This window comes from Astyanax mexicanus, chromosome 7 (genome assembly GCF_023375975.1).
Source record: "Astyanax mexicanus isolate ESR-SI-001 chromosome 7, AstMex3_surface, whole genome shotgun sequence".
Lineage (NCBI taxonomy): Eukaryota > Metazoa > Chordata > Actinopteri > Characiformes > Acestrorhamphidae > Astyanax > Astyanax mexicanus.
In genome coordinates this window covers 30,534,367-30,678,545 of record NC_064414.1, presented here as the reverse complement: position 1 = coordinate 30,678,545, position 144,179 = coordinate 30,534,367, and the positions used below count along the sequence as shown (strand labels likewise).

Here is a 144,179-nt window from a genome sequence, read left to right as displayed (position 1 = left end):
GTAGCAAAGAGTTTGTACTTATTTTGTAAAGCATTAGTTACTTAGTTACTCCTCTAGTTGTGTTGGTTCCACTGTTGGAGCATGTTTCACCCCATGGTGTTGGGTTAGAGGATGAATAAGGGTTTTCAGCAGTGGGCCCCCATTTTATCAGAAAACCACTGCTCATTTGGTGCTCAATAAGTCTAGCCTGCCCTCAGCGACACTACTCACTTACATATGATTATTTGTTTAGTTTTTTATATATCTCCCTTTTTAGTGCAACAATTTGGCAGAAGACTACTATTGAAATGTTTTTTTTTTAAAAAGCCAGGGATGCATAACAGGATTTTCTACATTAAATCCTAAAAAGAGCTTAATAAGACGCTTTCTTGCTTTAAAGATAAAGATACACCATTCTGATATAGATCAGATTAAATGGATCAGATTTAATCACCTTAAATTTCCACAGCTACTTTTAAAAATGTGTTCTGTCTACTGTTACAAAGAAAAATACTACAGCTTATGTGATCCATTTGTCATTTTAAACAATAAAGTCTATGTAACCTGCTTCACTTGCTTCACAGTGTTGCAATCTGTTTTGATCAAGGGTTATTACACTATAAAGCTGTGATTTAGCCTAAATATCCACTCGAAACTAGACTTCCTTTGTCCCTCATGACAGATTTTCAGGCTTTGACTTGACAGTAATGATTTTGTCAACATCTTAAGCACAACAGAGCCCTCAGGCCGTTAATCATCTGTGTTTTAAGGTAATATAGCTAAGTAAATAGTCTTGTTTTAAAGTGAAGGGCAAGGAGGATGAAGGTCCTCAAAATTTCTCACAGCACTAAATCACCCGCCGCTCGCTCAGGCAGACCCTGGGGCAGCATGGATTACCAGTCCACTTCCACACCAACGTGGACGTTCAGCGACCAGCCGGCGGGTGATTTATGGCAGGTAGCAACAAACCCACCCACCCTCCTCTTACCTGCTGACGTATGTTATTACAATATGATTTATTCTCCTCTGAATAGCAGAGTCTGATGGCTTTAGCAGCCACTGTGGTGCTGAAGCCCGGTGTGCAGCAGGCTACTGTGGGAAGAGGAAGAAAGGGTGGAGATCAGGCGTGGGGATGAAATTGGTTAGGGCGCTGGAACTCATTTAGAACAATGCGGTAATACAGTAAGTAGTGCTGGTGGAGTGGAGTGAGTCAACTGCCTTTTATAACTACCTTATGGCCTGCTAAAATGCACTAAAGTGAAGAAAGACATTGCATCCCTTGAACAAAATGGTCCTCATGATTTAATTCCAATGTTTGCTCAGTTAAACGGCAGAATAATTGGGGAAAATGATGGATACTTTCAACATTTGCAGGTTTATTCGCAAAACTGAGCTTTCCCCACAAATCTAGGCAAAAAAAAAAAAACCCTGTTCTGGTGCACATGTACGTAGCTCAGCATCCACTGGGAGCCGGCTCACTCATCGTTCCATAAAAGGCTTTTTTTACTCAGCAAAGTTTCTCAGCGCAGATCAGGAAACACTTGTCCAGAAGGTGGACAGACAACACAAACATCCTTTTCCAAGGGGAGTGAGCGACCAGCCCTTTGGAGTGCTAAAGCCCTGTAATTGATAGTTCCCAGACATCTAGCAGTAATATGCCTATAGCTGAACCATGCCCTAAAGATAGACCTGGGTCTACTTTTATGCCATTTACGTTACTCACAGCCACAATGTCAGGAAAACACCCCTCTGGTGAACTCATTATTAGCCCTGGGTAAAGCCATAAATCTTAAGCACAAATATCAAAACGTCCCCCCTTCCTATCTGACACGGATTTGATATGATGAGAATTTTTTATTATTTGTAATGGTCCAAAAAAAACTAATGATCCATTTTTGGTTTTTTTTGCTCTGAAAAATCTTATTATACAGTTCCATACCTAGTCAGAAAAGGCTGGAACATCATGGAAATCACAAATAAAAAGAATGTACAGTGTTTCTTACATTTACTTAGACTTCTCTTTCTTTCTATGATGTTTTACATTATGAAGTTAATATTGTAGACATTAAATCTATACAGGAACATATGCTGAATTATTTGCAAACAAAAAGAAAAAAGTTAAATGAACCAGAATTTTTTTTTTTCATTTAGATTTTTCTAAGCAGCCACATTTAGATTTGATGACAAATCTCTTTTTTCTTGGTATTATCTCAGTGTCTTTATGAGGAAGAATCACCTGGGATAGTTTTCTCCAAAGTTCCTGGAGGTTCAAACCATAGTTTCTTGTTTTTCTTCATGCTGTCAAACTCCAGCTTATCCCAAATCACCTTAAATCACCATCTCAGTTGGGTTTAGAACAAGGGATTGTGGAGAACGAACACTTTTTTGTTCACTACATAGTTCAATACGTGTCCCTCAATAGTTTTCATGCCTTTAATATTAACCTACACTGAGAAAAATAATTAAATAAAGAAATAAAGAAAAACATTGGTGAGAAAGTGTAACTGGTACTGTTAAACACAAAGGATTTTTAGTGTGTAAAGAGCAAGGGCACAAGGCTTAACTAAACAGCTATGATTTCTGATCCCTCAGACTTTTCTGGGCTTGAATGCATGTGGGATGAACCATCACACAGTGAAAACATGTATTGTGGTCAGAGGATTCATTATTCTGCATCTTTTGGATGTCATGTGCTCCAGACAAAAGATGAACAGGACCATCCAGGCAGGGTCAGGGTATGTAATGGTATGAGGATGTGTCAGGACACTTCTGTGATGCAGCATTATGCTAAAAAGAACACTGAGAGCAACATATGCTGCCTTCAGGACCACATCATTTCCAGGGATGCCCATGCAATTGTTTAACAAGAAATGCCAAACCCCATGCTGCACATAATACAACGGCATGGCTGTGGAACAAGAAGCTACAGGTATTTAACTGGCCTGCCTGCAGTCCTGACCTGTTCTCAGTTAATAATGTAGAAAAGTTTGAAAAAATGTCCCCAATAAGGCCCCCATACTTTTACATATCTTAAAAGATGTTTGCAGGATACATTAACATAAATTACACATAAACACTTCATTGCTTGGTTTTATCAGTGCCAAAATATTGCAAGAAGGAATGGCAACTTTACAAAGTGGTGAATGCTTTACTGTCCTCTTTTGAAATTTGTTGCAGGCCTTAAATTGCAGGAAGTTTACCAGATAAAACATGACATATTATGGGTTTATGCTGTCTGCAGTCAAATAAAAGTCAAAGGAGATGTTAAAAACACTGCATTTTTATTTTCCTCATCTTTTTGTTATTTTCTAAGAAACCCATTGACCATATTTATGTTTAACTTACCTGCTGGGAAACCATTACAATGCATTTGCTGCAGTTCTAATGATTTGTATTTTCCGCAAGTTTTTAAGCAATGTTTAACAAGACAATGCCAAACCACATGCTGCACACAATACAATGCCATATAGATAAAAAAAAGGCTACAGGTATTTAACTGGCCTGCCAGCTGTCCTGACCTGTCCTCAGTAAAGAATTTAGGAAAAATTGAGAAATGCCACCAGTTATGACCCCATGTTGTTACATATCATAAGAGATGTTTGCAGGACGAATGGGAGAAAATAACACGCAAAACATAAAAGTCCAAGGAGATGTAAGAAACTGTGTTTTTTTTATCTCCCTTATTTTTTTTATTATTCCTGAGAAACTCACTGACCAAATTTATTTGTACTTATCTGCCTGGGAAACCATTACAACATATTTGCTGCTGTACTTATACTTACCTGTGCTTTCCACAATTTTTAACAAGACGATGTCAAACCACATGCTGCAAGAATTTAAAGAAATTTGAGAAATACTATAATGATCCCATACTGTTACACATCTTAAGAGATATTTGCAAGATGATTGGGAGAAAATAACACATGAATGTCACCAGGGCCAGGACAAAGTGAGACAAGTTCTGATAATAGAACACAGATTTATTGTTAACACAGATCCCAAAGGGATTGGTGTACAATATACAACTAGTGAACAACAGGGCAGCAATAAATAGCAACATACTAGAACGTAGTGAGCCAGAAGCAGGCTCAGTACATGGTTAAACAATCAGGAGTAAAGGGATAAGGCAAGAGAGTAGTCAGAGGGGAAAGCAAGGTTGGTAACTTAATATCAACAACAGAGCTATAGGGCAAGACAACAGAGTAAACTAAGAGCAGAAAAGGGTAGATAACAATAAGACAAGAAAGCAAGGACAAAGGCATTGTAACAGAGCTAGAAAACTAGATAATACTTGGCAGAGAACCAAGGGAACAAAGGGGTATTTATACAGACACAAACAGGTGTGGGAAATGAGCAATCAGAAAGAGGGAGAGGCTGAACGTTGCAGAGTCTCGTGTTTAGCCGAGTCATTGTACTTCATGGGCTAAGAATGCTGGGAAATGGAGTCTTTAGTCAAATTGTTCTGAATGGGCAGACTGACAGCATCAGGACAGACAATGAAACACTTCATTGCTTGGTATGATCAGTTCCAAAATGTTGTGAAACAGAATGGCAACATTACAAAGTGGTGAATGCTTTACTGTCAATTTTTGGAATGTGTTGTAGGCCTAAATGCAGGACGTTTACCAGATAAAACTTAAAATATTTTGGGGAGATTTAGGGTTGTAGTTCTCTTATTGTCTGATAATTCCAGAGAAGCTCACTGGCCGTAGTTTTGACTTACCTGCCGAGAAACCATTACAACCCATCTGCCGCAGTACTTATGATCTGTATTTTCCACAATTCCCCTCTTGTTACTCACCTTCAAATAGTCCGGCCAAACGCAGCTAATGAACTTTCATTGCTCTCTGAACATCAAGAGAGGCCTTTATTCAAAAGCCTCAGAATTCTCAGCAGGGTTAATTTGGCGTGAATAGGAGTTAATCATGAGTATGTGCTATGAATGTTGGAAATATTTTTAGATCTAGGATAGGATGGGGAATCTGATTCCAGGGGGCTCAGTCGTCACTTTCATAAGTGTGTAGCTGTAAACTTGCAGTGGGACTATTTCTGTAGAAGCATTTATATTTACCTTAAGCAGATGACTACAGTCACACCAATACATTAAAATCAATGGAAGTATATGGACATAATGGTCTATAGAGCCTGTAAACATCTAAATGCACTATATCTTTTTAAATAATGCCTTAATCAGGTATAATATGTGTAAAACATACATTCAAAATGCATTTAATGACCTTGCATGTTTTTGTATTACAAAACATATTATGTGTCTCAATTCTGCCTTATTTTTTGTACAATTTGTACATATTTATTCTATTCTATTAGATTTTTTTATGTTTTTTTATTATCACATAAATAATTACATATAAAAATACCTTTAGTATAGCGTGATAAACATCAGATAATCAGTAAACGATTTAATACGCATACATAAATCAAATGTAACAACCTGACCCTTATATTTTTGCCTCCCTCATGAGGATTAACTGAGCCGAAGGTGCCAACAGATCACACAGCTCCTCAAGATCCATTTCAAATATGTGGCAAGGGATTATGGTGTACACAGGTTTCAGAACACTTACATAAACAGGAAGTCAGTCATTAAAACCCCCTAAAACACTGCAAAGCTTCCCTGTATAATCATAATTCTGTTGCCCAAAACCTCTGTTAGTTATTGAGTCTGAAGAGGCGAGTATATATTTCTCATCTCTCCGTCAGTAGAGATATTCACACCTCCTGCAAAGACTTGTCTCCAATGTTTGGCATGTGCGATATGAGGAGTCTTCAAAGTACAGGCAAGAGCTACATATCCCACCAGTGTCCAATAGAGAGTCATCAGCCATGCAAGCTCCCCGTGCCATTGGCTAATCCACTCAGGTTTAGTCTTACACAGTCATTCCAATAAGACGATTCTGCATTATTTAATGCACGCACCAGTCCTCTTCTTTCTTAATGTTTGGCTGGTTCACATGCATAACTTTCTACAACACGTTTTAAAATTATGTCTGGGATTCTCGTTTCTTTATTTAACACACATTCAGTCTGGAGTGTGGTCCTATCAGGTTTTAAGATGGTCTAAATAGGCAGGTCTTCCAGCAGACATCACATTTCTCGCAGCAGACGAGCCTGTTGATTTTTTTTTTTACTTTAAACACATTTATTTGATCATCATTACTAAAACTGTGAAATCCTAATGTATATGTCTGAAATCTTGTCACAATAGTAGGATTCTGATTGGATTATATTTGCATAAGGCTGTAGTGTAATTTTCTCTTTTACAGGTGATCTACTCTCTGAACTAGATTCTTTCTGGATTAACCTGATATGTATCTTCTCCCTCCTCCCCTGAGAAAATTACAGGCAGAATTATCTGCTGTTTAGTACCAGATTCTGGTAATCTGATGATTTCAATTACATCTCTGTTTTTTTCCATGCAGATGTCACCTTGGGCTCTGAGTTATCCAGTGGCCTAAGTGCTGCCACTATGATTGGGAGATCACTGGTTCAAATCCCGGTCATGCAGCTTGCCATCAGCTGCTGGAGCACCAGGAGGTATATAGACTTAATGCTGGCCAGGGCCAGCTGGTCACATTTGCATTACCACAAGCTTGAGTGACTGACAGTAAATACAGATATGTAATAGTCCCACTAAATTCCCACTTCCCAGTTGGCACAACTGGTGGTGGTTTTCTTAAAAAAACTCATAAATTTAGTGCAGTAAGTTCCCCTAAAATTTTATTTTTTACAGTGCATACATATTAAACTTTTTAAACTTTTCATATTTAACAACCTTCAGAAAGAATGTACCTGTTTTACTTAATCTTATTTATTCGTAACCTTTATTTCTTGTTTTATTTCTTCTCTTTGTTTTTTTGTTTCTTTTTTATTTTTTATTATTTAATTTTTAATAGATTTTGTAATATTACTTTTTTTAAACTTATTTTAATTGTTTTCTTTTATTATTGTTATTATTATTATTATTATTATTAGTAGTAGTAGTAGTAGTATTGTTGTTGTTGTTGTTGTTATTATTTTATTTATTTTACTATGTAAGTAAGTTTTATCTTATTTTTTACAGTTTTTTATTATTCACTTATCTTTTATCTTAATTTCATATCAACTAAACCTCAAGTTTTATTTTTTTTTATTTTTATCTTTTACTCAGTTTTTAAAATTTTCTTTTCATTTAAAATTATTAAATGTAGTTATCATTTTCATTGGCATGTCAATTCCTGTTTTCACACTGAAAATGAGGGTTGCCATCAATGTACTTCTGAGTTAAAATAAAGGTTAATAAATCAATTGATTGAGTGATAAAGGATGTAAATAGCTAATGTGCCATAAAAATTATCCACACCATTTAATAATGACTGATCTTTACACTGTATCAACATTCCATGATATGAAACGAAAGAAATCGTACAAAATTAGCTTTCTAAAAATCCAGCGTTTTCTACACAGTGATTATCACCATGGCATCTATTCAAGCACCAAGCTGTATATTCTATCTTCAGTCATTTGATGGAGGTCGGAGCTTTGTTACCTCGCGTGCTGGTCAAGCTCTAGTGACGTCACACGTTCTCTGTGGTCAGGATGCGTCTCTGACAGAAAGCCTTTCTTGGCACGGACCTTTCATCTCCTTCTTAGTTCTGAGGGCCACAGGACAGGCAGTATATCATTTCAAAAAGAAACAGAAAAGCTTTCAAGTGAGCACATCCCTTGAAACGTTACCCAGGCCGTAATTATAGCGCGGGGAGGCTGGAAGGCTTTGAGCTTTGCTGCAGAGCGCTGTGGTGGTCGGGGACTCTGGAGGCCTAGTGAGGAGATGGAGGAAAAGCATGGAGGAACGTAAGGAAAAGGCACTGAAGCTGTCGCAGATGACCCTGCTGTGAAAGCTATACACATAGCATGCGAATGTAACCGATTGATTGTGTGTCATCTGTGAATGAAATGACTATAAAGATGTACGTAGGTTTGGTAGAGATTTACGGTATGTAGATCACATGATACAGTAGGTGGGTGTCAGAAAGAAGAGGGACTGAATAGATACAGCAGCATCAACACAGGAAGTCTAAACACATCACATATGTATTAATTATCAATACTGCTTGCCACGCCTCTAAATCAATTCCCTCAAATCTGTACACTGGTTAAGGCTTGAAGAGATCAGTGGTGTTTGTGAGCAGTGGGTTAAATTAGTCATGCACAACTTCCATCCAAAAACGGATTTAACATCTGTGTGTGGCCACCATACTGTTTTTCAGAGGATATACCTCTTCCAGATTCCACGTGTCTGTGTTAGTCATTTCGTTCGTTCGGAGGAGGAACACACAAAGTGAAATGAATAAACATGATGTAGACCAGACAGACATGCGGGCTGGGTGATTAGGTCAGCATCACTATTAACTCACTCGACTCCATTATTTGACGTCACGGAACGTCTTGAAGATGTCAAACTGAACTGTAATTAAATCAAATTTAATGTTACAGCGTACTCTACCTCTGGATCCATTACACCGCAGTGACTACCTACAGCTGCAGTTATATCTGATATTAGACTGGTTTCTATTGGCTTCGATTTTATGATAATTAAAACCACAGGATGTGCTTCAGATGCTTCTGAGGATTTTTACTTAAATATCTTTACAGCATTTAATAAAAGTGTTGGAACTGTAATGGTGGACTGATTGATCTTTTTTCTGCTACTGCTGTGGTTTTGGCTTGGGCTTAGAGAAGCAAAACAGAATTAGACAGAACTGCTTAACAAATGATTGTTGGACCCTTAGAAGTCTATCTAGAGTTATTTTGCATTAGTATTTAAAAGTCTTTGCACTGTTATATTATAACTGTTTGCTTATTACTACGCTAGTGCTCTACTATGTACAATATCACCATTTTTTTTCTTATTATTTACTGTCAGTGCAATGACATTAGCCACTGCTATACACTGATCTACATCCCATGTTATCTCTAATCCTAATTTTCCTAGATTTGTATTTTTTAGTGTTGTTGTGTTCTCTCTCTTATACAACTCTTTTGTATAGATTTATTTTATATTGTTTTATATTTCCACTGTGAGATTTTAAAAAGACTTATCTGATCTTATCTGATCTTACACGACTGAGTCTCAACTGGTGGGTTGGGACCCAAAAGTGGGTCACGGACACGTTCAGATTAATGCTCATCTGATTTTTAGGTCTTTTATAGAGACAGAAAGTTTTACAACTCTTTTTTTTTATTGTAGTCATTAATTCATTCATAGTTACTTTTATACATGTAGTTCCTACTGTTCCTACATTTTCTTTAAAAAAGCTCTTAAATTCACTTTGCATGCATATGTATGTTTACTTTGTAAGAAATTTGTTTGGTTTGTATTCTATAAGTGGGTCACGACTGGGTGGGTCCCGAGCTGAGACCAGTTGAGAACCACTGCGGTAAATAGTTAAAGTGACAGTCCATACGTTTTTGGGATTTAGAGACCACTCTGGTGAGAAAGTGTAATTGCAACAAAAATGCGAAAGAGTACTGCATTTAATTTAAAGAAAAAATGCTAAGGACTGCTGCTTCAAAAAGCTAAAATGCATTTCCCAAAAAGTCAATTGCTAGGCTGTTGTTCCATGTGGTCACCAAAGTGAAACAGTATTGTATTTGTATGAAAGTGCTAGAAATTTGCTCTGGTCTTGCTAAGCTTTTGCTGCAGTACCCTGACACTGGAAGATCCGTATGCAAACCTTTGCACCCCATTCATTAATAATGTAAAGAATTGTACTGTAATTATATAGTAAATTGTAAATTTAACTGGATTTACATTTACATTTCCATTTGTTTAATTTAATAAATCATAGGTATAAATACAGTAGACATTTAAAAATAAGGCGAGACATCACTTACAAAAATTGGTTAAATCGGTTAAATGATTAATAAAGTCAATTAAACTATTCAATTAACAATTGAGACATGTAGTTGAGACATTCTATCTTAAGTACTCTTAATTAATGTTCCCTTATAAAAGGGAGCGTAGATTTTACACAAAACAAAAAATATTCTTAGTTTACTATAACAATTAAAAAAACATGTCATAATAACATAAAGAAACTAACACATTCTATATATTTAATATATATATATATATATGTGTTTTAGACAATAGAATTATATATAAATTAATTTGTTTTTGCTTACATTTTCCTGTTTATGTTGCAAAATGCAGTTTTTGAGACAAATCATTTCTACCAATTAGTGCTATTGAGTCTTAAGCCTGTAACAAATGAATGACAAATAAAAAGGTCTATTGGGGTCAGAAAATTGGCCATGTGTGGAAGCTTCTGCTCTCAGATCTGTGGATCTGTAGGTGTGTGAAGACTGCAGAGGCACTTTGGGCCTCCTGTGGAGCGACAGGGCCAAACGCCTCCCGTCACAATCCACAAATCACACTGCTGCTCAAGGACTGAAGAATCTGGCATCCCGTACTGCTGTTAGATTACAGGAAAGAATTCTACAGAAATTAATATAATAAACTCATGCTTTACACAAACCATAACTGTTTATTTCATCAGACACAGAAGTATACTGTACACACACTTACCACTCTATATACACTACTTTAAACCATACAGTAAGTTTACATCACTGTGTACAGCACAGAGGCCTCAGTAAAGAACTGATGGGGTCTGTCTATAAAACACTTACCTTCTGACCTCTGCAGGGTCTGTGGGGTGAAATTCCTGCCCAGGTTAGCACGGGGTCTCTCAGTGTGGGAATGGCCGCTGATGGAGGGCAGCACAGGTGTCTCTGCCACTAATCCACAGCTGTATTCATAAATCACTGCCTGCAAGGCTTTACAGTGTCTAAAGGCTTTTGCTGATTTGTTCCTGTACACATTAGAATATTAAAAAAAATGACACAGAGTGAAATACACAACAAAGTCTGTCTCCGCTGTCTGCTTCTAGCTTACCATATTTTACGGACTATACAGTGCACCGTATTATTATAAGGTGCACGGCGTCATGTTTCCCTTCTAATTTTAGCAGGTCTCACGCTTGTGTTACATAAGTAAACAAAATTCTTGGAAAAAAAAAAAAAAAAACATTGAGTGAAATGAGTGCTGGATGTTAAGCTACACAGATTTCTCTCCTGAAAACTGTTTATTTGGGTGAGTAAAGCGTTTTCGTTTTTTTCCAGTATTTCAGCGCAGTTAGCAGCAGCACTAGCCACGGTTAGCAGCAGCGCTAGCCTTAGTTAGCAGCACTTAGCGCTAGTAAAAGCTGCCTGACAGCACTATACTGAGGAACCCTGAGTGTTCCGGTAACCCAGGGTGCTATAAGCTAGCAGTCCGTCCCTTGTAGCTTGTTTTAACACTGTAAACACGCAGACTACAGTCCAATATTCTCGCCTCTGAACGGCAAAAGAGCAGTTAGTGGCTAATGCTAATACTGCTCCAGCTTTGGTGCTGGAAAAACCTCACTGAAACTCCTGTATAACGCTGCATTTCAGCAGAGTGGCTTTACTGCTTCTTACAAACTGACTGGTAAAATTCATACACCGGATTATAAGGCACAGTATCAATTTAAAGTGTATCTAATATTGCCAAATATGGTAAGTTACCTTAAACAGCAAAATATACAGTAAGAAGACTGTGATACAACATGTTATAACTCCAACACTGTACAATTATATAAGATAAAGGTCCAGACCGTCACTGAGGTGGTAGGGGAGATATGGGACAGTTGTAACACTTTTTTCTATAAATCAAAGAAGAGCCAATTTACTTTATTATAAAGTTCTATGTTATAAATATTAAAACAATGTATTTAAGTGGTTTTATGAAATATGTACAGGTTGAAAATTGATTTTAAATACAGTCTCTACCCTGTTACTACTCTCCCATTGTACAGGCATGTCAGGGACGGTTGTAACATGATATACATAATTAATCAAATTCAATTAAATGAAACTAAATAAAAAATATGTAGTTGTAATCTGTTGTATTTTATTTTTTAAATAACTTTTTTCAAAGAGCATGACAAAAAAAAAGCAGGAAGCCTTAAAATTTTTATGCAAGAAAATATTTAATGGCTAGAACTTGGTAGACTCAGTAGTCCATTAGTCCACTTGTCAACTCAGTAGTCCACTAGTTCATGTAGGCCTAATACATAAGCTCGTTATACATTGTTTAATTAATCTAACAATGTCCCCATTCTTTTTTATAATAATTATAATAATGAACAAGAACTGAGTGGTGTCTTGTGGAGCACAGTCAGAAGAAAAACTTCTGTGAAGACGTAAGCAAGCAGTAGCAACTAGCTAGGTCAAACAATGAACCCTTAAAGTGCTATTTTAGCAATCCATAGTGCACTGGTCAATTTTATCAAAGTGTCTTTGGTATCTTGAGCCCACAAAAAATACACCTTGCATGGCTCAAACTGTACAAAAGTCATGTACTAATTCTCTTAAGTTTACTACATGATTCCATATGTGTTCCTTCATAGTCTGGATGACTTCAGTATTAATTTACAAAGTAGAAAAATATAATTTTAAAAAATAAATAAAAACATTAAAAAACATTGAGAAGGTGCGCCCAAATGTTATACTGGTACTGTATAACAGGATGCCCAAATTGTGTTTTTCATAGAGAGGGTGTAATCACACCGTACATCATGGTGTCCAAGTTTGATGAAAGCCCTGTATTGACCTGGCAAGAACAACAAAGCTGTGGTGAGGGCAGTTTCTCTGAAAATGTCCATCAGGGTAGTGTGTACACTGGAGAGATGTTATGTAATGTAACAAGGCCTTTTTGGGATGGCTGAGGGACAGGTGCTTTATTTCCATGTTTTTTTTTCTCCTCTTCAGTGTGAATTAAAATGTCACCGCAGACCCGCTTCGCACTTGTTCAGAGCCTTTATAGGAATTGGGGGGATGCATACCTGATGACCACAGCGGGGTCTGGTGGAACCATCTTCCTGGAGCCCAGGTCAGTGCATATATAAACACTTCCTCCCCCGGGGGTCAAGGACTTCTCTTAGATTACATGGCCAGCAAGCCACCTCTCCATTCCTGGTGCAGCTCTGGAGGTCAGTGAGACTGGCTTCAGTGTGCCGTACGGCGGCCGTGGCTAAAAAAAGGGTCCAGAAACAGTAAGTGGAGCTTATGTCGCCGTCTTTTTGAGTGTGTGGGCAGTCAGTGGGGCCAGGGCTCTCATATTAGAATGTCCCCTGCTGGGTCATGAACAATGACATCAGTGTTTATAGTGATATTACACAGAACTGGCTAAGCTAGCGCTCAGCATGAAGCATTTGTGCTTAGTAGTGAAAGAAGAAAGGCTGGAATCCACACTGAATCTGAACAATAGTAATGATAATATGTATTACATGGTGTTAGATTAAAGCAAAACCATTACAAGATATAAATGTAAATATTATGAGCAAATGTAACCAATAAAATACCACAACCCAACACTTTTACACCTAATTTTTTATACCTTAAGAATAAGTCAGAATATTTTTTTGCATTGTAGACAATGTAGTTATAGAGTTAATGAACATACTGGGCCCTATATATTGCTCATCTTGCTATCTTAAACCCTGTCAACTGTCTATTTTCATGCAATAAATTTCAGGGCTTTTAAAATAGCATTGGAGAATATATTTATGGCAATGGACGTGGTAGTCTGGAAGTGATGTGTGTTCAGGTAAATTTTTTTCTTGGTAGCCAGAAATACAGTTAAACACACACACTGATGCGTGGCACAAATCCACCTTTTACATCAACAATAAACAGAATAAAGAATAAAATACCTTGTTATCTTAAATAAGCTGCTGATGCACCTCCACAGTGTGAACACGCAGGTCAGTATTCTTTGCTGAGATGTTCAAAAGCGTTGTGCTGTTAAGATACCAACGCTCCAAAGTCAGAGCTCATTTGTTTCTTAAAGGGAATTACCAGGGCTGCTGCTAAGGTTTTGGAGGCCCTAAGCATAACTGGTCAGGGAGGCCCCCCCCCCCAAAAAAAAAAAAAAAAAAAAAACACACACAAACACAAAAGGTTTACGCAAAATTTTACTATTTATTAAAATTACACATGTAACTGTGAATATTTACAACGTTATAAGTAAGGCCAATAACAGTGAAGAACAGCACAAGAGTACTATTTATAATGTATAAATAATAAATGAAACGATGCATGTCTATTTTAAGCAGTGGACACGTCATTTACACAAGCCAGCCTTAAAGGTTATGAAATTATCGTTTATATTCGTGGTGTATTTATTTCAGCCTGTCAAAATCTATAGAGCTGTCTGATCCTGCTGTCATACAGACCATTTGGATAGTGCACTGACGGCATTAGTCAATAGGTAGGCTACTCTGTTTATTATTTTTTTATTAAAGTCACTAAAAATCTTCAAACTACACTACTACTATTTGCAAACGTGCCACGTGCCTTGCAATACCCAGATTAGTTTCTAGTTAAGCGTTTAAAGCTACCAAATCAGCAAAGCCAACGTTACTAGCTCAGGCAACACCACTGAACATGAAGTAATCAAAACTATTTAAACCTTTATCATCGAAGTTACTCACCAGAAAGGGATGCATGGGCCTCATCTTTCTGCTTCTTTTTCTTCTTCTCAGCTCCAGACTCAAACCGTCGCTTCATAGTTGAATTACCATTTAGTAGCAACTTCGCGCAGTGAACTTGTCTCCTGCCAAACTCAAGTAGCGTTGCTACTTTAGTTAGGACTAAGGTTGCCAGATAAGTTACGATTTTTCATCCTATTTGTTTATTTTATTTTAAGTTTTTAACTTACACAAATATTGCACTGGACAAGTTTTTGTATAGAATGGCCACATACACTTTAAAAATGGTTAAACATGCGCAAGATTTAGCGCCTCCATGCATTTTTTGATTATTTATTTGACTGGAAAATCTGGCAACAACCAACAGAGCAAACCGAGCCGTGCCATTTCAGGCAATAGGGGTGGGGGCATTATATTATGCACAAAAATAATAACGTGCCGCTTTTAAGTAGTAGAGTAGGTGCCCCATGCAATGTTTAAAGACAAAAAAGATGAGCGTATCATAAATAATTCACATTGGGTTTTAAATTTAATAATGTCATCATTTCAACACATTTCATTCTCAGTCAATTTGGCTCCCTGCAACTGCAAAATGGTTGAGGCCTAACGCTGGCTGCGTTGTCTGCGTATGCAGAGCGGCGGCCCTGGGAATTACAAGTGACATACTGACTGGTTTATTTAACGTTACTCTCAAAACACATCCATGGTTAATTAAGAGAATTAGTTCATGCCTTTTGCATGTTTCGAGCCGCACAAGGCTTCTTTTAATTTACCTCTGTTCTAAAAGATATGATTTACAGAAGAACTGAATCACAGCATAATACAGTTTTGTACCATACTAAATACACTTATTGACAACAAAAAATAATGCACCAAGAATGCATTTTTGTGTAAATTATATATTATTTGGGTAAATCTGTATTAGCTTTATGTGGGTGAGCATTATCCTGCTGGAAAATGACAGTTATAAGTCCTGCCCTGGGAGACAACACATGTGGCAGAGGGATGTATTACATATTCTGCTGATCTGTTACTGTCATATGCGATGGATCCCTAGTTCATCACACCAGCAGTTGGGGCAGTATGTCACTCCACAGCAAAGACAGGACTAAAGCTTATTATGAGGCCTCTATACTCGAACCTGACCATCCCGGAGTCGCTGCTAAAGAGGATACAGTTGCAGTCGGTAGCAGTTGCCACTGCAAAGAAACACAACAGTGGCTGGCAGATGGGTGGCCTAGATTTGTCATAGAAGCATGTGCACCATTCAACAGTCTCTCACCAAGAGTTACACTACCCAAAAATAACCTCTGAGAGCCTTTTTATAGGTCATTGGGGGAAGTTCTTTTTATGCTTACTTGTAGCAAAAATAGTGTAAATCATACCATTCCTGTAATTGTTTTTACTACATATCTGCCTGAAACATAACTGCAGATAATACCTTGCAGCAATCAGGGGCGCAAACATATTTTTTTATATCAGACAATGATAACCTAAATAAATATAAAAAAGCAGTTTTTAAATTATGATTTCATTTATTAAGAAAAAAAAATTACCTGACCCTATGTAAAAAAAAGTATTTCCCCGTAAACTAAATTGCTTAGTTTTTCCACCCTTGGCGGCAACACCTGCAATCCAGCATTTGCAAAAACTGGCAAATCTGAATTGTTTTAATTCAGCAACATTGGAGGGTTTTCAAGCATGAACAGCCAGTTTAATATGCCACAACATCTCAGTCAGACTTTTACTAGGACATTTTAAAACCTTAATTTAGTTTTTTTTTTTTTTTTGTTAAGCATTCACAGGAGGACTTGCTGGTGTGCTTCTGATTATTGTCCTGCTGCAGAACCCAAGTACGCATGAGCTTAAAGTCATAAACTGATGGACAGACATTCTTCTTCATCATTTTCTGGTAGAGAGCAGAATTCACAGTTTCATCAATTACAGCTAATTGTCCAGGCCCTGAAGCAGTAAAGCAACCACAGACCATTACACTACCACCACCATGTTTGATGTATGATGTTCTTTTTCTAAAATGTTTTGTTAGGTCTCTGCTATATGTAACAGGACACACACCTAAACTGGTTAATCACTGTTAATTCTATTGGGGGCAAATGTTTATTTTTTTGTATTTACTTAGGTTATCTTTGTATGGTATTAATTTATTTGATAATGTGAAAAATGCTCGTATAACAAAAAAAAAGAAAAAACAAAAGAAGTCTGTAAGGCGGCAAATACTTTTTGAGGCACTGAACATGATTTTATATTTTGCAGTGGCTCATTTTAAGGCTTGTTTAAGGCTTATTTCTCCTTCGAATCTAACAGTGTGACCTCTGTTTTCTGTTTCAGGATTACCTGCTGAAGACTTTTCAGCCTTTAATGTGGAGAGACATAAAACCCGCTCTGAGGTTTTGTGTAATACCTGATGCTAAAGCCTCTATATTTACCAAGTATTGTTTGGATCGGATACTAGACATGAGCTTCAAAGGGATGCACACATGAGAGGCCGGCGTGCCGCCATGCCTTTGAAATCCAACACTGTTATGCAATGTTGTTGGGGTGACTGTCTATCAAAACTGCTCGGCCAATAAATAAAAAGCCTAAATACCAGCATGTGAACTTGTCCGGAGACTTGTTAGTAAACCTGACATTACTTCACTTCCATAGACCTACAGATTGAACCAGAGGAAAATGGCAGCTGATTATATTTGAGGTAAACAGTTATTAGCACAGCGTTGGGCCTGTTCATTTTAGGAACTGTGACACAGTCAAGCCTGGGTTTCCAGATACTGTTTCCTGTGTTTAAACCTTCATTAGTTTCATTCACTGTAACAAACAAAAATTGTTCTCTTTAAAGAGTTTTTTAAGTCAGCTGAACAAAAAATATTGAATTGTGACGTAAACTATAGCATTATTAGTTTTTTGGTTAAAAGTTAGTGTATCTAAATAATCTGTGTTGGCAAAATGTACAAAATGTTGTTGAACCCAAGGTAAGGCCAAGCCAGCTTCTTTCCATATGCTCATTTTGATACTTGAACAGGGTTTAATGAGAAATTCTGCAGGGGTTTTTACCTGATGTTAATCACGCTATTTGCATATGAGTTAAAAAAAAATGAATTTTTAAGATGGTGAGACTTAATTTAGACTTATTTGATTTTTAGCTGAGACAAATGTTGGTGGTTTTCTTCACAACATAAAAGTTTAAGTTTCTGGGAAGTCCTGATAAGTGATTTGGGTAATTGGCCAGCTAAATTGGGAGAAAATGGGTTAAAAATCCTTAAAAATAAAATGATATATGAAAAAACTTTGAGTTGGCCTCAAACCCAAAAATCTAGTAGACATTTTGAGTTTTCTCAACTTTTTCATTTTTTACAGTGTTGTCCTTCATCCATCGATTTTCTATCTTATATCTGTTTCATGGCTGTAATTTGCTCAGAGTCATAATTCTGAGGTAGGTAAAGAAGGAAGGCTAAGTATTAAAACAGATGCCGCTGCTGGGAAAGGAGCTCGGCTTCCAGAAACATCTGCATTTGTGAGGGCAGTTCTATACGTCGCTGCTCAATAACTTTTCACTTTTTTTTCACGACAGACCCCCATTTCTGCTGCAAAAGTTCCTTTGCCAGCCCATGGTAGTGTATCTCGATGGATCCTCTGATTTATGGGCTAGACTCCTTTTCCAGATGCATGCAGCACTGCAGCAGGAAGTGGTCCAGCTCCAAAGCCCAAAATTCTGCTCCGACACACGTAGAGTGACACACGCTCCTCCAGGCACGGAGCGAGCTCCAGGCCGGGGAGTCCGACTTTTCATGTTCTGCCGCAGAGGTCCTAAATGAGCACTGGCAAACAGTTTGCAGGCAAGAACTCTGTGAGAATTTAGATGGATTAGGAGTGTTAGAGCGCGTTTTCATGTCAAAGGCAGATGTGTCTACAAACATAAACACAGGTGGAAGTGAATGAAAGATCTGCGGTAAGCCTGCAAGAATTCTGTCGCAAAACAATTCGCTCAGTTGATCACAGAGCAGCTGTATTTGTGTTGCATTAATTAACAAACATAAACCCCTGACATAGGAATCCTGGCACATTCAGCATTAAAGTTAACAGTAGAACTGCATTTATACACTCATCTGTAGTTACAACCTGAAAATAAAAGTCAACAGGAAACAAAAATGATAAAAACAGAATAGTGTGTAACTCAATATGCTAGACCTCTTACCACTGAGTTGTAGAGGTTCGTAATGGTGTCCTGCAATAATCCATCCCATGCAGCTTAAATATTTATGCTGTTATTGCAGATTTTTAAATGGGAGTTTAATGTGGATACAATCAGCCAACCAATAGCTTCCCACACATTTCCAATCAGGAATAGGTCTGGCCATGCATATGGCCATAGCATAGTAACAAAGCTTCAACAAAGCAAGCTCTTGAGACAGCAGCAGTATGCGGACAAGCATTGTCCTGATTGAATTGGACATCAGAGTGTGCATTCAAGAAAGGTAGGGTCACTGGGTGCTTTACTAAGGTAACACTGGGCTACCAAAGTACCTGTAATAAAGACCAGTGGTGATCTGGCATTGTACAAAAAGACACACCAAGACAAAACCAGGACACTTCACTAAAGATGATCTGATGATCTGATTCTGAGTCACTTCATCACAGCAAAAAAACTATTGGCAAAAAATAAACAAAATATATGTATATTGACCGGTAAATGCTCATATTAACCAAAAAATTCTGACAATGGTGTAGACAATTTTTTCTTTTCATCATGAGTGAAGCAAGTCTTAAATCAAGCAAAACATTTCTGAATAACTTGATTTTTTTTTAGCTTAAATTACTTAAAATAAGGTGAACACAGTAAGACTGTAAGACTAATTAAGATCATAATTACTAAAAAGAGCACAATAATCCTACACGTACACAATGCTTAGTTAGACAAGATTTAAATCATTGAAGAAAAAGATTCATTGTCATGAAATCGGATCGTTTCACTTGCTAAGATTTTGTTTTTTGCAATGATGACAAGCTGAAACCATCAAGTTTCATTCTTGTCTATTTTTTTTTTTGATGATGATGAGCATACAGATAATAAGAGGCAATGGAAAAGACATCATGCTACTGTAGATTTCTATGTCAGTGACAAAAGAGTCAATATTTCATTTAACACGCTGTTTTTACTAATGGAGCGAGAAAACATTCCATGACTTTGTCCAAAGGTCATTAAATCTGAAAGCCTTTTCCATGTTCACTCTCTGGTTGCTAATTAGTTCATGTCACAGAAGACTCTATATTTCAGAATTGCGCTGTCAACACAATTTCAGGCACTTTAAGGTGTCAGTAAGAACAGTCCTACTCACAGCAAGCTTGTTAACGGGGAAACCGTCTGATGCATGTTTCACACTTCCAGTGATTTATCTCCCTGTAGTATAGATAGCATGGAAACAGACAGGGGTATTCTTCTAATGCAGCGCAGTCATTAGATGAGAGTGATGAGTGACAAGCTACCCGTGGATAGATATGAAATGGAAATAGATCATATCCATTCTCTTCCAATAGAGAGTATCACACTGGGCATTGTTTGTGTCCATGGCACAAATCAACTTTAGTCTGCATGCTATGTAGATTTCAACATTTGTGAAATGGCAATTACTTACCGAATTTAAACAAAAAGTCACAAGTCTGAAATGCCTAAAAAGGCCATACTTGATTTTAAAATTTGTTTTCTAAGGGCATTTTCACAATTAAGTAATGTTTAATAATACCTTAACTATTGTCATAATAATAATTAGTTGAGACATTACTTATTTATTAATGTTTTTAAAGTGTTTATAACAGTTTTTCTTACTGTTAATGGATCAAAGTAGGCAAACAAATGATTCATATCTGTAGTCGTGAAGATTTTAGTTTTGATTTTGTGGTTTTACAGATAGGGCTCAGCAAAAGTTTTCTTTTCCCTTTCACGCAAAAAAAAATATTTTTTTGCAAATATCTATAGAAATATATACAGTGTTCTTTATTATTTTATTTTTTTTATATTATAAATTAATATTGAACATATAAAAACTGTAAAGTAAATGAAAAAGTGTTAAAGGAACCAAAATATGTTTTATACCTTATACCCTCTTATACCCTATTCTTCAAAGTAGCACCTTTTATTTTAATACCAACTTTGCTCTTTCTTGGCATTATTCTCTCAGTCAGCTTCATAAGGTAGAACCTGGAATGGTTCTCCAACTGTCTTAAAGGAGTTCTAGAGATGCTGGGCTCTTGTTAACTGCTTTTTGTTTACTGTGTGCTCCAACTGGTCCCAAACCACATGGATTGGGGTTTTATATCAGGAGTTTGTGAAGGACAAACACTTTTTTGTCTACTACCTAATTTCATGCATTTGAAAGTATCTACAGTGTAGTAAATAATACAAATAAAAAATATAATATACAAATATTAATAAGAATGTGTCACCATACGTTTGACTGGTACTGGTACAGTCTAAGCCATGCTTTATCTCGTCTTGGTACATTTTAAAAGCAGGATCAGGATCATTCCTCATATCATATTGCCAGACTTTTAGTTGAATGTAGTACGGTTCTAAAGCTGAGTTTTAAGACTTAAACTTGAGAGTGAAATGTGAGAGAGCAGAATTGATAGAGTGATTCAGATAGAGAACATGGAGTAAAATAAAAAGCAGTTGAGATCTTTATTTTTAGCTAAGCTGTGTTCTCTCTGTGGGTGTTTGTGTTCCAGACCTCCATCTTTAACAGGAACAGGAAATACTGTAGAAGTCTAGAAGTTGATGCACTGCCAACTTTAAATGCCATCTCTAAAAATACCCGCCAGGAATTCGGGGCTTGGCACAGGGGGCAAGGTCGGTGGCCTGGGCCTTGTCGCCACTTTGAGGGCCTATTTTGACACGACAGGCCTGTCTGAGTGTAATCCAACCCCGTCTCTCTGCTGGCCTCTTTCACTACTTCTGTATAATCCCCTCTTCTGCTCTGCGACTCTCTTGAGTTGCCCCGTGCTCAGCCAGGGCTTATGGGGGAGGCTGCTGTGAATAGAGGTGCGCTCTCTGTGCTCAGTCCTCTGGTCCGTCTGCTGCCTGCAGCCTAAAAATACCTGGCCAAGGTGACCACGCTGCGGCTGCATGATGGGGTCTGGGTTTGCGAGTGGGGTTTTGTAATGACTCTGGCAGAACAGCGTGTTCCCCAAATCCCCATAACACAGAACATTCAAGTTAACTCAGGTCACTACAATGTGAATATTATGATTGACATATAAAATTCTGCAAAGCACAAAAAAATAATTGTAAAAATCTTTATTATATTGTGTGAAATAGGGGTGATATTTTTGCATTAAGATTAATATAAGGTGCCTTTTGTGCGCAACAACATATATAATATATATTAACTCATATATTTAACTATTCAAAACATGTACTGCTCAAACTAATTTTTTATTATTTTATATATATTTTATATTTTATTATTTTTTAAGGTTTCTAAGCCGAAGATGGTTACAAACTCATGTGACATTTAAAAAGCATGTTTAAAAGCAGGTTCACTAATTCTTTTGATTTTTTCGCAAGAACATCTTTATTTTAAAGAAATAATTGACTGCATGTTCAAATAATTCATATTTATAACAAAAAAAAATCACTCCTGTTAATGGCACTTACTCTTATTACTTTTTATGTTTTGGGTAACAGGAATTAAAGCAACAGAAATTAGTTTTTAGCAAATAATTAGCAAAAACATAAAAAATAGCTACATGGTGGCTATGCGAATTCATTTAGATAACATGAATAAGTATTGAGGTTGAACTCCTCAATCATCATTACTATAAAATCACATATACAGAAAAAAATTAAGAATTTTAATTCATTGTAAAGTTTATAGTTTGAGAGTGGGGACAGGTAACAAATGCTATTTTTTAGTGTTCTAAGTAGTTTTTATTATTTTTTACAATTTACATATTACATATCTTACTTTTGCAACTAGGTTAGTGTACAAGACACTATGTTTAATCATGACATGTATTTGAAAGTTATTCTGTGTACACATTTATACATGTAATTTCCTTGTGACAGAAATGGCACTGATTTGCTGGAATTTGCCATATATAACAACATATACTGAACATACTCAAACTACTGGTCCCCACACACTTGTGAAGTCGAGCTGCTGCTGCTGCATGTGTCCTGTTGTTCAGCAGTTTTGAAGGTAAGATTTCTAGTTAACATGTTGCTGTGTATGAGCACAAAGGTTGATATATGTAAGTTCTATATCAAGATTTGTAGTCGGTGTGCTCCTGTTATAACAGGACTTTACCCTTCTGGCACAGGCAGGCTCTCATAGCAGGCTAATTATTAACACATGTAGCTTAGCAGTGCTAACAGCTAACCCCTCTGTGCTAACAAAGTTAGTTAGCTAACCCTAGCTAGGTTCACTAGATAGCTAACTAGTGCTGCTTAGTCTTAATAATAAAATGTAGTGTTAGCTAACATGTCTGCAGGTTCATTGTAAAAACGTTGGTTACTTCAAACAAGCTTTAGCTCACTAACTGTTACATGTATTTGACATGGGAATGGTTTGCATATAGCTAACACTAATTAGCTAGGTTAACTAGCTAACTAACTGGCGCTTTCACTGTTAAACATAATGTTAGGCTTTTGACTCAGTGTTTTGTGCTCAAAGCGAGTTCTACTTGTGGATTATAAAATACTGTGTCTAGAGGAAGGCTACTGGCACATGTTTTAGTGAGTATAACAGGGTAGACATCACTGATATAGTTAGAGTATAGTTAGTTATAGTTAAATAGCTTAAACTTAAACGTCTAGTTAGGTAAGTGAAGTTTGCAGAGGTTTTGTGGATGTGGTTCTCACTCCCTGACAATATTTTTAAAGTAAATTTAACCTTCTTTGAATAAGTAGTGTTTAGCTAGTTATATTAAAATATAATATATAATATGTAACTAATAAATGTGAAGTAGATAAAGAAGTAAAAATCATGTTAGCTAATGATACTCTGTTTTTTTTAAGTAAATAGTATTTAGAAATGTTGGGTAGGTTTTTATTTATTTTATTGTGTAATAACAGATACATTTAGGTCATTTTACTCTGTGTATGGGGTGAAATCTACGCAAACAAACTGAGTGCAAATTGTTACCTCACATTTATTGAGTAGATTTTATAGGTAGTTTTTTTCTTTACAGTGCACAGAGAACTGTTCCTCACTTCATTGTTTTCATTTGCCATGTCAGCAGTGTGGCCTGGTTAAATAAAAAGGTTATTTGTGTAGTTAAGTGGTTAAAAACACAAATTTTTAAATTGTAAAACTATTCTCAATGCTTTTTTTATAACTTAGTCTTTTCAATTATTGATTTAGCTTGCTATTTTCGTAAAAAAAAAATAAACCTGTCCACAAATTCGATGTTCACCCTGTCATTGTGGGATAAACACCCCTTTTAAAAAGTAACCTTTCATATCAGTGACATCCCAACTTTCGCACTTTTTTTTTCAAAGGGACTGAAGACACTTGCTGCATGTTCAGCAATCTTCTGCACAGTAAAATAGCAAACTAATTGTGCGTCCACCACATTTTTGTCATACAGCTTGCCATGACAAGAGGGACACATTTAGGACAGATAATAGTATGAGAATTATGATATGACATATTCTAAATATGACTCAAAAGATGGTAAAATGGTGTGTAGTAAAGTTGCAAAGATACCTTAATGTAGAAGTAACTTATAGCTCAATTATAAATATTTTTACACAAATTATGTGAACTGACCTATTCAGCTAGATAAGTTACAACAGTCTGATATGAGGAATTTTGACACCAGATGTTGCAGATAGAAACCAGTGCTTCTGTGGGCTATAGTCATATGATTTGCTAGCTGGATTTGATGAGAGTGTGCTGTTTTCAATTAATGGCAACAATAGACACTCTGTTTTCTTAATGTTACATTCTGTATCTTCTTACATCTAACTGTATTTTACAAAAGTAAGAGGCTTTAATGAAGGCTTAGCTCCGCACACTCTGGTATAACCATCTTGTCATAAATCAGTGAAGAGTTTATTTTCTATTCTTCTCTATTTCTATTCTGTTATAAATACTGAATTTTATTTTATGGTAGGCTTACTGGGGGAAAAATCCTAAGTTCTTTTTTGTCAAGCCTAATTCATTGGCCATTTCAAATGATACCAGCAAAGATGCTTCCTCCAACCAAATGCTTTACACATTTGAAAGTTATTAGCTTTAACATAAACTCTAAACATGCTTGTTTTGTTCAGTTTTGGAATGTCAGGGGTTGTTGGGTATTAGCCCGTTTTACAGCTATATTTTACTTAGATTAGTTTTGCTTTTGAAAGAGGACACAAAAATATTTGTGGTTTATGCAAATCATGCACATTGTCACACAAAGTATCAACCTGTTATTGCTGAGATTGATGCAGTATTTACGTTTAATAAAGTAAGAGGAACAGCTCTAGTATAAATGTGTTCAGGACACGAACTGACTTAAAGCTGTCAATATGATGGATGGTTAATAAAACATTACATCTGTAGCACAATACATTATCAGGGAGGATAAAACTTAGATCCACCACTTGCTTCTGTATATCACTCTGACAGAGCACCCTCCAGCCTCCACCTCACTTCTGCATGTGTAACACAATAGAAATCAGATATTATTAAAACACTGATCAAAAATCCAATCTGCTTTTTCTACATACTGATGTAAGATTCGCTAAATACTGCACAGAGGGAAAGTAGATTAAGACGTTTCGAAGCAAACAAACAGTAACGACATCTCCAGCTGTCTCTCAACCGTGCCACCTAAGTGTAGTTTGGGTTTTTTTCAAACGCTTCTAGGAAAAGGCTCGATCCCAGTCCATGTGCTGCAGTGCTGAATCTCAACTCTCAATTGAGGAAAAGAAGGCTACTACATCACACACATATGAGCACCACACACAGAATAGTCCTCTTTCAAACACGAAAGAGAAGCTAAAATGGCAGAATCTGTATTATCAAAACTACAGATTAGAATGAATAGTTTTATCATAAAATAAATTTACTGGACTAACTGGATGTCCAGTGTAAAAATCTCCTCTTCTTCTGGTCCCCTAGGCTTCTGTGTAAATATGACAGTTCTTAATTACATTTGGTGATATGCCTTAGGTCATTAAATCCAGTAATTATTTAACTCCTAAAATAAGATCTGGATCATATAAAATATGATCATTTGAATGGGATAGAGTATACAACAGTTTGGCTTTATATTAATAGTAATTGTTATTTGTGCTGGTGTTTTTATTGGCTACAGAGTGTGAGTGCCAAATAAAAGTGCCAACTCTTCAAATACAACTGCACCAGCACTGCAATATAATCGATATTAAAATGAGTACTTTATTCACTCCAGTCTGAATGTACTGTACATACACATATGAATTGAATTAAGAGGCTCATTCTAAACAACACCATAAAAACACAAAACACGCAAACTGGAGTGAAAGTATTTTAAGTGGTTTATAGTAGGGTGTGGGCTATTAAAGAAGAGAAGCATTGATGTGTGCCAAAAATGTGCTGAAGACAATAATGTGTGCAGAATTCCAGCAGTGTGTGTTAAAATCGCTTGTGTGAATTATTGCTTTTGCCCTTTTGTTCGTTCTGAGAGGCTGGGGTTTAAATAATAATAGTGGGAGGAGGCATCATGGAGCCTGATAACAGTCAGCAAAAACATCTCTCTCTCTTTCTTCCTCAAGCAATTTTATTTTATAGTAGGCTTACTGGGGGAAAAAATCCTTAGTTCTTTTTTGTCAAGCCTAATTCATTGGCCATTTCAAATGATACCAGCAAAGATGCTTCCTCCAATCAAATTGCTTTACACATTGCTTTACTCTCTCTTTCTTCCTCAAGCAACTTGGTGGACCCATCCAATCATGGATGGTGGTAATGTCTAGAATTGGTCAGAATTGATCATGTTTGGGCTCCCTTCTGACTGCAAGACCCTTCTATCTAAAATACTGGCCTATAACACACACTAATCCACTGTGTAAAAACATTTTTTACCCAAAAAATCTAGCAATAAGAGTTGTCAGGGTAATCCCAATCTGACTTTTAATGCAAATCTTGTTTAACTAATTGAACACACTAAGACTCCAGTGCAAAGGTGTGAAAAATATTTATATTTATTACTCAAGCAGATGTATAATAGTGCAGTGTCCTGCTGGAAAATGAAATCCGCATCTCCATAAAAGTTGTTCGCAGAGGGAAGCATGACGTGCTGTGAGATATTCTGGGAAAACACTGCACTGATTTTGGACTTGTTATAACATAGAGGAAAATCTTAAAGCACTTTCCAAACAAATGTATTTTTTAAAATGTCAGGAGTAGAAAGTTCAGATCATTTTGTAAAAAATATAAGGATTAGAAGTAAAAACTGTCTGAAAAAATATTGCTTCAATAAAGTTTAGATAACCAAACTTTCTATTTAAGTAAGGTTACAAAAGTATTTATACCTCATTACTTGACACCTCCGTTCCAGTGTCTAATTACAACAGTTTTTCTGTTTTACTTGACACAATTTTTATTTTCCCCTAGAAATAATTTTTTACAACATCATTCTGCTGTATGGCGGGGTTACACTAAGGAAAAAAGTAATTGAAAGTCTTGACTGGAACAAGCCATCAACATTACATGGAGTAGCTGAGTTGTAGTTGTTGAGCTGGTGTTGTGCTACTGCCTGCAGAATTGGGCAGAATTGTCCAAATTTGTGATCCCTTCTGTCTGTAAGATCTTTACATGTAAAAGACAATCCTTTAGCACGCTAATCCACTGTGTTAAAACAACTCTAGCAGTAAGAACTGCCAGAGCAAGACCGACACTACTTTTTAAGAATACCGCTCTTGTTTACAGCAGCACGTTAAACACACTAAGTGGGGGCTGCGCCTTGCCTTTGTTGTCATGTCTAACTCTGGAAGAGCCCCATAAATAAGCTCTGAACAACCCCTCGACCATTCTCTTCCTGCACCCTTTTTGGTCATATGAAGCTGCATGAGGCAGCGTGGGTGAACAGGATCTGCGCCCAGCCCTGCGTGATGAATGTGTGCAAACACACAGTGGAGGAAACATGGTGCTTCCTTTAGCTCAGTTACTCTCACAGGGAGGGAAATCCCACCCAGAAGACCAGAGGTCAGAACACACGGTATCACATAAATACATGCTCTTACATATCACTAAACAACACTGGGGCCTTGAAACTACTGGGGGGCAGCTTGGATGAGCAGCTTCCACATCTGAAAAGTAGTCTTAAATCAACAGGGGGTGCATTATAATGAATTATAGAAGAACTGCACCTTCATTCAGAACTCAAATATGAAAACATCCTATGTATTAGGTTTTGGTAATAATAGGAGTCTATAGTTATTTATGACAGTGTCCTCCCATTTTAAATCTGCTTGTTGCACAACCATACTTTAAATGTGTTATTATAAATAGCGCACATTAAATATAATTTTCTGTATTTTTGCATAAATTTGATCTAAAACCTGCATAAAACGACTGCATCTAAATATTTCTGGAAACTGTTGATTAGTTCTGCACATCCTCTTGGAAAAAGTTTAGCCTATTTATTATGATATGTTGGTGGGGTTCCTCCAAATAACTATTTGCTTCAAGTTCTTTCAGAACATTTTAATTGGATTAAGGTCAGGTTATTAACTTTATTCATCTTTAATCATTCCTTTATCGTCTTGCTGTATTACCCACTGTAGTAGTGTGACGACAAATGTCTAATAGTCTAATGGAAAGAGGTGGGATAGCAGCTACCGCCTTCTCGAGACCTGAACAACTTTCTTACATGGCTCCAATCTATCCCACTTCTATTGTCATAATGTCATGCTTATGCCAGTGTACCCCTTTAGTGTGCTCACCTACCCTAAATACTGTTAGCCCTTCATGGACTAAACCAATAGGTTATTACTTGGTGGGCAAGACAACTGTTTAAACTGCTTTTAACTTTATTTACATATTTATACAATAATACACAAATGCAAGCAATATTTTTGGACGTTCAGGTAAGTATGCTATACAATGTTTTTACATTGTTTTCTTCTTTTTCCTCACATGTACCTCTGCCCCAAGACGCCCTTTGGGACCAGGTAAGTCAGTTTTATTAATGTCTGTGTCTTGAGGGCCCTGACATCATCACACCCACATTCTGACATTTTTCTTTAGAATATTCTGGCACAATAAAAAATTAATTGATCTATTAATGATGGCAAGCCATCCTGCCCCAGATGCAACAAAACAGGCCCAAACCATGATACTTCCACCACCGTGTTTTACAAGTTGTTATGTTGGAATGCAGTGTTGTTCTTTCTCTAACCATGATGCTGCTCATTTAAATTAAAAGGCTATGTTTTGGTTTATTGATCCACAAAACATGCCCAAATTTGAGCATTAGCAATCTGCAGGTATAGAAGTGTTCTTTTTAGTGTTTTCTAAAGGTTGACTCATGAATATTAACATTACAGCCAGTGAAAGAAATGCCCTTAGTTTTTTAGACCTTAGGTTACCTTAGGTTCATCTGTCATATCACAGACTATTAAAAACATGCTTCTCACAAGCATGATCTTTGTTGGTCAACATCTAGCTAATTATTGTTAAGTTATCTTATCATTAACATTGTGTCACATTTAACACTATAATTGTATATTACATCATCAGAAATGTAATGATTTACCCTAAATAACAGTTGTTTACACTGTTTTCTGCCCATGATGGTGAGTTCAATATAGCAAATTAGCTCAGCCACTGAAAAGACTAAGGCTACATTCACATTACAAGCCACATTGCTCAAATCAGATTTATTTGCTCAGATCAGATTTGGCTATGTTGATGGTTCACATTCACAAATGTAAGTGAGCTGTATCTTTGTGTAATGTGAATGAATCTGTCCTTGAAACACCTCACATGCACATATTAATTGCTTTTGCTGTTTTTGCTGCTGTAGCTGCACAGCTGCACTAAGAGATGTGTGGGTATGAGAGAGAAGCACATGGCACATGCATAAAAGCAAAAAGATGCATGAATTCCGATTTGACCAATTAACATTCATGTTGCATATCCGTGGATCGGATATGTAATCCGTGGATCGGATATGTATCCGATTTAGGACCATATATATAAGTGACACAAATCTGATTTGAAAAAATTTGGTTCGTTCACACAGCCATGAAAAAATCAGCAACATTGAGCAAAAATCATTTGAGTCACTTAAGCCTGGTAATGTAAACGTAACCTGAGACTGTCAGTCTCCGAAAATAAGGTTTTGCCAGCATATTGCTCCATACAAGCCCATTCCATATTAGTGCCTCCACCATATTTGACAGATGATGCGGTGTTGGTCTTTGAATTATTTACTTCGCCCTTAATTACTTACCTCCTCAACACTCAATTTAATCTAGGATAAATCTGATCGAAGAAACTTGTTTGAGAACTGTGTAAGCATTTTTAGATGTTTTAAATGAGACAACCTGGCCATGGAATTAAATTAATTAATCAATCAACAAATGCTGTTTAGCGCCTGAAAAAAAGAGTCAACAAAAATGTGTGTGTGATGCCTAAATATTTAATGCAATATTGTTATAAACCTCATAATTTAAAGAGTAAACACTTATTGGCTTCACTTAAAATCCACAAACTGTGTCACTGCCCCCTGTCCACAGACCTGGCCGTATACATTTAGACAGCTGTTAAATAAACTACGAACTTAACTGAAAAAGCTGGTATTCACATTTGTATATAGCACAGGTTATTGCAGCACTGACTGATTTGTGTGGAGGCTGCAGATAGAAATATCTATTTAGAAATAAATGCTGCAGCAGAATAGTGCCATCAGGTAAACTATTATGAGCCCATAAGGAACTCTTATGAAATATATATAATTTTATTAAAATTGATGAACGAAACAAGAGCATGGACATAGGTGGCGTAATCTTTACTGTTCGCTAAATGAAAGCCAGTACCAGGGGCCCCTGTGGACAAAGTCCAATCATCACCAGACTTCTTTGTTTAGACTGCTCCAACCAGGTGTTTAGATAATTCAGTCTGGCTGCTGAGTAAGAGTGTACATGCCCCTCTTCCCAACATCCCCTTGGGCCATTTCTAAGACAAGATGCACATTACCCCTGAAAACTGCCCCTGAAGAGCACTGGAGGGCTGGGGAAATCATTTCCAGGCATTCTCTGTGGTAGCATTAAGAAACTGCCACACAATGCATATTGCAGAGTTCACTATCCACTGAGTTTGGATGTAGTATGACATTCAATTACTAAACAGGATCCAGAGTCTTCCTCTATGACTACGGCTAATTTTAGGCCTGGAATCATCAATTCTTTCAAGTTGCTTCTTACAACATTCTTCTGGTCTGTCTAGGGTAGGTTTTCTTTTTGCTGACTGGCAACCTTTTTGTTGTTGGAAAAAAGATCATAGCTAAACCTTACCTTACAGTCTTTTTATTCAGCACTGTTTTTTGTGTCTAATGAAGCATAGTGGTTAAGACTATCTTTTTAAAGTACCTCTTGGGGTACTCTTGGGACATCATGGTATATCTGACAATGGCTGGAAGGCAAAATCATTCCAGCATGTTTATATTGACTAAAGTTGTTTTTATCTGTGGGTTTGGAGTGGTATTTCTTATATTAAAACCCTAAATCAGATGGGGACCACAGATAACACAAAAGCATGTGCTTAACTAATTTTACTAGTGTTGTCTATTAGTGAAAAAACAGTGTGTGTTGTGATATTCCCTTAAGTAACCTTGGGTGATCTTTTATTGCATGTTTTCTGCTTACGGCTAGTCACTTGACTGCTCTCCAATGTATGCAAATCATTGTACTTTTAAACAGTAATACTCATTTTCCTTATCATTAGATTGGGAACAGACAATTGGGAAATATGGTCCCTTTTCCCTCAAAGAGAACCCTTTTCTTGTATTCCAAAAAGGTGCATTATGGGTGTATTGTGACAAATTATTGTATGTGTATTAAAGGGTTAAACTTCCAAAACAACATTGCAAAAACAACTGAGAATACCTCACATAATCTGTGTTGAATGTCCTGTAAACATTAGTTTAGTACATACAGTATGGCCACAGCTCAACAGATATATAACTAATGAAAGCCTTTTGTTAAAATACTATCATGTTATTTCCTATCCTTTTGCCCCCTCTATGTACATCAGCCTAGAACTGCACTAGGAATTGTTATGCCTCATTGGTTTATGCTTAACTAACCATCATAGTGCAAGTTTGTGCTTGAACCTGCAGATTGAACCTGCTGCTTGTGGCTACAGTTATCAATACTTTTCCCTAACTTTTTTTTTTTAATAACATTTTATATAGTTTGTATATTTAACCAGCACTCCACTTTAGTTCCATTTGTTCCATTTGTATTTCACCCTTTATGGCATGATTTTCATAATTGCTAAAAAAGAATATATATTTTAGCTTACTTTTTGAGAGCCTGGGGATCCTTTGTTATATTTTCATTAAAAAATAAGCCATATAACAAAACCATTATTGCTTTGTTATACAACTGCATAATGTCAATGAGTCAATAAATAAAAAACATTGTTTTAGTAAGAAACTAAAAACAATAAATTCTCAGTAATAATATAAACACACTGAAAGGACATTACAGTCAGCAAGAAAGTGCTTTGTTGCCTGAAAGCAACACTATAGCAACACCATAGGGTTAAGTCTTGAAAGCAGTCATGGCAACAGTAAACACAGTGCTGGGGAGAGAACCCAGAGCTGCACAGTGATGGTCTTCTACTGCCCTCTGTAGAATCACCCAAGCTATGCACTAAAGAACCATTGGGCCTTATTGGAAATACACGTAGGCAACTGTCCTTCATAAAGTCAGAAATCTTCAATCTGACTTTTGATGTTAAATTATTGATGTAAAAACATTGGCAATAATAGATATTTTGTGGTTACATGTAATGTAACATTTAAATTTTGGCTTTCGTTAATATACAATAAAAAAAATAATATGATAAGCATTGAGACATTACAGGCGATTAACTAGAATATATAAATAATAGAAAAACATATATTTATTATTATTATTATTATTATTATTATTATTATTATTAAATTAATACAATTAAAAAATAAATAAATAAATAAATATATGGGTAAATTCCGGATTAACATTAAAAATGCGTTTCTGTATTTCTCTTTATTTATTTACAGTTATTCTCTCTCTCTCTTACTCAGAGAGGGTGAATAAACAGAACATATCTCAGCGACTGTTTTAAAACAGAAACAGGATCTCTGTCTCTCTCTGTGCTGAAGTGTGAACACAGAGACCGGATTCACGGAGATTCGCGGGGATTCGTGTCCCTCCGTTGAGCGTCGCTGCGACTACAGACTGAAAAAACCCGGATTTATTAATCTAGTGTGAAAACAGTTGATGGATCTGAGCTGCTGTGGCTCGGTCTCGACTCGAATGGCCTTTATGGAGGGGGGCGTTTCGGCGGTCTGTCTTTCCTGAACTGAATTTTCCCTGTAGCAGCGTCAGTAGCATGAGCCTGCCTCCATCGACTGTACGGTGGTACTGGCTGTAGTTTTCTCTTTTTTTCTTTTTTTTTTAAGGAAGAAGAAGGGCTCAACATAAGGACATACAACAATACGGAGAAATAAGGGCCAGGGTTCCTCGCGGCGTCGTCTACAGAAATATCTGCGCTTTATATGCGGCGTTAGTCGGAGACAACAGGTAAACTCCTGCGGAGACGGAGCGGAGGGGTTTGAAGGGTTTGGAGGGGAGGAGAGCTCCGCGGATTAGCCGTAGCCCGCCGTTACACGGAACTCACTCACAGTACACACACTCGGCCGTGTAGAAACAAAATGGGGGTCTCTTCACGGGCGGAGCGGCTGTAAATCACAGGTTACAGCCTTTACTGAGGTCGCCCTCGACCCGGCGCTTCCGCAGAACCGCAGCACACCGCGTTCTCCGTCGTGTAAAGCGGCGAAGTCACAGCCTGGGCCTTTTTTCGGGCTCGTCGTCGTCTTCTCCATGTCGCCCACGTAGCCGGAGCGGTGTCCGCTGCAGCGAAGCGGCGGGTCTGGGTGTGAGGGAGCGGGGAGAGGAGCTGGGGGAGGAGGCGGGTCTGTATTTCACATTTCTGCGGTGGGAGAACTGCCTCACTCTTCTTTATATCTGCGTGTGATTTGTATTTTTTAAGGATGCACGATGCCTTTAAGCGCTGCAGGCTGTGTGTGTAAATGTGTGTGTGTGAGGTCGTTGCGGTGTGAAACGCCTGTACAAAGCTTGTCTGTCACTCGCAAGAGCTCCACAGCCCTTCTTCTCCCCTCCATTCTCCTCTCTACCCTCAGAAACACAGATAAAACAAACACGCTGCTCGACAAGGAAGAAACCTTTAACCTCCAAATAATATCATTATTAATAATTATCCTCTTAGCTAAGCTAAGCTCGCTGTAAACTCCTCGGTTTTCACTGTGTGTGCTGAGCAGAGTGAAATCTGAATTATGAATTAGGTGTTAATGGCATGGCTCGGGTAACTAGGTTAGCTACATGGGTCATGGTAACAGGAATGTGTTGGTTGGCTGATCCTTTAGGGTCAGTGTAACGTTTAACCAACCAGTTACATTTTCTGTATGTTTGAGGTCATAAAAAAAAAGAAAATTGTAAAACCTTATTGTTTTTTTTTTCATTTAAAATTCTGGCATTAATTCGTTTTTTTAAGGTAAAATGTATTCATATTTTTGCATGTATGTGATTTTTTAGAAATCAATATTTGGTGGAATAACCCTGGTTTTTAATCACAGTTTTCATGCATATTGGCATGTTCTCCTTTACCAGTCTTACACACTGCTTTTGAATAACTATGCCACTCCTGGTGCAAAAATTCATGGTTTGATGGCTGTGGTCATCCATTCTCCTCTTCCCCTTTCCAGAGGTTTTCAGTTTGGTAAAAACAAAGATCTCTTATTGGTCTCTTATTTTTGGTTATAAGCTGATCATATGAATTGGGTCAATTTAGGACAACAAAGCCCCCAAAACATGCAAGGTGTAAGCCTCATTGTACTGGACATACAGTTAATCTGCCATATAACATTATAATAAAGATAAATAACAACACCATGCCATGAAGGGGATTAAAATAGTGAAGGAACACTTGTTTTTTTATCCATTTGTATTTTCTTTTCAAAATAAATTCCTGAAACAATAAAAAATTTTTTTTCTCTATTTTCAGATTTTTTCAACTTGTAACATAAATTACAAGAAAATCTACAAGAAAATAAAAAAAAATATATATATATATATATTTTTTTTTCTGACATTCGAGTGTAGAAATAAGCTAAAAAATGTTTTCATTATTTTCAAAGGAAAAATTAAACAACTAGGTTTTAAACCCCAATTTTCTTTTTGAGGATTTACATTATCAGGGACATTAGCTATTTCTAGGCATTTAATAACCTATATACAGAGTCATATTCTGCTGCCAAAACTACACTGCTGTATTTAACTCTATGTCTGTTATCCTGCAGGTAATCCATCCAGTGACACTGTGAGCCAGTAGGAGGTGAGAAGGTGGTTCTGTTTTCTAAATCTACTTATCAGCACATTTCAAACGACTTAATATAGTCCAGCCAAAATAGCTATTTAAGCTTTATATATTCCCAGAAAAAGCATGGCCAGTGGGTCATAGAATATGAAAATGTTAAAATAAAATTTAATAAAAATTCTGTTTTATAAACAAAGTTCACATGCCAACTCATTAATGTTACTGGGCCTTTAATCTGATGAATCATATTAGGCAATATTAAGGCCTGCAAAACATGTTTGTGTTTTGTACGATACGTCAATTATAAGACAGGTTTAACTATATATGTAAATGTCACCATCGCAAAATGGCATCTTACAAGAGACAATAAAGAAAACATGTTAACCTTAAGTGAAAATATATTTTCATTTCATTTACGAAGAGCCTATTCACAATGTACAAACAATTTCAAAGTAAAAAAAAGATTGCAGGACAGCTATTTTTCTTTTTACATATGAAATAACCTCATAAAACGTAATGTATAATGTTATAATATATAACAGTTCAAATATATATATATATATATATTATTTTAATTATTATAATACTTTGTTCCTAGTGCATCTGCAGCAACATGTCGGCCAGAGGAGGGAAAAAGAAGACCACCAAACTGTCCCGCTCATCCCGGGCAGGGGTCATTTTTCCAGTTGGGAGAATGATGAGATATCTGCGCACAGGCACCCATAAGTATCGCATTGGCATGGGTGCACCTGTATACATGGCAGCTGTCATTGAGTACCTGGCAGGTGAGAGCTTCATTTTTTTTTTATATCGTCACATTTATATATATTTTTCATATAAAAAATCTGTACTAGCTGTGAAACAGTTAAGTACTGTGTTTGTTACATAGCAGTAAATAATGTGTTACATGCACTTTATTTATGTTTTTCAGCTGAAATTTTGGAGTTGGCTGGTAATGCAGCAAGAGATAACAAGAAAGGCAGAATTACTCCTCGGCACATCAAGCTAGCTGTGGCTAATGATGAGGAGCTGAACCAGGTACAGTAGCGACTGCATGAAAAAACAGCGTAAAAAATTGACCTTAGCTTGTAATTTCTGTTATTAAGAACAATGCTTTCAAGAACTGTCATCATCCTATTTTTTAAAAGGAGAAATCAGTGGTAAAAGACAGTTTTAGATGTTTTGAGGCATCTGTTGGAAATTTCACTTTATATGTGAGAATCAACAGGTGTTAAATAAAGTGCATAGTGTATGTGTTACTTGTGATAGATAGTCAGTACAGAATAGCACTAAAATAGTCATGTTGTTTATGTGTGCATAGGTTTATTATACAGTTGTAAAGAACTCCACAGTAGTACACACTGTCTCAGTTAAACTGGCTTTCCCATTGTCTGTGCTTGCACATACAGTTTTTTATTTTCACATAGAAGCACAAATATATGCAGAGTGCAGCTAAGAACCCCATAGGAGTTCAGAGATATTATTAATAATTAATTATGTCTTTGTCACATGGGGCAAGACATCTCATATGTCCTAAGGTAGCTTACTAATATCACTTTAGCTTCCTATAGGTCAGGTATCAGTCCAGATATACAAGACACATACACATAAGGCCACATAAAACCACACAAACACTATAATTGGGCAGGAAAAAAAAAATATTTTAAACCATTAATTAGTAGTAGTTAGTAGCTTGGTACATTCCTACTATCTATGTATTCTTAAGACAAGCTGTATTTTTTGTGTTTATTTTTTATGCAGCTGCTCAGAGGGGTGACTATCTCTAATGGTGGTGTTTTGCCTCGTATCCATCCTGAGCTGCTCTCCAAGAAGAGAGGAAGCAGAGTGAAGGTTGACTCTCAGGCGATCACCCCAGAGAAGACGGAGAAACAATCCAAGAGCAACAAGAGATCTGCCAAAAAGGGCAGAGGAAAACCAGGCCGCAAACCCAGGGTCAGTCCAGTACTGTCTTCTCTCTGAAAGCCCAAAACTGACCAAAGAATACACTGTCACATTTCTGTTTTTGTATGATTGTCATATCTCAGTACAGAATTTTTGGACTGTTGTATTTTGTGAGGAACTCAATCCTCTCTTTGTTAAAATGTTGCTATTTTTTGGATGCAGAAGACTACAGAGAACGACAAAGATGGATCCAACACAGTGGATGATGGACCAGGAGAGGGATTTACTATTCTCTCAGCGAAGAGTTTGTTCCTGGGACAAAAGGTTTGCATTAAATGGTGGATTTTGTGATTGCACTCGTCTTTCACAGTGCACTTCATTTATGTTTGTATGGTGAAACATTAATACACTGGATATGATACAATACTGATACAATGATACAATAAGAGGCTAACATCTCTTACCTCTTTATTTTTTTTGTACCAGTTGTCTCTTACAGAGAGCGAGCTGAGCAAGATTGGAAACATCAAAGTGGAGGGAATTATTAATCCCACAAATGCAGATATTGATCTGAAAGATGGAGTTGGTAAGTGGACAACAGCATGGTGATTATGATCAAATTTATGAGGAGCTTATAAAATGAAATGCACCTCAGCTATAGAAATATATCTCCAAGCGTAGATTCAGATTTCTGTTTATTGCTGTAGATAATTGCTGTGCACTGTTTGCACCTTCTTCCTGTGTGATACAGGGAATGCCCTGGAGAAGGCTGGGGGGAAGGATTTCCTGGATGCTGTGAAAGAACTGAGGAAATCACACAGTCCTTTGGAGGTCGCGTCAGGTAGAATTTGTTTACCCTGTAAAGCTTTTGTTTAAAGTATAGAGTGATATTTTGTAAGATATTCATGTTTTCTGTCTACAACATGTTGTGTCCCTTGCTCCTTAATTTGCAGCCGTGGTTAGCCAGGCTAGCGGTATGGCAGCACGTTTCATCATCCACTGCAACGTCCCGCAGTGGGGCTCTGAGAGGTGTGAGGATCAGCTGGAGAAGACCGTGAAAAACTGCCTCTCTGCTGCAGAAGAGAAGAAGCTCAAATCTGTGGCCTTCCCATCTCTGCCAGCTGGAAGGTGAGATTTCAAAACAGCAAAAACTGTTTTTTTGGGTTTTTTGGGGGGCGAATATTTATTTGTAAATCTCATTTAGATTTAGCTGTAGAATTAGCCTTTTTTCTCTACTGGGGAGCAGCCAGAGAGATCGTGATTACCCTCATTTATGTTGCTATCAGCAGTTGTATACAATAACAATAAATCTCTTGTTGAGCCAAAAGACAATTTATACCCATCATTAGATCTCACTGCTGTGTGACTGATAAACGCTAGCTAGATGATTAGTTTATTTGATGGAAAGACGGCATGGGCAGTTGCAAAGACTTTCTGCTTCCAAACAAGCAACGTGAGTTAATGCAGCTCAGCTCTCCATATACCACTGTATTAAATCCCTAAATCAATCTTTTCTCATGAGCAGACATTTTTGCATAACTCAACATTTTTGTTACTGAGGCTGTTCCTGAGGCAGCTTTACCTAAGGGTATATCAGAAATGCTGAATGGGCAGCTCTCAGTAAATATGGGATTAAACTGGGAATGAAACTACAGCCCATGAAACTACTTGACCACTGAGCAAGCAATCTGTTTCCACCATCATTCACATTAGGGAAGGCCACGGTGTTTAATGTGGTAAAGTGGTCATAGGCTGGTGTTCACTGAAATGAGTACAATGAATGCTTTCTAGTGAGCTCTGGGTAATCATATGATGGGAAAACTGAGTTTATGTGAGAAGGTTAATAATTTGATGTTTGCTTTGCAGCCATACATACATATATATGTAATTGGCACTTGGCACACAGTTTTTATACAAATATATAAAGCTACAATATGATCATCAGCTAAAAAATAGATGAAGAAAATATACATTATTGAATGTCAGTTCACTTTGAAAGTGTTTTGTCAGCCTCTCACAGGTGCTGTGTTGCACACTGTTTGTATATTTCCGGTACCACAGTCTGTATCCACGCAGTCACACTGCAGATTAATCAGAGTTGACATACACCTCGCCATCATATTCTTTAGTTGCATTTTTTTTTTAGACCTTACCCCGATCTAAGAAATTGGAGTATGCAGTTTACATGACTACAGTATTTTACGGACTATAAAGTGCACCCTATTATAAGACAAACTATCAATGAACATCTATTTTCTGGTCTGTTTTCATGAATAAGGTGCATTGTAAATGACAGTAGTAAAGAACAAAGGTGTTGCCATGTTTTTCTTCTAATGGGGAAGCAGAAAGAAGCGCCCAAGTAAACAAAACTGTAAAAAATGTGTAAAGCGCCTCTGTTTATTTACAGTAATCTTAAATTACAATGTTTGCACCAGCACAGTTAGCAGCAGCGCTAGCCTGGTAAGCAGTGCTTACTACTAGTAAATGCCGCCCAACAGCACTACACTAAGTAACCTGAGTGTTCCGGTAAGCCTGGGTGCTATTAGCTAGCGGTTTGTCCCACGTAGCTTGTTTTAACACAGTAAAAACTACAGTCCGATATACTCACCTCTAAACGGCACAAGAGCGAGCGCTGAGAGCTAGAGCTAGCATAGTGGCTAATGCTAACTTGTAGTGGCCTTACTGCTCCTTACAATCTGGCTGGTAGAATTCTTACATAAGGCGCATTGGATTATAAGACGCACTGTCAATTTTTGGGACAATTAAAGGATTTTAAGTGCGCCTTATAGTGCTTGAATGAATAGTCAGACCCCTGCAAAAATCTGATAATAAATTGGTTTATGAATTGCACGTAAACACACTTAAATATTTCTTGTTTTTCAATCTTTTTCAGAAATGGTTTCCCAAAGCAAACTGCAGCCCAGCTGATACTGAAGGCCATTTCAAACCATTTTGTTTCCGCAACCACCTCCTCACTGAAGAACATTTACTTTGTGCTCTTTGACAGTGAGAGCATCGGGATCTATCTGCAGGAAATGGCCAAGATGGACAGCAAGTGATCAGCATCGTCCCACCGCGGGTTTGTTGTGTTTTTAGGTTTCATAGCCTGGATGCTAGTCTGTTTAAATGTTCTTCAGATGAATCGTCTGTACCTCATAATTTTTTGGTCATTGAAACAAATTTGAATTGGCAGAAATTAGCATCCAGGCTATCAGCAGCAGCAAGCAGGTGGTTTTCCCAGTTCGTATAGCGAGACTGAAGGTACTATAGGTATATTCAGAACAGAAGGTGTATAAACAAGGCTGTTTGTGAGTGAAGTACTGTACGCATTTATGTTACACTGTTCTCCTTTATGGCACCAGTTCAAGTAGATAAAAATTAATTTTTGCCATTTCTATTCTTAGACTGATCTTGTTTTTACATTCCATGTTGTACAAAGACTTTTGACCATTGTTTTGCAGCTAGATTCCCTGTGTAGTTTCTGATACAGTTAGTTTACTAAGAAAAAGTGTTTCTCATTCTGATTTGAAATAAAACCAGATGTTTTACACCATACATCAGGTGTAATCACTGAGTCGTTCGTGGTTGAGTTTCTCTTTGGGATTGAATCGGTTTAGTTATTTAGTTATGTTTGCAGTTGAACTCACACAGTTTTACAGCTTTAAGCACACAAATAAAAATTAATTTAAAGAGCTACATGCTCAGAGTTTTTAGTGAGCAAATCTTTTTACAGTATAAGAAGGGATTGACTGAACGGTCAGAATGGAAACCAGTGAACATCTGCCCCAAAAACGATTATAATTAAGGGTGTGACGAGATATCGTGCCACGAGATCTCGCGAGATTAAATGTGACGATATTTCTCATCAAGCTTAAACCTCTCCTGCGGGAGAAAAAAAAAATACAGTTTAGTGTGGACTTTTTAAGAGGGATCTGACAACCCAGTAGCAGCGCGTGTGAGAGCAGCTCTCAGCAGACCCAATGCGGACCCAAACCGATAAACTACTGAGAAGGATTTAATTGTGCGGCGCAGTAAACTCACAGACCAATCACGTGTGGGGTAAGATCACCAAACGCTCTCTTCAGTCTATCAGATCTGTGCAGACGCGGTAAGGAAAAAAATAAATAAACAAACACACCACTCCTCACGCGGGATCGAACCCGTGTTGTCAGGGTCACGGTCGTGAAAAACCGCCTTTATAAGGAGATAGGGAGCCCGAGAACGGGCGGAAACTAGTCACGCTGAGCGCGACAGACAGACAGACAGGGGATTAATGTAAACAAATTCTGTCCAGAGAGGCATTTCTTCTTCTTCTATATTTTTACATCATTCAGTTCAAACAACCTTACAGGATATAGCACTTAAGTTAATTATTTAATATAATTAAATACCCCTGATATAGAAGATGCTTCTGCTACTATTAAGTTGTATGTCTGGCTGCATTTTGGCTCCAGTGGAAACAATAAACGGTAACAGAGTGACCAACAAGACACAAACCATATATATAAATACTGTAAGTAAATCCTACAAGTGCCTGTTTCATAGGCAGTTGTACTAATCCCTTAGCTCTGTACTGTATTTAAAAATGTTCTGTCTCTGTTTGCACTTCAAGCATAGTCTTAATCTAACTGGTTATGTTTCTGCATAGTTAAATTACAAGATATTTAGGAGAAAAAAAACTACACAAACCATAGTCTTAATATGACTGGTTGTAGTTTGCACTATATAAGACCTAGAAAAGTTGTATTTTTATTTTTTATTCTTATTTTTATTCCTTAAAGAATCAATGTGTGAGAGAAACCAGTCTGTTAAGTTTGTGGTATATGATTTTGTCCAAAAAAAAAAAAAGTTTTTAAATATCGTCTCGTCTCGTTATCGTGAACCCAATATCGTGTCTCGTCTCGTGGTATTAGTGTCTCGTCACACTTCAATTATAATACAATTATTATGTTTTAATTTAACAAATCAGACTGAATGAATGGAAGTAAATGTAATAAATATGTATGTGAAAATCTGAGAAGGTATAAATGTCACTTTGTGCAAAATGGGCACATTGCAATCAACAAGATATTGATGTGCAACAAAGGGAATAAAGAGTTCACTTACTTCTCATGCAAATTTTGCTACAGCGTGTAATTAAATGACACGTTTACTTTTAAAGACAAAAATCACCACACAATCTGTTTTGTTTACCATATATTTATTACATTGTAAAAAGTACATTTTATTCATATATATATTTACAGAATTTCCTGTCGCCTATAGAATTAGTGCCTGATCCTTCTTAAATGCAGTACAACAAAAGCACTTAAACTTTACTGGGGGAGAAGAAAAGAAAAGGCATCCATCTCTCCACTGCGCTTAGCTTTGTGCAGCCAGTGTGTCCTAACTTCAGAGAAAGCAAATGATTCCTGAATGATTCTGAACTTCAGCTGCTCGAGAGATCGTCTTGATTATTCCAATGTAGTACACGAGTACTGCGAGAGGACACAACCAAGCCTACTGTAAAAAAAATAATAATAATAGTAATAGTAATTAAAGATTTATATTCTATTTATTTTTCTCATATAACGAATGGAAGGCTGAACTTTGATCAGGCCTTAAGTGACCTACTGGAAAAGCCTACAGCTGAAAACCTAAATAAAATAAAAATTAAAAGACCTTTGAGCTACATTAATGTTGGAAACTGGGTACAATTCAAACAATGTTCAATCGCTCAAAGAAAGAATCTGAATGGATAAAACTTTGATGTCTGCATCTCTGAAGGTTTATTAATATAAAAAGAATAATTTCTCTTTGAAAATGTGGATTTTTTAAAATAAAGATTCAAGGATTTGCAGCATTTAAAACTCAATGGTCACAGTTAAACTTTGAATTACACCAATATGAGAAACAAACTAATGCACGATGTGACCTCAACACTGGACTCGATTCACAAAATCTCTTTTAAGACCTTTCAGGAGATTAAAAATAAAAATAAACTATAAAACCTGACATGCAGATCTCTGCTGACAGCACATTCAGTCACTTAAGCCATCTTTTAGATGCACTTAACATAAGGACAAATCTGGAATGATCTAGATGCGGAAGTTCACTGCCTACATTTCTTATGAAGACATAATGTACCTGCCCCTGGGGAAGGGGACAAACCATATCTGCCCCGGGGCAGCTGAGAAATCTTATCTGCTTCTGGGGCAGCTGACAAATATCACCTCCCCCTGGGGAAAGGGACAAATCTTACCCACCTGTAGGGCAGCTGAGAAATCTTATCTGCCCCTGAGGAAGAGGACAAATTTTACCTGCCCTTGGGGCAGCTGACAAATCTCATCTCATCTTGGGGCAGCTGACAATTCTCCCCTGCCCCTGGGGAAGGGGACAAATCTCTTCTGCCTCTGGGGCAGCAGACAAATCTTATCTGCCTCTAGGGCAGCAGGCAATACTTATATGCCCCTGGGGCAGGAGACACATCACATGAATGTAATAATTTCTTTACTGCCCCGGGGGCAGATGAGATTTGTCCCATGCCCCTGGGGCAATGAAGAAGTGTGATCCTCCTTAAAATCACTACATTTTTGGGGGAACAACTCTTGACTGCATACATTTTCCAGATTCAAGTATGGCAAGCATTTCTGAAGATGGTCTACGTAGAGCACAGGATAGATTTATTTCAAAGCCTAAGAAACCAAGTATTTGGAAAAATATATAAATTATGTTTACTTATTTTTACTATACAGATGAAATTATCTCGAGTGGTGTGATTGGAGTTAGTGCTAGAGCCACGTCTATGGTTTTATCATCTTCCTGACACAGTGCTGTCAGTCTTAGTACCCCAGAAATGAAGATATTTCTATCTGTAAAACAGACACATTCAGTACACATCATGCTGAACCCAAAGAAATAAATTATTTTATATGATTTCTGTTCATTCCAGGAGTAATCTGAAGCACTGTAGTATTAATATATTAAATCTACCCATAAGGGTAGAAATACTCTTAACATAATGCTGATTCAGTGGTGGTCTGGTCCTGTTACTGTAGACCTTGTCCTTCATAATCCAGTTACACATGACTAGTCTGAATAAATATATATGATCTGTGTAAACGGGAATAATGAAGGATAATCAGTTCGACAGTATTGGGGATGTTATACGTGTTTATGGGTATGTTCTGAGGTCAGAAATGAGGAGCATGCAAAACCGTAACCGTTTCTCTTTTGCTCTTCATTTCTTCTTCCATGTCTCGGCCTGATGGATTTGATTTCATATATATTTTTCGTCCAGGTCATGAGGCAAGCAGAAGAATGTTAATGTTAATGTAAAGTCCTCCGTTTCCAGTCCTCCAGGCCAAACTGAAGTGTTCTATTTGACCTCTGAGGCGTCAGCAGGCTCAGTCGGCCGAGGTGGTAGCAGGGGTACGGGTGATGTGGCCTCAATGAGGGCGGGGTTTAGGATGATTGGCAAGGACATGGGAGGAACACCCACCTGCAGCGGCGATGCTAAAGGCTGGAGTATAAGAGGAGACTGGCTGAGAGAGGGTGGGGAATCTGGACAGCTCTTTAATGTAGTGGGTGCAGGTGGGGTGGAGGGGGGCACTGGGGAGGATCTATCAGTTCCTGTAAAGCGAGAGAAAATAAAACATAAAAACAGAGATTTAGTTAAAGTGTAAAGGTCTATATGACTTGTCTATGCATGCTGCACATGAGCATGTTTCTCCACCTCCAATTCTGCAGTGGCTATTAAAAGAAATATTCAGAAAAACAGGTCGATCAGGAAAAGCACTATGTCTACAGTGAGTTAGGTAGGTGTATGTTTAGAACAGTTGTGTTTACACTAGTTAAAAGTCAATTTATTTTTACTTTCTGGACCTGGACTACCCACCTCTGTGTGTAACTATGTTTACATAGGATCTCCGGTGGATTTGCCATTTTACAGAAACTCTAAGACTAGGTCAGTGTTTGAACTGCACTTAGCAGAGCATTACACATGGTCTAAAGCAGGGGTGTCCAAACTTTTTTTGTTGGGGACCAGAAGGAGAAATATATTTGAAGTCACGGGCCACACTCTGCAATAAAACAAATAATGAAATATACCACTTTAAATAATGTTTTTTTCCTGATTATTTCATTTACACACCATTTTACTTGACTTACTATCTTTATCTTTGACAGTGTTGTGTAAACTGAGATTTTTCAAATTCATGTTTCATTTCATGATGTCTCTTAATATTAAACTCCTTATTTACGGCAACTTTTAGACTCGTTGGCCCGTTTTTCTGCGCTAGAATTGTGCATTCCCTCTGCTTTTAGACTCTTTGGCCCGTTTCTGACACCTAGAGTGCAAACTTTGAAACTCACATTATAAAAACCTGCTTAACAGCGGGCCAACTTTCATTCTATTTCTATAATACCTCGCGGGCCGCTCCAAAAAAGGAAGCGGGCCGTAGTTTGGACACTCCTGGACTAAAGTAACATATGACATTGCAAAGACTGTTATTAGTGTAAAAATGTCTTTATTTTAAAACGTCTCCTGGCATTGCAGTGCTGTTCAGAGGCGATATGTTTAGTATTAATGAGCAAGAGCCGAAATCCTATCGTTCTCTGCCCACTCCTTCGCCGATCTAAAGCAGCATTATACTGGATCACCGGGGCACTTTTTTTTTTAATGAAAACCAGCTCACAGGGCCTTCATTCATACTAGAGACTACAACTAAACATTTTAAAATGAATGAAAAAACGATGGAATGAGACCTTTAACAAAGAACTAGGGTTGCAAGTAATTATCAATACAGATGGAAGTATCACAATATTAAGTTTTTTCAATAAAGTACTGATTTGAAACATAACCCCTGTATCATTATGTATTGTATTGTATCACCAAGTTCTTGTCAATACACAGCTATACCAATCACAGCAATATAGAAGTTCTCTAAATCAGAACATCAGGATTACACTGTCGTAAGCTCACCGTTGGCACTGGGTGTTGGCATGTTCTGGGGTGATGCAGGTCTGCTGGGGGTCTTTGGCTCTGTAGGGGCTGCTGGCACTGATGCGGGGGCTGGCACAGGGGAGGAAGCAGGAGAAACAGGAGCCGGAGATGGAGCAGGCTCAACAGGAACATTAGGAACAGGCTCTGCATACATTCAAGAGATGATCAAGACAGAAGAATGACTGAATTTGCAGACAAAAAGAGCCAGACATCATATCAGGTATTTGAACTCTTGAGGTCTGAAGCTCAGTGGAGGGTCTGGGTGTTTTAGATGTAAAGGAGAATCACAGTATGTGGGTATTGTTACCTGGCATGACTGCCTGTTTGAAGAGTTCCTCTCTGAGGTGAGGCAGGAAGCAGTCAATCCTCTCCCAGGTGATTTCCCACAGGTCAGAGTAGCCTGTGCGGGAGTCTGCACTGTGGAAGATGCCTGCAGTGTCCATCACAAGCAGCATGTTCTTCAGGGACTCGGGGATCGCCTCCAGCTGCACAGCAAAGAAAAGAACACGTTTAATAGGACAGTTCCAGGTCCAGTTGCACACACATACACTAACACAAGCAGCCAGGCTAACAATAACTGAATGATATATTAACCCTCCTGCTATCCTCAAATTCATTAACACCCTTTATTCTCTGGATCAGTATGATATCAGCAGTTTAAACCTCCAGAAAATGATTATAATTAAAGATGTTAGCATGTTATCAAAGTTTATTCGCCAGTTACTTTTTGTGTATTTGATTAATTATAAGTTCTGTCATTGTTATAATGTTATATTAGTATTATATAAGTATTGTAAGCACTGTGTCGTGAAGTTGGGGCCTAAAGTGATATTTCTTATGTTTTATGTATATAAAACAGCTTTAATAAAACAGACATTTTAATTGATACACTTGAAATATTTTATTGTCTTCATTAAATGTAAGAAAAGACAATAAATATGAAATCACAAAACTAACGTCAACCATTTTTTCAGAGACTTTAAACACTGAATGGGGTCAAATTGACCCCTAAGAAAATTGTAGGGTAATATGTGACCGGTTCCTAAAAAGTTGCTGTTTATGAAAACAATAAGCAATGCAGGCTGTGTTCGCAACCTTACCATATATAAGAGGATTAACATCCAACCAAAACTTTCTGACTGATGTAGTCTAAGTTTTCAGACTCATGATCACGTGCTCTGGTGATGTCGCTTGTGCATAAACTATCATGAAATCATTCAAAGGTGAACAACCCCGCATCAATAAAGCAGACAACTGTCCAGATACTTGTAGTTCCATGTCTAAAAGCCTGTAATTCCTCTAATATTACTCTAATACAGATTTAATAGCCCCGAACAAATCCTGAGACAGTGGCCGAGGTAAAAGGTCAAATTTAGTCTCAGCAGTGGCTCAGCAGTCAGAGCACCAGGCTACTGATGACGGATTAAGTTGTGGGATGTGGGTTTGATGCCGGGGCTCAGCAAGCTGCTACTTAGGCTGACTACTGATCCGGGCATGTGTGTTCACTAACGCTGTGTGTTTGTGCTCTCTAGTGTGCATCAGTGTTAATTTTGACACATTGATTTAATTCATTTAGTTTTAGTCTTCGTCTTTTGACTAAAATGTAAAATAGTTTTAGCCACATTTTACTCATTTCATTATTATTAGATTTAGTCTAGTTTTAGTCGACAAAAACTTAAAACAATATTTTAGTCGAGTAAGTAAATTTAATAATTTCATTTAAGTAAATATCCTAAAATATTTAGTTTATGTTATGTATTTTTATGTTTTTTCTATTTTAAGTGCAAGTTATTATTCTGATATTATGTATTGCTAACTTGTATTAACATTACATTTTGTTACATTTAAATTATGCTAAAAAATTAAATTAAATTATGCTAAAAAAAAGTGTTTTAAAGCAACTGAACTATAAGAAAACAAGACAAAATATTTATTTAGCTGGTATTTAGTATTAAGCAGGTATGTAAATATGGTTAGCTGTTGGTGTCCTTTCCAAAGACCAGCAATCTCCATGCATGTAGCTACACTTATATAAATAACCAGCACAACAAACTCTCTAGCTTTTAAAAACTTGAATCAAAAACTCCCTTAACACTGAAGGAAGAATTCTGCCTTCAGTGCTTTCTGCCACAAATAGTGAGTGTTAGGAAAAATACTGAACGTTTATCATCGCTTATATATTATACATTATTTATCATCATGTTCTTCCATGTTCTAGGTAATCTGTTACACACTTACATGTAAAGGGGCTTAACCTTTATTATGTCTTAGTTTTATTGGAGTAATTGTATGTAAAATGCAGTGAAGGCTGTATAAATTGTCTCACGGCTTGAGTTTAGCAGCCGTTTGTGGCCAATATAACCTGAACAGCTTAGCTAAAGATCACGCATTGCACAAATCCAGTTAAATAATGCTAAAAATAAATATGAGCTGGTTTTAGTTACACACACATAGCCTGCTTGTTTCAGCTTACCTGTTTCTAAATGTCTTGGTGGTGAGTTTTTTTGTCTGCTGATTTTTATTATGCATGTTTTGCGAGTTTTGTGTGTTATCCATCCAAGAACAGCTGAACTTTTCCCATAAATTGCTTTTCTTACAGTGAGAGGGAGTGTTGGCACTTCAGAGGGCACACAGCGCTGTTTTGATCAGGCATTAGGATGTCTTGTTGTGGCAGGTTTGAAACGTTAGGGTCATATATTCCGATCACTGGTCAAAAATAAAATGTATTACAAATAATTTTCCTATTCGGTAGTCTTCTCGTTTAGTTTTTATTTAATGACAAAAAGTTAAAATCAATTCTGTCACAGTTCTTGTTTTCAAATATTCATATTTATTCATTCTCCTCTCGTTTTCGTTATGAAAAATACATTGTCCGTGAACTATTTTGTGCTTAAAGCTGGAGGCCACTTTCCACCTGTGTTCCCAGCACTAGTATATTGAATATGGTTATCTTGATCTGTCTTGCTGGATTACAAATTGCCCAAGCAACACACTGTCTCTTCATTTACAGCACTGCACTGTGTGCTACAATGCTAAGTAGATCTGAGAATGTGACTGAATAGATTTCTTACCAAGAGGTCACTGGAGCCTGCATGCATGTACTTGTCCATGAAATCTAGGATAGTGAGCCAGAGAGCAGCAAATGTGGGTAGAGACAACAGGGGTGAAAGATGCTGGAGGAAGACCTGAGCAGGGAAAACAGACAAAACATTACCTAGATTTTTCAGTTCAAAAGTATATAAGTAGCAGTTCTTGATCATTACAGATACCCTTGACCACAGAATGTTCAGCTCTGGAAAAAAAAAATCAGAGACCACTTAAAAATAAAACTTTTTTTTTTATTTTATTTTGATACCGAAATTGAAAACCTCTGGAATATAATCAAGAGGAAAATGAATGATCACAAGCCATCAAACCAAGCTGAACTGCTTGTTTTTTTGCATCTGGAGTGGAATAAAGCTATCCAAAAGCAGTGTGTAAGACTGGTGGAGGAGAACATGCCAGATTCCATGAAAACTGTGATTAAAAACCAGGTTTTTTAATCACTAATCAGCTCTTCATCTTTTTTGTTATTTCAGCCATTTCTCATTTTCTACAAATAAATGCTCTAAATGACAATAATTTTATTTGGAATTTGGTAGAAATGTTGTAAGTAGTTTATAGAATAAAACCACAATGTTTATTTTACTCAAACATATACCTGATTCCGAAACTGAAGTGGTCTCTTATTTTTTCCAGAGTTGAATGTTTGCATAGATTGGTGAATATAAAACACAAAAATCAGACCTTGGAGAGCAGAGTGCAGGCTCTCATTCTGGTCTCCTCCATGCCTCCAACATCTGCTGGGCTGATGTTGTCTAGGAGTTTAGTCAGCAATGGGAACAGGACCTGTAACAGAGGGGGTTTAACTTTTGAGTCAGAAATTCCTGTATACGGTATTTAACTCATATAATGATCATCATGAGACAAATGGAGTCACTGACCTTGTTGAAGCAGGATTCCCACTCTATAGCATCCAGAGTTTGTAGGTCATGTACGAGTAGCGCCCTCTGGAGGTAGGTAAGAGCTTGCATGCGGACTTGTCGCCTAGCATCACAGCACAGCCAAGCCATACCTGCAGGAGTTACTCCAGTTATTTATCATGCTTGGCTCTACACAACATAATAGTATTTGTATGCCTCTGTGTAGTAGTATATATGTTATATAAGAGTTACCACGTTAACTGTGTTATCAAATCTTGATCAAAAAATATCCTCTGTTGTCAAAAATCTAAAAGTATTCACCAAAGCATTACCATATTGATGTTTGATTTGGTAGATTTGTTACATAATTAATGAAGTGCCCATATTACAGGCCTTGCAAGAGTGTAGGTCTGTATGACTGACCTTGGAGCAAAGGACACCAGCAGCTGGACCAGAGTGTTTGAGAGTCAGCTTCAATCTTCCTGCCGCCAGTCTCCAGATGGCGCTGTTCTTCTGCCCAGGAGCTGTAGATACTGGCTGCCCTCGTGTGCAGTGTGTGCATCAGATCCAACAACTGGAAAAGAAGAAGCACACATTACCTTAGCTTTACAGTACCCATTATATATATCTATATATCTATACATCTATGGTTTTGAATCAATGGGTAAGAGGGGTGAGACCGCACTTACATGAAATGAAACTTACATTATGAAAAATACAGTATGGTAAAAAAATACAGTATGGTAAAATACAATCTTCACAATCTTATGAAACAAAATATGAAAATTTAAATGATGCAAACTATTCAAATTATCACTTTGTAACGCCGTCTTCATATTTACAAAATGAGTTCCTAAGTGACATGTACTGAACATCCTAAGAGCATCGTTTGTTCATTTGACCTCATTTATAGAAAGTAGTTGTTCTGGATTAAAGTTGAAAAACAAGCTCCTTTTAAACCTGTATTTTTTGCTTCTACAGATCTGTTCTAACCATTTAACCATTCAAATGGTTTATATTGCATAGAACTAATTTGACATGATTTTTAAAACAAAATGTTAAAATATATGTTATGAAATGGTTGTGTTGTTCATGTTACATCAAGATTTTAGAATTATAATATTTATAGCCATGTCCCCACTATATATATATATATATATATATATATATATATATATATATATATATATATAAACATTTAAGAACTGCTCACTGAATTTATCTGATTGAATTTTAAACTTGGCATTAATAATTAAATGAATATCAATGGTCATACGTAAAAACACTGATTTTCAGGAGAACGAAGCTTCTTTTTTATTTTTCCTGAAGTAATTTTGGAGCATTTCTCTTTGTCCCTCTAATCAGCAAATTTTAAACCACTGCCGGATTCACATTCAAAATTCAAAATATAAAAGCAAAAATTAAGGTACAACTGAAAAATTAACATATTACTAAAAGAGAGGAAACAATAAAATAAATATATTTGCAAAAAATGTTGATCACAAGTAAAATCTTGTCTGATTCTTCACTTTTATAGACAATTTCTTCACAATTATATATAAAAACAAAAACTTACGACTACCACAATTGTTGCTGTTTAAGTTTTACTGAAACTCACTAATTAGCAAACATGTGCATTTATGTTTGCTTGCCTGCAATGTGTATGCTCAATAAAACAGAACACATACACAGTTTAGAAAGAAAGTTGTCTAAAATTGTGACGATCAGACCATTATTTCACACAGCCATGCCAAATTCATGGGATAGTAGTATGTAACTGAATTACAAAATGTTACCTCAGGGTATGGCTTGGAGAAAGCCTGCCTATGTGTAAGTTGTGAGGTGTTATCTAGTGAGTAAGGATAATCACTGGCCATGCTCATGGAAAGGCGAGGTGAATTACTGGATTTAGAGTGAGGCCTGAGAGTGGGTGATAGATTGCTCTTACTAAACTTGGAAAACCCCACCCATACACCTCACAGTTCAGTCCAGTGTTCTTTCACTTATGTGGAACATGGCAAAAGTCATGGGACACTATTCTAGTTTAAGGGGCATATACTTGTAATTTCTTGGGTTTATACATTGATGACTAATACTCCAAAGTTTTTGTTACCTTTTTCTTGCAATAGTATTAGCATTTGGCAAGCTTTTACTAACAATAAATAAATGCTAAAAAAAAAAAAATATATATATATATATATATATTTATTTATTATTATTATAATTATTATTTTTTATCCTCACTAATCTCAGGAACCCACTGAAATGCTTAAAGAGACCATCTGTACTAATTGTATTTTGTAATGCATTTGTGTGACGACCGAAAATGAAAAAAAAAAAAAAAAGACACAGACACACCCTCATCCCAAAAGAATCCCACCACCCTGCAAAGCTAAAGGCCCAGCGACAGGCATGAGGACAGACAGGTAGAGGTAAAAGGGAAAGGGCTGCGGTACTTACGTCCTGACTAACCTGTAAAGACACAGTGTGGTAGCTAGCTGGCACACCCTCGTCTTCCTCATCATCACTGTGCGAGCGTGACGGCCGCTGACTGGTGGTTTTGGTTCGGCGGGACACGCCCTCCTTCTCTCGAGGCTTCTTCCGCAGTCGGCTGGATTTGGAGTCATATTTGTGGCTCTTCTTTTTCTCGTGGGTACGGTAACCTATGAAAGCGAAAGAGAGGAAGCAAAACAGTGTGAGCAAATTCAAACAAACCTCTAAACCTTTGTAATGAACAAACCTACCTGCCCTTTCAATAATTTGAGGCTGGGGAACATCATCTTTTATCTTTCAACAGCAATACATTTCATTAATAGCATGGCAGTCTTGGAGGTACATCAACATATACTTTGCTTCCTGTGTGCAGAGGACAAAGAATACCTCTAGTGCTGCTCACTGCACTCTTTCCATTAGCCGTAGCACAGATTAAAACGAGGTGCTTTGATCAGGCCGCCCTCACAGCGAGGCTGCAAAGCCCTGTTGACAGCAGGTATCTGCAAAAGTGCATGGATCCCCCCCTGACCAATGAAAGGGCCACATCTAATGACAGAGCCAAAAAAGTGCTGAATGAGTCTTAGCTAAGCCCGCTGAAGATAGCTTGGATTGAGAGACTGAGGAATAAATGGAGTGAGGGCATACAAGTCATGCAGCTAGATCGCCCCGAGTTAAATGACTCACCCTTAGAACACAGCTTAAAGTACCCCACCAAAGAGTTTCCAGACATTGACACATCCAATTACACTGCTATGGAACTGAACTACACTAAGACTCCCTAATCCCACAGGAGTCAATCTGCACATATGAGGCTTTGGAGAGGAAAAAAAATGCCACACTGAAGGTTGGGTTGGAAATGAAACCAGAGGAAGCAGAATTATGATGTCAGTTCACCACACATTTTTAATTATTCTCCTGCTCTGTTCCCACTGAGATTTATTTTAAGTAAAGGTGCCGAACCCCCTGAAGCTACAGCTGTTTGAGTGGAATTCAATGTGGCAACGACGGCTGGGTTAAATAGCAGGCTTCAGGAAGTATTCTTTTTCATCTTTTCATCTTTTTCATCATGTAAAATTAATATTTTTACAGTCTAAAACAGTCTAAACATGCATGTGCTCAACTGCAAAAAATGATACACATAAAAGAGAGTACTGGTGATGTGTGAAAGGTGTATTATAAGCGTGACACGCAGCATGAATATCAGACAGCTGAAAGATACACTGACCTCCATTAAGACTGGCCTCCACAAACACTCGAATAGCTTTCACGCAAAGCTCGAAGTTCTCAGGGGTGACGTGTGCAGCGTCGCGGACAATAAAAGACAGAGACTCCACACACTTGATGAGGGACTTGGTGTCGTGCAGGCCCATATCCTGACCCAGAGTCAGACTGTATTGGTTGATTGGAGGTGGGGTCTGGGGTTTGGAGCCTGGAGCAACCGATGCTTTGTTGCCATCTAAATCATCTTTACCCACCTAGCAGAAAAAAAAAATGTGAAAAACACGCTTTGTGTTAAAAAATAAAAAATAAAAAATTAATTAACAAAAATAACTTTTAGATGCCCGTTTACTTTATTTTTGGTGATTTGCTCATGTTCAGATTTTACTCATCACTCATCAGCAAGAAAGCAAAGTGTAAAAGCACACACAGGAAACATTGTGAATGGATGATGATTGGACTATTTAAACTACATTATCAGGTGGTCAGAGAGGAATCCTGTTCACATTTACTACAATAAAAAGCCATTTTGATATAAAAATACTGTTAGAAATGAGGAAATTAAGAAGAAAAAAAGTAATTTTAAAGCAGAAAATACAAATTGTCTCATTTGGTCATTCTGGCAAAGGATGCATGTTGATGTCAGGTTTCAAACAGGCTCTAACAGTTCTATAAATAAATAAATAAATAAATTTGATGAAAAAAAATATTATAGTGGTATTCTAAGACTAAAAAGAGAATGGATCTACAGATTTATATAATCTGAAAACTAAAAAACAAAGCGTAATTGCACGATGCATCACAACGGAAAAAACGGACAATGTGCATTGTGGGAACATACGATTCCTTGTTCTGTTTAGTCATTGCAACTGCAAAACATTTTATAAACACCAGAGGTGGCAGGTCGCAATCCTGCTAGTGCAGGCCAAAGAACCAGTGGGCGTAAGCAAAGAGCGGTGGATGTGTCAGTAATTTCTGACTAAAGCCAAATCACACAAGTGCTTTTTTCTGCTATTAGGGTGGTGGGTGGACTATGTAACGGTGGTCGCTGCACAAGTTTAGGCTGAAAGGAACGACAAATTTCCAATAATGTAGCTGAGTGAAAAGTATAAACATTTATAAAAAACAGAATACTTTAGTAAATATACATACAAATCTATTTAAGTAGAATAATAAATTATATTTCCTTTGTTACCGTCCGCTTAAGTCAATTATACTTTCACTCTAGATTGCCTGAATGAACAAAAAGTTTGTTTACGCTTAGAACAGAACAGGGAGCATTTATACAAGGTTTATTTTTCATCAAGAAATAAAAAGAAGAAAAAGTCTTTTTTGTTGTTAAAAAAAATGTTAACTAAATATTGTGAGATAATCGAATCGTAAATCCAGAATTGTGAACCATGAATTGTTACACCCCCAGCAAACAGCAGTGATGAGTATGTGTTCTCTTACCACCAGCCAGCCCACATCCACATCTGTAGCAGACCTGGGTATTCTGGACTTGCCGTGTTCAGTGTAGACCTCAGAGTCTGACGTGTAGCCCCTGTCCAGAGTGACTTCACTCTGGTGGTACGAGCTAATCTCGCTGTCAGACTGAGCACCTGGAGGAGAACACAAGCATTTTCAACACGGTTATTTTCAAGTCACAGCGTACACACTCTAAACTACAGCTAAACTAAACTACAGCAACACAGTGTGTCCTAGTCTTTACCTGTGTCGCTGTCTGGGTTGGTGCTGGTGACCTGCAGGGCAGCAGGGGGCTTGACTCCGGCTCCGATGCACTCCAGCAGAGAGAACAGTGTGTACCAGTCATCAGTGCAGTGGATATTGGCAGCGTTGGTTTTTAGCAGCTCATGAAGACCGTAGGCCACTTCTCGACTGACTCTGGACAAAACGTGCGGCTTCATCATTAACAGCAGACGCAGAGAGAGCAGGACCTGCGTAAAAGAAAGAACAAATGAGCAGGGGTCCCAATACTTGTGTCCGTTTCATGTATGTGCACTTTTCATTACTGGGTGTGTATTTAGTGTTTTAAATGGATGTTTAAGTACAAAAAAAAAAAAAAAAAAAAAAATAAAAATAACTCCTATATGTATGGGACGGTATTTGAATAACAGTTATTTTTAATCTGTGGCTTCTGGTGCATTTTATCGAAGTTAAAAAATATTAAGCTAGATACTGTTTATCAGGAATCACGAATGTCTTTATTAACTGAAACATAATAGTTCTACCATAACACTCAGCCCCAATTTAACATGTTACAAAATGTATCACAATAATACACATAAAGGTAAGTGGTCAGTGTACATTTTTGACATAGGATTTTCCTGTTTCAGAATGAAATATTAGGAAACAGGAAACTACACATTATCCGATTTCTGATTTTACATATTAAATTGAAGAATAAAACAATAAAAAACACTCGTCTTTAACTGATGTGTCTTGTTTTGCTTTATATTTTGCTGGAAGTGCCCCAAAAGCAAAGTAACTCTTGCGAGAAATAACTCCTATCGCATGTTTTGTAATGGATTGGGTGAGGGTAAAAAGGAGTCTGTGAAAGATGGAGATTGGTCTGTAGACAAAAATTTCCAGAATGTTTCAGGTGCACTTTTCCACCATACATATAAATGCCACTCACCAAGCCACAACCATGTCTGAATAGCACTGCTATTACTTTTATCATAATTATTATACTATTACTGCTGTTATTGTTTTAAATGCAGCTGATACTCACATGTACAATTTAAATAGCCAAAATAAAAATTACAATGGGACTGTCCAGTGCTAGTCCTGTATAAATGCTAGCTAAACTGCCTAAAATAAACACCACTACATTGTAGAGGTGTAACGGTACAGAAAATTCACGATTTGGTTTACACCTCGGAATAAAGAGACTGGGCATTCTGTATAGTTTTATTAACATCATAATAACAATGGAACTTCATTATAACCATGTTTTGTTTTTTTGGGATGGAGTGTTGTAACGGGGCTCGAGCACATTTATTAAATGCTTAAAACCAGGGTTCTCTCCTACTGCCCTCATGAGAGGCTCTATCTTTTGAATCATGTTGGAACAAAAACAATGAGCCTGATTGTGGCGCTTTATTAAGAACAAAAACAACAGCATAACTTTTACTAATGCTTAAACTACACATATTTTTTCCTAAACATATTACTGGATCCATAAATTGCACCTGAAATATTCTGGAAAGTTTGCCCACAGACAAATCTCCATCTTTTCAGTCACTCTTTAACCCTCCCAAAATAAACCAACCATTACAAAAATTGCAGTAAGAAATTGGAGGTGCTTCACTTTTGGGGCATTTCCAGCAAAATAAAAGCAAAACAGGACAAATACAAATATGTAAAATCAGAAATCGTATAAACAGGTGGTTCCAAATTTGTTGATCATAAGTGCAATATAATTAGTAATAAGTAATATCTGTACTCTGCCTTTGTATTTATACCTGTGAGCTGATGTCCTCTCTGCGCAGCAAGCGTATAGCGAGTCTCAGGAGTCCCACTACAGCTCTCTCCACCAGGAAGCAGCTCTCATTAGCATGCACACACAGGTGATACAGATGATCACGCACAGTCTGCCACACGCATGACACTCGGTCTCTGTAAACACACAGACATCATTACCCACAAGACAAAATTCTAGAAGAAGCCTCTCTCTCTCTCTCTAGATCCTCTGTCTCTTCAGATAATCCTACAGAGCCACTGTACCTGTTCTCCAGAACAATCCGGAGCAGCATTTCCAGACAGAATGCAGCATCTTCCTCATCATAGGTCTCTTCATCAGGAGTCACTGATATCAGAGCCTGGAACAGACAAGCAAATAACAGAGAAATGAACAGAACATCTTTAACCCCCCCAAAAAAGCCCATAGTGATGTGGGTACAGAATGAAGGTGTGCTGGTTTAGTGATATCAGATACAATTGGCTTCAGCTTGATCACTTAAACCTGCTGACAGTGATATATACCGCTTTGGCTTCAGTGATAATTTTGCTTTGGAATAATTCCTAAATTTCTATAAGCTTAACAAGGAATGATGTATCGGAATTAAAGTATTAGGTAACACTTTACTTGGATGGTCCACTTTATGGCCCTGTTGATGCTCAACTGACATTCAACTAACACTGAATTGAATGTCCATTAAATGTAAGTTAATCCTATGTTGAATGTAAATTATTCAAAATAAGAACCTAAACCTATACCTAACCCTAACCTTAACCCTTAATCAACCCTAAAATCTAACCCTACACCTAACCCTAACCTTAACCCTTAATCAACTCTAAAATCTAACCCTACACCTAACCCTAACCTTAACCTAATCTTAAAACCAAACCCTACACCTCACCCTAACCTTAACCTAATCTTAAAGTCTAACCCTACACCTCACCCTAACCCTAACCTTAACCTAATCTTAAAATCTAACCCTAAACCCAATCCTAAAATATTAAGATAAGCGTTTGGATTAGAGTTGAATGTAGGGTTATACTCAATAGAGAATCATTTACTTTCACCTTTCAGTTCAGTTACATTTAATAGACATGTAGTTGAATATTAGTTGAGTGCCAACAAGGCCATCAAGTGGACCATCCAAGTAAAGTGTTACCAAGTATTAAACTCATAAAAAATATATATTAAAAGTAAAAGTTGAATAGGAGAAAAAATAATACTCTAGCAGATACAAATACAGCATTTTACTACATAAGTACAGTAGTGAAGTAGTTCTACGGTGTTACTATACATCTCTGCTCTGGGCTCTTATGGGTAAATTAAAGCTTATATTTCTCAAATGAGCATAAACAAATCATACTTTAGTAGTTGCTAAAAATACAAAATGGCGTTCGACTGAGGACTAGGTGAAAAGGTCTCACCTTCATGAGCTCCTGTAGAGACTCCAGCTGTAGAAACTTACTCTCTGTGATCAGTTTCTCAGGGTCACATTGCTGTTAGAAACAAACAAACAAAAAAGTTAGGTATCCAGCCAAACTGACAACAGTGAATTATGACAGAATTACTCTACACTAATTTGCCGAATGCTAAGAGACATGGGGATAAGAGACAATTCAAGTCAAGTAGTTTTATTTTCCATACTGAATATCGTCACAGTCCAATGAAAAACACTTATCTCCATTTTTGTTGATTTTTAGTTTACTACATAATTTAAACATACAAACTGCCCCTTACACTGTGCCAAAATTTCATGATGAACAGACCAATAGAAAATCTTCAAAATAACATGAAATAAACTCTTTTTACACTGACATTTGTAAAGTTATAAGGTTTCTTTCTCTTTAATGTGAAGTTGCTGTTTTGGAGATTGTCCCATTACTTTTTTTTGTGTCCCATGGAAGCTAAAGAACACTGCACCGTGTGTATGGACAACTCAAGCCAGGTGCCGTTGGTCACAAATATTTTAAACACTGCATTGTCCACTGTTAGTGATAATGAGTTCCAGATATACATCATACAATACATCGTAGGCATTATCAATTATAAGATAACACCTCACAACATATATAGTTGTGGGCATTCCCTAGGTCAACATACATACTGCTATCTGCTGACATTTAGTATATCAGTGTATTTAAAATCATGGTAAAGACACAAAGTAAAATAATTAAAAGGTCTATAAATACCTTAATACAAAGAATGGCAGCTTGTTTAGCCTCCTGGTTTTCAGTGGATGGTCCCCTCAGTCCAGACTGCTCTGCTCCTCCACTCAGTGTCAACCAGTTAACAAAGCTCAACACAGCTGATTCTCCCCTGAAAATACATTATTTTGTAAGTATATTGTGCCTCAACTTTCCCTATATATACTTCCCTAATAAAACGGATATAAAATATATCCTTTATAATTGTTTGTACCTGTTTGATGGTGTTTCCTCACGTTGCAAAGAAATCTTTCCGTTAGGTTCCACAAAATCCTCAACCTTCAAAGAATCAGAGAGGATTATCATTATTTTCTACTCAACAATAAACTTAACCGAATCCTATGTACAATAATATTTTTGGGCAGTAGGTGGCAGTGTAACACATTTTATTTGTAAACATTCTATTTCTCCTTCCTGTATATATATATATATATATATATATATATATATATATATATATATATATATGAAAATTAAATCTATACAGAAACAGGAGTCTGCACCTCCTCAGGTGTGATGAACTCATCAGAATCATGAGTGCTGTTCTCTCACCTCCACCATAGGCTTGGGCAGGAGCTCAGCCCTGAAGAGCTGCAGCATAGCATCCATGATGTTCTTCCAGCCCTCTCGCAGTATGTCACCGTGACGGTGGGCAAGGTTAAAGACTGTCTTTGCTGCTACTTGAGCCTTCCAATTGCTGCCAAACACTGTGGGCAGGTTCTCTACAGACTGAGCACAAAAAAAAACACATTCTGTCATCAACACAGCAGGGCTGATTTCACAATGAGGTCACTCTGAAATCAGCCAGATCTCACCATGTAGAAACCAGTCATTAGAACTAGAGAGTGCAGTTCCTGCAGAAACTGTGAGTGTAAATGCAGCTTAGGCCCAAAATATCCAGCCTGTGCAAGTTCTCTCTTAGCCTGACCCAGCCTGTCTCATAAACTATCATTATGAAGCAAAGCCTGATATAAGCCAGACATTTTTAAATAATTAAAGCATTAAAACTGACCTTTTAACCATAATTGTACAGTTGTAGGTTCCTGTACCTTCTGATTTTTGCCCCCAAAGGTTTCTATCGTCTTGCCTGGTGGTCACATCCACACCCCCGAGTAGTTAGATGTGAAGTTAAGCTTTTCATTTTAACTGCTTGGGCCAGGTCTCCATACTTTGCTATATTGTGACTATAACACCATAGCTTTAATTTAGCTAAATTAGCTAAAAATATTGCATTAAATCGTAGGCCTACGCCACAGATCAGTTTCTTGAGCCTGATCCTACAGAACCCAAAGAAAGTGGTGGAAAATCTCAGCTTGACACAATCTAAGTTCTGGCAGGGTATTAGATTGGTCAAAAATTCTAAACTTTAATTGTAACTCAACAGTGTATTGGTAGACAAGGTGTGGCTAGTACTTTGCTAAGGTGGTTGTTATGTTTTATGCTAATGCTTCTGTCTAAATAACAGATTCCAAATATGTTTGTCTAATAGAGCCATGTCCAGAAACTTGTATCATCATGTTACAAAAACCTTAAATCAGATCATTTTTATACACTACAACTACATAATTGCTTCTTTAACTGTGCCAAGTTAGTGTTTGTATCTTAAAATATGTAAATTGTAAAGAAGTTGCATAAGAGAATTTGGTGTAGAAAATTCCAGAAACACTTCAATGCTTTCCTAAATAAAATATTTTGGCTACATTAGTTAGTTTAGGATGTTTATAGGATGAATACTATTGAATTAATCAAAAGTTGTACACAAGCACACTAATACATCACTCCTGATCGGAAACAGAGTTGGAACGGAGTCAATATCTTAAAAGCTATTTATTTTTTATATGTTTATATATACAGCTCTTTGCAGAAAATGAGAAATGGCTGAAATTACAAAAAAGATGCAGAACTTTCAGACCTCAAATAATGCAAAGAAAACAAGTTCATATTTCATAACGTTTAAGAGTTCAGGAATCAATATTTGGTGGAATAACCCTGGTTTTTAATCACAGTTTTCATGCATCGTGGCATGTTCTCCTCTCCACCAGTCTTACGTGCTGCTTTTGGATAACTTTATGCCACTCCTGGTGCAAAAAGAGGTTTTTAATTTGGTAAAATCAAAGAAACTCACCACATTTAAGTGGTCTCCTATTTCTTTCCAGAGCTGTTTTTTATATTTTATCCAGCTACAGTTAACCGTAAAAAAAAAGTGCATGATTAATAAAAAAAAGAACTTGACTTAAAAACAACAATAGTTCACAGATTGCACCAGTCTTACCTCACTGCTAAGGGTGGTGAACTTGCAGAGTGAGATGATTAAATTATCAAACACGTCACTGAAGCCGTAGTGTGCCGAAATCAAGGCACATTTCCTGGAATGGGTAAAAATAAATAAATAAATAAAATAAATATTACTGTTGTAAAAAAATAATACTGTTCATTCACTGTGACGAAAAACACCTGGTGTGTGTGATAAACCAACTGATAATCATGTGCTCTTCAGTTTGGAAATTCATTCATGATTAATGATTCTTCAAATACATTTCCTCCTGAACTCAAGATCGTGTCTCTCACCTGAAGCCTGCAATGGCTTTCTGAATGATGGTGTCGTCCAGGCTCTTGTCGAACACATAGGAAAGGGCAGCGATGGTCGGTCCCCAGGTCATGGAGAACAGATCGTGGTCATAGCTGCCTGCAGGCACGTGAAGGAAGAAGCCTTCAGGAGTGGCTCCTCTGTGCAGCAGGACGCTCCACACGTAGTTCTCCTTTACTAGACCTGTCTGTTCATCAGGCATGACGATCTCTTCGTTCCTGCAGGATAACCATAAACAATTTTATTAGCAAAATAAAGTCTGAAACATGGCAACCAAAATTACAAATGCATTCTTGCTGTTCAGTCAAATAAGTGAAAATACTGAATCATTTATCCAATCATTTTTTTCTAATATAGACATTTTTTATATCAGCGAGATGCTGTACATACAGCCTGTAGGGAGTGCGTCAGGCAACAGGCAAACTTAGCATTTAGCAAAAGACTGGCTAACTTTATCTGTGCAAATTTCCCTCAAAGTAGCACTACTGACATAAATTCATGATTGGATTAGCAGTGCTCAAGTAAATTCATGCCTAGATTTGCACTGCTGAGATGAAGATATGATTAGAATAGCACTGCTGAGATAATATATTCTTCTTTGTTGCTATGTCTACGGGATTAGTTCAATTAATTCAAGTGCTGAATGGTTAACAAACACTTTTTAAATAGTTTAATAAGCATTTAGACACTTTCATTAATGCAACAGAGTAAAAAATAGGAAAAATCAGTGTTTGATATTCGGCAAATTGCTTTAGTTTGTTCATGTTAATTTTAGTGCGTCCTTAATTAAAACAGTTTTAAAGATTAAAGATTAAGCCTTACTTGATGGCATTGTAGATATCTTCCAGCATGTCCTGATCAAAGTCTTTTCCACCGTTCACACCTTTCAGATTCTTCCTGAATTGCTAGAAAAATAAAAGAAAATAGATTTAAAAAAAGGAAGAAATAGATTTAAAAGCCTTCATTCCAACCAATTACAGCAACATCAACCCTACTATCGCCTTTCAAATCCAATAATGGGCCTTGGGTTTACTGCTGCTGGTGTCCCTCAAGTGTTGGTGTTGGGCTGACTGGTCTAAGGCCAAACTCAGCTCAAATAAACAGGCGCATATCCGCTGCTGAGTGATGGCATTAGGCCACTGTTTTACTGCATGCCTTCTTAATGGCAGGTAAAGCAAGATCCCTGGGGAGAGGGATGAACAGAAAGAGAAATAAACAAAAGAATAAACAAAGGGGCGGAATGAGGAGGGGGGGGGGGGGGGGGTCCAGCTGGGGCTAAGGTTTTCATATCAGAGGCCTGGTCCAGACATTCACTATAGCTAGCTGCCTTAGAGACGAGACAGCTGGACTCACACTGTCAGCCAAACAGCACCGTGACCTCTCAGCTTCAAGAGCTCCACTTTCACTCTGAACTCACTTCTTCCACTTATCCCTAAAGCATGCAGCGTGAATATCTTAGGATTGGGTTCCAAGAGGTCTTGATGCGCCTCTACAGACCTTTGTGGGTGGGTTTTTTTTTTTTTTCCATACTCTCCGGAATGATCGTGGTGCTAAAATATACTGTAAACACATCTGGATGAAGCGCAAACTTCCTGACAACATATGTATTCGGGGATCTAAAACTGGAAACGTGTAAATGTGTATGTGTGTATATAGACTAACCCCTTCCTCTGGAGCGATGACAGCCCTGACTGATGAACAGGCAGGACAGAACGACCTCATGCAGCACTTAATGGAGCTACCAGTTGTTTACGTGGAGACATGGATGCATAACAAATTCATCTTCAACATTAGACCCTATGCAGAGCTCGGCCATTTATGCACTCTGCTATAATAGCCTATATGTGTTCCGTGATTGTTGACAGTGGCTGCTTTAAGAAATGTGTGAATCACTGTGGTGCATATGAGCTAAAGACTATAAGTCAGTGCTGACTCCGGCATGTATACGTGCAGCGTGTGTACGCACTCACCTCTATGGTCATGGGGATGTTCTGCTTGCGGACGTTGTGGTTGTGTTGATCCGTGTTTAACATAATGACAGCGTAGGCTAGGGCAAAGCCAGCATCATTCGTCAAAAAGGGATTTCCATTCACTTTCTGGTCACAGAAAAAAAAGACAGAGAAAAGAATAAGCACAAGAAAATCGAGCAAGATCTTAGAATTAAAACAAATATTTTGTATAGAACATTTTCTGAAATAAAAGAAATATACAGTCTAGTCAGAATATTATCACCACCTTATTGTTTCAACATTCATTTTCAGTCTGAAAAAAAATAAGAGACCTCTTAAAAAGGATGAGTTTCTTTAAAAAGCTCTGGAATATAATCAAGAGGAAGGTGGATGATTACAAGCCACCAAACCAAGCTGAACTGTTTGAATTTTTGCACCAGGAATGGCATAAAAGTTATCCAAAAGCAGTGTGAAAGACTGGTGGAGGAGAATATGCCAAGAGGTACGAAAACTGTTAATCTGGGTTATTCCACCAAATATTGATTTCTGAACTTTATCAATATGAATGCTTTCTTTACATTTTTGAGGTCTGAAATCTCCACATGACATGTTTTTATTTGGAATCTAGGAGAAGGAGTGCCGTAGTTTATATAATAAAACAACAATGTTCATTTTACTCAATCATATACCTATAAATAGCAAAATCAGAGAAACTGATTCAGAAACTGAAGTGGTCTCTTAATTTTGTCCAGAGTTGTAGGAGCACTTTAAGGTTCTACTGTTACAGACCGTAGTCCATCTGTTTGTCTTCATTTTTTTGTATTATTTGTTTGGTAGGTCATTCTCAGCACTGCACTGATACGGACATGGTGGTAAAATATTAGTGGTGTGTTGCACCAGATTGAGTTGAACAGTAGACACTGCAGTGTCTTGTAATCACTGATGAAGGACTAGAGGATGACCAACACAAACTGTAGCGACAAACTTATCACAATACAATAAAATTGTTATAATGCCCACCTCTAAATCCAACTCAACATTTGCTAAAATGAAGAGAAAATGGACAGCTGGACGGAGCAGTGCCAATTTTGCTCCCTCTGAGCGCTGGTTGCTTCATGACAAAGCTACATGAGCGGGGGTTCAAACCTGCGACCTCCTGCTCATAGTGGCAGCGCTTTAGACCGCTTGACCACTCAGCGCCAATCACTTTTTTTATTTTTTATTGTGTGAATAGATTCAGAGTTGACACAGTGTTCAAAAACTCCAAAAGCACTGCTGATCCAATAATCAAACCAGCACAACCCACACTAACACCACCACCACCACATCCACCACCAAAATAGTTCCTGACTCGATTAGTCTTGTTGGGTTCCGCGTATTAAAAGACAGAATTAAAGTTGGTTAATAAAGTAAATAGAAAAACTGCAGAAGCACCAGTCCATAAACAAAGAATGACAAAGTGCTCCTTTATGGTTAATGGAACAAAAAAGAAAATGGACAATAAATGTAGCAGGCACAAGGAGGTGGTCATTACACTCTGACTGCACTGTGTAGGTCTGAAATGTGCTTGCTCTGTAAATGTCAGACAGTGAATCCATTCTCATAGCGATAAACTGTGGCAACGGGGAAGGGCACAACCTTGTTCATCTATTTTGTATGATGATGATATGAGCTCATTTGCAGGGACCGAGGGCTGAGACTAAGAAAAGACATTACTACAAATACTTTCCAGGCCACAGAGATAGAGAGTGCCCTTTCTTATTTAAGAAGCACATTCTGAATGGTCTCCTCCTCTGAATGCTACAGCCTAGCCTCTGCTGCCTGATGCTTGTGTCATGCTTCCCAATTCAACATTTTCCTCTTCCACGATTACCTGCATGACTAATGGACCTGTCCATAATCCCTATTGGGTTGCTGCTGTTCCACAGTCACTAATTATCTGATGATGGGGCCAGTTGGTGGCTGGGATTGCCTTAGCGTGTGGTAATGGAAGAAGTGTGTGTGGGGGGTGTGTGGGTCCCAATAATTGTGAGAGTGAGTGAGATAGCAGCTAACCTACAACCTATTTACAGTATGCATGTGTGTGTGGGTAGAGTGTGGGTCTACTCAAGTGTACCCGTGTGTCGCTGCCAAAATGAATGAATGTGTGTGTGTGTGTGTGTGTGTGTGTGGCAGCTGACTCACATGCCAGTTGTCAGTGAAGGTTTCCAAAAGCCTCTGAATGACCGGCGCTTCACCAGGAAGACGGAAAGCCTCCAGATACAGACGCAGAGCCTCATCTATGCGCAGCCCCTGAAAGGTGAATGTGCTGAAAGTGGGAAGAAAAAGAAAAAGCAAAGAAATGAATCAATGGCATGATTAGATTAATACAACTCTGAAAAAAATTAAGCAACCACTTAGTTTCTAAATCAGTTTCTCTGATTGTGCTGTTTATAGGTATATGTTTGAGTAAAATAAACATTGTTTGTTTTATTCTGTAAACTACGGACAACATTTCTCACAAAATTCAAATCAAAATACTGTAATTTAGAGCATTTATTTGCAGGAAATGAGAAATGGTAACAAAAAATTAACAAAAAAGATGCAGAGCTTTCAAACATCAAATAATTAAAAAAAAAAAACACATTCATATTATAAAGTTTTAAGAGTTTAAAAGTTCAGAAATTAATATTTGGTGGAATAACCCTGTTTTTTAATCACAGTTTTTATGCATCTTGGCATGTTCTCCACCAGTCTTACACACTGCTTTTGGATAACTTTATTCATGCCACTCCTGGTGCAAAAATTCAAGCAGTTCAGCTTGGTTTGATGACTTTTGATTATCCACCTTCCACTTTATTGAATTCCAGAGGTTTTTAATTTGGTCAAATAAAAAAATAAAAAGTAGTCTCTTATTTTTTTCCAGAGCTGTATATTTTATATAAGCATCATGAAGAATTGGCTTTTTTTTGCCCCTGGCAGACTAGTCTGTTCACGGCATTCAAGCTAAAGTGAACTCTCTTTAACACATCTTTTACTTGACCAAACTTACTTGACAGTCAGTCAGAAGCTGCAATTTGTGCTTTGAGCCACCACTCAAAGACACACATTTCTGGACAAGCCAAACTGAGAAATACACAACCATCACTGAAAAGTACTAAAAATGTTTAATCTTGTGGACTGTGGAGGTAGAGTGACCTTACAGATATGCAATTTTACACCAGTGCTAATGCCCTTATTATGCTAATTACGTCTATACATCTATCTGGAACCTTAGGATCCACAGCATAGCTAAAAAAAAATTACTGCATGTGAGCTTCAATCTCAATATAATATATTTATATATTGAAAACATCAGATGGCAGTACACTCCACTCACATTAAGCATTCAGAAGCAGCGACACAAAATCCCCTTAAAGGCAAACAGCTTGTGGATAATTACTGGTATATGATCACTCTTAACTCCTAAACCAGAATACGCATGACAGTGTAAAGCAGACAGACACACAAACAAACAGACAGACAGACTAAACTACAAACTGTAGAAACAAGTCTGAACTCGCCATTCAAGCTAAAGTCTCTTGAACTCATCTCTTACTTCACAAAACTGTCGAGCAGCTCCATGTTTTTCCGGTCACTGACGAATTCTCCAATCATCTTTTTGTCCAGGCGGGGGTTTTCTCTAAGCCACTGAGCCACTTCATTGTTGTCCATTGGGCTGCTGAGAAGGCCCTTTTCTTGTAGGAACTGGATGCCCTTCTTGGGTTTCTGATTGAACTGCTCGGTGCCTGTGATCAGAAGCTACAAACACAGAACAAAACTCAACTCAAATTCTTCTGTTCTAGAAAACTAAACAGTTTTAAATATGTAGCTGATTATTGTGTTCGATTCAGCTGATCCAACTAACTTAGGTTGTTTTCTCACAGCAGGTAAAACTGGCCCAATTTTTTTTCATCACACAGCATGTGACGATGTGTTATGTTCGTGGCAAAGATCAATTAATAAATAAATAAATCTGACATTTTATTTCTGATATAAGCCACTTTTGTGGTATGTGGCACTGAAATTTAAAAACACATCTGTTATGCATTAATGGAAAATAATTCATGCAAATTAATGTCAATTTAACTAGGGCTGGGCAATATAGTAAAATACATTATTAAAAGACATTTTCACAATAAATGGATTATTGTGAAAATGTCTTTAAATATCCTAAAACAATAGTTTTTGCATATTTTGTATTATACTGTATTTTTATTGCAATACACTTAACCCTCCTGTTATGCTCATTTGTCAGAAACGGCAATGGTGTTTCCGGGTCAATTTGACCCGATGCCTGTTATATTATACAAAAATCCTAACAAGCAGTGTGAATATTTTATAACTAACTCCATTAGTAATTATTCTATCAATATTTAGTGCAATGGCGTTTCTTTCCTCTAACAGGTAATTATTTAATTAGGATTATATACTAGTTTTTCACTTTTTTATTGTTTCACTACTTTATTACTTTTGAAAGACCAATATACAAAACACAATAGTTTTACATAACATTGAAACATAACTGCTATTCTGTTTTAGTGGATATAAATATGTGAGATGAACCGTTTTCATGTTATATGTTGATTACACTAATTAAGGCAAGCAGAAGAATTTTCATACTGCACAAAATACTTTGAACTATTTTTCCTAGATCTTCAAACTTTAAAATTGGTCAATTTGACCCAGAACATAACAGGAGGGTTTTTTGCAATCAAAATGAAGCAGAATCAACTATTTGTAAACTCTTCGATATAAAATACAAATGAAATGTACAGTTCGGTCAGTGTGTGTGTGTTTTTTTTTTTTTTTAGCACTGATATATATCCACAATATGCTTATGCTAAATATATTGTCGATACAACACACAATTTTATTTATTTTATTGTAATATTGTGTATCACAATATTACAATAAAATAATCGTATTGCCCACCTCTAAATCAAACATAACATGGGCTAAGCATAAGGAAAAATGGACAACAGCAGTAAGGCAGTTTCAGTTTTCAGTGGTGGATCATCTCTCTATTCTCTATCAATGTGGGATCATCTCTATATTCATAATAAATTAAAAGTATACATGATAATCACTCAGTTTTTGCAGAAATCTCTAATGAAATGGTTGGTGAACATGGCTACAGGACAGGAAATGACTGATGCCCTGCAGCAGTCACACTCCTCTGGGATTAACACAGTTCATGTCATGCACTGATGCAGAGTCAGACTGTTCTGCCGGTGAATATCTGTCCTTCAAAACCTCAGGAATGGATTCCACTGAGGCAGAATGTATTCTCAGTGATAAGCCCATCTTTCAGTTACTGGAACTCCATCATAGCTCCTGATACAGATGAAACTAAACGTCACGCTACAGGTCACCTATAGGTCACTTTGGTTTTTTTTTTTATGTTTTTTTGTGAACAGCTTTAAAAACAATAATACATTTGTAGAGAAAATCAGATTTGGGCCACTTTACCTGCTGTGGGAATATAACTTAACACATATTTTTGCATTTCTATGCATTCCTCTCTATGTATATATATTGTTTAGAAATCTACTCTACCTTTTTCTTGTTTTTGATGTCAATCAGATCCTGAGAGTCTGGAAGACAGCTGGAGAAACGGTGAGGCTTTTTAAGAGTTTTCTTCTCAGCTGAAACATTTGGGGAAACACAAAAATTTCCGGTTACTTTATGTTCTTAGTAGACAAGTTTACAACAATCAATAAATTATTCAAACAATGGACAATGAAAACTACCTGAATCGGTTTCCTCCTGATCTTGCCTACCCATTCTCATCTTTTCTGCCATTAGATGTCCACTGGTAGGAGGACACGCTGAGGACACCTCAGACTCCACCACAGTCTGCTCATTTGAATTGGTCACAGCCTTGACTGAATCTGTTAAAAAGGAGGAAGTTATTTAAGTTATAATAAAATTGAGAAATGAAAATAAATAACAAAATATCACAAGACACAAGATCTGAAATGGTCATCAATGATATTGAACACATTAGGCCTGTCCCGATTAGGGCTGCAACTAAGGATTATTTTGGTAGTCGATGATTATTAAAAAAAAAAAAAGTCGATTAGTCAGTGATTATTTCTGTCATGTCCTCCATCTAAAAAAAACAACTATAAAAACAGCTTAACATGAGATTTTAAATGCATTAAAATGTCAGGAGGCTATTTAAACGTGGAAAGTACAGAAATTCAGTGATTAAACCTGCAATCTGTTGAGTTCGGACACTTTTGGAGACACAAGCTAAATTGAATGTAACCTGTTAGAGTGAGCCATTTACCCATCTCCCGCTTCTATCCCCAGCACTTTGTGTAATGCAGTACTGTTACTGTTACAAATGAATGATTAGTCAGCAATGAAATTTGTAGACGACAAATTTAAATAATCAACATTATCAATTATATTGACTAATTGCTGAAGCCCTATTCCTGATAATTACATTATTGACTTTTTGTACAATAAATGGACATAATCGCTATAATGTTTGATAATGTTGATATTGTCTATTGTGTTTATTTGTATGTTTGTTCACATACAGCTTAAGTTACCACTTCAGTTTCTGAATCGATTTCTATGATTTTGCTATATATAGGTATATGCTTGAGTAAAATGAACATTGTTGTTTTATTCTATAAACTATGGACAACAATTCTCCCAAATTCCACATAAAAATATAGTCATTTAGAGCACTTATTTACAGAAAATGAGAAATGGCTGAAACAACAAAACAGACGCAGAGCTTTCAGACATCAAATAATGTAAAGACAAGATACCTGTTGCTGCATCTGTGCTACTGCTCACAGTGGTCTCTCCTTCAACTGTTAATGTTTCTGACTGGTCCTGCTCAGCAGCATTGTTCATTCCTTTAGCCTGACAGTGAGCCTCTGTGCTGTCAATCACAGTTAACAGAGCTTCAAGAGAGAGAAGATGGGTTGTATAGAGCTGTCCAGACACTGGAAAGGCATTCTGTAAATAGAAAAATAAATGGCAGTTAATCATATGTCTTGCTAATTAACCCTGTAAGGCTGGTATGGAATAGCAGATGTCTGGAATTGATGACTGATGGCTTTGAGACAAATGCGGAGATGGATTACCTTGGAGAGCAGCTTGGTAAGGTCCTCAAAAAGGTTGGAACAGTAGAAGTCACAGTCGTAGTTGATGTAAAGCTCAGTGACAAAGCTAGGGATTCTCCAAAGATGCACAATTGCCTCGAGGGCCATTTCCTTCATCTCATAGGGCATCTTTGGGTTCTCTGAGGTAATGATGTCCATAAGCTTCTTCAAATACATCTACAGTGAACAAAAGGTCATACATTATTTCACATAACAATGAACAGTTTTACAACAGACATGAGCACGAAGAAATGAAGATTATTCATTCATCACCAAAAAAAATAATGTTGCACCCAGAAGGGATCAACCAGCAGGAATGAAATTTGGTGGGTAGTCATGGTTGTATGGAGCAGCAAAGCCACTCCACTGAAGTCTAGCATTTTACACAGGAGTTTCAGTTTAGTTTCTCAAGCACTGAAGCTGGAGCAGCATTAGCATTAGATGCTAAACACGCTAAGCTCTAGCTCTAGCTCTGATTGGCTCTTGCCAATCAGAGGTGAGTATTATTGGTCTGTAGCCTGCTGCTAACCCCAGCTAGAACTGCTGGACGACATTAGCATTACCCACTAACCGTGCTAAGTGCTACGTCTTTTGACATTTAGAGGATTGGATATCGGACTGTAGCCTGCTGCTAACCAGAGTTAGCACTGCTAGAGCAACATTAGAATTTAATCCTAAACACGCTAAGCTCTAGCTCTTTTGCCAATCAGAGGTGAGTATTATTGGTCTGTAGCCTGCTGCTAAGCTCAGCTAGCACTGCTGGACGACATTAGCATTACCCGCTAACCGAGCTAGTTCCTCAGTTCTTAGCGCTTTTTTATTTTTTTTTAAGAAATTCAGTTTTGTTTACTTTACTTAACTTTACAGGCTATTTAAAAGTTAGAAGGAAAACATGGCCACAACCCTGTTCCTTACTAGTGTTGCATAATGCACTTTATAATCCTGTGCGCTTTATGTATGAAAATAGACTAAAACAAGACGTTTATTGAGGGTGCGCCTTATAATGCGAAAAACGTGGTATACAATGGCCAGCAGTATGACCAGACTTTTCCCTTATTAAAAAAAAATGGTAGGATGTTGCGTTACACACATGCATTCCTGGTAACCTATATTTTCCTTCTGAATAGCACTGCAATCTGACAATTCCTTCTGGGTGCAACCATTTCTTTGGCAATGAGTTTAATTTGCCAATGATAAGCAACTGCAGTTCACATACTTCTAGCTGAAACTTGAGATGTCCTCGCATGCCCTCAAAGAGCAAAAAGCAGACTCGCATAGAAGCAGCATATAAGTTCATTCGGTCCACACTCAGTAACTAGACAAAAAGAAAAAAAAGAGAGAATTAACATTGTTGCACATCTTTAAAAAATCGTAATAAAAAAAGCACACTTTTTAAAATAAAGCGAGAGGTCAAACCTGAATGAGATGTCTGCAGAGTTCATCTTTGACTAGAACCAGCAGTGACTGGTAGGGAGCAATGTGTGTGGCCTCCAGGGCCACGTTCAACAGCTGCAGGCCCATGTGCATCATCACATCAGAGTTGTGGCGGTCATGAGGGTTGGTGAGCGAGATGAGAAAACGAAAGAGCTCTCTCAGACACGGGAGTCCGTAAGGGATAAGAGCAGCACCTGAGGGAAAAGCAAAAAAATACTCAAAGTTCGAGTGACTTTTTCTAATTTAACCAACTCAAAGATAAGAGATCACAGCAAGTTGAGTGGATAGTCTACCCTCTTTCTGAGTGGACTGTGTGAACCGCACTCCTCTGGGATTAACGTAGTCCATGTCATGCACGGATGCAGAGTCAGACTGTTCTGCCAGCGAATCTCTGTCCTCCAGGACTTCAGGAATGGATTCCACTGAGGCGGATTGAGTCCGTTCCACCTGCTTACCCTCACACTGTCAACGACACACACCACAACTCAGAATATCAGTATTTAACAAAGAGGAAATATCTTCGGGTCAGGACAGTAGGTCAATGGTTAGGCAACAATGAAAAGTATATTAAGTAAAATATAAGCATATTAAGTAAATTAAATATAACTAATAAACTACATTAAGGTCCTCTATATTTCCTATCACAGAAACAGAAAAAAAACACACTAAAATTATTTTTGCTTTCTTATTTTTTTATGGTTATTTCAACAAAATATAATCCACTACTAATAGATTTATTATTAGTCATTAAGGGTCATGAGTGTAAAATTTTTGTTTCAAATTTTAAGTATTATTGATATGCCATCAAAAACATAGCTTCAAAAATGAAAAGAAAAAAGTAACAATTATGCTTTTTATTTGCTTTGACATCTTTTTTTTTTTTTTACTTAAAGTTACTTTTATTCAACCAGCAATTTTATTTACTTTTTTAATCAAAATCTGTTTTATTAAAGTTTTTTGGCACATACAGGACACAATTTGACATCATTTTATTATGAAAGTTGCTTGTAAACGGACGAAAATGCTTAAATTACTAATATTAAATTTTTTAATGTTTAAATGTTAAAAATGTTTGTTTTGACAGATTATTGATTACTAATCATACTAGGAACCATAAGCCTACATTTTCTTTGTTCTTGATACAAAAAAAGAAGTTTCTTGTGAGGCACATGATTTAAGTGTATCTTCAATAAAGGCTAAAGACTCAACAGGTCAATCGAGTCAATTCAATGAAATCTTTTTAATTACATCTCTAACATATTTAACTTAATTCCGTAACATAACTTGTACAGAACTGTGTATTCATTTTATCATGTATTAAAGCAGATTTAGCTCTAAATCTGTTTTGCTGAGGTCTGACGATCTGCTGGAGGTCTACCTGCAGGTCCAGCTGGCCTGGATCAGTGTTGGGTGCTGTGCCTGGAGTGGTGGCTGTGGAGCTGCTCTGCTCCAGGTCTGTGAGGTCTTCTTTAGAAGTAGTTTTAGAGCAGTTGTACAGGCCACTGTCTGTAGTGGGGCTGGAGATGGAGGAGGCTACACTGTCTGATGCAGGCAGAGATCCAGAGCTTCCGCTCTGTTGCTCAATGAAGGGGACTCCACCTACAGGCACAGAACATAGAAATCCATGTTGATTAGATATTTTAATACAGAGGAAAATGTAAACTCTACTGCGTCTCAATTTTCAAGCAAATTAAAGTATAGCAATATAAAGAAAATCAAAGCAGGTAACTTTCAGTAGATGAAAAGAAATGTAAAAGCACAGCAAAAAAGGGATAAAACGAAAAGACTCCACTTTTGCCAGTACAGGAGCTAGCACCCTTTACTAAGTGACCACATGGGTGCATCCAGTCCTCACACTTGTCTTTTATGTAAAACAAAAGGTCAGCAGAGTCTTGGGGTGAAGCCAACAGGGCCAGTGATAGAAACAGAACTCATCATAACACTCTTCCATATATTAGTCATCAGATACTAAGCTTTCCCTGAAAAGCAGAGCCGTCTCTAGTTACTTATTTTTTCAGTATCTGGCAACAACGCAGGACAATAACGATGACTCTAGACCACAGCATTCTAAAGCATTAAGCTAGGCCGCACTACAAGCCACAAATAGGACTGGGTATCACCAAAGTCCTCATAGTAGGCAAGTCAGGTCACTCAGCAGCCATCTTTGCAACACCACCAGGGGGATGCAAGAACAGTGTCCAATTTATTCAAATGGGGAGAAAGCAAATTACTAGAAATCAAAGAACGTTTCAACAGCTTGTTTTATATCACTGAATATGAAAAAGTATGAAGCATATAATTAAATACTGAACTAAAACTTTTTGGCTTGATATGTGAATTTTTGGCTTGATATGGCTACTGCGCTTGCGCAGATCGAGGGGGGCTTACCGCGTTACAAAAACGGCCATTAATATTTCAACCACGGACTGGTCTCTTCATTAATAAAATCTCTGGTACTGATAACTGGTACTTACTGACACCATTTTTTTAATATTACGTGATCAGAAATGTGTCAAGCTTTGATCCAGTGCAAAGCACTAAGACTGCTTATGTATACTGAGAGAAATTAATAAAAGTGCCAGTAAATTCCAGTCTAATAAGGTAGAGATGGTAAAGTAAAAACAGAATAACAGAAACTGAAACAGAAATAATGGGATAATACTAAACCTACAGCAAATTAAAAGTACATTACTGACTGTTCTTCAACAGTCTCTCTTACTGTAGGTGCTGACAGACCTGAGAGGTTGTTGCTGAGAGTAGTGAGCTGTGCCTGGTCCATCTGTCCCGAGGGGCTGCGAATCATGTGCCGAGAGGGGCGAGGAGAACGCTTCTGCTTCTTCCACTTGGATGATTCACTCATTCCACCAGCTCGCATCTTCAACTAGAAAACACCAAGATCACAGAAGAGACTGCTGAATACCAGACAATGCCAGTTCTTTCATTTGAAAAACACCTCACAACCATTCAAGTAAGCACTGGCTGGGTATGCTCCGCAACAAAGGTAACATGGGAACTAATGAGATCAGACCAGGCGACCAAGCAATGAGTAGAAACATGCTACACCTCAGATGTATAAATACAGCATGATTTTGTATATTTGACTGATAGAAACTATGGTATGATAATGTCAATAATCACACATTATTCCTTAGAGGGGGTAAGGGTAATTAGTCTAGTACGTTTGTGCTCATGTGATCAAAACAATGAGTTTCGAAAAAGCACATAACTATTACAAATGTATTGGAAAATGACTTTTCCCCAACAATTAGAATTTCACTAGTTTCACTTTTCAAAGCCTCTGTTGCACAAAGTATTCTTAGATCTATTTGATTGACGGTAAGAACAAACTAAAAAGATCCAATAAACAAACAGATTAAACACATTTTAGACATATTAGATATATATATATATAGAGAGAGAGCTATTTTACCATTCTAATTAAAAATATGCATAAATATCAAAAAAGACAAAACCTGCCCAAACCAGCCTCCAAATTAAAAACAATAACGGGTAACAATAAGACATTCAATTCTTATTTTTATTATATGTTCTAAAATAAAAAAAATAAAAAAATTGAGCCTTTGTAAAAAATAAAGGCTTGCCGGGATGTGCAGCATTTTTACTCATTTTTAATTTAGTACAAGAGTTTATGCAAAAGACTAAATAAATGAACATGTATCTGGTTAACTGGGAATATACAAAAAAAAATGGCAAAAACTGTCCAAAATTCACCGTAACTCCACGCAGCCTCTAATCTGATAGGACTAAAATTGAGGGATAAAAAAAATCAGTGGCACAAAACTTATTTTGGTATCCAAATAAAAATACCTGATACTAGATTTGTGTATTGGTTTGTTGGTTTTATTTGGCCAGGAAGTGTATATTCATTTCTGATTGGTGCCAAATCTCTAGATCCCAAAAAATAGTATTTAGGAAAGCCCTTGAAATTGGTAGGTTTCATGTTTGACCAGTACCGTATTTTTTGCACTACAAGGCGAACTTAAAATTGTTTAATTTTCACAAAAAGAGTCAGTGCATCTTATGTATGAATACCAGTCAGGTTGTAAGAGCAGTAAAGGCACTCCAAATTGCAGTGTTATTCAGGAGTTTCAGTTTAGTTCTCCAGCACGAGGGCTGCAGTAGCATTAGCATTAGCAGCTAATCACCATTTCTCCGTTCAGAGGTAAGAATTATCTGCCTATTATTGGCCTGTAGCCGTCTCCTAACCCCGGCTAGCACTGCTGGGGCAGTTAGATACTAATGCTAAAAAAAGTGCTTTACGTATAAAGTGCTTTACTTAAAAAGTGTTTTTTATTACAGTTTTGTTTACTTAGCTTAGCTTAGCTTTACATAACTTAGTTAGCTACCCCCCCCCACCACCACCCAGCGGTGAGACCTGCAGAATTAAAATGCGCGTTATAATCCGGTGTGCATTGTAGTGCAAAAATGACAGTAAATAAGTACAGCTAAGTCAAATATAGTTAAGATTTTTCTGGTCCTATATAACATTATCTAGACTTGTCAGCAATAGGCATTTTTAATTTTGGAATCTGTGCTTTGCCAATGACACTTTTCCAAGCATGTTATGGAAAAGACTGCAATGTATTCATGTTCACTATAATGTGAGGTGAAATATGGCATTTGTCACGTTGTACAGTGTGTGGCATACTGCATATTGTCTGTATATTTTCTCTGTATTCCCGAAATGGCAATGTCAAAAATGTCAAACATTACAAAAATACATTTTGTCAGATGTGTCTAAATGTGTGACTGGTAATAAATGTAAAATTCATCTAAAAATCAAGAAAAGAAAGGCGTGCAGCATTCTCTGAAGGGGCGTAAACTGAAAGGGTTGAGGAAGGAGAGAAGTGGAAGGTTAGAGAAAAAGTACAGTTACTCTGATCTGTGACTGAAGTCTCTTCTCCTTACCTGCACTCGTTTGTTTTTCCATAAGATATTGTAAGCCTCGGGAGAGAAGGGGCAGGCCCCAGGATTAGTGGTGAACACACAAGCGCAGAGAGCACAGACGCATGACAAGAGAGTGCATACACAACTACACCATGCACTGAGCAAACACAAACACACCCCCCACACATACACACACACACACATACCCACATACACCCCTCCTGAATGACCATTTTATGGCATTCCACATACATACCAAGACAGCACACATGCAAATCCCAAGAAAACACACACTTACACACAAACATAACATCATCTTTCCCACACATACACACACTCGCACAAACACATATACATGTGATATGATATGATAGGAACTGTCAAATACACCATAATTATTAAAAACAAAGAGAGGGGAACGCGTTGTATCCTTCAGAGAATAAAGAAACTGTGACGTTCTACAGTACACACTGTAGACATATACATTTATTACTACGTAATACAGACAATTAATGCACAGAATATTCACCAGATCAGACAAAACGATGATTCTCATGACAGTCAAATAGAATTTCTTTCAGAAAGCACACTGAAAGAGAACATCTGCTTGAAAAAAAGAATATAAGACATAGGATCCCATATTTAAAATGATTATAGAGCTACAGATGATGCGACAATCTTTAACTAATCTGTAAATATACAATAGGCTATAAAACGAGGAACGGTAGTACGACCATCACACATTTCTTTAGTCAAATACGCAATAATCCAAAGGCTAAAAATGAGAATGAATTTCTTTCACAAAGGAAGTATGATCAGTGTTCTACTATAAATGACCTATTTAATCTGCTTTAATTCCCTTTATATATATTTGTAAATATTACACATCTGGTAATCCCCTACATCACAGTACTACAGCACTATACTTTTGAATAAACCTGATAAACTAAATAACGAGTCCTTCCTGAGGTAAACTCTGTGTACTAGAGCAGAGAGAGCTGTGCAGCATGCAGGGCAGAAACAGCCCAGGATCAAACCTGAAAACCACTACTCTACACCACTTGCCATCTGAACTTACTTCAGAAAACACCCTTCATGCAGTCACCGCTTTAAGCCATGCTTCCCAGCGTATTTAAATGCACTAGCTGAGGCCTATTTTATATAAATAAAAGGTACCCTCTCTAAACCCCTCTGACTGGTGTTTCTAGGCTGATCTGCATTAATACGATCCTGTGTGTCCAAGATACAGCCTGGGATCTGCAGAGGAGAACCAGCACAATAAGGTATTGAGAAAGAAAGAAAAATGAGAAGTAAAGAAAAGTAAAGTAAAAGTAAAAGTAAAGTAAAGAATAATAAAAAACAACATAAGAAAAAAGGAGACAGAAATAAAAATAAAGAAAAAAGCAAGGAATGACAGAAAGAAAAAAAAACTAAGAGAGGCATAAAAAAGAAAGTAGCTAAGAAATAAAGCTAAGAAGTATATTAAGCAATAGAAAAAAGGGAAAAAAAGAAAAAGTAAAAAATACAGATAAAAAGAAAAAAGAAAAGAAAGCAGGAAAATGAAAGAAAGGATAAAAGTAGGTAGTATTAAAATAGAAGCAAAAAAATAAAAAAGAAATAAGGAAGACAGAAGTAAAAAATAAAAAAGAAAGAAGAAAAGTGAGGAATGATAGAAAAGAAAAACATACAATGGAGGAAAAAAGGCAGAAAAAAGAAAGTAGCAAATAAAGAAAGTATATTAAGCAATAGAAAAATAAGAGAAAAATAGAAAAACAAATAACGGACAACAAAGTAAAAAATACAGAAAAAAAATATACAAAAACAAAAAAAAAAAACAACAATAGGAGCAAAAAAGAAAACAAGATAAAGAAAAGAACAACAGAAGTAAAAATTAACCAAAAAAAAGTGAGGAACAACAAAAATAAAAAAAATGGAGGATGAAAGGCAGAAAAAAGAAAGAAGGAAAGGAAGAACAACAAAGTAAAAAATAAAGATCAAAAGAAAAAAGAAAACAGAAAAGACAAAATGAAGAAATATAGAAAGTAGTTTAAAAAAGTAAAAATAAGATAAGAAGAATAAAGAAAGAAAACGAAAAAGAAAAAGAAAGAAGAAAAAATATAAAGAGAAAAGAACAAGAACAGAAAAGGCTAATTTAAAAGGTAGATACAGAAAGAAAGTAGAAAGTAGAGGGAAATAAATTAGTGGTGGTAATGATAAAGGGAGTGAACTGGGTTTTACTAGAGAACTGAGAGCAGGGCTGAGAACAGATTTAGAGCAGGTCTGAGACTGAGAGTCACAGGGGGGGAGAAGAAGCAGCTGAGATAAAGCCAGCATCACTTAACACAGCATATTCATATTTACCTTCTTCATATTGGCTCCCACAAAACTTTTAGCCTCTTCTTTAAACTGTGGAAGTCTGTGGAAAGAACAGGCAACACAACAGGCTTCAAAATGACAAGTACTCTTTTTTATTGAGAGAAGAAACAGATCTGATTTTTGGATATAGTTCTGTCATGGTGTGGCTTGTCTGAAATGTGCATCTTCCATCTGTCCTGAGACCAGGATTAAGCCTAAATCTAGACTTTTAATGATAAAACACAGCTGAAACTGCAGTTAAATCAAGATTAAGCTTAACTCCCATCATTAACACCAGCAGTGTCTGCTGTAAGCACCTACAAACAGGCCTGGGTTCTTTATAAAGCATTGTGGTCCAGGTATTATCACTGATGCTACAGATCTTGTCCAGCGGGGCCAAATGAAAGTAGTTCTGAATGGGCTGTTCTAAGGCTCTCTAAACTCATCCTAGAGTCAATATGTGTATCATTGTTCGTGAGTCGTGACTCTTTGACCCACAGCGCTGCTCATTAGCTGAATTAGACGAGACGATGTTCACATGATGCTCTGTGTGGACACTGCAGCTTTGCCTGCAATAAGCCGTCACCTCTGGCACTCTGGGAGACGCAGGGCCTGATGTTAACTCTGCTCTGCGTTAATAGAGTGTTGTCTTGCTGCCTCGATTATTGGATGATCTGTGAGTCCAACAGATTAACATCTCTAATGCTTTCAGCAGCCTGCTTAAGCCTCCTCCTGAGCACTCAATAAGATCCGCTGTTCATTACTCCATGTCTCTCTCGCTCTCATACACACACACACACACACTAACGCACACATTCCCGTATTTTCGGGAACCCCTCATTCACTGCTTATTACTCCCTCACTAGTGTGCGAGCACACTCTCCCACAGAGAGATACACACTTATTGCTAAGACCAATCAACCGTTCATTATGAAGACAACATGGCCAAGAGTGTGAAGCACAGGGACTTGAAAGACGTATAATTATAAAGCCCCATATAAACTTTAGATTACTGGTTATTAATGCAGAACTGTTATTTCAAATCAATTCAATTCAGGTAATTCCTATTACTATTTAATGTGATTTTTTTTAATGTGTGAGAATTGATATTGAACATTTTTACATACAGAACCTGCCACAGTAGATAGACCATAGATTATCAGTAGATACGTCTACAGAAATCTTTTTTTTTTCACATTTTTGCACTTTAAGGATATTTTTGCTCAGTATAAGCGCTGCTTGTAATGTTAAAGGGAGCTGCTTGCTATTCTTCATAAAAAGGCTAAACTAAACATTTGTTTTCGTATTGATTTCATGCAAGTTTTATTGAGCTTTAATAGCTTTGACTTCCTTGAAAATAAATGTTAAAGAAACATTATTTTGCATATATGATAACACTAAAAGATGATTTTATATTACTATACTTGCACACCTGCAAACAAAGAAAAACGAATAAATCTTAATTTTTTTAGCTGTTACATAAAAAAAAGTAATAAAAACTTTGTATTTTACAATATTTCCCAAAAGAGGTGGTGGCTGACTTCACATGTATCGGAGGAGGCATGTGCTAGTCTTCACCCTCCTGGTGTTGGGGCATTACAAATGATAGGGGGAGTACTAATGAGTGGGTTGGGTATTTGGCCGTGTAAATTGGGGAGATAATAATAAAATAATAATAAAAAAAAAGGTTCAGTGTTCGATAAATTTTAAATTGTAGATCTGTACTTGCTTTATTGTAAACCAATATAAAAAAACAATTATTTAATTAAACTTAAGCAAAGGTAAAAAATGAAAGAATGTTTTATTTGTTTGGTTTGCCATTCATTCATAATAAATTTGACAGACTGTAAGGAACAACGGGCAGATTTACATTATATAAACACCGCACACCCCATGCATGACATTGCATGCACTTAAAATTATAAAACAAATGGTATCACTGAAACCATAATTTTGTTTGGTAAAAGAGACAAAACATATGTGTGTGTGTGTGTGTGTGTGTGTGTGTGTGTGTGTGTGTGTTAGTGTGTGAGTGTACAGTCCTCATCTATATGCAGATGGTAGGCCGGCTTGCTTCGCGGCCTCATTCCCTCATCTGTGGGAGATGTGACTGGAAGTCTAATACAAGTGCTGTCTCCACGGAGACGCACCTCTGATAAATGCCATCCCATAATCATGTTATTGCATTAGAGAAGCAGCGCACTATGACCTGCGTGGCAGGAGCGAGTGGTGCCGCACACAATTAGATGACATTTATAGCAGCATAATAGTGTAGTAGATAAAGACCTCAGACTGACCACAGACTGCTGTAGATTCAGCTCTGAGTCTGAGTGGGAGATACAGAGTGACACGGCTGTCTGTACTGGTTCTGATATCACTCAACAATATTGATTTTTAGTTTAGGAGAGCTGATGAACTGCAACAGTGAAGTGCAAGATGTGAGATTCACTAGCACTACAGCTTTAGACAGTGCAGACAAGAGAAGATCAAGAATCCTATGGATTTTTTTTTGTTTTTTGCACATTTTTAATGCAGTGTTGATTTGTGTATTTGCACTGATCTGTCATGGTACAGGGGTCCCATTTCAGTGCACAGACTGGTGTATAAAGAATACACATGACACTATATGTTAAGGTAAATATGGTAATTTTTTAAGCATGCATGCACACCTGAAGACCTTTCTGTTTAAATGAATAGCATTTTATTTTAAAGAGTTTGCTGCAGTTCCATTCTGGCTCCTGTAACTACTGTATCATTTAAGGTGGAATGCAAAAGTCCTGCAAGGAGCTATAGTCTTGTGAGTAAATCTCTGTTCGTACTGGGTCATAAATCACTGCATTCTGAATCTTGTGGCAGAAATATTTTACTAAGGTATACTTCTCTGGACAAAAATAAAAGACCACTTAAAAATTATGAGTTTCTTTGATTTAGCCAAATTGAAAACCTCTGGAATAGAATCAAGAGTAAGATGGATGATCACAAGCCATCAAACCAAGCTGAACTGCTTGAATTTTTGCACCAGGAGTGGAATAAAGTTATCCAAAAGCAGTGTGTAAGACTGGTGGAGGAGAACATGCCAAGATGCTTGAAAACTGTGCCAAAATGTTAATTTCTAAACTCTTAAAATTTTATGAATATGAACTTGTTTTCTTTCCATTATTTGAGGTCTGAAAGCTCAGAATCCTTTTTTATTTTTTAATTTTCTGCAAATAAATGGCAATATATTTTTATTTGGAATTTGGGAGAAATTGTGTCCGTAGTTTATAGAATAAAACAACAATGTTGATTTTACTCAAACATATACCTATAAATAGCAAAATCAGATAAACTGATTCAGAAACTGAAGTGTGAAATTTTTTCCAGAGCTGTATGTTACAAGTCTGATAATTTTATTAATACTGCCCAGCACTATAGGAGGGGATTAGGGAGTTATGTTCACATAGCCAGTCTGAAATTGGCAAGGCCATACAGCATTTCAATCTCATTAGCCTTTGGCTGCCCAACAACTTCGTGCATCGGAAGTGGAAAATCTAGAGGAGCGTCCGAAAGAGGAATTGGAAACCATTAAGGACACAAAGCAAGTTCCTGCTGTGTTCGGTCTCAGGTTTAGCCTGATTATGTTTACACCCAGCAGACAACTCTGCTCTTAATCTCCATCCCCCCTCCTCTTCCCCCCATTCCCCCTCATTCTCTGGCTTTCCTTCTCTCTCTCTCTCTCTAAGCCTTGCTCTTTCTTTTTTTTTTTTACCCCGCCCCCTGGTTACCTGGAGAAGAGCAGCTGCACCATGTCCACCAGCGTGTGTTCAGCTGATTTCCTCAGCAGCTCTGTGGAAAAGAGAGAAAGAGAGAGAGAGAGAGAGAGAAAAAGAGAGAGAGAACAGACAGAACGAGTATGTGTGAGTGTGGGGTTATTTTAGAGAAGACGAGACAGCAGCAGCTCAGGGCCCGAGAGTCCAGCTCTGTTTGGCCAGGATTAGACCCAGGCTTTATTACTGCCCTGCTCAGGGACTGCTGAGGGGGGGCAGGGAGCTGTGAAGTGAGCTAGCTTGAGTGGGTCAGCGTTTTGAAGAAACAGCAAAAAATGTCAATGTAATATAATAAAAAAAAAACTGTATAAAAATATACTTTTGTATATTCTTGTATTTTCCACTTAAAATCATGTGATAAAGGTCAGTACTAATGTTGCAAAGGCAGAATCGTGCCATCAGTTCCTGGCCTCACCGCTTAGTCTCATCTCAAAGCAGATGCGGAAGCAGGACTGCATGATCTCACACACAGACTCGTTCGTCAGATGGGCTCCCACTGGAGTCAGCAGCAAAGTCCTCAGAACCTAAAACAAAAAAACAAAAACCCACACAGTCAAAGTCTGATAAGCTTTGAACAATAAATAGCTGAGATTTTGTCTGCTGGAACTTTTCTTTCCTTTCACGTTTTTTTTTGTGAGCAGCATCTGAAGATGTGAAGCTCTATTACCTGGAGGATTTTCATAAGTACCACTTCATCACTAGCAGGGTCAGTCCCCACAAATCTGGCGTGAGTGACCGCGTCAGCCATGTTCTCAATCCCCTCTGCTGCTCCTTCATGATTGGCATCTGAGAAAAGGAGGAAAAAAGAAAAAAAGTGTTCATTTTCAATATTCAGTTTAGAAAGGCCTGTAACAAGCACTGTCACAATACTTACATCATCGATGTATCATACACTATGTAATCATAATCTCAATAATATTGCTGAATATGATATTGTGAATATTATGAATAATATATTTTCACGTGAATGGGCCAGTATTGGGCCAGTGCAGACTGGTGTTTAAAAACAGTGTATTTATTTTATTTGTGTTTAATAAGTTAAATAATTTAAAGATGCTTACACTCAACACATAAGGCGCACTGAAGATTTTTGGGAAAATTTTAGGATTAAATTTAAGTGCGCCAAAGGGTATGTTTTCTACTTTTTCCAAAGAAAAACACTCTTTTTGTTTGAACTATATACACACTGTCCTAGAAATAATTAAGATCTATGGATAACAGTGATATTATTTTAATTTCAAGATAATTTTATGCCTGTAAAATAGAAATAACAGAATTGCATAATAATGCAACTACACCAATGAAGAAAACTCCAACACCAGAGGTAGAAGTAAAATATATATGTATTTTAAATATTCTTCATAAATAAAACAAATAAAATTTAGCAGAGTTGACATGCTGTCACATTAATAGGCTCACCTTGCTAATAAAAGCATAACTGACAATACTGAGGTTAGCAAATTTAACCAAGATCATGCCCATACACATAATATTGAATGACAAGTCAATAGCATACCGGTAATTATCATGACAGGTCTTGTAAGTTGTAAGTGTACTTAGCAATCTCACTCCAACTTAACAAAATATTAACTGCATTCACTGCTGACGTGTCAAAATGACATGAGCGTCACGTAATAAATCTTATACAATTAGCTTAGTTCAATCCAAACCCCCCCTCCCCCTCCCCCGCTCACTCTATTCAGAGCGCTCCACGTGGAGGGTCCCTCCCAGCCATCTGACATCTAATCACCAGATGTGTTCTTTGTGGGCAGGTGGGTAAATTGGCTGTCTAGGCAACGGGAGCCAGTGTTTTGAAACCTAAGCTGAGCCAGATAGCAAGCTGGAGCCAGGCTGCTTTTCTTTCCCATCGCCTTTAAAGAGCATTTCATTAACTAATAAGCACAGGCTGCCCGGAATGGAAACCAGGGCCACGGCTGCAGGTAGAGCGCCGACACCAGAGCACATTCCACTTATTACCAGCCAGACAAAAGAGCGAGGAATGGAAACAGGGTGGCACTTTGCTCTCCGGACCATCAGGAGTCAGATTTCAAATGACAGTCAATGACAGTACACTGATTGAATTAGACTGGAGGGCTGTCTCTCCCACTCTCCCACATATAGATATATCTATATAGGGGTGCCAATTAATAATAATAATAATAAAAAAATCAGTTTAATCTCAACAATATTCTGTGAATTATCATGATTACTCACACTAGGGGTGGGCGATATGGATTTCAAATTATGTACCTCTTGGCGATATATTTAAAAAAAAAATATATATATATATATATTAAGAATACACTACTGCAACAATATTTGAATAAAATTGTATTATTGCATACAATATGATACGGCACATCCCTAACTGAGATTTAAAAAATATTTTAAAAATACAATCATTGTCTTAGATTTGTAACAGAAGTCAATGATCCAGAATGTCATGATACTAATAAAGCACTCCATATATCTCCATATATCCAGAATTAAAGTAAAATAAATGATTCTGGACAAAAACAATCTGTCTCTAGTAGATATATAATGGAAAATAAAAACAGCAAAGAATTTAGTTCCCTGATGTGATAATAAGGGGTGGGTGATGTGGCACGATATTATAGGGTATAATATCGTTCACAATATATTTTAAAATGTTGGGGATATTATGTGATAACTTACACTTTCTTTTTTTATATCTGAAAAAATAATGTTAGTTCAAAAATAATGTTAGATTGGAAAACCAAATATTTATATTAGTGGTGTGAATCTCTTAAAAAAAAAATAAAGTGTTTTAAGCAAAAAAAAAATAAAAATCTGTGATTAGTGTGCCCTCTAATGTAATGATTAGCATATGGACATATTTTTTGTTGTGTTTTGTTTTGTTATTCCTGTTTGAATTGCAGTATCATTGCTTATGTTAATATTGTGGGAAACTTTGTAAAATTGAAAATCATATAAATAAAGATATCAAATATATATTATTCCTGATCAAAGTCCTAATTATAAAAAGAAAAAATTTAAATGCTGGTACGTCCTTGGCATGGAGACAAAAATAAATGTGCAGTGTGGTGTGGCTGGGACCAGACTATAAAAGTAAAATTTTAATAGAGAGCTTCAGTGTGAAATTCAAGATATTTCGATATCAGAAGCTTTAACAGGGAGCACAGCTTGTGTATGTAAAACAGTAAAACAACTTTGCTTCAACAATGTTTATTGATAAACGTGATTAATATAGGTAGGAGAGGAAGAAAATGTGCAAAAATTAATGCCTTGCAGCAGCAGCTGTGTGTGAGAGAGAAGCACAAGAAAAGGAGGGTGTAGTAGAGAGAGTTAGTTATGACATTTAATCCCATATTTACATTTTATATTGAATAAAATGTACAGTATTACAGTAGCAACGGCAAGTTTACAACACAAAATAAAACAGCTAATGCATCTTCAGGCTTTGTAATAAAAGTAAATTTGGTAAAATTACTTGGAAGTACAAAATCAATATGTAAATAATAATTTAGATAGCAGATCATAGTCTAACATTTGAACTGAGTCTAGGAAATGATTTGAGAAATAAAAGCATTTTAAACCCAGTTTAATCGTTCTTAAGACTTTATGGAGACCACTTGGAGAAATAAGGTTATAAGTGGTAGTGAATTAAGCAGTCATAAAGAAAGGCCCACAACAAACATGAGACCCTCTTCCAAACACCCAATCTCCACGGAAACCGGAGCCATGGGCTATTCAGCACAACATCAGAAGTCATCTAAAATACTAATCCGCAGTTGGCACAGGCTACACAGACAGGCGGCAGAGTCATTGTTGAAATAACAGAAGTGTGGGTGCGGCTGGGGGACTTTGTGTGTGTGAGAGTGTGTGTGTGTGTGTGTGTGTGTGTGTGTGTGAGTGAGAGAGAGCGAGTGTGTGTATGAGAGAGAGAGAGGGAGAGAGAGAGTGGGGTTCCAACAGCTGTCGCACAGTAAAAGAGAGCGTAAAAGCAGAGTCAAACAATTTATCATACAGAAAGCTGTTCCATCAACTGAGAGATTTTTTGCTGCTTTAAGATTCCTAATATATGTTTATGTGCTCCTATATTGATGGAGTCCATTTGCACAAAAAGGACAAAAAACGTTTTTAACTCTCATGGCCAGCTAAGCTCACAAGTCTTCACTGTGGACTAAATAACCACACCCTAAATCCAGATATATTTCACTTCTACAACATCTACAACCGTCTATTATTCACATATATCCACTCTGTATGTTATTTTTGTTTGCTTGTTTAAAAAAAAGTACTAGATAAGAATGTGTCCAATGGAGGATTAGCAGCAAGAAAACTTGTCCATATTGTCGCTATCCCTGACCAAACTTTGCACTTTATGGCATAATTAGTATCTAAAACATATGTTCTTTACATTAAATTAAAATTATAATGATATACAGACCAATACTTTTTACTTAAAATGTCTTGGGATAAAAGTGCTTTACCTTTTATTCAATTTTTATATATTTTTTAACCTTCTTCTATAAAGTTGCCATCTTGAAGCTATGAATTGTTTGATAGTGCCACTTTATTGGCATTAACACAGTATAACTCAATATCCCTCTCCACAGATTCAGACTAATTACAGAAAGCCTGTAAATAGCAACAATCACCACCTAAGAATTAAAGTACCTAAGTTGGTAGTAACCCTTAACAACGATCATTATCATTATTTTATGCACTGTTTTCACTAACATTTACAACTGTGGTGTGCCAGTGTAATAAGTACTGTGGTCATATCATTATTTATAAACAGCAGGCCTGTGAACTTTCAAAATAAATTAAATACAATTAAAATGTCCTTATTAATTAATTCAAATCATTATTTATTATTAACAATTATAGTCAATAAAACTTAACTAATAACTGTTCAAATGTGGCACCACTTTACTGCCAGCATATTAATCTGTGCTAATTCGCTACTCGATTTACAAGGTTTCTAAGATGAAGATGGTTACAAAACTCATGTGACATTTAAAAAGCATGTTTAAAAGCAAGCTCACCAATTCCTTTGATTTACTCACAAGAAATGCTTTATTTTAAAGGAATTGTTGACTGCATGTTTAAATAATTGATATTTATGACAAAAAAAATAATTCCTATTAATGGCACTTACTCCTGTTACTGGAATTCACTCCTGTTACTTTTTATGTTTTGAGTAACAGAAATAAAAGTAATATGAATAAGGTTTTTTTTTTTTTTTTTGCATAGAAATAGCAAATACATGAAAAATAGCCAAATGGCTGCTATGCTAATACCATGAGAACCCTGAGTACATTCTAGTGATTTCCCAATATAGCACATTATAGCACTCCCGCTCATGTATTATTGCTTAAATATACAGAAAAACAAATGAGGGAACTTATTTCTTCCCATGGTCTTAAGAAGAACCAACTGATGTCACGTCCTGCTGTAGATGTAACTTGTAGAATGTTCCTAATGTTTTACTGTAACAGAAATATGTAAAACCCAGGGACACAACTAAAATGTTTTTTAATTTTGTATATTATGGATTTATTCTGAAAAATATTTTTAAAGCATAGATGGGATTCAAAACATTAAAAAGCAATATCTCTGAAGAATTTTAATAATTATATTTCATGGTAAAATTTATAGTTAGACAGTGGGGACAGGTAACAAATGCTATTTTTTCAGTTTTCTAAGAAGTGTTTAATTAAATGTTTTAAGTACATATTTTATTTTTGCAATTAGGTTAAGAATAAGTGTTTAGTAATAGTTATTTTGTGTGCTTTTTGTGTGTTATTTGTGTACATGTAATTTCCTGGGGACAGAAATGGCGCCAATTCAGTGGAATGGCCCAGATACAGCAGGCATGTCTCCTTTTAAACGCAATGAAACCAATAACTGGATTCTGCTGCTGTACAGTACAGGCTATCCATCACTGTACTGCAGCATTAGTTGAGGAGTCTGAGTAAGTAAGTGTGAGTGTGGGAGCTGCTATGGGAAAAAACAGAAGTGGGAAATTTGGAGTAGCAAAATTGGGATGTGGATATCTGTCAGTGCGGCCGTCCCCCAGAGCCGGGCGACCTCAGGCCTGAGATTGCGGGGATTTAACCCTCACTAAACGAACTCTCTCACACATGCGGACCCCCCAGCGTGCTGGAGGGGCTCGGGTCTCACTGTACACACACAGCGGGAGAAAGAGAGAGAAAGAGAGACAGACAATAAGACAGCATGGCGGGCATGTCAGGCCTGATAAAAAGCACATGCTGCCGAGTCTCTGGAGAGCAGTGCTGGCTGAGAAGCTGAGAAGCTGAGGAATCAGGCAGAGAAGATGGAAAGTTAACAGGTTTAAGGACTGAGGACGTATAGGGTTAACTGTAGAAAGTGCAATGTAAATGAATAGGGAAAAAATATTAAATTAATAAAAACAGAACCTCTGTGCAGATACAAATGCTGGTCTTTGTTAAGCTGTTAAGCTGTTCTTCCACCTTTATCCAGTAGATGGCAGTAGTCTTCCTACAGTGAATGATCACTACAGGATAAATACTGACCTCAGGCCTCTGAACTCCAGGCCCCTTTCAGACAGCTAATAACAGTCCCCTCACTATTCCAGTTTATTTTAGCATCCGAAGAGCTGAATTAGAACGAGCACAAAATATAGCCCAAATCCTAGCCTATGCTAACCAACGCCAACTGCAGGGATTTGCTGGTGCTGAAAGGACCCCGAGATGTGCGTGTAGGGAGTGTAGTAGTGCTATAAAAGGGTGATCTATAGAGTGCGGTGTGTGTTTCGTCTGTGGAATGCTAATTTGGAGTAATGATAATGTCACTCTTCATGGCAGATTAGAGGAGACTGAATGAGCATAACCCGTCAGTCAGCATACAATCTCTCACATGCCGAAAGGTCATTTAATCACACACTCGTACAAGTGCATTAATATGTCATGCTTGTCAAGAGTGTTCACCTGGGATTAACGCAGCTCTGTGATTCGTGTGTGTGAGAGAGAGTGAGAGTGTAAGTGAGTGTGCACGTGTGTGCATGTGTGTGTGCATGCATGAAAGGTGGAACATAGAAGACAGGAAGAAAATAATGAATGGGAACAGACAGCACAAAAATAAATAAATAAATAAAATCCAGCGTGAACAAATCCACTGTGTGAGTGTGAGAAAAAGGTGTATTCATGCAAGAAATAACCTCACATTTTGCGGATTACAAAAGATTTAGCGAAAAAAAGATAAATGAGGTTATGATGAATTGCAGATCTTAAGTACTCCTGCATAACAGCTGCCAAGGGAATTATAATAATAATAATAATAATAATAATAATAATAATAATAATAATAATAATAATAATAATAATAATAATAATAATAATAATAATAGATCCAAAATATATATATATTGTTTGCAGACAAGTGCAGCAACAAAAGTACTACGATAGTTACTCTATTATAATCTATTAATCTAATAACCTATTATTAATTTAAATTAATTATCAATTATCCAGATTATGATTTGCTTAATTACAGAGAAAAAAAAAACTTTTAGCTTGGTTACACTTGCAAACAATAGAGATAGACAAAAGACAATAGAGACGAAAACCCTTAAAAAAATCTTTATACTATAAAATGTGAATTAAAGGATGCAAAGATTTACACAACAGCCGCATTAAAATATAAAACAAATAAATCAGCTTTCACTTGCTCAATTTTCCTATTTTTATTTTGTGCAAAAAAATATTTATAAAAAAAGGAGAGTCAGCACAAGTGATTTTTACACATTTTTGTTACATGCTGACAGCAGTATTGCTAATGGCTCTTGTGAAACACTTTTAAAAGTGTATTGGTTTTATTCACACACTTTGTATCAAATAACGGAGTTATTTCTCATGTAAATTGCTCATCTTCATCTTCGGTTTTCATATAACTAACTAAAACTAAAAAGCAAATACATTTTAATAATAATATTTAAAAAACAGACACTGATGACAGAATAACATTATGAAATTTAAGTTACAATTCAAAATGCATCATGTGTCCAAGGTGGTGATTAAATCTTGAGACAGATAACTTTACAAAAATGATTCTATAAATATAATATAATAAATATTCTATTCAATAAACATAAAATCAATAAATGATCCTAGCGTACTTTCATTGATTCATTTTTATTATTAAAATCTACATGTGTATCAAACTACATTAACTTAATTTTACAAATGATCCCAAACTTTTGAACGCTACAGCATAAAACACAAGTCAAAAAAGGAAAAAAAAAAAGAGAAAAAAAGCCCAATATCAGACATACAGGGCATGGCTTCTGAGAGTGAACTGTAAGTCAGGCTCAGGCTGAGGTTTAAAACCCACTGCGTCAGCATGTGCCTGATCCCTCTGTGCCACCAAGGGCCATCATTTGGAGAGCCACTGGGCTGGTTGCTATAGAAACCCAGCCCTGCCAACCTCCTGATGAGATGCTGGATGTGGGAGGGGATTAGGAGGCAGTGCTGGATTTGGAATGAATATGTATTACGGCTGTTGTTCACTTCCTGCCTCGCGTTTCATCCATAGTCATGAATTCAACATTCATTCATTCATTCATTCATTCCAGCTAATTATAAATGTGACCCCAGTGTAGCCTAAACTAAGATTAGTGACCAAGTAAAGTACATTAAATTATCATTTAATCATTTTAAAGATATATTTTAAAGACTGTGTTTCAACTTCTGCCTTTTATACTTAAATCTGGAAACGTCACTCCTGGGCGCACATGAATCATTTCAGGTCATTCCGGAAAGATCCATCTTCGCGTTTTGTTTTGTAAGCCATACAGCTGCTTGACAAGTGTTGTGATAGTATTTATTCAACAACTCCAGCTATTTATGAGAAATACGAGAACAATTATGGATGACTAACATCTGGAGCTGTGGGCTGGTTTCACATTTGACAGTCACTGGCAGCAACGCATCATATTTCTCTGGTGAGGCCGAGGACAGACTGTGCTAATCACTCTCCTAGCACAAAGAGCACTCCTCACTACTTAACAACAGCAACGAGAGACTAGTCTTTTACTTAGCAAAATGCCTCACTGGACAATAAGGGGATTTTACGGCATGTTGCAAAATGTTTTATTACTCTTGTTTCCAAAAAAAAATAAAAATAAAATAAAATAAAATTATTTATATAAATCCCAGACATATTTTGAGTGTTAACCCAGGTTTAAAAAGACTTTTGATCTGGCTTTAAAAACAGCCCACTGGGTTGTAAAAAAAAACTAAAAATTAAGAATATCATAGCAAGAAAAGAAAAAAAGCAAGGTCTCAATCCAATCAATGTCAATCCAGGCATATTTGATTGAAAAAAGAAAAAAAAAGAAAAAAAAATATTTTAAGTCAGCCACCCAAAAAAAAATCTTTCATATAATTTTTTTCTTTTTTTAGATTTTCCTTCAGTATAATTTTTTATTGCTAAAAAGAAGAATAAAAGGTTTACCTATGAGGCCGTAAGAAAGGAACTTGTTGACAGAGGTGAGGGCGAGGCCCGTGATGGGTCCAGTCGTGTCCTCAGAGCGAACTACCTCCAGAAACGGCCGCAGAAACACATTAGGCTCCACATCTGAAAGTTCTGAAAGACATAAAAAAAAAACACATGAAAAATAAATTAATGCATGGCATGGCACATCACAACAGTAAAGATTCCATTTTTTATATCTACAGTCAAAAATCTTGCACATTGATTCACACAATTATTTATTTAATGATAGTGTTAATGTCTAAACTGTGTCCAAAATGATACAGAAGGAGGAAGGCTGGTGTAACAGAGAGAGAGAGTTTGACAAAGAGAGAGAGCTAGAGAAAGATTTCCTGAGGCAGTTAATTCACCTTAGCAGCACAGGATATCTTATTACAACTCAATTTCCAAGAGCTTTTAAAGGAGGAGGAAAAAAGGACACAGGATTTCTCATTAATGAAAATGACTGAATTGACTGAATTGAGAGTAGTAGGAGTTGTAGAGCTTTAGTCAGGATACATTTAATTCTAAAACAAGGGGCACAGCGTAGCCTTCGTTTTTTTGGAAAGATCATTTTTACTTTTTTCCCCCACTTCATACAACTAGTATATAGTCCGTCAAAGTTCTCTGTTATGTCATTTAAAGCCATTTAACTTTAATAGCAGGACTAACAGAAACTAAATATTAAAAATTAAATAAAAAATAAAAAGAGGTCCAAGTAATAAACAGGTGGGCCTATATCCATAAAGTTTGTTGTTGGTGGGCTCATATGAAAAATAACAGAGAGACCCCCCCCCCCACACATAAAGCCCTAAGCTCAGAGAGCCAGCAAAACACAGCTGCAGCAGAGGGTACTACACACTTCATCTCCAGAGTCCGACTTAGCGCCGCGTTTGTGGATGGGAAAGCACCTCGGGCCAATCCACCCGGGCTTGGGGAGCAGCCCCTCTGAAAGCAATGGCAAGAGGGGGATGAGAGGTTACAAAACACAAACCAGGTAAAACAACAATGAGAAAATTAGTCGAGTCACGAAAGGCGCTGAAAACGCCAGGCCGGGGCTGCGCCTGCCATCGCAATACCGCCAGGATTAGGGCTCTCCAGAACCGTTTTTCCAACACAAAAAAACAACTCGCGACTTCAAAGCCCAAGACGAGCCTCAACCAATTTCATAAAGTGCACATGTGACCACCGAGTATTAGCTGGTGATATCTAATATCCCCGCGGCTTGTTTGGAAATCAAATATGAAACAATTTGAAAATTTCCACACTTTGTTTTATCCTTGGCCAGGTTGCTTTTAGAGCAGCTTCTAAAAGCAAATCTTCAGTTGCAAACCTTTTTTTTTCTCTTTTTTTTTATAGAGTCTCAATGTTTTCTTTGTATTCTCCAGGGAATACTCTCAGCGCAGCGCTGAACTAAACGGATTCATGCAGTGAAAATTCACTGACCGCGCTGCAGCCTCTGAGAACAGCCATCTCAAGTACATTCCACTTTAGTCCGTGAAAAAAGCCGACAATACAAGAATAACAAAAGTTACTTTGAAAAGCAGCCAAAGAAACACTGGGTAAGCTTTAAAAACAAGGGGGCAAAATAACTCTTATTGTCTTAAATCATATCATCAGGGGACTGAAACTTTTAAGGGGGGAGGGGGGTGGGCTTAAAGGCTATTACTTTACAGTGGGAGAGGGGGTCTGGAGAGAAGAGGGCACACAAGGGGGAGAGGGCTCAAATGAATCCGTCAATAGAGCCTAATAAAGACTTCATCAGAGGCGATCACCCCATAAGTGCCACCATAACGCTGCTAGTCTCTCAGACTGGAGAACTCAATTGTGTTGTATTGATCCGGCAGGCCATCAGCAAGCAGAGGCGTTCCATCAGCTGTGTCCCTCGCTCGTTCTCTCTCCTTCTCGTCTGGGCAGGCCAATCTTCTTAAATAAAGGATAAATATGACTCTGTACTTCAGAGCATTCTCCAGGGCCACACAGGTAAATAATTAAAGAAATCGAGGTGTTGGAGCATGATGGTGAGACAATCCCACAATAACCAGTCTGACCTCTGGGTGCCTTCGCCTAAAATAAAACGGGGATTAAAGTTGTTCGCCCATCCATGTATATTGCATCTAAGGGCTGTCGCGAGCCCACCTGAATGAGTGTGGGATGTGTGCAGGAGTGCAAGAGAGTGAGTGCGCGGAGTGTCCTTGGAGAACATGCTCCTTCAGATAGGCAATGGCATGATGCTCCTCCTAACAATCTCCCAAAAGACTCCATCCTGTTTCATTGTAACTAGCAGAGGTGTTGTTCGTAAAAACACACACAAAAAAGGCCCCCAATAACGGACTCCTATCTGCTTCTGCTCCACAGCAAAGAGAAATACATGGCCTGTTAACATGAGTTAGCCTGATGTTGAGACTGCTTCGGACCCCATTTGAACTGCAGGCCTGCGCATCCATGTGTGGCTTGTACCTCAGCAAATAAACCCCCGAGCACCGCGGTCTCCGTGCCTCCTGGGAGCACCTACGGGAGAAGGTGCCGATGCCCCACATTACAAATGCACATCCATTGACACTCGAGCAGAACAGGCTTAAATGTTAACGCAAAGTAAAAAGTGTATTAGTAGCCCAGGGCAGCTACTTCCACTGTAGTAGATACTCTAACCCAGCCTTAATTCCCCACAGTCTGAAGTACCAACATGTACATATGCACAATTTATTTGAAAATTAAAGCGACAATCTGTAATTTTGGGGAATTTTGGCATTTGGGGAATTTTCTTGCAAAAAGCAGTTAATTGCATAAAGCATGTGGAAAACTACTTTTAATGCAGGTAAATGTAAATAAATTCTATTTGTGTTTATTCATTTTGCACATTTATGAAATACTGTTAAAATGTACAGAACATTACATCCAACAAACAAGCAAATCTATCAGAGCACTCTGTTTTCAGAATGAATGCATATTAGACATGGCATGGATGGGCATGCCTGGAGACGAATAGCATTTATTTGAATATATTGTGTCCCCTCTCAACTTCGTAATACTAATGCTTTCAATTTACTATATGTTTTGCACTATAAGACACATTTAAAATCTTTTAATGTTCCCAAAAAGTGCTTTCTTCAAAACAGACAACTGAAATAAATCTCTAACCACATTAATGTTGCCATATATTACCATATAAATTATACAGTTTCCTTTCTGTTAACACTTTTGCATGCTGTTAAAAAAAAATATAATACTATGTTTAGTCATGTGACTTTACCCCAATCCTCCATAATCAGTTTGTTCAATAATCATAATTGAGGTAAGCTTAGTAAATCAATGTTTTTATTTGAGTTTATATCATCCAGTGCTACACAGTAGTGTGCAGTAGTATTTTTGATGGGCAGTACATGAACCCACAACAGTGGGGAAAGTCCAAGCAAAATTAATAATATATGAAAAAATACAATAAACATACATTAGGTTAGAAGTTCTGAACATCTGTTTGGATTCATTTTTGATCAATTGCCCAGTCCAGCCTTAGTGCCAACCTAATGTTAAAAAAAAAATCATAGTAATAATAATAATAATAATAATAATTTAAAAAAACGCCGAACATACTGGCACCCAGAAATGACAAACCAAGCCAGTAATATTATTTATACATTTTACAGTTATAAGGTCGACTACAACAGCTCAGAAAGGGCTGGTAGGAGATAAGTGGACAGCAGCTGTGGATGAGTGAGCAGACATGAAATTCTAACATTTTTCCCCCCTCAACAAAATAATGCAGCCTGAATGTCCAGACACCCCCTCTAATTAGTAATTTCAACAACTTTAAGGTTAACCCATTGCTGACACAGGCAATCAATTGTGCACACACACACACATAGCAAAGCACTGCCAAGAGAATGGGATGCTCTGGAGCAGCTGCACATATAAGTCTTAGGTCACCATTCCCAATGTGTAGCGTCAGCTGGAGGGGCACAAAGCCCTGCAGCACTGGGCTGTGGAGCAGAGGAACTGTGTTATCTGGAGTGATGAAGCACCGCCGCATGCCTTTGGGATGAGTTGGAGTGAGTGGCGTGTGTGATCCGGAACGAATCATCCAACATCAGTACCTGACCTCTCGCTAAAGCTCGAGCTGCTGAACGCAGTCAAATAAACATCTAGTGGAAAGAAAAAGCAGAGGCTGTTATTGCTGGCATTATTGGTGGAGTGACTCCAGCTAATGATACTTTCAGAAGAAACACTGGACAATAGGCATCTATAAAGTTTTGGGAAAAATCCAAAACAGCCTAAGACAAAATGTAAAAAAAAAAAAAAAAGAGAGAGATGCAAAAAGGTTTTTAATATAAAAATAAAACAAGCCACAAGTGCCTCTGATCCATCAGGTAGGATGTTCTGTCTCATTAGTTTCTTGCATTTTTGGCTGCTAACATACAGTGTATATACAAAAATAAGCTGTTATTACACTTCCATTAAAGTAGATGTGCACATATAAAGATATTGTACCGTACTGTAAAAAATATATATATATATTGTATCGACAATATTTTTTAAACATATAGAATATCACCATTCCTTAAGATTACTGACCCAACTGTATATTTCATATCAGAGACCACAAATAGACCCTGTTTAACTGGATGAACTGCAGTATGGCCAAAAACAAAGTAGCCACCTGGATTTAACTAAGCACATGATGTGGGGTTGCTGCAGTTGGTGCAGGTCTAGGTTCAGCAACAGTATGTGCTGAAAGAATGAGATCAGCTGACTACCTGAATATACTGAATATAGACCAGGTTATTCAATCAATGGATTTTTATCTTCCCTGATGGCACGAGCATAATCCAAGATGACAATGCCAGGATTCATGGGGCTGGAATTGTGTAAGAGAGCTTCAGGGAGCATGAGATCATCATTTTCACACATGGATTGTTCACCACAGAGTCCAGACCTTAACCTCATTGAGAATTTTTGGGATGTGCTGGAGAAGGCTTTGTGCAGCGGTCAGACTCTACCATCATCAATGCTGCAAGATCTTGGTTAAAAATTAACGCAACAATGGTTTGAAATAAATCTTGTGATGATGCAGAAGCTTATCGAAACAATGACACAGTGAATGTGTGCTGCAATCAAAGCTAAAGGCAGTCTAGCGAAATATGAAATATTAGTGTGTGACTTTTTTTTTGGTGGCAACTTTTTTGTAGATGGTGTAGATTGATTAGATTGGTAGATAGGTAGATTAAGAGAAAAAAACTGCTGTACTCAGTAGAGTATTAAAATACCGTGTTTTAAGGATGCACTGGATTCTAAAATGTTGAACCCAATCACATCAGTGCTCTGCCCATTTTATTTGTGTGTTTGCTCTCCCAGATGCACAGTGGATGTCATTACACTGTCACAGAGTTTTCAGATTGTTCAATTAGGGCCACTGTTCATCCTGCACAGCAACAATGATAAAAAGAACAAACCTGTAAACAGCTAAAAATTAATTTTGATAAAAGCAGACTTTTACAAAGCAGAGCTTTGTTGCTGTTTCAAATTATAGTAGACTACGCAGTCTAACGTTTCTACACATAACAGCTAAGGAAGAAAACAACATATTTTCCTTTTTTTCTGTCAAAATTTCATAATTGCACTTTAAACTTTTGGAAAATGTTCGAACAGAAATGAAGCTAATGACTGAGTGAGTGAGTGAGTGTGAGTGAGAGGCAGAGAGTAAGGGAGAGAGCTATTCAGGGTAGCACATGATTAGGCTCCACACCACCAGGCATACAGATAGTGCCCGACTGCGTGTACTGAAGCTGGCAGGGCTTTGTATTTGCTTAATTTAATCACAAAAGAATGAATAGCTTAATTTGTCACACTGGTGCATCACATATTTGAGCCAATCATACGCGCCAAGTGACTTCAGCCAGCATATAAAAAAAAAAATAAATAAATAAAAATTCACCCCACTGATTTAAGAGTAAGCATGGGTTTTAATCACGTAAATGAATACTTATGAGTTTGTGCAATGAATGTTTTGTTTAATTTAGAAATTAAACACAACATTCACTTAATTTTTTTTTTTTCCATTAGTCCAATTTTGTGGGACAATTATTTAACATTAATATTTACATTGCGAAAAAATGTTCCAATAAAAGGAGATATGATAATTGTATCGATACTAGGGGTGTCACGATCTCGATATTTTATCGAAATCGATCGAAATGAGGTCATGGTATCGTGTATCGAAGTCAAAAAGAGTATCGACGATCCCTCCCGCGCGCACAGCGCGCTACGCAAATGGCGCAGCACCAACACAGCGCATCCTATTCATTTCAATAGAGAGCGCCGCTGCATGAGCGCAGCCCCGCCCTCAGTTCTGCTGTGTGAGAGGCAGAGAACAGAGAAACTGAAACTGAAACTGAAAACAGGGCTTTCAAGTTTTGAGTGTCGGCGGGAGTGTGATCACTGGTTTTTATCTGTCCAACGGGGCGAGGGGGGGCGGGCGTTGTGCGCGCAGGTTTAGTTTTCTGTGTGTGTGTGGGGGGGTGCGTGTGAACTCGCTGAAATGCGTGTGTCAGTGTGACTTGAGAACGCTGACTATAGATCACAGTGAGGTGGATTAAAAATCTTAAACTTATGATTGACTACACCTGTTGCTTCATTTGAATTAAAAAAACATCTTTCTCTCAGATAAAGTTAATAATATATCTTTCTTAAAGAAAAAAAACTCAGGGACCGAGTCTTATTTTTCATGTTTAACTGTTATAGTAGGATAGAGTTCAGTTTGTTAAGGCTTTAATTGTTCCTTTTTTTTAATTTTTTTTTTTATGTTGCACGTTGCAGTTTTAATAGTGCACACTGTTGCTACCAAAAAAAAGTCACTAGATGGCATTACATATATATCTTAATAAATAATAATAATAATAATAATAATAAAAATAATAAATAATATATTATTAAAATTTTATGAGGCATAAAATAATAAAATGTAAAAATATAATAAAAAAGAAAATCGAGAATCGAATCGAATCGTGACCCTCAAATCGGAAATAAAATCGAATCGAGGGTTTAGAGAATCGTGACACCCCTAATCGATACATACAGCTCTGGAAAAAATAAGAGACCACTTAAAAATTATGTGTTTCTTTGATTGTACCAAATTGAAAACCTGAGGAAGATGGATGATCACAAGCCATCAAACCAAGCTTGAATTTTTGCACCAGGAGTGGCATAAAGTTATCCAAAAGCAGTGTGTAAGACTGATGGAGGAGAACATGCAAAGATGCATGAAAACTGATAAAAACTCTTAAAACTTTATGAATATGAACTTGTTTTCTTTGTATTATCTGAGGTCTGAAATCTCTGCATCTTTTTTGTTATTTCAGCTATTTCTCATTTTCTGCAAATAAATGCTCTAAATGACAATATTTTTATTTGGAATTTGGGAGAAATGTTATAATTTATAGAACAAAACAACAGTGTTCATTTTACTCAAACTTATATACCTATAAACAGCACAATCAGAGAGACTGATTCAGAAACTGAAGTGTCTCTTAGTTTTTTCCAGAGCTGTATTTACACATTATTTACTGCATCCATCACATAACATGACCGAATTAAAGAAATATATAAATTCTATAAAATTTTGGCCACATTCAGCCACACAAGAAGCGGATATCTGAGAGCGGGCATGTCCAAAATCTTGGCTTCCACACTGAATACTCATTCAGTCAGTCAGTCAGTCAGTTGTTCGCTCGCTAAACTCCGTGGTTTTGATTTGTACGGTATGTGTTTCAACTTAGTGTCTCTTCCAGTAAATGAACATGAAGCATTAAACTGCCTCTCAAACTTACACTGCGCTCCAGTGGAGCCCCAGTTGCGGTGACTGTTGACGTAGTGTGAAAATTCTCAAACTAACATGCCGCCCAGGCCAGAACCACAAGCGGGGGGGTAGGAAGGAGGGAGAAAAGAAGAGGTCGGAGGGGTGTGTGTGTGTGTATGTATGTGTGGGTGTATATGGGGGGGGGGTTACTCACCCCGTGACCGGCCCAGCAGCCCAAAACCAAACACTGATGGTTATTGATCTGCTGCTGGAATTAGAGCCGGGGCCTCTCCAGCAGTCTGCTTTAATACTGGGGGAGAGGGGACGCTCTAACAAGGCCAGCAAGACTAAAGCAAACCCAGAGAGACCTCTCATCTCTGCCTGCAGCGGCCCCAGCCACTGTCTGATCCATCTGCGGGGAGGAGTTTTGACGCATGTCAACGCGGCACTCCCCCCCCCCTCCATCCATCCATCCACCCACCTCCCCACCGTTCCCTCACCTCTCTCCTCTCTCCGTCTCTTGAAGGAAATTGGCACTTGTCGAAGGGGGCAATTAGGATGTAACAATGTTATGGAACTCCATATGGTCGTCCCGTACGACCCGCAGCGGTATTTTATCAACGCTTTGAACAATGCTGCTCACAACCTAAACAGGCAATTTGAAAGCCCCAGAGAAATTAAAACTTTTCCAGGAGCTTCCAAAGTAACTCGGCACTGCTTCTCTTTCTTACATAGTGAGATCACAACAGTGTTCCTCTATCAAGGGATGAAATAGAGTTTACATTTATACAGACAGTAAAACGCTTCTCAAGGCGTTTCGTTTCACCCACTAGTCAGTAAGGACAAAAGCCAATTTATATTATTTTTTTTCTGCTCAAGTCAAACAAAACACTGGACTCTGTATTTATAAAAAACTCAACATGACAATGGATAATTCAAGAAAAAAATAACCAGTACTGTCAATCATTAAAAAAAAAAAGTCAATTTGTTTTTAACATTGAAACTTTTTAATAGTAGATATTTAAATGCAAAATAAAATAATCAATGCAAGATCAACACAATGGGACTTTTTATATTTAGGTATGTTTGTTTAATTGTATCTTTTTAATCTTAAACACACATTTTCCTTTGTGAATAATGTTCAGGTAGCAAAAAAGTAAAAAACATTAATGCAAAATATTAGAAGTTTCAGTACAGGGAATAAAGCTGCAGATCTCATAACTACCTCAGAGCACAGAGTTAGTTATGAGATTTAATCCATGTTTCTATATAAATAAAAAGTAATCTATCTTCTGAACTCGACAGTGGCTGTTGAGTTCTGCTTACATATTTAAGTAAAAAGCTTAATGTGTTAGCATACTGTGTAAAATCAGTGAATTACAGGAGGATGTTTGGGCCAAACTTGGTAAGAGAATGTATTTGCATTTTAAAAAATAATATGCTAAAGTTTACAAAACAATCACGTGTGTTAATTTTGACAGCACAATAAAATAAAAGTCAAAAAATAAATAGCATACGTGCTATAGAAATTCAGCTATTCACCGTACACTCAGGACACATGGAAGAACTCTCACTGTGTGTAATATATTAAAAAAGATGACACCACAGCACTAACTTTCATTCACACAGATGAACAGCTGGCATGTTTGGCAAGGACTTTCCCATGTTTGGCAAGGCCGATATTAAAAAAAAAAAGTAAAAAAAGAAAAAGCGCTGAGCAAGACTGCCAAAAAAAAACAAACAGCAGCCTTGTGCCTCACCTCTGACCCTGGGGGCTTTGTTCAAACTGCCCTCTGGACTCATAGCGACCAGAGATTCAAATACTGCAGGATTTGACCAGCTGGGAGAATGAACTGGCAGAATAAATAGTTTATGTGAAGAATGTGCAGCATGTTAATCCATTGACCTCACTTACTTCATTTCATACACCATAAACATGACAGTGAAAGTGGTGAGTAGGGGTGTGCCATATTGTATTGTACGTGATATCGCCAAAAAAAATTTATATCGTGAACGATATTATACCCTGAAATATCGTGCCCACCCCTAATTAACTAATTATCACATCAGAGTACTACCTTTTTGCCGTTTTTAGCAAAAGAAAAATTCACACTGTTCTCATTTCCCATTATATATCTACTAGAGACAGATTATACCTGTTCAGTATAATTTATTTTACTTTAATCCTGGACATTTTGAGATATTTAGAGTGCATTACTAGTATCATGACATCCTGGATCATTAACTTCTGTTACAAATCTGATAAAATTCTTTTTTTAAATATCTCAGTTAGTCATATCAAATTGCATGCAATAATACAATTCAATTTTTTTTTTCTAATTCAGCGTTTTGTCATATCACCAAAAGTATCGTTATCGTGAAAATATCGTGATGATATTTTAGAGCCATATCGCCCAACCCTAGTAGAGTCAGTACAGAATAAATAATATGGGTCATATTTGATAAGATAATATCGTATGACTTAGACCAGAAAACAGACACTGAACAAACAAAGCAAACAAAAAAATCTATTAAAGGAAAATTAAAAAAATTTCAGCTCGAAAATCTTGGAAAAAAGATGCTATGCTTTTCTCAAAACATTAGCAATACTGGACAAATGTTTATATTAACTTTTGATCCTTTAAACCAGCATAAATTTATCTACACCATGATACAGGGCTAATGATTTAACATATAATTGCAATAATGTAAGCAACGCAAAATATTGCAATTTTTAAAACAAATTAGAGGAAAAAATGATCAAAAAGGTAATTGAGTTTCATGAAAGTTTACTTTCCATGTAATCATTACAGTACACAAATTTGATGATATAACAGTCTAGATTAGGGGTTGAATTGAATATTGTGTACAATATAATATCCTAAAATATCACCGTTTTCATTTCCCATTATATATCTACTACAGGCAGATTAGATATGTCCACCATCATTAATTTTACTTCACTCCTGGATATGTGGAGATATTTATATATATTTATACACCACAAACAAACAACTAAACAGCTCATTAATTAAATCTGTAAATATAAATATCAGGTTTTTCCAAAACATGAAGCGTTCACAAACCGTGACTTCATTAGCCCCAGCATCTAACCTCGGTACGCTTTGCACCTGTTATCCTGCAAATAAAACTTATTTTTTATGCTGCATACTTTGCACAGAAGCAGCATTATTCTGGCACAGTGGAGTGGGACTGGACGTACAGTAATGTGTTTCACAGTCTGCAGACGGCTCATGATGGATGGACTTCTGCTCCCGAGACACGTTCCGCTCAATCAACTTAGAAATAACGGATGTTTTATCATGCTGAATTAAAACATTTGAGAGAATGGCAGGCATACACGGTTCAGTTCCGCTGCGAGCATGTGTGTGTATGTTTGTGTGGGTCTTCTTACTACGCTTCCTGAAGAATGTGCTGCTGAAGGTTACTTCCTGTGTTCACCAGGCTGGTGAGAACTCTCCAGTTGGGATGCATATGAGCTCATGCATGGGAGCATGGCAGACCAGTAGCAAATAAATTATTACTATTATACAACGACTATTAGAGATGCACCTAATATTTGTCAACCAAAATGATCTGTTGAAAATTGCAAAAAAAAAAAAAAAAGGGGCAATGAGGACACTTTTTTTGACAATTTACTGTCAGTATGTAGTAACGTAGGTACTATTTGTAACTGCAGTAAATATGGCGGATAAGTGGAAGCATTTTAAAGCACTAGAGAACAATCCACGAATGGCTGTTTAAAGACATCTGCTGAGAGTTCATTTTTTTAAACGAATCTTTAACCCGCCTTAAAAATCTAAAAAATGATACTTTTAAGCTATTAAATTTAAGTAGTGGTTAAAAAAAAAATTAATTGAAAACCTTCAAAACCTGTGTTTGGTATTCGCCCTTCAGCCAAATGGTAGACTGCGACCAAATGTTAGATTTCGGCTACTTTTAGCCATTATTAATAGGTCTTGTGCATAGGCATCTGTAGCCACTAGTGCTTGAAATGTGTTTTTAGCTCATTTAGCTGGATTAAATAGATATAAATGTGGATAACTCTGCCTCATGTAAGACCAGATGTTCGATTCCCTGTTCACACAGGAATTCCATAACTTTAATAAGAGACTCTGAGCAAGGGAATTACACATGTATCTGCATTCACCTACAGCACCACACCTGCACTGCAATTACATGGATTAAAGTGTGAAAGTGTGTGTTTTCAATTAAATTTAAATAATCTAAATAAATATTAAATCAACTGATTTTTTCCACTTAATCTAAGTGAAGTGAATATGACTGTTAATGAAAATGGTGCTTAATTATATGTAAACATTTATAAGGCCTAATTGTAAAATAACTGTAAAATGGTGATTACTTGATCTTTAATAAATTTAAAATAAGTTAAATATATGTTAAAAAAAATGTTAAGTTAAAAAAATGCGTTATAGTTAAAAATAAGTTAATAAAATGCGAATCCCTAATTAAACCGTCAATTAAAAGGTCCATCCTTCTTTACACAATACTGTATTATTTCAATACTATTATTTACCTGACTGAAACATCACTGAACCTAGATTAAGAAGATATCTTATCCAACACTAATGACTGACAGCCTACAAAGAAGGAGCTTAGTTTAAATTCTTTTAAATGATGCTCATTCTTGAATTTCCACATTTAAAAAAAAAATCTTTTCCCCTGGAGCAAACATTCAAAAAAAAAAAAAAAAAAAGAAGTGACACCTGTTCCTTAAATCGAGCCGTCCACTGATCTGCCAGTTAGCGGCTAGCCTCTTTTTTCCCCTCCTCTCAGAAAAAAAAGCAAAGAGCACCGTGATCTAATCCAATTCAATCCATTTTATTTCGATGCACTGTGCATGTGCCAGTGCGGTATGCCCTTCATCCGAGGTGGCTCCGCATTAGCACCTCTATTTAGAGGAAAAACAAACAGTGAGCTAGACCCACACTTTCCGTCCCATCCTTTGAACCCGCAGCCTCGGCGAGCAGTGGTGTGTCTTGAGCAGCATGGCAGGGGGGGAGATAGGGGATGTTTGAGTGGGTTAACAGTAAGGGGTTAAGTCTGCCAGTGGGGACAGCACTGCAGGATAAATTGCCACACATGCTCTGGCTCTGAGCACATTTCACACCCGTCCTGATGACTACGGCCATCCACAACTTAACGAAAAGAGAGGGGGAGAGAGGGAGAGAGAGAAAGAAACAGAGAAAAAAAGAAAAAAGAAAGAAAGAAAAAGAAAGAGAGAGATGAGGAAAAGGGACTGGGGGTAAGAGACTGACAAAGGGGAAAATAAATAAAGAATAAAAATAAGCCAATCAGAGAGAGAGTGAGAAACTGAGAGGAAAGAGGGGAGAGAGAGGAAAGAGGGAGAGGGAAAGAAAGAAAAAAAAAATCTGGGCCTTATTTGTTTCACCTGCTGCGTTCCTTCAACTCTCCACTAATGGCATTCCCATGGGGTATGAGAGAATCCTGCAACCATGCACTATAGATTTGGACAACAGGCCTCAGCTACTGTGTTAGCAAGACACAATACCCACAGACACCGAGGCGCATACTAAAACAAGCACTGCCTAGAATTACACTCCCGCTCAAGCCTGCACAGCACAAAGAGAGAGAGAGAGAGAGAGAGAGAGAGAGACCGAGAGAGAGACAGAGAGATGGGGGGTGGAAAAGATGGAAAAAAAAAGAGAGGGGAAGAGAGAAGGGGAGAAAGAACGAAAAAGAGAGAGAGAGAGAGAGAGAGAGAGAGACAGGCAGACAGAAGAGGGTTTTCCATTTGTGTGACTTTGATAACGTAGCTGATTTAAAAAAAACGGAACAGAAAAATCTGGAAATTAATAAAAAAAAAAAAAAAAAAAAAAAACACCCAAAGATTTTTTTTTAATACGTTAGTAAAGGTGGAAAAGTTTGTATACCACTAACGCCAACATGCAATTTTTTTAAAATAAACAATGAGGTATTAAACAGTGTATGCTCAGTAATACAATGTACTATTTAATTAGTAGTTAACTGTAGGTACACTTAGGCAGGCCCCACGCTGAATTAATTTAGTGTATTGTGAAAAATCGCTGTGTGGCGAACTAAGAAAAAGTTTTCAAACTCCACTATGCTTTTCTAATCTTACCTATTCTACCTTATACAACCCTATACTACTCTATACTGCATGAGAATTTCCAGCTTGTATAAAGCCTGGCTGAAATAACAAAAAGATGCAGAGCTTTTAGACCTCAATTAATGCAAAGAAAACAAGTTCATCAATATTTGGTGAAATAACCCTGGTTTTAATCACAGTTTTGATGCATCTTGGCATGTTTTCCTCCACCAGTTTTACACACTGCTTTTGGATAACTTTATGTCACTCCTGGTGCAAAAATGTAAGCAGTTCAGCTTGGTTTGATGGCTTCCATCTTTCTCTTGATTATATTCCAGAGGTTTTCAATTTGGTAAAATAAAAAAAACTAATTTTCAGGTGGTCTCTTATTTTTTCCAGAGATGTATTTTAGAATGTTATTATTATTATATTTAAAACATAAAAAACAGACTAAAAGTGAATATATTTACAAAGAGAAAAAGTATGCAAATAAAAAATAAATCTGATGCTAGTTCTGCATAGTCAGTCAGTCACTAAATATAATTTATGATTCACTTCCCATAATTCCCTTTTCCACCACACCTAAGCAGGCTCATAAAGTGTGCAGGAATGAGCCGGTGAGCTAAATCAGGTGTGCTACAGCAGAGAAACCACTAATCCATGCAGGCCATTGACTGCCCAAGACCAAGAGCATGAAGCAGTGTTACTAAGAGAGACCTGAGTGTTTGGTATCTTCAGGTAAGCTCTTCCCTGTAGAAGTACATAAATACATTCTCTCCAACATATTAAATAGCCTCCTAGCTTCCTTCAGCATGTGAGGAAACTGTCAAAAATGTGTAACAAAGGATCTGACCAGTAACAATTTTTATTCGATTTTATTTAGTATGTAAAAAGTGCATTTAAATCACAAAGAATCGGTTGCTTTACATAACTGATCTTCAGCACGCGCCTTCTCCAACACCGTTCCGTTTAACCAGCATTAGGAATTGGACTGGGCTGCATTTATACACAATGCTCAGTTTTTAGTCTCCCAGCATTCACAGCAAATCCTATGTGTGTGTTTTATAAAGCACAGCAGTTAGGTGGGCTGGATTAGGCTCAAGTCACCTAATGACTGTGTTATGAGCCGGCGCATTAAGGAGGATTAATCTTAATCTGAGCTGTTTCAGTTTGCTATGGCCGTGTGATAGGGCAGAGGGCTGGAAGGCCTGCGGAGAAAAAGCCCAAACGGAGCTTAAGAGCATTAATGAAGAAGATTGAGAGGTTGGCAGTGGTCAGTACCCAGTGGACGCTCACGGGTCAGGTGGGACGTTGAAGAAAAGATACAATGGTTAAAATGGATTAGAAATTTTATTTTAATTCTATTTGATCTGTCTGTTTAACAGATGTTAAAAAATAAAACCAATTTGTGACATCAATGAGTAGTTACCAATGAAAACCCATGGAAGTCTAGTATTAAACTCAACTTAAATTCCATAAGTGAATTAATAATATTAATCACTATATATAATTAGAGCTGGAGGATAGGGCCAAATAAATATTACAATGTATTTATTAATTTCCACTAATATTATAAATAAATATGAATAACAAAAAAGCTACATAAAAATGTCAATTCTTAAAAACATATCATGTATTTATTCACAGAAAGTGTAAATACTTGAATTTAACTGGATGATTTGAAGCATTTGTTGGATTATTGAAATGAAAAGAAATATTTAAATAACTGTGGTATTTAATTTGGATTTTAAGAATCTACAGCTATTCATGCATTTCTTTGCATGTTAAAATAAAAAGATGATGAATATTGTGCATCATAAAAATGTATTAAATACAATATAATAAATATTAGGATACAATATTTTTACCTTTTTTTTTATTTTACATCAGTATACTACAGTATTTATTCAGTTAAATAATGCTATATATATATATATATATATATATATATATATATAGTATAAGAAAGTGCTTATCATTGCAAAATCCTTGAACATTATATTTGATTTTTCAAAATAATTACGTTTACCTCCATATAAATAGAGACCCGACAGTATGTCCTCTATGTGAACAATGGCTCAGTTGTCAGAAATCTAATTTGTTGACAGTGATACAGCTACATTACACAGAAGAAGTGGGAAATGAAGCTGAACCCCACTGGGAATAGCTTGGACAAGTTCTCCACAGGTTTCCCAGGGTAACGCTGCGTCCGGGACGAGAGTGCTGTGCTTCATCGTGTCAATCTCACTCTCTCTCTCCATGGCAACAGCTGATGACTTTGGACAACACAGGCTCAGGGACAACATTTCTGTGCTCTGATGCCACAGGGTCTCCATCGTGGGCAAACACTAAAGCCTATCAGGTTTACCCTCAGCGGGGCACTGAAATGCTACTCTGAGAGTGGCGGGCGATGCCCTGCGCGGCTTAGCAGACCAAGGCGACAACTGTCATAAATTACTCCCGTGAGGGCCAGCATGTCTGCAATACTGTAACTAGCCCAGCATTTGGGGGTAAGAGCGGGAGGGTGGACAGGAGGGTTAGGGGGGAAAGACAGAAAGGGGCCACAATGTACCCTCGACGGCTGGAGACCAACACTGGGCTTGCTCAGCTCCTCTACTGGAAAACTGTCCTACTAGGAAAAAAAATAAATAGATGAATGAATAAACCACTGACCAACTCCAACATGCCTGGCCTCAACTGCCCTCTAAGAGTCTGAAGAGAGGGAGAGAAAAAAAAAGTAGAGGTACTCCAGCCGAATTCACATCCCATCCCGGCCCTTTGGAGAGATGTCTAAAGTGCACTTCCCTGGGGCTTGCTGTTTGTCATAAAACATCTCTCAGCACATAATTTACCCAAAACCGGAGAGGCAAAAAAGAAATACAAACACAATTTACAGAAGTGGCGGAGGAGTAGAACACTGCAGCCGTTTGCCAGCAGTGCGGTAATTTTAAACCGTGCAGCGTTAAGTGGCTCTTCCACCGTACTGTGTGGTAATGTGGGACAGCTGAGCACATGGGCCCCGAGCCAGGGAGTGCATTATCTTTATGAATTCATGACAAAATTCTTCTTAGTTAGCAATTGCCAGATAGGTGTTTGTAAACATTCGAGCTGCACTTTCACATGAGAATGTCTTGTACAAACGCAGTTCTAGCACAGTTCTAGTTATTTTGAAAAAGTCTTTTTTTTTAAGCACTTCTACATTATTCTGCCAGTTTCAAGTGCCAGTGCTCACTAAAAGTACAGTGTTTATATCATTCCTAGCACTCAGTAGATCAACACAGACTTGACAGGGTCAAAACTTAGAATAACCCAATTTTAGGAACTTTAGGAAGTAAAAATAGAGTTCATGAGGAAAAAAAGAAAGAGGCCTGAAAGAACCATTAACATAAACACATTTAAGTTTGAAAATTTAGTTCAAAAAATTACGTCTCTTTCAAACAAATATATACAATTTAAAAGTTTGTTTATTAATGGAAATTATACTGCGGTTGTTTTATAACTGTATTCAAAGTCAGAAAACTTTGATTACATAACTCTACAGAGGGCCTTTAATAAAAAAATATATATATAAGGACAAAGGCAGATTACATAGTTATCTAACTAGCTAATGTTAGATAACCTAAATCGGTAATACAGATAAGCAAACAATACATTTACATGCCAGATTTATTTTATTTATTTATTTTTTTACGCTATAAAGTGCACCATATTATGAGGCGCATTTTAAGAGACACCATAAGGAACTTCTAATTCAGCAGGTCTCGCCGCTGGGTGGTGGGTGTAGCTAATTAAATTAAGTAATGCTAAGCTTAGTAAACAAAACTGTAATAAAAAAAAAAAAGACTTTCTTTTAAAGTCAAACAACATAACACTCAGACAACACTCACCTCTGAACGGGTAAATCATTCAATAGGTTAGCATTTAATGCTAATGCTACTCCAGCCCTGGTGCTGGAAAACTTAACTGAAACTCCTATATAACACTGTACTTCAGCAGAGTAGCTTCACTGCTCTTTACAACCTGAATTTATTTACTGCCTTCGACTATGCTACATTAAAGCATCGCCATATCGAGATCTCGGAAAACCACAGTAGATCATGTGACCAGAGGAATAAAAATACACAGAGGAAAAAAAAAAAAAATTCTTCTAGAAAATAACCAAATACTAACCTCAGCTAAAGTTACTATACTAGCCCTGTACAGCTTGTATCTTTTCAGCTATTTCAAAGGACAGTAAACTGAATAGTGGTGCAGATAGCTTTATATAATTTCTTTTATCTAGTGGAGTGTAAAAATGTATTGGGCCAGGCATTGAGATGTTGAGATTTATCTGTCGGAGGAAACGTTGTATGTGGCTGTTTTATACGCAGCCAGGTAGACTAATTCACCCCTATCACACAACTCCCACATAATGTAACAGATGGGCTTGACAACAGCTGCTTGCTCTGGTCCAAACACATAACTTATACACAGTGGGAGCCCATTGTTCTGGGTTAATTCATCGACAACGAGAAGCATCTAAATCCAAAATGTCCATGTACATAACCTCAATGATAAACAGCAGAGTCTGCTGCCTACACTTGGCAAAGACAACGAGAGACGCCTGCTGAACAAGGGAGTGACGGCTGTCTAACAACATACAAACAAGAACTAAATAAGTGTAGTAAACTAACTTTAAAACCCATATTTTCCCCACAAAACAACTTCCTAAATGTACTTCATGCCAAATCAAATTTAAAAAAATATTAATAAATAAAACCCTCAATGCTTAAAGAACCTACATCGAGGGGAACACAGGTTTATAACAGAACTAAAGCCATTAAGGATGTTTTTGATTTCAGAGCGCAAACACATACTGAAACAACGAAAAATAATTTTGCAATCGATTCCCTCTTAAACATTTTTTATTTTTGTTGCTTTTGTTTCCTCCAACAGAACACTTTCCCATAAATGAGGTTTTTGCAGTCTGTTGCGTCTCCATCTCTCCCCGTTCTCGTTCTGCACACGCAAGGCTGCGCCTATCCAATCCGACTGGCATCACTGCCGTGGAATGCTGAAGTCCACATTTTTCCCATTCAGCAAGGAAAAACGGCCTTTCAGAACCAATCAGCTAGAAATGTTGCTTTGTTTTTATTTTCGACTGAACTTCCTGGAACCCATTATGAAGCTGTCAGGGATGTATATTTAGCTATGGCAACAACGGGCCTCCTCACTCACTTGCGCCACTGGTCATGTCACCTCTGATAAACAGAAAAACAATTGGTTATCCCCTTTGTCACCTTAAAAGAAAATGGACAAACGTGTGTTAGAGAAAGAGATGGCCAATAACAGGTCAGTGAACAATAAAGAGAGAGAAAAAAAATCTGATTATCAACCGATCAGATATTTATCAATGTTCAAGTGCTAGAGTTGCAAGACATCTAACTGATGGTAGTAAAATAAAAATAAAAAATCAGCAGCAAAATCATTTTGGAAAGAAGGTAAATTTGCTTAAATAATAATAATAAAAAAACACATATGCTTCAATGTTACTGCTCAGTTAACTGTCAAATTAAATTTAAACCTAATTTAACGTGAATTAAACTAGATTAGATGTGTAGTGCTTTTAACAGTTGACGATGTGACGAAACAAGTCTGAATTAATTTAATTAACCTCCCTCAAGAACCATGAACCTGCTCCATGAACTCCTAACCTGCCGTGAACTCAACTGTCAATATCTATTAATGACTAAGACCACCAGAGTTCACCTAAGGAAAAAAAGGTCAGAGGTTCAAAACACTTCTAAAGCTAGAGGGAACAGAGAAAGACAGATAAAAGCAACAATAAAATACAATAATAACCACTTTTAAATGATTGCACACATCTATTTGAGAGCATCAGTGTGTGTTCATATGAAGCACGCAAAGCAATGCAAACTGGCTGAGTTGTTCCTAATTTATAACAGGGGAGGGACAAAAAGAAAAACAACAAGAAAGCACCAGTGATTCCAAGGAGTTTTAGAAGGTCAGGGGGTCAAATGCCACTTTTAGCCTTAGAAAAAGGCCAGCAGGTTACAATGAAGCTTATACAAACTGAAAATTAAGTTAAGGTGCACTGTTATACTAGTGCACCTAGAATATCATCCAAACATTACTTTATTTCAGTAACTTAAAATGTGAAACTCATTATATAGACGTATTACACACATAAATATTTATTTTATAGTTGATGGCTATAAAATAGATGGTTATGGCTCACAGCCAATAAAAACCTAATAATCAGAAACTCAGAAAGTGTTTCTATTTTATAAAGACCAATTCCTACTTTTGGTAGTGTGGGCAGTGTACCAAATCCTGCTGGAAAATAAAATCCACATCTCCTTAAAAGTTGTCAGCAGAGAGAAGCATCAACCATAAAATAAATAAACGCTTAAAATAGATCACTCTGTGTGTAAAACATAAAATATAATATATATAGCTTCACATTTACTTTACAGAAACTTTTCAATGATATTCTATTTTTTTGAGATGCCCTATTATATACACTTTAAAAATTAGTTAGTTTGGTTAGTTCAGAAAAAAGTTCTGATTATTATATTATCTATAGATAACTATATTTAAACACACTTTCAAACGACAAAATTTAAACATTTTTTTTTTATTTAAAGTGTGTGCATACTTTCGCCTTGCAGCTTGTTTCCATCAGACAGTCATATGAAAATTGCAAACCTGTTTTGACACTTGTATCCACCTGTGAAAGTAACATATTTAATGGCCATGTATTTATTACCATTTAATAAGGTTTCAACACTTGTTATTTTAAGGTCATATTTAGGTCGTTTTTCAAAACACACATACATATATGCACTAAGATATGCAAGTTGCTTTGGAAAAAATTTAACCGAAAAATGCAATGTAATGTAATGTATGGTAGCATAAAAAAAAATATATATATATATATATATAGACAAGGGTTTATCCTGCTTTTGTTGGAGTATCTATTTTCACTGATCAGGGAAGGCTGTCCACTAGAACTTTGAAGCACTGCTGTAGGATTTGATTGCATTCAGCAACAAGAACCTTAGTAAGGTCAAGGTGCTGGACGATCACCACCCCAACCTCACCCCCGCCTCCCTAACTCCCTAACCCCAACTAAGCTGGACTTTGTACCATAATGCCTTGTCCTGCTTTAAATGTAAAGAAGAAGCTTGTTTTGGCTACTTTTGACTAATTTCTACCTTTTTTTTACCACCTGTAACTTATTATTTGGGAGACATTATGTAAGCATCTTTATATTGTTTATGCTTAAACACCATCTCTGTTTGACCCATTTGTTTTTATTTCCATATACATTACCTGCCACTGTATTTTACATATTGGTATATTTTATTTTAGAAATATGTATTTTTGTGCTTTTTATCTTCTTTCTTAGGTAATGTGTATCAAATTACAAATTACTCATATTTAGGCTGTTCAATCACAAATAAATCTTTATATACAAAAAAAATTCTGCATGATTTCATTCTGCATGTTGTGCAAATGGGTAAACTGCTCTTGGGTTTTATCAGAGAAAGTTTTATCAGAGAAACAGATTTCTAATCTCACAAACTTTGCTCTACAAATAAAAAAAAAGTTAAAATGTTAAATGAACACACAATGACAAAATGCAGAAACATAAAAGATCCAATAATAAAAAAACAAAATCCTTATAATCAATATCATTGTGACTAATGACAGTAGGGTTTATTTGTCTGCTCTTCAACCCTTCATCTTCCCTGAAGGCAACAGCGGTGTGCTGTGCTGCTGTTTTAGGAGCAGACCTATACATCACTGCTGTTGAGTAAAGACAAATCTGTGCTTTAAGCTCCGGATTAGGCTGATCTATACAGGACTAAACAGGACTGATGCCGTCTACTGGCGCACAGATTCATCTTGCTGTGACCTCACCCCCCACCCCTTAAAGAGCAAGACACGTTGCCACGCAGCAAGTGTTCCCAGGTCATAAATTCAGGGTCAGGATTTCATCACTCATAGCCGCTGCCACCACCGCCAGTTTAACAGGAATTTTTACAGTTTAAAACCAACACAAGCTTATAGGCATAACTGAGATGGCTGGAGTTTGCCCAGTGCATACTGGTGTTGCCCAATAAGGAAGGTGAAGCATGCCAGTACCAGTACACGACCAGTCACAACAGAACAGAAGATACCACTAGTTCATAGAAACACTCATAAATTTATGAGGATTTAGTGAGGATTTAGTGCAGACAAAAGAAATGTATTATTATATTTTTTTAATTAATGAGACTTAATACTTCCTGTTAAAAAGAAAAGGTTATTTTTGATCCTATGCTCATAGCCAAAAAATTAATAAATAAATAAATAAATACAGAAAAAATTGTGATATTGCCATTGAAGGTCATTTTATGTCACTGATGTAATGATAAAACAATAGCATTATACTGCATTGACAACCTTTTAAACAACAATTAACAATGAATAAAATATTACAAATATGTATGCATTGGAGTTGAAAAATAAAATCAAAATCATATTAAAATTAATAATTTAAATTTCTAAAGGTAGGCGACAAACTATTCCGAAGAATTTTGTGATATAGTAGTTGATATAGTAGTACATGATCATACAGTAGGAGTGGGATAATATGATATAGTACGACGATATAGTATGACGATACACTGTGATTCTGTGATTGATGTATTCATTTGATTAGTGCCACCATGTGGAGCAATGAAGCAGCAACTTATGTAAGTCATACTGGGGAAAGTAGAGATCTTAGGGAGTTTAGAGATCCTGTGTTTTAATTCAAATATTGATATTTGACCTGTATTGACAATATATCGGAAAACTGAAACGATATCACGAGATCACAATATCGATATCAAGCAGATTTCAAGGTGATTTTATACTTTTTCGAGCAAATTTTTACTTTCGTACAACCCTATTATATACACACATCATTTATCATTCATCATTTTATTTACTGAGTTTACGTCTGCATATAGTACAATGAATCAATAATGAAACTGCTGCGACAAGCCCATCAACAACTAGTAAGTCATAAGTGATTTGTCAAAATATGATCCATAATCAGCAATTTCCAAACTGAGCCAAGATCTTTAAACAACAAGAAGAATCGAACCCCCATTTGTGTTTGCTGGCACGGCAGCACAAGAGGCAGTAAAAAAAGTGTGAGCAGCAGTTGAGGGAGGGGGTTGGCGCGGCAGTATATCGGCAGGTCTATTTTGCTTTCAGAGCAGTCATCGCCTCCTTGTTGTCTCGGGTTGTTAGCATGTCCCCTCGTCAGCTGCGGGGGCCACCTCCCAGCCAGTCTCCCTCCCCTGTCAGCATACCGGCTTTTGTCAAAACTTGTAATCGGCGGCGCTGATCCCATTCTATTTAAGAAAGGCTCGTCAACAGGTTTAAAAGACTGGCCTCGCGTCACCTCTCTCGATTGAATATTTATGTGCTCCCTGAATGGCTGGCAGTTGTTTAATCATCCGAGAGCGCCTGTTCCTCCTCCATACCCCTGACGCCAACAAGAAAGTTCTGACCCATGTCACCTTTACAATGGAGCGCTGCTGCAAACCCAGCTGTTGCCCTAAAATAGGAGCTGCTTTTTTAATGCCAGGCCACCACTCGAATGTTATTGCCCTTGCCAGAGTTCTGTTCTATGCCGACTGCAGGGGTCTGCAGGGGAGGCGGGGGGTTCAAAGGCTTTTGGGTATACAGGCCAATTTTGTCACAGGATTTGACTGAAGTGTAATTAGCAGTGAACTGATCATGTTCAGTGAATGAGGTGATGAACACAGAGCCAATAACACTTCAGGCTCTTGAAACACAGGTGCTTAAAGAATATACTGATGGCCAATATTAAGCTAGATAATGGTCAAGCGATTTTAATTTATTTTTATTTAATTCAGTTAAAACGGACTCAGACGTTCAACGTGAATATTTGACTATTCATTCGTTTATCATTATCTCTTGTATAATTTATCTAGCAATCAGAAACTACCCCTCTGCTAAAGTACAATTGCTGATTTACACCACATTAAAAAAGTCAGTAGTCACAGAGTTAAGTTATATTTTATTTGAGTTTTTTTTATCAGTAAAAACAAATAATAATAATAATAATAATAATAATAATAATAATAATAATAATAATTAAAAAATATATATATATACACAATTTACCTGATATATCATGTGGGGTGTGTCTTATGGATTTGCGGCATTAAGGCCAATTTATACTTCTGTGTCGAGTCAACACGTTGCCTATGGTGTAGCCTGCAAGAATGTGCTACGCAGAGGGAGCAAATTTTATACTTCTGCATGAGTCTACAGCTCTGCATTGCTCTGCAGTTTAAACCACGAAGGTGAAAAGCATGGGCCAGAAGGCACAGGCTCTGTGGACCAATCACAGCTGCTGCTGTCCACGTGTACTTAATTTCCATAGAGGTGTGCATCAGGCTATGGCGTAAGCTATTGCATAGGTTATGCGGTAGGTTCGACACAGAAGTATAAAATGGCCTTAATAAGACAAACAGCTGGCAGGTATTTATGTTTAAAATATGCTTATTGTAGTCTTCTATTTTAAGCATTAAAATATATGTACAAATGAATAAACAAAACAGATAAGGTCAGTTATTAAGACACACATGTTAAGCACATGTTTTCAAGTGCTGATAAGACACACCTGTCTGTGATTAAGGAAAAAAAAAAAAGCAGGCTGCATTACGGGCAAACTCAAGGACTCCACCTTTCTCCCAACACAACACAATATAATTCAGAGTGCTGTTTGAGACAATGTGCAAATTCACTTGCTAAGCAGCAGTTATTGCTTGTGTTTGGATTGTACAGGAAAGACTTTTGGTTGCTGAATGCATCTTAAAGAACAGATGTGTTATAACATGTGGCTCAAATGTGTAATGTGAGCTTGGCCTGTCTAGTTCACGACATGGAAGTAACGTGAAGAAGTGTTCTGGTAACTCAGGGCGCTATCAGCTAGCTGTTCGTCCCACGTAGCTTGTTTTAACGTAGCAACCACACAGACTACAGTCCAATGTACCAATGTCTCTCGCCTCTGAATGTTGAAAGAGCTAGAGCTGCAGTTAGCTGCTAATGCTAATGCTAATGCTGATGCATCCAGCCTTAGTGCTGGAGAAACTTCACTGAAAACTCATCCTTATAACGCTGCACTATAACACAGCGGAGTAACTTAACTGCTTCTTAAGACCTGACTGGTAGAATTCATACATAAAGAGCACTGAATTATAAGGTGCACTGCCGATTTTTGGGAAAATTAAAGAATTAAGTGCACGTTAGAGTCTGAAAATTACGTTAATCGTTACATTTATTCAAGGCCTTATTACCTAGCTCCACATTCAGCCTACAATGTTTCCTAGATTATCAATATTAACGAAAACAGACCAAATAGCATCAGGTATGGAAAAAAACAGGTCTCACTGAAATGACCCTGAAGAAGAGCATACTTTCTTGGATTTTGAAATGACAAAAGAATTTTTGAATTTTACTGTCAGTCCGTGTGTGTGTGCGCACATGTACACAAGAGAGTGTGAGAGTGGTGAACCAAGACTAACAGTTGGACTTGAATGCACACAGCAATGCCTATATAATTGGATATGTGTATTAGAATGTTCGTGGTCACAGGGCCCTTATGGGGCATGAAATAACAAGCAGCTGTGTGCAGGGTGTGCGCGTGTGTGTAGAGAGAGGTTTATTAGCCCTGTCCATAAAGGCAGTCTGGGATTCACACTAGGACGCCCTAGGCTTAAGAACTGAACGCCACACAAGCAAGGCACTGCCTCTGCAATACTAATATTAGCCCTTATTTCTACAAACCGCCAACTCCTCTCCATTCCCCATCTGTCAAGGCTTAGCCTACGATTGGTCTCTCAATTCTCAACACAACCTTTGTGCACTGTAGAGCTCCTTACTGTCCGTAGAAATGCATGGAATCTCTGATGTAACGTTAAATCAAGGATTTGTCCATAGAAAAACAGAATTATCGTTACACGTTTCTGCTCGCAAGCGTGATTCGGAAGTAATTATTTTCAACTGCGCCATCTTGACTAGCGCAGCTCACTACAGATAATTTCAAAACACTCTTTATCCACCATTTAAAATGACAAGGCACTCTCTGAAGTCAGTACAAGCTGTATTTTCCCATGACAGCCCAGCTGGCCAAAGGTTCAGAGAAACAACTACTACAAGATTGCTCTTAGTTAAGCACCAATAGAAGTATTAGATCTTACTGTATGATCCATTCTTGACTGCAGAACCCATTAAAGCCAGTGCAGAAATCAACATACAGTGCTTATAAAATGTCAGTCTGTTTTATTTCTGTATCTGACTTAAACTTTCATATTTGAACAATATAGAAAACTAACTCTCACAGGAAAGTAGTGTAAAGACTTTAACAGCACTAACTGGATACCCCTTTAAAGAGATAATAAACTATACAAATCACACTTATTGCCACAGTACAGTTTTGCATAAGAATTCCTGACTCCTTACCTGGTGCTTGACCAAAGTTTTACATTTTATTAATTTAAAATTAATTAAAAATTTAAGAACATTTAATCTTAAGAGGCAATCCAGAATATTTCAGAAGATCTGCAAAATGACACATTATCACATTTGCTTTAAAGGTTAATGTGGCATCCATCAGAATTGATCTGTATTGGAAATCAGCTGATCAAGCTGAATGATTATCTGAGATTGGCATCAGCCCAAAAAACACACTGATTCATCTCTAATTAGAAGCGTATCATATTGTATCAGCTAATATGAGCTGGGCAATATATGTATCAATATTTTTTGTATTGTTTAAATTTTTTTCATGTTGACAACATGCTTTACTAAGCATATTGAGGATATCATCAGTGCTTAAAAGAACTTGTGTTTAAGTGCTTAAGAACAAAAGAAATTGGATGTGTACCAAAAACGTAATAAAAATCAAATGTACTAAACACAAAAGTGCACCTGAATATTAGAAGAGATGTTGGTTTTAAAAAATATATATACAAACATTGTGTTGTGAAAATTTCTTTGAATATTGTGATAATATGTTTACCCATGATAGCTGGACGATAATATCTTATCACCCAGCTTGATCGGGACGTGATTACATACACCAAGGGCAGTGGGTATACTGTTCATATCAATGAGTATCAGAATCAAAACATTAGTTTGTAGCTGGCATAATATGACAAAAAAAAATAATAATAATGGAAATATTCAAATATTAACAAAAGGTCGAGTTTTAGGTAGTTTGGGAATCATGAAATATAACTAAAGATGTGGCTGTGTTAATAAATTACACATTTATTCATTGTATTTACCCATGTATGATATAGTCACTAACACAGTGTCCTCGTAAAGTAAGATTATGCCTTTATGTTTTTTTTTTTTATCAAAAACATAAAAAGATGAGTTTCTAGAGAGTTAAGGGACAAGCTAACCAAGCACTGATGTGTTGGGATTAAGGTTCTGTAGAGGAGGACATGACATAACAGGTCATAAGCAACCTTCATCATAATCATTCATTAAAAATGAAATCACTTAGTCAGGGTGCCAACATGAAAAACAACCTTACTATATAAAGATTATGAGCCTCCAATCCCCCCTTCTCTAAAGTTCTGTGCTGGTTAAACATAGCAGTCTGTTACTTTCTGAACTGAAAGCCCACATGTGGCACATCCAACAATTGCCAGTACCTGAACATCTCGAAAATCTCTCAAAATCTCAAAAATGCAAGCTGTCCCATCAAAGTGTCACCAAGCGAGGTTGGGAGTTGTTTTTAGAGCGGACACCCAGACGGACAGATGGGAGAAGACTGAGGTGTTGAAATGGCTGAAAACCTGCCTTAATACCCTTGCTTTATGAATGTCCTCATTTCTCAGTGTGGCTTTAGAAGCAATGGCCTCTTCTCCAGAAAGAGCAAAAAGAGCAAGCAACTTTCACAAGTCAGTCTGTAGTAAACTCATTACCGCCTCATAAGAATTAGCTTAACACAACATTAAAATCTGACCTCCATAACCTAAACCACACCAAATCCTGCTGCAGGCTAATGAGAGATACGTCTCATTAGACAGGTATGATTGCTACGGATCAGACAGTAATGTAGAAAAGATACTGTGGTGCTTTTTTCACTGCTGCACATTGTATTGAACTGCGAGAGAGGACAGGAGGATTCTTATTTACATAAGGGCGATATTAACTCAGGAAGCAGAAAGTAATTAAGCGGCTGTTGGTTTAAAATAATTTGCTGTGTTGATGAGGGATTAGAACAGACCTCAACAAAAGCGGAGTGTAACTTGAGGAAATTTGCATATCTTAGCTGCTCTCTACAGATGAAGCTCAACTATTTTGAGAGCATGTTAATCCAAGAGGTACAAATCAATTTTCCCGTATTGCATTAAACGACTACGGAGTGCCAGAATGTAGATATCTAATAAACCAATATATCAATATATTAACAATATACTCCATTTTGCCATGGCTAGTTCTGACCTCACAAAAAAATGGTCAAAACACCTACAATTGTGTCAGTAGGGCAGGAGAAAGCCAGATTGAAACCAGCAGGTAATGTATCAAGAAACAAGGTCACTCAACTTCATTCTCTAAAATCTCATGTCATTGGCACTTTATTTAGCCAGAACTTCACGCAGTTTGTGTTAAGCATAGCTGTTAACCAGGATGAGGTGGCATCAGAAAAAAGCATCCCAAACCCTTTAATTAATTAGTGAATATTACAGATGGAAGAATCGATCTGCTATGTATCAGTGATGGAAGCAAAGTAAACATGTATAACACAACTAACCAGATACCCCTCTCAAACATACATCACTCACCTCAGTACAGTGAGCATCATAACACAGAAGCCCAAATTTATATTGTCAACAACATTTTTAGCACCATAGTTCAGTTCTATAATTAAGGTTTGAAGTTTGATTTTTAAAGATTAAAGCATTTTAAAGATTGTAATAACTCCAAAATTAGTAAATTCCTTCCTGAGAGACAAAACACTAGATATTACAAAAGCCATGCAAGATTGATCAGCCTGAGCTTTTCAAATCGTACATTTAATTACATTTTTGTTTCAGTAGTGTATTCTTGAAATCTTTTTTTAATTCAGTGTTTTTTCATATCGCCAAGACTATCGTTATCGCAAAAACACCATGAAATTGTGATACTATTTTAGAGCCATTTCGCCCACCTCCAAGCAAAGTAAAACTTTTAAGAATCCTCATGTCTCATGCATTTTTACCACCCCTGATAACTTTAGTTTTCTTCTACATTTCTTTCATTATCTCAAGTTTTTAGTTACTAAGTTAAGTGTTTAATTACTACAGCAAGAGCACTCCAACAAAATCTGCAGCACTACTGCTTTGGGACGTTTTAGGCCCCCTGTGAGTGGAACGTCCATCAGCTTTAACCTTGCAGCAGGCATACATCTCTCTACCTTCCCTGTTCCTGCACTGCGTTCCTAACGGCACATCCGGACCTCCCACCGTCTCCTCTAAAACTCCTCACACTCTCACACTCTCCTCTTCTGCTAGCCTTCCCCAGACCCAATCCGTGATTAATGGTTGTGCTGGGCCTCTCCATGCACTCAGCACATTGTTGAGAGGCTCTGAAACAGGACAACAGTTGCATCCCCTCCTCACACCAGGCCTAAGCCCCGCCTGTCAGTCCCCGGTTAGTGCACTGTTAACTGGCCAGATTTACAGCTACTAACCAGTGCTGGGTGGCTGCCTGGCAGAGAGGGGACACACATTCATCATCACAACTGACAGAGCGTTTTACTATCGCAGCACAGAGACCCCGGTCAGCTCATCTCCAGAGTGACAATGGCACACACTGCACAGGTGATAAACTTACAAGAGGGGCGACCAGTCACACATGCAGTCCTTCGGCTTAACTGAGGAGATCATGAATGAACAACAGAACAAACAGAACACCTTCACACCTACTGTACACTACAAATGTTTAGTCATTTATTTTAAACGTACATTTAAAAGTCGTGTTTGGTAAAGTATTTTTCTGTTTTTGATTGAATGATCTATTACTGATTCACAATAACTTTAAAATCTATCTTTAAAATGAGCATATTTTGGACAAAAGCAAAGCTGTACTAACAATACAAAAATATATAGGGGCGAGTTATAGGGCCCTAAAATAATAAATCACAATATTATTTTAGGGGTATTTTTGCAATAACAAAATTCTTGGCAATATGACAAAACTCTGAAAAATAATTTACAAAAATATCAAGTATATACTAATTAAACAATCTAAATGTATGTGTATATAGTACAATAGTTTTAAACATACATTAGACACTTATAATCTGTAAACTTGCTTTTATTATAAAACAAAAGTAACTTACAAAATACATGAAATAATGTACAAAAAAAGCACATAATAAGTACTACAAAATAAACTGCTTTCAGGATATGGATATAGAAAGTATAGCAAATTACACAATAGGGTACACTTATTGCTTCTGAATAATTAGTGTAAACACAAATATTTTTAATAATGGCAGGTTGAGTGCTCCTTGTATAATTTTACCACAAGCTCTGTGAAAATCTCTTCACATCCAAACAAAACCTGTAATTGTTGCTGAAAAATTTATTGACAGAATAAAAATCGGGAATCGGGACTTTGATTACCTGAATCGATTCAATTCAGTAAATCAGTGACAATACCCTGTCCTATTTTAAATATACAGTTATATACTGCAGTTTAAAATAAACACTTATAAGGTACAAATGTACTTTTAGTCATTTATTACCAATAAATATATTATTTCAACATTATTCTTATAGAAGAACTCTAAGTAGCTAAATATTTATCCATCAGGTATTTTTCAAAACATGTTTACGCATGTATAACTTGGCAGAAATGGTGCATTTTATAGAATAATCCTGTTTATCTCCACTGCAACTGTACTTTTTAATCAAAGGACATCAGTGTCTCGGTGTCTTTCATGCCTGCAGGCGTGGAACAGTTGAGAATCATCCTGTAATGGAAACCCTTGACTCCAGATTTGGACCAATGGAAAGGAGGCCTCTCTCCTCAGGGGACAGCAGTTGTAAATTCTTTCTGGTCAAACTCTCGCTATTCAACAGGTCAAGGCCTCCATCTCATCTCTCCAGCATTTACAGTGCTGGTTAAAAAGAAGAGAGGGGAGAGAGAGAGGCCATGCCTTAAACCCTCATCTTAGCATAGAGGATAATGATAATTCCCAGGGTCTTACATGCATGTCAGGATAATTGCCACAAGAGACATGCTGGTTGTGGGTAAATATAATATGCAGGATTGCTTTGGATGTGTTGAGGGACAAAGTAAGTAGAGGCAATGTGACAATATTTTATAGCTTTTGTGATAAACAATCCTGTTTTCCGTTGATGACGGCATGATTATTGGTGTAAAATTGGTTTGAGTATTTCAAGAACTACCCACCTCTTTTCATTCAATGTTTTCTTTCTTTCTTTGATTGTGTATATTGTAAATTTAATATTAAAGATATTAAAGCTATACTTGACCACATGTGGAATCATTTTGATACAAAAAGTGTTCAACCAAAAAATGTTTTATACTTTAGAGTCACATTTAGCTTTGATGGTAGGTCTGCACACTCTTGGTATTTTAATCTCAGTGTCTTCATGAGGTAGAGTCACTTGGAATAGCTTTCTACGCATCTTGAAAGAGTTCCTGGAGGTGCTGAAGAATATTTGCTGCTAAAGCTCCAGCTCATCCCAAAATCACCATATCAAATGGGTTTAGGTCGGGGATTGTGGAAGCCAAACACTTCTTGTTTACTACGTAGCTTCACGTGTGTCCCTTAATTGTTTATGTCTTTAATATTAATCTACAATGTAAAAAATAAAGAAAAGTAAGAAATAAAGAAAACATTAAATGAGAAGGTGTGTCCAAACTTTCGACTGGTACTATACTCTATTGGAGTGTCATTCCTATAGAAACCAATTTATTTCCACATAAAAAAAGATAGTAATGTGAGTATCAGGTATGATATATTACAATATATTATAATATTACCCTTTTTACATCTTGTATACAACTGGAGAAGACCACACTGGGCTTCAGTTCTTTCAGCCACAAACAGAAAGCTGAGGCTGCAGTGAGCACAGAGTCAGCAAAACAGGAAAATGTAAAGCCTGGACAAACGCCACATGATTTAGTAAATTTCAAATTCAAGTCAGACAGAGTCAGAATACAACAGCAACAGCATGAATCTATGAGCCCAACCTTCCTTGCATTTAACAGTCCAGGCTAGTTGTGGGGAAGGCTTTCTTGGCACACTTTGGGCCTGTTAATACCAATCTATCATCTCTTAAATACCACAGCCTATTACCAGAGTATTGTTGCTGACCATCTTCTAATAGCTGCTAATTGCTACTACACATCACACTACACACCCCATTCATTCACTACCGTACTTTTTAAAAAGACCTGCATTCTGCAACATTGCACTTGATGTTCTAGCTCAGAACATGATCCTAATGATCCATGATGTTCTTTCTTATATGCCAGACAACAGGGAAAAATTAATAATATAGTATATACATATGAAATAAGATACTTATTATTGAACTTATTTACCATGGCAATTAATAGCATGGCTTCTACTGGCCATGGCTTCCCACATTCAACACAAAACTGAAAAGCCTTGCTTGCTAATCCCAGTTTCCTACAGACCTACAAAAGAAAAGGGATACCAGGGAAGTCACTTTACAGCTTCTTCCGGTTACATAAACCCAACCGACCTCTTCAAAGGATTCACCCAAGGGCATTTCTCCCCAGCAAATGTCAGCATGAGTAAACATATTTGCATATGTGGTTGACTGATCTGAGTTACGGGTCGTCTTCTTACTCCGTGTTTGCCAAGGCGCGTTCTTGCCATTCATTTGGGTAAGATATATGTACAGATATCAAATAGCAAAAGAGCAGAAAGGGCCTCCAGAGTGCAGGGTATACCCACAGACTGAGTGAAGCCCTCACTCAGGCACAGCTGTGAGCCTAAGACAGCTCACACTTGACCTTGAGCTCCACTAAAGAGTGTGTGTGAAAGAGAGAGCCAAGAGCAGCCTGAGATCACAAAGACCACACGGCATGTGCCAACCTGCGAAAAGGGGCACAAGAACATAGGCAAAATATTCTCACATTCTCATCTTCTTTTATTCCAATGAAGCAGAGAAAATTAAGCCATCATTTGAAATTCTAAAATAAAATGAACATTAATGAAAGTATATTGGGGAGAATGAGAATTCAAATTAATAAGAGCTACAATTCCAATGATGCTTTTTGATTTATAGAGGTCATTACAGGATTATGGGACTTGGGCCAGGCATTATTTTGTAAATATCTACAGCGCTGGAAAATAAATAAGATGCCATTAAAAATTACGAGTTTCTTTGATTTTACCAAATTTAAAACCTTTGGAATATAATCAAGAGGAAGATGGATGATCACAAGCCATCAAACCAAGCTGAACTGCTTGAATTTTTGCACCAGGAGTGGCATAAAGTTATCCAAAAGCAGTTTGTAAGACCAGTGCGGGAGAACATGCCAAGATACATGAAAACTGATTAAAAACCAGGGTTATTCCACCAAATATTGATTTCTGAACTCTTAAAACTTTGATATATTAACTTGTTTTCTTTGCACTATTTGAGGTCTAAAAGCTCAATCACTTTTTATTTTAGCCATTTCTCATTTACTGCAAGTAAATGCTCTAAATGACACTATTTTTATTTGGAATTTGGCAGAAATGTTGTCTGTAGTTTATAGAATAAAACAACAATGTTAATTTTACTCAAACATAAACTTATAAATAGCAAAATGTGAAAAACTGACTCAGAACTGAAACCTATTTTACTAAAGATATAAAAAGGCCATACAGTTATGTCAGCTTCACCAGTAGCCATATAAGCGCAATTTAATGAACATAAGTTGCGTATGTGGAAATGGCTTGATTTCCTAAAGGATCATACTCAACAGTTCAGTCTAATAAAATGATGTCATAGAAACATTGTAATAAAAAGAGGAGCATGATAACTTTATTTCACCATCTTAGAAAATATGGATGATGTTTAAGTCAGTGCAACTGTCTTAGGTTTACTCTTAAAAAAAAGCTGTTTTGTTGCTATAAATGAATACTGACACTTAAACATTATACTTTACACTTTATTTAAGAAATAAATGTGAAAAAACATTAAACTAATTTAAAGATCTTTCACTGCCACTAATTTAATGATAAAATTACAGGATTATTTTATTATTTCAATAATAAAAGTTTTCCTCTTTTAACCCTTTAAAGACATTTAAATTCAGTGACTGTAGTACAATTTTTAAAAGACGCTAAAAAAATAAATTATTTAAACAAATGTTGAAACACCAGCTCATTCATGTATATGGTCTTTCCTTGCTAAGAATACATCATAGTGGGCAATATCAAAGTAAGAAAAACTTACTTTGGGATGGTACACTTTTAGAAAAAAATATCAACTACAAACTAAACCTAACTTAAGGAGCTCATATAGAAACTATAGAGGCAGTATTGTATATAAAGCAAGGCTAGTAGTGTGAGTCAGCTGTTCGCAGCCACCCAAGGACACAGACAGAGCCCTGAATAAGAAAACCACAGATAAAAGAAGCGCCGGCTAATTTGATCAAGCAAGAGACCTCACTAACTGATCTCTGCTCTGTCCTTTGTTCAGGGACAGCGAGATAATTATTAAAAGGTCAAATGGTCAGCAATGAATAGGAACACCATGATGTGCACTCTACAGTGCAATTAGGACCCAATCAGTCATATGAGGTTCAGGTGATTCTAGTCAATTAGGCGTGCAGGGGAATTTTGTTACTGTAGAAAAAAAAGAGGTAAGGAAATGAAGGTGGGGTAAAATGTTAAAAGAAATCTGTCAATCAGATGAAGCCCTCATGCAGTCTTCAAACCTGTATTTGTATGAATAAAAATGAGGGGATTTAGCCCTACAGCTTCCTCTGCAGACTTGTCAAAAATCTGACCTTCATTGTAGCAGAGGGGGAGGAGGAGAAAGCAGAAAGATTTAAAGATTTAACGGGCTAAGGCTGAGGCTGGCTGCTGCATAAAAAGCGGAGAAAGAAATAATGTGAGCCGAGAACAGACAGACATCTTTGTGTCAATCAATACGCCACTTTCAGCGGCCCACAATCCTCTTCAGTAGCGTACTGTTTGAGTGTGGAACAGATATTATTCAACTTGCCACTGAATCTGAATCTGCTGTTTGTCCACGTCTCAAATCCAGAATTTCCTTGCAAATGCATGAGATCTACAGAGCAGCCCTACTGTGACCTGGACTCTGGATCAGGAGCACTCTTGTCTGAATATGTCTGGATGTCTTTCAGAGCATAAAAACTGTTTATTGAAAAACAACTCTTATTTATTGATGTACTATTTTTTCATACATTAGTCACCTTAGCACACTTGTGTATATCTCCAGAGGTGCACTAGACTAGCAAACCCTGTCAACAGTGACAAATAACAGGCGTTACAACACATCAAAATAACTGCTTAAGCCTCTTTACTTTACAAGTTTATTACAGTGGTTCTCAAATCATGGTAAACCAGATGACCTAAAATGTTGTGGTCACATGTGCTTCTGGGAAATTACTTAGAAAATAATAAACGGAAGTTCATTGATCATAGGTGTAAATGTTTAAGAACCAGTGCTTTAATAGATACAGGGCATAAGGTTTACATGAAAAACATCTAAAATAATCAAAATTTCCTCTACAAAAATGCTCACAAAATAAACTGAGAATGCCATAAATGTATAAATTACTGAAGTGGATATGTCACAATCCAATCTTTTTACATATTGTGTTCTAGACAGCACTGAGGAGAGTTCTCAGAAGATAAATAAACAAATTTAGAGTCTGCAGTGAAGGACATCTTTTAGAGAGGAGCAATAAAACATAAAAGATTCCTGAAACTACATAACATGATCAAAGTTACACTCTGTTTTACCAGCAAGAGAACTGTGCACCTTTCTTTCTTTCTTTCATTTTAAAGCAGCAATGAACTGCGCTTTCAATTGGGTGGAGGCTAACGCTAAAGCTAACTGATATAGAAACTCAAATCACAGCACATTCATCTTGCTATTCAACAGTTATTTCAACAACAGACAGAAATCAGTTCAGAGTGTGTACCATCACACACGCATAGACACACAAAGTGGTTTGACAACACCATTTAATGGAAATGGGAGCTAAATGATCAAGGAAGGAAAGTTAGACTAGATTATAAGATATTAATAATTCAATAAAATACACTATAAAGCAGTCATTAAAAAGTGTCCCTATAATCTAAATGAATCAGTCCAGAATGTCCCATTATATAAAATGTTACTAAAATGTAAGTGAATTTACCCAAATACTAAATCAGCATCATATTTTACCAAAACTGTACCAAAGGGGCCACATTGTTTATTCAAACACAAAAATCAGTTCAGAACAGTATTGGCTGATACTCAGCATTAACTGCCTGAGAGGTCTTTCCAGTATCAAGCTCCAATTCTAAATGGACAATGGAAATGGAAAGTGGAGAATCTAACACCCTGAATGTTCTTGGAAAACGATCTGGTGTTCTCCATCTCCCTGTCTGTTAACACGACCAAGTGGGGTCAAAAAGGTAGTCACAAACATACAAGCAATGTTCGAGACCAACGACTGCATAGGCCACTCTTTGTTTCAGAAATACGAAGAAAAAAAAAGTTCCTGTTCCAAAAGTGGAAGAAGAGACAACACTTCCTTTCCCAGAACAATCCATCTCCCAGGCTGACAAGTCCCTCTGCTATATTTACCCAAGCAAAGCTGCAGATGATATACTTACAGCTGCGTACTGCCGCCGCATGGCACATGCTCCTGCCAATCATAAGGCTAGAACAGAGGAAGGAGAACAGAACCTTTATCAAGGCAGAGAAAGTGGTCAGGAAACCACTGGGACTAATCCACGTTTCCTTTGGCGGAGGCTTTTGTTGTTGGAAGAGATAAAATAGCCACAGTGTGAATGGAATTAATGGGCTTTCATTCAGCAGACAGCTGGACCACTGCGACGTACTTGACACCACTCACGAGACTCGAGAAAATAAAATGTCACCGAAGGAAAACACAAAAATGATCAGCCTGAACAATTCCCTTTTAAATATACTCAAGTTCATATCTACCCACTTTGAGTAGCATCAGACAACCAAACTGTTGCTTTAAGAGCCAAAGAGCCTTTTTTGTCCAAATGTTGCTCTTAAATTAGGAGGAAAATACAAATGCAGAGTCCAAAAGGCATGTTAACTCCACTACGATGAATAACATTGCCAAGAAATGCACTTTATACTACATGTAAGGACTGTCAGAATACCTATTTTTGTTTAGACTATACATCGTTCCAGGAATAATTGTGAAAAACTAAATTAAATAATTTTAATACTGTTTTATTTCACTGATAAGAAGACGACGACAACGAAGACGAAGAAGAAGGCAAAGAAGAAGAATACGAAGAAGAAAATAGCCAAAACAAAATTATTTTATTCTTTTTTTTTTTATCCTCACGTTTGATGAAAAAAATCAGATATTGGAACTGGCAGTATATTACGGAACAGAATTATAGAATTAAAATTTTGTTAATTAAAGAAAACCACTACTTTTAACCAAAGACAACATTCTGTCACGTTAGTGCTGGGCGATAAAACGATATCGATAGTTATCGAGGAAACTATATATCGCGATAAGTCGGGGCGAGAAATTCGATAAACTAAATTTTCTATTTCCCGTTTAAGTAGCGTTGTGAAAAGGCGCAGCACGAGACCAGGCAGCACGCTGAACTGCTGCTCAGCCCAGTACAACCCCTCCCCTCCCCTCTCCACCATCCCCCTCCGCCCCACCCCCCGAGCCCCTCCACTCTGAACTCCTCACATAGCGGCTCCTTCTCTCCCATTTACTGGATAAACTTCATTTATACTATTCAGCGGCGCTACACTGGAAAACTCACCTTTTAAATATGAGGCATGCGTCTCCAAGATATTTAGAGAGGTGAGCTTGTTCAGATTTCTGAAGGCAGGTAAACGCTGCTCTGTTTGCTGCTAGTTAGATTAGCTTGTCTCCAGTTTAAAGTTAGCGATGTTTAGGTGTAAAAGGGATCTGTGCAATCTGTCATCATTAGCTAAGATGCTTTCACTGCTTTTTACATTCTAATAAACTAATGGGTAACGCACGTTAGCCGTGTTAATCCACGTTTCGTGTAAATTAAGGTTAACTTCAGCACGAGTGAGGGGTTAGTATATAAACACACAGAAAGGAAGCACTTTCCATCTTTTTTCCTAACTCTCACTGTTTCTGTTAGAAAACCCTGAGGGCAGCATTCTCCTCTGTCTTTGTGTTTTATAGTTTTTAACAGATAGAGAGTCTGTTATGCTGGATATTTTACTAAATACAGAAGATTATATAATCTGTCTAGCTGTATTTGAACTGAGCTAAACATTGCTGTTACTGAACTGGAGTTTTAAATACACTTAAGTAATGTAAGTCTAGTCTACTGAAAGCCAGTAATGTTAGTATAAATCTGTACTGCAGTAGAAGTGGATCATTTCAGAAACTTGACTTTATTCCTCCCACCTCCATTATAGGCCACTTTTTTTAAAATATTTAAATGTTAGCTTAATTTAAATGTAAAAAAAACTAAAGGCTCTTATTTAAAAAAAAACATAAGCAGTAAATTATCTAAAATTACAACAAATAGAAAATAGAAAAACAGTAAAACATATGTAATACATACTTTTTATATGACCAAAATTAAACTAGACTGAAATCTGACTAAAACTAATAATATCCGATAGACTAAAATGTAACTAAAACTATTATACATTTTAGTGAAAAGACTAAGACTGTATCAAAATCACCTGTCAAAATGAACACTGTGATATACTCTTGTATTTTGCTTTATGTAGTTGCCTGCATTCAGGGAGGGGAATGATCTTTTGATTAAATATAATTTTATAAAAATAAATAAAGTGTTATTGCAATTTAAATTAAACAGACATATAATGTAAAGGGTCTTACATATTTTTTAGTTTATATATTTGTCCCCTTTTTAAAATTAATTTAAAAGCTGTACCCACCTGGCAAGATGTTAACATCCTAGTGTCTGTCCACAAGGCTCTGAGCCTGCTAGTGATTTTGTCCATAACTCCCTTATTCTGTCACTTCTGAGTAAAAATAGAAACCTTTAAGTGTAACAGAAAGTGATTTGATTTATATCGTGATACATATCGATATCGGCTGATATGAAAAACTATATCGTAATAAGATTTTTTTCCATATCGCCCAGCCCTATGTCACGTTTACATTATTGGATTTTTATTGCTTAAAAATTCCCCCTTATATGAAAATATCAAATATTTAAAATGCCTATTAATGTAATTTATTTAAAATATTGAGAACTTAAAGTTAAATATGCTGGTTCATTTCTTTTTGTGTATGAGCATTAACTTGGCTGAGGGGGGATGGCGGGATCCATGGTGAAAAAGCATGGCGGATTCCTCCCAGGCCCCAGACACAGCCGCTCCTGTCCATCTAACACTGCTCCCGAGAGAAAGCGTGAGCGAGAGAGCGAGAGAGAGAGAGAGAGCACAAGAGAGAGTGAGAAAGAGAGAGAGAGAAAGATCCTATGCACACTCACAACTTCCCCAAGTCATTCTATCCTTTTAACTCTCTCATTACTGCTGCTGCTGCTTGAGACTGAGGCACGACAAGACACAGACTCACTACTGAGCTAGATGGGCTAGGATGTCACATTAACCATCAAATATCACACACTCCACAGGAGGAATACCACAGGATTGATCAGCATGGGCACGCTGTCCGTGACTCCTCAGAAGCACAGTGGGTTACTGAGGAAAGTTTATTTTACACAGCATATTAAATGTGAAACTATAGCTGGCACTGTGTCGACAGGGATTTTCCAAACTAACGTACAGAACAGATGTCTCTATTAACTATAACTATAGTTATTGCAGCTTCAATAACTAGAGGACTAGAGCATGTTACTACTTACTTCAAACTGAAGAGACATGAATACATCTCTACAAAACATACTTCCCTACAGCAAGAAAGAAATTCTGCTCAAAATGAAGACTAAAGTAGGATTGTGAAATCTGGTAGATTGTGTTTACATTGTAAGCATTATTCTGCATAGTAAGAAACCCTTACTGTGTGTGGGTGTACTTTATCATATTGAACAATGTCAGCAGAGAGGCAACACGTGGCCACAGGTTGTTCAGCACATGCTGCTGAGCTCTTAGTGTCCTAACTGTCAATAGAGATTTTTCATTAATGCTTTTGCTTAATTTAAGTCAAGAAAACTTACATTTTCAGCTTTAATACCTACAATGTATTGCTAAACCCCCCGGCTGATTGTAGAGAGCATACTGTACCCTTAAAACATTCTACAACATGCATGGTCATGTAATTCCACCTGTCATGTATATAAACATGGTACAAATATTGAATCAAACTGGAAAACAACTTAAACACTCAACCAACACAAGCAGCTTGCACAAAAAAAAAAAAAAAAAAAAAACGCTGTGCATGGAGGTTAAAGTTTCAATTAATCGTGATGCTGATTGTGATGCTGCCATAAGGTCATATCATTCAGAACTAGCATGGAAGTACCGATATGAGGTCATATCGCCCAGCACTATTAAAGTAGTACCAATGTGAGGTAACACTGTCCAGCATTAGCAATACCGATATAAGGTCATATCGGCCGAGATCTAGCGAAGCAATAACGATATGAGGTCATAACTTCCCAGCACTAGTGAAGCAGTACCGATATGAGGTCATAACTTCCCAGCACTAGTGAAGCAGTACCGATATGAGGTAATACTGTCCAGCACTAGCAATACCGATATAAGGTTATATGGACCCAGCACTAGCAATACCACTATGGAGTAACATCGTCCAGCACTAGCGACACTGATATGAAGTAACATTGTCCAACAATAGTAATACTGATATGCAGTAACATCGTCCAGCACTAGTGATACTGATATGAAGCAACATCGTCCAGCACTAGCGATACTGATATGAAGTAACATCAACCAGCACTAGCGATACTGATATGAAGCAACATCGTCCAGCACTAGTGATACTGATATGAAGCAACATCGTCCAGCACTAGTGATACTGATATGAAGCAACATCGTCCAGCACTAGTGATTATGATATGAAGTAACATCGTCCAGCACTAGTGATACTGATATGAAGTAACACTGTCCAGCACTAGTGATACTGATATGAAGTAACACTGTCCAGCACTAGTGATACTGATATGAAGCAACATCGTCCAGCACTAGTGATACTGATATGAAGCAACATCGTCCAGCACTAGTGATTATGATATGAAGTAACATCGTCCAGCACTAGTGATACTGATATGAAGTAACACTGTCCAGCACTAGTGATACTGATATGAAGCAACATCGTCCAGCACTAGTGATACTGATATGAAGTAACACTGTCCAGCACTAGTGATACTGATATGAAGTAACATCATCCAGCACTAGTAATACCGATATGAAGTAACATCATCCAGCACTAGTAATACCGATATGAAGTAACATCATCCAGCACTAGTGATACTGATATGAAGTAACATCGGTTACATGACATAGGTCATATCGTCCAGCACTATTGATACTGATATGAGGTCATATCGCCCCACACTAGTTGCTGCTATCAAAAGACAGTGTCTTTCTTGGCTGTAGCCTAGGCTTAGGGATACATTATTCACAGAGGTAGACACACATCTTCAGTGGTGTTGAGTCCTTCCTGTCACCACATCTATGACTTACCCCTATTTAGAATAAATATTTTTTTCATCCACTGCCTGTAAAGCTCCTGCCTTTAAGTGTGATAAGTGAGGCCTCATTTTCTTTCTCTCTTTTAACACTGCTCAGCTGCCCTGAGCGACCCTGGTATCCAGTGCCTTCGATTTGCATTCAATGGTAGAACATTAAATTATAGCACCTTGGTCAATCAAAAATGTAAAAAACACAAAGATCAAAGTGCTTCTTTTAGAAATAAACTGTTATCAGGATATATTTTGATCAGCTTCTAAAATAATAGTCAAAGAGGTTTTACACTTTAGTCATTTGTAACTTGCTGATTTAAACATTTATCACATTCTGTTTTGTCGTTTAATTTAGATAGATTTTAATAAATAAAAATCAAATGGAGTTTAAAAATAATGCAGTCAGAGATCAGCAAATTAAAAAACTTCAGAACCCTTTTCTGCCAAATCCCATCAAGAATTCACAGTAAGAGAGAATTTTCATTTTATTAAATAGAGGAACACTTGCACAAGACTGCATAACATTTACCTTGGCAGTCCTGCTCATTATGAGGCATTTAGATAACTAAATGAACAAACACTGATAGAGTTTCGATGGGACCTACTACAATAATGAGGTGGAGTAAAAAGTCCAACAATAAAATACTGAGAAGATAATATTGACTAACTTGAAAATGCCATCCCTATTCTCAGTGGATATTTTGCACACCTGATTAAATCCACTTTTACCACTGGTGTACAGAGGGATGGGGGTTCACTTTTGTGAATGTTAAATAGGTAGGTTTAGGCTTAACTCATTCATTTCTAAGAAGAATGGCATCAATATATCCCTGGATTATTTACAGTCAACTATAACCGTAATGATTTTAAGAAAACGTATTATATCATAAAAAATCTATAATGATTTTGTTGTAACATGTGGTTTACTGAAAAAAAAAATCTGCATAATGTAAATAGCCATGTCTGACATAAACGCAACATTTAAATGTAAGCTTTAGAAATATTCTATTTAATTTTAAATTCTCATTTGTTATTATAACAGTCTCACTATTTTGCACTAACGCTCTGTAAGGTTAGGCCCACAGAAGTAGAATTTCTATGAAAGACATTAAGAATACATTCAATCATTTAAAGAAACATATAAATGGGACAGTATTCGATGAAAACCTTCAACAATGTTAACAGAGAAGAGAGAAAAAAAATGAAGAAAGCAAGCCCAAAAAAAATACAAATGTGCAAAGCATGATATTCAAAGCAGAAGCAGTGTTGCCACTCAACAAGAAACAATGACGCACAAACAAAATGAAACTAAAGCACTGGAGGTTCAACAGGTTCTGTCTCTAGGTAAACAATGAGATTGCTGGTAGAAATGCTAAAATAAAGATATAAATGAGCTGAAACACTCAAATAAACATTTTTGCCTAGTATAACATAGAGCAAGGTAGACCAAACTTAATTGAAAGGCAAGCAAACACAATCTGCTTCCCTCAAATTAATCTTAGTTGAAATAGAAGGTGATGCCTGACTCCAGGTTTTGTGGAAATCACTCCAACTCCACTCAACTTTAAATCAATACCAGTTACTCAACCACTGATAAATGTAATCAAAGGGATTGAGTGCTCTACTAAATGTATTTTATCTGTTTTCTGTGCTCCTGCAGATCTTTTCTATTCAATGCAAAATATGTACATCCCAAATTTGTGCATTACACCAAATAATACCAGAATAAATGCTCACTGCTCACTAATTTAAATCACTGATTACTAGTTTAAAAACCTTCACCAACAAAGAGCCTGTTCCATACCTGCTAAAGGATGTTAATATGAAAGCAAGTCAGAGCCACAGGATGGGAAAATATGGAGTAGTGTCAAGAGGATGCTATTGTTGTTGATAGAATTAACTGAAAATGCCTTTTTATTAAATAGTTAGATAGTCAAGTTTTCACAAGTTTTCAATAATTGTGCATGGGATGTTCTTGTCTCTTTGAAAGAGGCTGAAACGATGTGCTATCTTTTAAAATTTAAAATAGAATGGAAACTACATTTGGATGGTAATGCTAGGCAACAGATGCTAAACATCTTAACCATTACAATGACAGTGGTGTTGATCACATCTTACACTACACATGCATGCTCTACAAAGCCTGAAAATCTCAAAAATAGCTGGCTTGCTAAGGATGTGTGAAAGAGGCTGCTGTTAGACTCAACTCACAGCCTCCATCCATACAGCAGGACAGCAGAAGTCAAGAGTAATTGAGAGTCTAGTATTGGGCTTTCTAAAAATAAATACAATATTTAAAAAAAAAATCCAATAAGTCTGATGATGTCAAAATGCAAGAAAAACAAACAAACCTTAAGAAACCTAAAGGAACTAGTCTTCAGATGTGCCTCAACACAGCCTAAAAGACTCCTAAGACCATTCACTTGATAAAAGCTCTCAGATATGAGACTTTATCTTTTATATGGAATTTGAACTTCAGTTAGCTGGAACACAGTCAGTACTGTGATTTCAGCCCATTTTAGACCTTGTCACATTTAGTCTTTCTGTCACTCCAACACTGGTCACTTAAATGTACACTCTCAGAGAGCTTTGATTTGCTATCTGTAGCTAACCTACTTGCTAATTTAAAAACTGCTAGGCAAAAGAAGCACACATCACAGGAAAAACATTTTAGCTTTCTGTTTGTCAAAAAAAAACGTTATTTAAGAGTTGACTTGAAAGGTTGAGAGTTGACTCGAGATTCTTTGTATTGAATAGAATGTTATTAAATTACTAACTAAGCTAATGCTCATCAGCTTCTCACTCTTGATTTGAGATGGTATACTTGTACAGCTTATAGTACTTTCTGGCCCCATAAAGATCATATACTGCAGTAATACTTTTCCTTTAGGGAAAAAAGATACCTCACAAGCCAAGACAATTATGTTTTTTTCTATCAGATAAGGCATAGTTGAAAAATGAGGCAAGAGTAAGTGAACACACTGCTTTCTATATTCAACTTAATTAAAACACTGGAAGATAAAACACAAAAACACACCTTGCTGAAAGTAAATAAGTGTAGAAACATTTTGGCTTGTGTTGTTCCTAGACAGAGAGCCTAAAAACATCTGTACATGAGTCTAACCTTTGATATTATTGAGGATATCCTTCACTTGACTGAAACTGTTGAGGAGTGGGTCCTGCTCTTCATCCTATGAGAAGGTGACCAGAATGAGAAACTTTTAAGACACACAAGCAAAAACATTAGCAACAGTTACAGAGCTTTACATAAATATACAAAGAGACGGACAGTCTGTGATAAAATTCAAAGAGCTCTCAAGGAGAGATTCTTGATTTGATTTCTTTCTTTCATTGTGGTTTCACAGAATAACTGGTTTTATAAAGGAAGACCTGTAACATCCCCTCATTCATGCAATTTTACAAAAAAAATCTGCCAATAATACAAAAGCAGTACAAAGCAGATCAGTGCCAACAGCTTCAAGTAAAGTTAATATCAACCAGGGTATTTATAAAATATTTGTAAAATGTTTTCTTACACAAATCAGTCATTTCTTGCATGTTACGTAACGTAATATTGCTGACCACATGCATAACTTTGTAACTAGTTTACAATCTTTTTTGGATAATTCCAGAATGATTATGCAAAAATGAAAAGTACTCTCAAACTGAGTTTAGTACCCCTTATTGGCTTTCCCAGTCTGCACGACTGAGCCAAAAAGAACTACTGTGTAAAACACTGTTTAAACTAAGCTGACACTAAACAAATATAGTACAAATACATTGTTGCTGTTTAAGAAACAACAGAGAACCTTTTTTTATCACTGCCATTACATAGCACAAAAATATTACTGAATTGAGAAGCTCTTTAAAATATTCTATTGTTGCTGAAAATACACATTAGACTGACTTCTATGCTTTACAATAAAGGGCAACAATTACTGTCTGTAACACTGTTCAAATTGAACAGATTAGGGAGAACAAATACTTTATTGATGTATAAATGACAATGGGGAAGCTTCTTATCACTGCCAAAAATGGTCCTGAAAATGTGGCTCAACTCTGATACAATGCTTCACAGTAAAGAGCATCTTACCAGCGGAGTGTGGGTGCTCCATCTGGAGTTTCTCTTGATAGCACCAACTACAGTTGAAATCTCTCCTTGAACAATGTATATATTCTTGTCCACCATAATGAATCTAGAAGTAAACAAAAAGAACACAGTTGGGTTATGTACTAGCAACTGCAACAGCCAAAAAGCTGTATTAAATCAACTTCATATACTCTTTGTAACACTGCCACACATCATCACGTGATTATTTACCATTATCTTATTAATGCAAGATTCACAATTTATTACCTGTTCACCTGATTTAAAACACCACAAATTTTGGGGCAAGATCTAACTTTTAACTGCATATGTGGCAGTAAGCAGGGTTTTATTAAAATATTTAATATTTTGTATTAGAATTAGGAGTTAGATGACATGGCCCATCATGCTACTCCTCATATTCTACTGTCCTGACTGCATAATAAGTTAACTAATTTTTATTCAGATTTCATATACAATAGTGTTTCCACCCTAAAGGTTGTCTATATTTTAATGTTTAAAAATATGTCTAGCCAATACACTAGTAGTATCTCTAGTAGTATTGATGATACAATTATAACACTTATCTTATAACAACACAATAAAATGTAATCATATTTCGCACCTTTATTAAGATGCATTATGCTCACAGGGCCAAAATACATTTTTACCTGCAAACTTAACTGAATCCTACACACTGAGTAAAAAATTGCACCTGCAAGTACAAATAAATTAATCAATAGGGCTGCAATTAATGATTATGTTTGTAGTCGACTATTCTGATGATTTATTTTTTTCAACTATTCGATTAGTTGACGATTACTTCTGCCATGTCCTCCATCTCTAAAAACAATAGAATCAGCTAAACAAAAGAGTTAAAAGGCAATTAAATGTCTGATATTTAGTGATTAAATATGTAATCTGTTGTGTTTGGGCACTTTTGGAGACACAGACTAAGTTGAGTGTAACCTCTGTGAGTGAGACATTTAACCCATCTCCCATTGCGCTTCTGTCCCAAGCACTGTAATAAGGTACTGTTACAAAATAAGGATTGGTGGACAAACGAGCAGTCGATTATATCAATGAATCATTAAAGTCTATTGATTAATAGGGCTGCACTGTACACAAGCACAAAAACATTTTACACAGTATATGCATTATAAATATAGCAGACTTTTTGCTTCTATATTTAGGTAAACTAAAATCTACAATGTGCACATATTAAAATACATTGCATTATCAGTGCGTCTAAAGAGTCTAGCGTTAGGTTTAGCTGTAAACCTAATCTGACTCACCTGATCCAATAGATTATCTGCATACAGGTGAACAACCCTGTCATATTACAGTTCCCTTACATAATCAACACACGACACTTCCACTCACTCACACATGGGAAATTGAGACAATAAGATTTTACATTCTTGACACTTGAGAGTTTATTCAATCAGTGCATCGCTCAAATCACTGCTGGACTGATGGCAACCTAGCCCAAACCAATAGCTGCAGGAGACCATAGTTAGCAGCTAGGTTAGCTTTAGTCCCTATCGTATAATCTGTGCTAGCTTTAACGACATATTGAGCAAACAGCATTATATGAAGCATATGTAGTTAGATAGTTGTTAAATAACTAACCTAGCTAAATAAACAGACTGACAGAACCGAGACCAGACCAGGCCTCACAACTAACCAAGCTAGCTATAGTTACCTAAGAGAAGCATTGGCTTGCTAAGCCAAGCTATACTGACTAGCTAGCAACCTAAGCTTGACAGCTAGCGTTACCCATCTACCCTAACTATCGGTTATCAGAGAATCTGTTTAGTCTAGCAACACAAGGCGTGGAGTTAAGGTGATTATACACTTATCCATACAAGCTTATTAAATTAGAGCTCTTTTACGCTAAGCTAGCCGGCCGGCTAACTAGCCGGGTTGGCGTTAGCTTCTGTAGTTAAATGTAGCTGACGCTTAAAGGTTTGACAGCTGACAAACGTAATGTTAGCTATGCACTACCAAGACTAGTAAGCTTTTTCCAGTGTTATCTAGCTAACTAATTTAGCTACTGCCTGAGAAACACTAGTTATATTTGTTGACACTGTGCACACACAGCTGAGCTTGGCTACCTTAAACTACTGTAGGCTACGCTAAGCTAGTTAGCCAGTAAGCTAACGACAGACACCCAGCTCTGCAGTTAGCTAGTTGTCTATGGCAGAAGGCGGCTTGTCAGGCAACGTCACAGCCCTTTTCCAATAAGCACCTCCTGGTACGGACCCTGGTCATGAAGCCAGTACCTGTCTCACAACAAAAAGGCGTCAGTTTAGACTTAAAATACCCCATACCTGTCCGGCTGCGAATCCAAAATGGCGTTCAGTACGTTCTCCACTGATGTGGCTAGCTGGCTAACCGCTAGCTAAGCTTAGCTAGGCTGTTAAACACTGACTGTAGCTGTATAGCTAAGTGTCTCGTTGTCACAGCGCTTCTAAAAAGAAAAAGACGTTAAACAAAGCTTCTGAACGGTCTCACGCCATGCCCGTCTCTCTGCGAAACGGTTTGTATCGGTTTAGCTAAGCTAAAATATCCTCCCTCGGTTTAGCAGCGAGAGGCACTAGTAAACTTACTGACGTGGAAAAGCCGTGAGCGCACCCTAACATGCTGTCACTTTCATCTGAACTGACACGCTCGCTGACCAATCGCGTGCATGCAAGCGCTGCTTTCCGCAGCCATAAAATAAGAGTTTAAAGCGGAAAAAAACAAATTAATAATATATTTTTTCATGCAGTATGAACTAAAAGACTAAATCTAAGCTAAAAGCCTAAATACATAAAGTTTCATAAACCAGCGCACCGCTAACGCCGCGGTTTTATTGCTGAGTTGGAAAAAAAGGCGGGTCAACGTCAGCGCCTCCAGGGGACTCGCTCAAGGTTGGTTGAGCAACACCAGTGACGAGATGCTCAGCCGTGGCTTCAGTACAGCACTTTGACAAGTCCGTCCTCTCTGACGTCAACCGTGTTTTCCTTTCACACGTGATCAGTTATACGTGGCTAGTGTAGTGGTCAGCTGGCTGTCTGTTAGCTCCCTGATGTAAACAAACATTAAAACCCGTGTAAATATTGCACAGAACAGGAGAATAGTAGCTAGCCCTCACATGTAAATGTACAGTGATGTACTTATTAAACAACCTTAGGAAGAAATGAGAATGAGATTTAGATAATAAACATAGCACACAATAAGGACATGTGTGTTTGGTAGATTATTTCTTTGTTGCAACAATGCTTCTTGGCACTTCATCATATACCATTGGAAAGCCTGTTAATTTTTCTTTGAAATGTTTTTTACATTTGTAGATGTAGGAAGGTGTATTTGAGGGATGAGCAGCAGAGCTGAGTTTGTTGGTGGCCCCATGAAAAATGTGCCATATCCTCTCTGCCAATGCCAAACTGCTTATTCTGCCATTGACTGGTTTGGGGTTTGACAATCTTAATTTATTTCTTCCAAATAATGCCAGCTTTGAGTTGTCCTATCTAGTTGTACAGGCCCTATATAGGTCAGTTTATTGTGGCATGCAGATTCTTGGAGCAGACACCTACTGACCACTGTAGCAGGGTCCATGCTCACAGATGCTGCCAATCAGGTACCAGCAAAATAAGCTGTTTTGCATTGGCAGAGAAGATTTGGCCATTTTTTTATAAGTGCCACCCACATACCCAGCTCTGATGCTCATCCCACAATGGCATGTTACTTAGAAACATTTAAAAGAGAAATTAACAAGCTTTCCAATGGTATGACATTTATTGCCATGAAGCATTGTTACAACAAAGAAATAGTCTACCAACACAAATGTCCTTACTTGTTGTGCTACGTTTACGTATTGCATTTTGGTAGATTAACACAAACAGCATAAACTTACTTAACTGGGTAGGGCAGACCTCTTTTGATGCTTTTACAGATTAAACAACTGGGGCAAAAGTGTATTAAGCCTCTTCTGCAAGAAGACATTGCAAATATGGCTCCACAGATCCCCTATAATGTTTAGTTTCATACAGCTAATAACACTACCCAGAGATATGTATGTATTTATGGATGTACAGTACCAGTCAAAAGACAAAAACACCTTAAATTCAGTGTTTCAGTGTTTTTGTTTTAAAAATTTCTGCATTGTAGATTAATAAAAAGAAACGAAAAATTTGTGGAACTATTCAGTAAACAAAAATGTGTTAAACAAACCAGAATGTTTTATATTTTAGATTCTTTACAGTAGCAACTCTTGATTAGATGACAGCTTTGCACATCTTGACTGCTGTGCTGAACTTTTCAGGAGTTAATTACTTGAATTGCACTCTTAATGTGTTTGAGAGCATCAGTTGTAAATTTGTGAAGAGTCAGAGTCGGTATACAGTGAATAACCCTATGTGAGTAATGTTCTAACCTATATTAAAGAATAACTACTCAACTAAGCAAAGACAAAAGTACTTGAAATGAAGAAATGAAGGTAATTTTATTAATCCGAAATTTTTTAGGAACTTTGAAAGTATCACCAAGTGCAGTCACAAAATGTTATGATGAAACTGGCTCTCATCAGGATCTTCCTAAAGCAGAAAACCTGAGTTACCTCTGTTGCACAGGATAAGTTCCTCAATGTTAATAGCCTCAGATTCTGCAACCTCAGAGTCCACTGAAATGCTTCACATAGTATTTTGGTTTGTTTAACACTTTTAAATTACTACATGATTCCCTATGTGTTCCTTCATAGTCTGAATGACTTCACAGTATTAATTCACAAAGAATGAGAAGAAACTTGCAAAATAATTATTACTATTGAAAGAGGACAACACTGGTGTTTGGTGCCATTTCCTTTTTAATGGGGAAAAACATGATGCATTCATCTCAGTGTCAAAAAGAAAACTCAAGTCTGTGACAAACAATTCTACAGCTTCTAACATTGAGGTGAAAGTGAATGGTGAAGCAAAGACGATCAAATAACATTTGAAATAGTGTTATTTTTTTGTACAAGCTTAAACTTGCCACTAAAGATTTTGCCACCTAAACTAAAACATTAGGACATATTACAACACACGTCTGGTGTCTGGTGTGCTATGTGAACATAAACCACTGTTTACACCATTTTGTTTACACCATTGTGTACAGATTAATCAGATCCTGGTGCAAGTTAAGACAGAGGAGGATGACAACTGAATGCACCCAGTAAT

General features: G+C 37.1%; 2 protein-coding genes across 6 annotated transcripts; one reads left to right on the top strand and one right to left on the bottom strand.

The window, feature by feature from the left end:
- Positions 1–33,174: 33,174 nt before the first annotated feature.
- On the top strand, positions 33,175–40,619 carry LOC103028519 (core histone macro-H2A.2). Of its 2 annotated transcripts, none has more exons than XM_007240354.4 (10): positions 33,175–33,330; positions 35,127–35,161; positions 35,742–35,928; positions 36,075–36,181; positions 36,905–37,096; positions 37,268–37,369; positions 37,532–37,631; positions 37,797–37,886; positions 37,999–38,173; positions 39,939–40,619. In XM_007240354.4, the coding sequence occupies exons 3-10, from the start codon at positions 35,757–35,759 to the stop codon at positions 40,102–40,104; spliced, it is 1,104 nt and encodes a 367-aa protein (XP_007240416.1). In that variant the 5' UTR covers positions 33,175–33,330; positions 35,127–35,161; positions 35,742–35,756; the 3' UTR covers positions 40,105–40,619. The 2 variants fall into 2 exon arrangements, with proteins under 2 accessions (XP_007240416.1, XP_007240418.1); XM_007240356.4 differs by having other exon boundaries at positions 35,127–35,169.
- A 1,609-nt stretch (positions 40,620–42,228) lies between these two features.
- Positions 42,229–141,612, bottom strand: gbf1 (golgi brefeldin A resistant guanine nucleotide exchange factor 1). Of its 4 annotated transcripts, none has more exons than XM_022684820.2 (41): positions 141,312–141,612; positions 138,985–139,087; positions 138,016–138,082; positions 93,036–93,167; positions 84,220–84,338; positions 83,968–84,076; positions 83,511–83,571; positions 79,753–79,807; positions 78,568–78,648; positions 75,220–75,364; positions 73,862–74,082; positions 72,777–72,945; positions 72,466–72,677; positions 72,266–72,364; positions 71,032–71,226; positions 70,711–70,903; positions 69,676–69,816; positions 69,482–69,570; positions 67,482–67,684; positions 66,089–66,212; positions 63,926–64,051; positions 62,778–62,860; positions 61,937–62,173; positions 61,641–61,734; positions 59,921–60,097; positions 59,583–59,647; positions 59,354–59,480; positions 58,589–58,660; positions 57,431–57,525; positions 57,169–57,322; positions 55,413–55,638; positions 55,154–55,302; positions 53,709–53,958; positions 52,451–52,653; positions 50,414–50,564; positions 50,012–50,142; positions 49,815–49,916; positions 49,100–49,213; positions 46,336–46,513; positions 46,008–46,172; positions 42,229–44,656 (listed from the first exon to the last, which is right to left on the bottom strand). In XM_022684820.2, exons 2-41 carry the CDS (start codon positions 139,078–139,080, stop codon positions 44,403–44,405), a joined length of 5,664 nt encoding a protein of 1,887 aa, XP_022540541.2. In that variant the 5' UTR covers positions 139,081–139,087; positions 141,312–141,612; the 3' UTR covers positions 42,229–44,402. The 4 variants fall into 4 exon arrangements, with proteins under 4 accessions (XP_022540541.2, XP_022540542.2, XP_007240413.3 ...); XM_022684821.2 differs by having other exon boundaries at positions 52,463–52,653; XM_007240351.4 differs by lacking the exon at positions 78,568–78,648 and adding an exon at positions 77,413–77,448.
- Between the last annotated feature and the right edge of the window lie 2,567 nt (positions 141,613–144,179).

What these genes read in the sequence shown, in the direction of transcription:
- LOC103028519 (XM_007240354.4), top strand. Translation starts at nt 35,757, where the DNA reads ATGTCGGCCAGAGGAGGGAAAAAGAAGACCACCAAACTGTCCCGCTCA. An exon ending in TGATCTGAAAGATGGAGTTG is followed by an intron (nt 37,632 to 37,796) that starts GTAAGTGGACAA and finishes TGTGTGATACAG; the next exon opens with GGAATGCCCTGGAGAAGGCT. An exon ending in CCATCTCTGCCAGCTGGAAG is followed by an intron (nt 38,174 to 39,938) that starts GTGAGATTTCAA and finishes AATCTTTTTCAG; the next exon opens with AAATGGTTTCCCAAAGCAAA.
- gbf1 (XM_022684820.2), bottom strand. Translation starts at nt 139,080, where the DNA reads ATGGTGGACAAGAATATATACATTGTTCAAGGAGAGATTTCAACTGTA. An exon ending in GATATCTACAATGCCATCAA is followed by an intron (nt 62,174 to 62,777) that starts GTAAGGCTTAAT and finishes GTTATCCTGCAG; the next exon opens with GAACGAAGAGATCGTCATGC. An exon ending in CTGCCATTCTTTGTATTAAG is followed by an intron (nt 58,661 to 59,353) that starts GTATTTATAGAC and finishes TGTTTCTAACAG; the next exon opens with CAATGTGACCCTGAGAAACT.